The sequence below is a fragment of the Peromyscus californicus genome, unplaced genomic scaffold (genome assembly GCF_007827085.1).
Source record: "Peromyscus californicus insignis strain IS unplaced genomic scaffold, ASM782708v3 Scaffold_21__1_contigs__length_65335640, whole genome shotgun sequence".
Taxonomy (NCBI): Eukaryota; Metazoa; Chordata; class Mammalia; order Rodentia; family Cricetidae; genus Peromyscus; species Peromyscus californicus.
The window spans coordinates 58015786-58159469 of NW_026294514.1; the positions used below are offsets into that span (position 1 = coordinate 58015786).

General features: G+C 47.2%; 1 protein-coding gene across 8 annotated transcripts; it reads left to right on the forward strand.

Moving 5' to 3' along the window:
• The first annotated feature begins 706 nt into the window (after positions 1–706).
• Col6a3 (collagen type VI alpha 3 chain) lies at positions 707–83636 on the forward strand. Of its 8 annotated transcripts, XM_052750452.1 has the most exons (44): positions 707–942; positions 18321–18436; positions 19949–20566; positions 26061–26663; positions 32136–32720; positions 34876–35475; positions 36876–37448; positions 39263–39865; positions 41816–42421; positions 43926–44540; positions 45433–46032; positions 46640–46977; positions 48300–48378; positions 50169–50317; positions 51419–51511; positions 52043–52096; positions 52949–53020; positions 53661–53687; positions 53790–53834; positions 53950–54003; positions 54989–55051; positions 55605–55670; positions 55950–56003; positions 58597–58632; positions 59116–59178; positions 59870–59932; positions 60179–60241; positions 61383–61445; positions 62183–62233; positions 62376–62411; positions 62855–62917; positions 63872–63934; positions 65469–65501; positions 65588–65624; positions 65732–65743; positions 65832–66325; positions 67797–67893; positions 68440–69138; positions 70394–70496; positions 71783–72483; positions 74422–74685; positions 75888–75986; positions 81960–82124; positions 82881–83636. In XM_052750452.1, the coding sequence occupies exons 2-44, from the start codon at positions 18349–18351 to the stop codon at positions 82892–82894; spliced, it is 9804 nt and encodes a 3267-aa protein (XP_052606412.1). In that variant the 5' UTR covers positions 707–942; positions 18321–18348; the 3' UTR covers positions 82895–83636. The 8 variants fall into 8 exon arrangements, with proteins under 8 accessions (XP_052606412.1, XP_052606410.1, XP_052606405.1 ...); XM_052750445.1 differs by lacking the exon at positions 19949–20566 and having other exon boundaries at positions 709–942; XM_052750446.1 differs by lacking the exons at positions 19949–20566; positions 34876–35475 and having other exon boundaries at positions 710–942.
• The last annotated feature ends 60048 nt before the right edge of the window (positions 83637–143684 follow it).

Consider the following 143684-nt stretch of genomic DNA (forward strand, 5'->3'; position numbering starts at 1 on the left):
TATCTCTGCCTCCCCAGTGATGGGATGACAAGCAAGGGCCACTACACTGCCCCCACTTTTTTTCTTAATATGTGTTTTGGGGCCAGAACCCAGGTCCTTATACACAGGCATCACACAGTTTACTGGCTCCAGTGGTTCTTAATCTGCGGTTCATGACCCCTTTGGGGGTCGCATATCAGATACCCTGCATATCAGATATATACATATATATTCCTGACAGTAGCAAAATTACACTTATGAAGTAGTAATGAAAACAACTTTATGGTTGGGGTCACCACAACATGAGGAGCTGTATTAAAGGGTCGCAGCATGAGGAAGGTTGAAAACCACCGGACTAAGCGGTGTCCCCAGCCCTTTAGGTTCCCATCCTTACCACACTTCATTTTTACTTCAGCAACCAATAATTGAAAATTATAATTCCTTCTAGCTCATGGCCCATTTTTGAGTTAGAGTTTGCAGGAGTCCAGCTAAACGCTTGTAGGGCAAAGACGGCCCTCAGAGGTGACATCAGCTTACAGAGCAGGCCAGAAGCAACAGAGCCCAGGGTCTGGTTTTCATTTACAGTTTGGGTCTGTCCTACAGCGGGGAGGGGAGAAGAGGGGTCTGGAGGAAGGAAGGAGAAGGAGGAGGAGGAGAAGGCAGGGGAGGAGGGAGAGGGAGGTGGGAGGGAGAGGAGGAGCAGGAGGAAGCCCTGACTGTACCCCTGGACCCTGTCCAGTTTAGAGTTTAGTCTTTCAGCAAAGGCTGCTCAGTTCTCCAGGCTCCAGCCTCCAGCAAGGATTGCAGGAGGAGACTGCGTCCTCTGGTCCTGGAGCCCCGTTTCCTCGGTGGGGAAGGGTTGCAGGAAGAGAAGGAGATTTAGTGAGAGAGAAAACTATGCATCCTGGTGAAGCGTGATTGAGTGTAGAAGTCCAGGGACACGCGTCTTCAGGTTTGCTCAGGGTAAGTGCGATTTTTTGCTTTTTGCTTTTTTTCTTTTTTAAACCGTGGCATGAAGGAAATATTTCAACCAGACGCAAAAGTTAGCGGCTCTTACGGTCACCCTGTCAGTCGGTTTTCTGTACAAATTTTAGGTTTCTGGAAGAGTCCGCCTCTGTTTCTGTCCTTTGTGGTCACTGGGCTTCTTTAACCTGCTGAAGGTCACGAGTTGCCCAGTGGTGTCTAGGTTTGCAGCTGCTGGGAGCATCCTGAGTGTTCCTGCTTGCGCCCCATGCACCCCCAGCTGGGCTGCTCTCTGCCTGCTGGTTTGTGGAGAGTGACCCCTTCTTCCCCAGGCCAGCTGGAATGTGCTTTGTTTGCAGAGGCATCCAATAGGAGTGGAGGGCAACCTGCGGAGTGGAGTCCTGGGATCTCTCTGGGATCCCTCTGGGTTCTCCAGGGCTCCTGGGTTAGAGAAGACTCCTAAGTGGTTCTGCCGTGGGGAGGTGGTTGGGCAAAGTACTCTCTTCTGAGTTTGGAGAGACACTGGTACTCAGACTCAGGGCTGGGCCGAGCTTCTGGGCCATGGCCATGGGGGCTCCATCTTTTTAGGAATCTGAAGCCAGGGTTGCAGGAGCTGTCCTTTGGGGGTGCTTAAGGGAACTTCAGGCTAACGGAGGAGGAACGTGGTGCCAGTGCAGCTCTCCCAGTGGATAAGGCAAGACTCAGGGCTGGGCTGGCCTAGGTTGTCCAGATGGGAGGCCTGTGCCAAGTTGGGAGGCCCAAGGGCTATTCCCTGGCCATGAGGATGCTGGGTGGGGTTCTGGTCCTCTCTCACTGAGGATAGAAAGTGTTCGTGGATAGTTGCCAGCCTGTTTGGGGACCTATTTCAAGCTGCTACAGGATCAATGCCAGGGTGGGGTCATCGGGGAAGGGTTTGTTGGAATACTGGACAGTGGCTGAAGGAAATGAATTTTATAAAAGGTGAAATTAGTGGCTGATCTGGACCTCCAGAAAAAGCTGTTCTGAGCTTGAGAGGGTACCCTATACCCCAGAGGAGGCCATTTCTCTCCCTCCCCATAGCTGATCTCAGATGAAAGCCCCAGGGGCTGAGAACTTCAAGGGTGTGCATGGCATCTGAAGACAGTTCCCAACTTCTCAGGGGGACACAATTCTGAATACTGCAAGAAGCTGAAATTTGGAAAAGCCTTTAAAATAAAAATTATATTGCTCTTAACAAAACAATGTAGAACCAGCTGGTTGCCGTAGCTGCCATTACTGAGGCATTTGACTTCTTTCCTGGGTGATTTTGGGCTGGAAGCTTTCAGTGTGGCCATTCCCCCGCTTCATAGGTGAGGAGGGAGGGCCTCTTAGATGCCGAACTGCTTGCTAGGGCCCACCTGAGAGGCTGGGCTTCCAACATCATCCTTTCCCATTGCTGGAACCATGAGACTGAAGGGGTCCCCAGCAGTAGGGGACCCTTGATGAATTTATACCTCCATGTGGGATAGGCTGATAGATTTATCCCCTCAGAGGAGACAGTCCCCTGTTACATTCTATTCAAAGCAGTGGGACAGTTGGCTTTGTCTTCATAAGGACACACAACTCCTGGAGAAAGAAACGAGGCCCACCTCGGGGAGGAGGGCGTGGTGCTGTGACTGGGATTCCAGTGTGGGACTGTCTTCCATCCAGGCCACCTCGAGGGCATGGAGGACTTGCAGTGATAGCCTGGATTTTGCTCCATTCTGGTGTGGACTTCTGGTGAGGGGGAGGGAATGGGGCTGTAGAATTTCTTTTGGAGAAATTTAAGAATGAGAATAGTGGTCCCACGTCTGGGTGTCTTTGATCAGGCGAAAGCTTCACATTACTACAAGGGGAATTCTCTTTTCTTCACTCACAGCAGTGAAAAGCCATTCAGCAGACACTGGGTGGGGAAGATGGACAGGATGGGTGGCACAGAGTGCCTCTCCTGGATTTTTCCAGTCTGGGGAGTTAGAGGGTGTGGCCACAGGACCTTCCTAGGGGGTGACTGAGGTATCCTTGGCCTAAGAGTGTATCTTACATTGGAGGTGTGTACCACACCCCATTCTGCTGGAGACCCTCAAGCCCGGGACCTTAATGATGTATCTGAGACAAGATAATCATGGTTCTGAGCAAGGATTGCCTGTGTCTTCTGCACTTGGAATTATCCTGCAGTGACACTGTAAGTGTGTTTTGTGAGTTCACACAGTACAATATAATCTATCACTGACCATCAAGTGGGAGAAATTCCTCTATTCAACCAGTTCCTGGGGCTGTGAACTCTGACCTTAGTTTTGGAGTGGAACCTACAGACCCCAATGCTTAAGGACTCAGCCTCTTCCTGAGACCACCTCCCTCCTTGGGGATGGGTAGAGGTGTTTACCACCCTGAGCTCACTTGCTTCCTTGCCCTTTCCAGACATCTGGTGACTTGTAGAAAGCATGGCTCCAATACAGCAGCTGTCTGTGTCCCCGTCTGCTTTTTATGTGAAATTCCACATTCAGGACTTAAAATTCATTAGCGAGTGGCCAGTTCTGCTGTATGGGAGAAGTTCTTGAAAGCACGCTAACTATGTTAGGAAAAAAAAAAAGCAAAATTACTGTCCCTTCTTTGTGGAAGAAGCTGTAAATTGGGTGTCTTTGGGAGGAGGATGACAGGTGATGTCCAGAGCTAAATGAGACACTGCATACCAAGGAGGCTTTTCTACGCTGACCTACAGGTAGGAACTGCACACGGTGTCCTGGCTGCGGCAGGCAGGCAGTAAAAACACACAACTGCTATATAAATAGTTGATGACTTGAGGTGTGACCTGACATTTAAAAATCCTGTTAGTGGCTTAGCTTAGAAAACCAAAGACACAAAACACTTCATATTTTAAGATTCATTTTTAGTATTTCTAATTATGTGTATTGTGTGCCAGTGTGTGGGTATGGACTTGAGGGCAGGTGCCTACGGTGGCAAGAGGTGTTGGAGCCCTCTGGAGCTGGGTTGCTGGCAGTTGTGAATAACCTAACATGGATTCTGGGAACTGATCTCAGGTCCTCTGCAGGAGCAGTGAGTGCTCTTAACTGCTGAGCCATCTCTCCAGGCCTGCTTTAGGTTCTAAAACATGTTGTTAAAGTAGATGAGGATGTTTCTCTCTGTTCTCCCACTTCTAGATAAAGCTCCTGGGGTTTTAAAACCCCAAGAGATAACGCTCAATAAAAATCCATTGCCATGTAAATCACAGCAATGAGTGTCTTATTCTCAGGGAGTACCTGCCAGGTTCTGATTTTTAAAGAGACGCTCTTTAGGAATTAATTATGTTAGCTTTCAAAATTGTAATTTTTAATGCATCCCAGTCTCACAGGTCTGTTTGGGGAAGGAAAGTCTGAATAAGCCCATGGGGCTTCTGGGGGTGCGTTCTTGTTTCTTTTCACTAGAGGGCAGTGTATCCCTGAGTGTCAGGAAAATGGAAGTTCCCAGCACTTCCAGGGTGGGGTTTCAGGGCCCGTGGGGAGCCAGCCAATTCACACCCCAGCTGTGGGTGGCAGTTAGGATTGGCCTACAGCTGCTCCAGTACACTCTCTGTGATGGGCATACACTTAAAATTCCATTTTTCTTCCCCGCTTGTGTCTGAGCATACTGGAATGAAATTTATGCTTCCAAACAACACATTCTCTGCTCTTAAGTGATTCCATTTCAAGAGCGTCGAACAATTGGTAAACTTTAAAGGAAACACATTTCCTGAACCTAAATTACAAAAGCTTCCATGGAGAGCATGGAGACTGAAGCATGCTTGCACATATGTTGTGTAATCTCTTATTTGAACACTCTTATTAAAATTCGCTGAGCCGGTAGCTCTTACAGTGTGCATAGCCTGCCCTTTGTTGTCCTCCCCAAACATATTTGAAAGAAATTCACACAAACATCTCATTCTAAATACTTTTTGACTAAAATACAGTGGTGGCTTTCTGACTTATTATTCATCCAGGGCGACCCTAGACACTAAATTCTGTCTCAGAGCACCTCGACCTTCTGTTAGTTGACCGCAGCATGTTCTCAGACTTGCCAATCAGGTTCGCTGTACTTTAGGTTGCTAAGCTTCAAGATCGGGGAGGGGACAAGCAAGAAGACCTAGACTCTGCTCTTCTGGTTGGCAAACTCATGACTTGAGGTTGGCTCTTGAGATCCTAGAAAGAACATTGTCTTAGTGAATGCTTTCTTCACATCCTTTGGGGACATGGGACATGTTACTCAGAGAGGCCAATGGCTGGTGTGTGGCCACAGTGTTTGGAGCAGTAATAATGCCAGCCCCGTCCAATGCTCTGTACCTGCCTGATGGATTCCACCAAGCATGCACCCAGGACCCAGGCATGGGTGGGGTGGATAAGCCTTAAGAAGTACCATGGGAAGAAAGGCATTTTTGTATTTGATGATGTGGCAGCTTAAAAAAAGTCACCATTGCTTAAAAAAAAAAATCCCGGAGGGTCTGGCGTGTGGCTCAGTGGGGAGAGTGTTTGGTTCCCAGCACCACATAATCTAGAAATGGTGATGCATGTCTGTAGTACCAGCTTTTGGAAGATAGAGGAAGGAGCATCAGAAATTTAAGGCTAGCCAGGGTAGACTGTATATGTGAAATTTTCTAAAAAAAATCTGGACATTTGAAACAGGAGAGAAATGAGACAATACAAGCTGGCTTGCCAAGCCGCCGTCCAGAGGCACGGTGCTCACCCTGCACACGGTGCTCACCCTGCACACGGTGCTCACCCTGCAGGGTCTGGCTATGCACAGTCCTGCACTGTCCTCTATCCTCAGCTTTAACCATCATGAAATATGGAGAAGTGTTTGTGAGGTGGGAGTGGCCAGGGAAAACCTCACTGGGGGCCATCTCTGTAGAACCCCCCAGTGTGCACTGTTCTCTCCATTTCCAGAGCCCCAGCACTTTGGGAATTGGCCGCTGGAAGGAAGAACTCACGGGTCTGTTTCATTTCAGAACGGACCAGCAGCTGGCCATGACTAAGGTCTCAGGGGAAACTGTTCCAGAAAACCAGCTTTTCACTTCTGGAATCTTCCCTAGTTGAGTCAGCTAGAATCAGCTCAACTTAAACCCATCTATGGCATTGTAGGGGATGTGGGATGTCAGGGACCTGCCAGGATGCAGTGGATGCAGATGCAACACAGTGGTCCAGGGATCCCTGCCAGTTCACACCATTTGCCCTGTTTTACTCCTAAAAAGTAACCGTGGGGGAGGTTACTGGTAGAGACAATAAGGAGGTAGACAAACTGATACAAGATCTCTGTCTACTTCAAGGTGAATTTTTCCCTCACACTTGAAAGCAAGCAAAAGCTTACCTTTCCTTAGGCCGTGAGAGTGCTGCGGCCACTTGCTTTCATAAATCCGCTGTGGCACACATGGTTTTGAGTGAGGCTTGGTGGAACCCAAATCCCTCGCCAGCAGAGGAAGAGACGGGATGAATGTGGGAAGTGCTGAGAGCGAGATCCAACTGTGGCCTGTGCCGTGGGTTGGAAAGGAGTGGCTGCTTGTATAGTTGCTTGTGAAGCATTTTGTAGCAGGCTTCCTCCCTGACTGTCAAAGCCCAATGCAGCTCTGCCCGATGGTTACAATTAGTCGGATAAATGGGCACAGCCTCTCATCTGGCTGCCACACAGTTCAGATCTTAGAGTGCCTTTTATGTTTCATGGTGGCCTCTAGCATGGCGGATTGAGAACTCTCTGCTTCATGGTTATTTTCTTGGATTCTAGGAATAGATTTTAAAGCCCCTTTCTAAATATCTGGACAGTTAATCTGGAGTTTGCTCCCACCCCCTCTTTTGGAGACAGAGACTCATGTAGCTCAGGATAGCCCTAACTCACCATGTAGCTAGCTGGCCTTGAACTCCTGAAATTCTTGCCTCCACCTCCTAAGTGCTGCTTCCAGATAAGGAAAAGAGCTAACGTGTGTGTGTGTGTGTGTGTGTGTGTGTGTGTGTGTGTGTGTGTGTGTGTATGTGTGTGTGTCCTCCACAGGGGGCTCACTGTTAGAGGTGGTCACACCCTGTCTTTCTCCATCACCTCTTTATAGCAACCTATGAATGCTGCTGAACATCTAGGCATTTCCCTATTTGGTCCCACCAGGAGCTGGCACTCTCCAGGACTGGCATGTGACAAGGAGGGTGCTTGCTCATGCATGATCACATATGACCAGAAATGTTGGAAGAATTTGCAGTCGCAGGAAAGATGCAGACTCAAATTGTTACAGTTGAGCATTGTCACAGAACAGAAATGTAAGGCCATAGTTGTCAAATCAATGGAAAAAACTCCATTTCTGATGCATTCCTTTGGAGTGTGTGTGTGTGTGTGTGTGTGTGTGTGTGTGTGTGTGTGTGTCTTCCAGATCATTTGCTCCTAAAGATTTCTGCAAGGTTGTGTCAAACAGTGATACAGAAAAGCCTACCCTCTTCTCTTAGGTCTCCCCATGGGATCTCTGCGACAAGAAGGTAGGGAAGGGTAAGGGAAAAGGGCAGAACCAGGCACTTTGATTCTTAAGATTTCTGAATGCAGTGGCCCATGGAGGCCAGAAGAGGGCATCACATCTCCTGGAGCTAGAGTTTCAAGCTGTTGTGAGCTGCCTGATGTGGGTGCTGGGAACAGAACTTGGGTCCTCTGCAAGAACAGTCCTCCTAACTGCTGAGCCATCTCTCCAGTCCCTGCTTTGATTCTTAAAAGTCAAGACAGGAGGGTGGTAAAGGTAAGAGTAAGCGAACACCTCAACTGTAACGTAATTTGAGGTTTTATTCCACAGCGTGGAATAAATTCTTGTTGTGGCTTTTGGCAATAGCTGTGGCCCCAGTTTGAGCAGGACAGTGAGGCGTTAATGGGAGCCTCAGAACTCTATAGGAGAGCTGCCTGGGTTTATAAAGTGGTGCCTGGAGACAAATCAAATGCAAGACTTCAAAATGGGAGCTCTGGATGCATTTAAGTCTTTGTTTCAAAATGATTTCCTTGTGTGTGTATGTGTGTGTGTGTGTGTGTGTGTGTGTGTGTGTGTCTTTCTTAAAAAAGATTTCCAGACATGGAAAATGAGAATGCTTTTGGGGAAGCTTAATGAAAACTAATTTCACAGGATTGCAAAATGGCCTGGGAAAGCCTGTGCAATACAGTTAAGACTTGGAGTTGAAGGCAGAGTAGGGCAACCTTGACAATAAAAGGAGTCTCCAGAAACTTCAAGTGGGCAGCAACCACGTGGGAAAAAGACCCCTCAACTTTGTGAAAAGGAGACAGTGAAATACAAGACGTAGACACGCTAACCAGAAAGCTGAGGACACAGTGAATAATGCACTCAGGCTTCTGAATCTGTTGCCTTGAGGGCACAGAGTCCCTGACAAAGGACAGCCCATCCCACCCAGCTGGAGGGTCCCAGGCAGCCAAGTCTGACTTTTACGTTTTCATATCAGGAAGAACAGAGCTAGACATTCACCAACACCAAGGATGCCTGTTCTTCCCCCACCAAGACTCAGGGAGTTTCCTGGCGGTCCCTGCCAAAGCCTGCCTAGCCTGTACCACTTCCTGAGCTTCATCCCTTCCTTGGAGTCGTGGACTTCAGTCTGGATGCTGGCCCTATCTTGTTTTATCTATGTGGCTTTTGCAAAGCATCTCTCCTCACCTGGTTTTAGTTTCTCAGTTTTAACATGGTGGGGGTGGGAAGCAGCCACTGGATGACTGGAAGAAGGTGAGAAATCCTGCCTCTGAGATAGAAACCCAGTAGTTATTTCTTCAGTGCACTTCTCTCTCCTTCCAGAAAGTGATGGAAGAAGAGGAGAGTGGTGGGAGAAGAAGGGGGTAGAGCTATCTCTGTTCCCCTTCATTAAGATGGGCAATCCAGGTCAGCATCTGGGGCGATGATATTTGACATCTTCAGGTTAATGAAATTGAGACGAAAGCTGCTTTTCCTGCAAGCACTTCCTCTGCCATCATCCTGAGGAGGCAGTCACATGATGTAGAGGTTCTGACCCCACTGCTGAATATTTATTAATTTTTACTGCTAACTCTACTGTGTGACTCATTACATCCTTGAGGCTTGCTTTCCTTACAGCAAACCATGGAGATAATTTCTTTTCAATTTCATACCCAAGGATCCAACAGCTTAACTGGTCACCAGTAGAACCTCAATGACACATGAACCCAGAGCATTAGCTCCTGCCCTGTTTCTCAGAAGTGAAGGGGTCCCCATCCTTACCTCTCCCTCAACACCTGGGTGGATTTTGTCACTCTGTGAGCCATTGGTACCTTGGGAGCTGCTCTCTCAAGATGAATGCTGAGAAAATGAACATCTTGGCTCAGGTCATTCATATAATGTGAGTGCTATTTCCTTAGAGAAAGTCAGTGAGTTGGTGGCTTCAGAAGTCTTTACAGAATTGTAGCATCAGCACTCAGATCTTAGGGAGCACCGAAGGCTAGGAACTCACTTAGGGCCTGCTCTAGGGTGACTCACTCTGTGACTAACACAGGGCCAAATTAGTATATTCAAAGGAGTCCCCTGTGTGAGGGGCAGGGATGGTTAACAAACTGTTAGCAAAACGACTCCACATGACTCACCCACACTGAGCTCTCTGTCCATGTGGTTTGCAGAGACATCACAACTCTTCCTGTCCTTAACTTAGACTCAACAATAGTCAGACAGCCCTCACCTCTGGCCCCACTTTCCCCCCATGGATCCCATAACCTACTGCCTCATAGCAAGATGCTAGTATATTCTTGTGTCCTAATTCTCCTACAGGATGCTACTTGAAGGATGGGGCAATGGCTCAGCTGGTAAAATCCTGGCTGTGCAAGCCTGAGGACTGAGTTTTATCCAACACTCACATAAAAGGCTAGGTGTGGCTGTACACACCTGTCATTTTGGCCCTGGGAGGCAGAGGCAGGATTCCTGAAGGCTTGCTTGCTAGTAAGTCTAGCCCAATTGGTAAACTCCAAGTTCATTGAGAGATCTTGCCTTAAATCATGAGGCAGAAAAGAGTTAGGAAACCATATAACATTGATGTCTGTCCTCCTTATGCATGCATGCGTACATGCACCACCACCCCCACACACACTCATGCAATGCTATTTAAAGTCATACATTTCCTGTATTAATTATTTAAAGTAATTGAACTGGATTGCTAGAATATCTGCATGCAGCAATTTTTGATTGGAGTTGTGATGCTTAAAACTTTGATGGAAGGTGGTGGCAAGTAGTGGCATAGTTGAATTTAGAGTCACAAAAGAATGGGCCTGTTCCTGGGGCATAGTGCTTTCAGAGATGCAGTTTTGTGCACCGTTGTGAGAGAGCTGTAGGTTTTCAAATATGTTAATCTAACGTTAAAATACTGCTCTAGACTACTTAGAAAGCCACTAGTGACTCTGGAAGAGCAGACTGTATGTAGGATGCAGATTCTTCATCAAATATGTGATTACCAACTTCAGTAGAATGAAGAATAGCATGTGTACAGTGTTCTTCTGTGTTGTCCTTCAGTGCAAATCATCAGTTAATTTAGCATGTGTACAGAGAGAGAGAAGGAAGGAAGGGAGACAGAGAGAAGGAAGGAGGAGGAGAGAGAGAGAGAGAGAGAGAGAGAGAGAGAGAGAGAGAGAGAGAGAGAGAGGCATTGTGTTTGCTTTAGCCTTTTTTAATGAAGAAAACTCTAGAATGGTCCAGAAGGGTAGAAAAGTCTAGAAAGCTCCTAGAGCGAAACCTAAGATTGACAGTGTTCTATAGAGTGAAGAGGCAGAGCTGGGGCAGTGACATGGTAGAGCGAGACCTGCCAGTCAGCAGAGGGCTCCCCACTGGCTGTGGGTTGTTCTCTGAGCCCCACCGCTGGCACTGAGGTTTCCCTAAGACACGGGCACACCGTGGGCCACAGCACTGACCCCCGCAGACTGCTTTTCAGATTTGTGCATTTCTGTGTCAATCAGGCAATGACCATGACAAGCCAAGAAAGTGGGACAGGACATTTGTGGTGTTGCCACGATCTGACTTCACTGCAGAAAGAACTGTGTGGACAGCTTCCCAGATGCCATTATAGAACCATGTGCACTTCCCACTGCTGACATGTTGGCAAGAGGAAGTTGGATTGGACAGGTGGTTTCATGGCAGCTGAGCTCAGTTCCTGAAAGTCTCAGAGTCTGAGGCACAGGGCAGGTTTTGAGTCACAGGTGTGATCCTCACTGTTTCTAAGCCTGGCTGCATTAGATACCTCCTCACATGAGGGATTCATACACTTGTTTCTTCTTCTTGTTATCATTGTCATTTTTTGTATGTTACTGCCCTTAGTATAACGCCCCCAAGTTCATTACATTGTAGCATATGACAGTTATATCCTTTAAGGCCTACTAGTATTCTATTGCATGGAAATACCACATTTTTATTCATCTGTCTATTAAAATTACTTGGATATTATGAATAAGCCTGCAGTGGGTGTGGCTATACAAATATCTCACTTTGCTTTAGATTTTTGTATTTGCATACCTATGCATAGATTTCTGGATCATATGGCTATTCTATTTATAATCTTTGAGGACTCTCCACTTTTTTTTTATTAGCTGCACTGCTTCTCATCCCTGCTTATAGTGTACAGGAGCCATAGTTCCCGTGTGTCTGTCCTGCCTCTATGTTTGGGTAGCAGCCACTGTGATGGGTGTGACAGCTTATTGTGGATCTGGTTTAGATTCCCCCAATTTTAGTAACATTGAACATATTTTCACATGACTATTAGTCATGTGTATCTACTTTGGAGAAATCCCTTTTCATGCCCTTCACTCATTTAAACAAGTGATTTTTCATTGCTGTGTACCTTCTTAAGTGCTTTGGATGAGATGATAACCCTTAATCAGAGATAGGGTTCTCAATATTTCCTTTAATTCTGTGAGTTCTGCTTTCATTACACTGATTTTTGTTTTATTTGTTAGAAAGAAGTTAACTTTCCCCATTTGTCTTTTTTTTCCTTGCTATTTGGCTGAGGATGACTTGAATTTCTGATCCCCTTTTCTCCATCACCTGTGTGCTGTGGCTACAAGAGTGTGACCACACCTGGTATATGGGGTGTCATGGATCAAACCCGGGGCTTTGGGGATAGTGGCCCAACACCCAACACTCTGTCAACAGAGCTGCAGCCCTGGCCCCTGGACAGAGTCTTTCGGTTTGATGTAGTCCAATTTGTGAAGTCTCTTTGTCTGATTGGCTTTTGGTGTCTTACACAAGAAACTCACACAAACACAGGGTCATAAAGCTCCTACCTGTTCTCTTCTGGGAGGTTTTATAGTCTCAGGTCTTACAGTTAGGTCTTGAAAATAAAAAATTACATTTATTTTAGTGTTTTATTTATTGTCTGAGAATTTCATACAAAGTATTTAGATCATATTCTTTACCCCCAACTCCCTACCCACCCAACTTCATGCCCTTTTTCTCTCTTACATTTTTGACAGTTCGTTACATTTATTTGTTTATTTGTGTGTCATAGCACAGGCATGAGGGTCAGCGGACAACTTGCAAGAAATGGTTCTCTTTTTCCCTCATGGGGGTCCCAGGCATCTAATGCAGGTCGTCAGGGTTGGTGGCAATTGTCTTCACCTGCTGAGCCATCTTGCTGGCCTGAAATGCATTGTCTATCTGTCTGTCTATCATCTGTCTATCTATCTATCTATCTATCTATCTATCTATCTATCTATCTGTCTGTCTGTCTGTCTGTCTGTCTGTCTGTCTGTCTGTGTATATGTGTAGGTCAGAAGACAACTCAAAGGGTTGGTTCTTTACTTCCACCATGTCAGTTCCAGGGACCATATTTGGGTGGTCAGGCTTGGTGGCACGAGCTTCTACTGACTGGCCCGTCTCCCCAGCTCTACAGCTAGGTCTCTCACTCATTTTGAGTTTGATTTTGCATGTGGTGTGAGGCCAGGGTCCAGCTTCAGTCCTCTGATCATGGACACCCAGCTTTCCCAGCATGCCATCTGCATATAGAAATGGTCTTCTGTTTTCCTTTCCAATCTGAGTGCCTTTAGCTCCCTTTTCTTGCCTAATTGCGCTGACTGGACCTTTTAGTTTCTCTTAAAAAGAAGTGAGTGAGAAGACCCAGTCATGATTCAGAAAAGCTCTCTGTTTTCAACCATACCTTTTTGTTGTTTGGGGATGGGATCCAGGATCACCCATACGTTAGGCAAGTGCTCCATCACTGAGCTCTGCCCTCAAGCAAGTGGTTTTTTAAAGTTTTGGTTTTTTTTTCTATTGAGTATGATGCTTGCTTGAAGATTTCTGGATGTGGCTTTAATTGTGTAGTGATTTCCTTCGAGTCCTAGTTTGTTGAATGGTTTACTTATCTATATCATGACAATGTGCTTGTTTGTCAAATGAATTCTCTGTATTAACTGAGATGAGCATATGATTTCTCCCATCATCTATTTGTCTGTCTGCCTGCCTGTCTGTCTATCTACCAATCTCTCTCTCTCTCTCTCTCTCTCTTTCTCTCTCTCTCCATCTACCTATGTATCTATCTATCATCTATCTTCATCTATGTATGTATGTATGTATCTATCTATTTATCATCTATCTCTATTATCATCTATCTATCTATCATCTATCTTCATCTATGTATGTATGTATCTATCTATATATTTATCATCTATCTTCATGTACGTATGTATGTATGTATGTATGTATGTATGTATCTATCTATCTACCTATCTATCTATCTATCTAACTATCTATGTCACACACCATACTTGCATTCCAGGAACACATCCCACTTGGTAATGATGTGTCCTCATTTTAAGCTGCTTTTGAGTTTGGTTTTCTAGAATTTGGCTGAGCATGTTTGCATCAGTATTTATCGGGAATATTGTCTGTAATTTTCTTTTCTGGTGGTATCTTTTCATATTCCTGTTTCCAGATAATCATGGGCATATGAAACGAGTCTGGAAGTGTTGCCTCTTCCTCGGTGTTTTGAGGAGGGTTTGGGCAGAACTTGGGCTAATTCTTTCAATGGTTGATGGGATTTCCCACTACAGCCACCGATTCCTGAGCCTTATTTTCAAGAGGGTTTGGCGGCTGACTCAAATTCCATAGTAGCTATGTCAGCTCAGAGGTTGTTTGTTCTTTCTCTCTCTCTCTTTCTTCCTTTCTTTCTTCCTTCCTTCCTTTCTTTCTTTCTTTCTTTCTTTCTTTCTTTCTTTCTTTCTTTCTTTCTTTCTTTCTTCCTTCCTTCCTTCCTTCCTTCCTTCCTTCCTTCCTTCCTTCCTTCCTTTCTTTCTCTCTCCCTTTCTTTCTTTCTTTCTTTCTTTCTTTCTTTCTTTCTTTCTTTCTTTCTTTCTTTCTCTGTCTTTCTTTCACAGTTTTTTTTTATACAATCTTGATAGGCTGTGTATTTCTGGAAACAGCTGATTATTCCAGGTTATCCAACTTCTGGTATGCTCCTGCCCTCACACTTTGCAGGCCTCATGGAGTATAGCAGAATTCTAATTGGTCTTAATAATAAAAACCTGGAGTCAGATAGAGGGGTAAATGATGAAAGATCTGAGAGACGAAGGAACAAGCCACAGCCACTTCTTACCTCCCCAACTCCTCAGCCTGAAAGGGGCAGAGCTCCTGTCTCCGCCCACCTTATCACTTTCTTTCTCCGCCCAGCCGAATCACTTCCTGTTTCCTTCTTCCAAGTGCTGGGATTAAAGGTGTGTGCCACCACTCCCTGGCCTCTATGGTTAACTAGTGGCTAGCTCTGCCCTCTGATCTCCAGGAAAGCTTTATTTGTTAGAGTACAAACAAAATATCACCATAATGGAGTCTTGTCCTAACTACACAATGGTGAAGGCTGTTGTACAAACCACACCACACACACATCTTGTTCTCCATTCTCCTTGTCCCTCATAGGCAGACTCAAACCATACCCAAGACAGAGGATATAGAAGCAATTTACAAGTATTTGGACTTTTAATATAATATGATAAAAAACCCCACATTGAAAATCTGTACGCACTTAAAAACCAGAGAGATAGGAGATGGGAGGGAGGTCCTGAATTACTGTCCACACTGATGCAAGATGGCTTCAGTTAGAGTCCTATTCACAGAAAGAGCCTCTTTTGACATTTAAAAACCCTAATAGGGAAACCTAAACTATGAAGTAAGCCCAATATCCCTAGATTAAATGATTTTCAGTTTCTTAAACCAGATAGACTTTCCCCTTTAACCACAGACTATTCTAGATGATTCCCAGTATCAGACAGCATGTTCTCAAACTCAGTACAGAAGAAAAATAAGTGAGCAGATGAACTAATACTGATATGTTTGGCTCTGGTCCCTTCCCTGGGCCTCTATGAAGTACCCTTGCTCACCTGGGCCTTCTAGCCTTCCCACTTGCTCACTGGGAGATGCTGAGTCCCACCACCAAAGGCCATGGGTCCTTAATGGCAGGAATCAGTGCCTCAGCTCATGGGGAAGAGAAGAGAGGTAAGGGGACCCCAGCCTGGACAGAAACACCCAGGCAGCTCTGTACAGGAGTCTTGAGGAAGACTCCAGCCCCAAGCTGATTCATTATTGGAGGCAGGAGGATGAGGAGGCTTGTGTGAAGCCTGAGCAGGGAGAGAAGGTGTTGGCAGGCCCGATGACATGGGCTCTTGAACATTCTGAACCTGAACTTGTCTGTCTGGAAGTCACATTTGTAGCCGCCAGCTGGTGCATGATGGGAAACCAGGTAATGAGCATCCTGCCCTCAGCTCCGGCTTCAGTGCCATGCAAATTGAATTTCTTTGGGTTTGTTCCATGATGATGAGACTGAAGGTTGGCACACAGAAGGGAAAGTGCTGGCTAGCAAGGGGGGAAAAGGCAGAGTTGGAAACAGGCCTCGCTGCCCTTGGCTGGGCAGAGCCTATTCCTGTCGAGAAGGTAAGCATCCCTTGGCATCCCTCCACCCATAACCCACTGTGCACACGAACCCTTCACTCCTGAGCCTCTTCCATCAGTCTGCTTTCTCAGGAGCATGCTCTCTTCAAGTTGCTACCTGCCTCAGTTTGGAAGAAGGGTTAGTCATGTGCTTCCTAACAGTGGCTGATGTATGCAGTCATTAGAGCAGGAGAGTCTTGCTTACAGGGTTAGCTGACACTACTTTCCAGAAGAGGGTGCCCACTTAACTCGTTACTTAGCAATTGGAGTGAAAATAGAATGTTCCAGATTGTGGTGAGAGTACTCTGAAGGTCCATTAAGAAAATAGAACTATATTTTCCACATGGTGTTAGGGAACGGCCAGCAAGAGATGAGGGGGGTTTTTAATGAGGGTTACATGTTCCCTTCCCAGAAGCCTCTCCTTTTGGTGCAGAGGCTTGCAGCAGAGAGAGAGCACTGTGGTAGAGAGAGAAATGTGGTAGAGCATCGTGGTGGAGAGGGCACCGTGGTAGAGAGGGCACTGTGGTGGAGAGGGCACTGTGGTAGAGAGGGCACTGTGGTAGAGGGGCACCGTGGTGGAGAGGGCACCGTGGTGGAGAGGGCACTGTGGTAGAGAGGGCACTGTGGTAGAGAGGGCACCGTGGTGGAGAGGACACCATGGTAGAGAGGGCACCGTGGTGGAGAGGGCACTGTGGTAGAGAGGGCACCGTGGTGGAGAGGGCACCGTGGTGGAGAGGGCACTGTGGTGGAGAGGGCACTGTGGTGGAGAGAGCACCGTGGTGGAGAGGGCACCATGGTAGAGAGGGCACCGTGGTGGAGAGGGCACCGTGGTAGAGAGGGCACCATGGTGGAGAGGGCACCGTGGTGGAGAGGGCACCGTGGTAGAGAGGGCACCGTGGTGGAGAGGGCACCGTGGTGGAGAAGGCACTGTGGTGGAGAGGGCACCGTGGTGGAGAGGGCACCGTGGTGGAGAGGGCACTGTGGTGGAGAGGGCACCGTGGTGGAGAGGGTACTGTGGTGGAGAGGGCACTGTGGTGGAGAGAGCACCGTGGTGGAGAGGGCACCATGGTAGAGAGGGCACCGTGGTGGAGAGGGCACCGTGGTGGAGAAGGCACTGTGGTAGAGAGGGCACCGTGGTGGAGAGGGCACCGTGGTGGAGAGGGTACCGTGGTGGAGAGGGTACTGTGGTGGAGAGGGCACTGTGGTAGAGAGGGCACTGTGACTCTGATCTTTTGCTTTTCTCAGTTTGAACTCAGAAAGGGATAACCTTTCATTTTTCTTTTAACTTGTCTTGATCCCTTTTTCGATACAGGCCAAAAGCTCACCCCATCCAGGCGGCTGCTTGTCCGCCACCTTTGTAAACTGTGGATTTCTCTTTTCCTTGTCTTTACTTCTCCTCTTCCGGCGTCCGCTGAGATGTACAGCTTGCTTGCTCTGCTGTTTTACCCTTAAACTCTAATAAAATTGTCCTCAAGCTTAAAAAAATGTCCATGTAGGAAGTGAGAAGCCCTGAGGTCCTGGGGCTGGAGTGATGGCCCCGTGGCTAAGAGTACTGGGTGCTCTCACAAAGGACTCAGGGTCCATTCCTAGTACTCACATGGTAGCTCACAACTATCTGTAAATTTAGTTCCAGGGGCTCTGACACTCTCTTCTGATCTCCAGGGGATCCATGTACAAGGTGCACATATGCACACTCAGGCACACACACACACACACACACACACACACACACACACACACACACACACACACAAAAGTAATTAAGTCTGTGGCCCCTTGGGAAGAGCTCCATCTACCCACCTCTGGTTTGCCATTCTCTCCTTCTTGATACCCAACTTGTCTGTAGAGCTGAGGACTGAACCAGGGACTTCACCCAGGATAGATAAATGCTTTATTGCCAAGCTGTATCTCCAGCTCTCTTTGCATTTTTCATTTTCACAAAAGGGTCTCGGTGACTGCTTAGGTTGACCTTGAACTCATTCTGTAGCTCAGAGTGTTCTAGTGTTTGTAAACTTCTAATCTTTCTTCTTTAGTCTGCAGTAGCTGAGGCTACAGGCCTGCACCACAAGGCCAGCTTGTGCATGTATGTGCGCGTGCGTGTGCGTGTGCGTGTGCGTGTGCGTGTGTGTGTGTGTGTGTAGTATGCAGCCATGCATCACTTCATCATGAGGACCCATTCTGAGAAGTGTACTGGGTGGCTCCGTCCTTTTGGGAATCAGAGTGCCTCATAAGAGAACTGTGACATTTAGGTAATAAACCTTGAGGAACCACTGCTGTCTATAGGGTTTTGCCAACTGGATGTCATGATGATGTGTCTGTTTGTGTCTCCCTGTCTGTCTGCCTGCCTGCTTTTTATCATTTGCTGCTGGTTCAAAGACTGAATCACACACGAAGCCTATTCAGAAGTCTAAAATGACACAAAAAGCAATGGGTTTTGGAAAATTTTGCAGTATGAGAGAAAACACTGATCATTCTTTTCACCCTGTCCTTTTTCTAGGTTCACACTTGGTGCTTAGACATCCAAAATGAGGAAACACCGGCATCTGCCCCTCGTGGCCGTCTTTAGCCTCCTTCTCTCAGGCATTGCCGTGACTCACGCCCAACAGCAAGCAGGTAAGGTTTACATTTGCTAACAAACAAACAAACAAACAAACAACAACAACAACAATAAACTAGCATTGGTTGCCTGGTTCTAGATCTTAGCCACTCAGAGCTGGACATGGGGCTTGGGAATGTTGAAAGTCAGAGCAGCCCATGTCACAGGGTGTGGACAGACTTTGCAGGCCTTTCAGACACTGTGGCCAGGGCAAGGTGACTTTTTTTGGCTAAAACTTGAGTTTCAAATCCTGAGTTGCTTGGGAGCAGAATTATCTTCACACTGGGTTTTAGCAGAGTCTCCACCCCCTGGTCACCATCTGGGGGACTTTCCCACATCCCTGGCACTGGTTTGCCAGAAGAAGACAATTACTGTGATAAAAATTATTTTCTTAAAACAAGAAACAAAACAAAACCCAATCTCACCTGTGTCTGTCTCTAGACACAGAATGATGGCTTATACATGGAATAGTTGTATCTTTAAAAACGATGTTTCCATAAACAACTTTAAATAGTAAACCCTAACGCCCCTGCTAAGAATTTGCCTTCAGGATTTTAGGGCAGCAAGATAAGCTTCCAGTGTTGGAACAGAGGGCCTTGCTGGGGTCTCCCTGGCATTGCCCAGGGCTCCTGGGCCTTCGACAGGGCTGTCTACAAGGCTGGGTTCCTTAGATGGAGGGAAGGTAGCCTACCTCAGTGGGAGAGCAGCAAGGCTTGGGGCCTCTCAGAGAAACGTGAGGAAAGTAGATTCTCAGAGGCAGCCTGACCACAGCTTCTGAAGGCTCCTCCCAGGGCCACCGACGGCTTGGTCCCGGGGTTCCTATAAATGTGGGGAAACTGAGCATCCTTGACCAAGGGTGTTACTACTCAGAATATAGGCAGGCTGCTCTGCTCTGGAGATACGTAGTAACTGGTCAGAAAGCTCCTCTTCTTTATGTTCAAAACTCCAAGAAAAGCAAGACTTCTCCCTCTAAATAGCCATAATTTTCTCCACTTATAGAGCTACTTGCCACATTACATTTCTTGCAAGTTTTGGGAAGCCCTGGGGGTTGGGGTGAGTTCTAATAAAAGACCAGTGAGCTCCTTATATCCCTGTTGGGGCCACTTTCTACCCTACACCCAACAGTGAGTTCCTAATGATGGTTGTTTGGCAGTGACATGCGATCCCTTTGGTCTGGTCAGGTGGACATGGGGAGGGGGTCAGATTGTCGTAAACAGTCATGCCTCAGCTCAAAGGCACCTGGAGGTGTTTCTGCTATTCTGGAATATTCTGCTGGCCCATGACTTGGGGCTACTCAGTATGGAACTCTCAGTATGGGACTTGGACTGTTGCTGGGTACAGCAGCGACTGTGTCCTCTTTCTTGGCTCTGCTCTGCAGGTAAGTAAGTTTTCCTACCTGCCTTCGTTGCAGGCCAGGTGTGACCTACTTGGTAGTAGCAGAGGATCTGCATAACTTATTTAGGAAGAGGTGCATTGATGGGAGGTCATTGTATCGGTAGAAAAACCTGAACCACTGTCTTTTTTTAAAGATGACAAAAATGGTGCAGCTGCTGACATAGTGTTTCTAGTGGATTCCTCTTGGAGTGCTGGGAAGGACCGTTTCCTGCTCGTTCAAGAGTTTCTGTCTGATGTTGTAGAGTCTTTAGCGGTGGGAGACACTGATTTCCAGTTTGCTCTGGTCCGGCTCAACGGAAACCCACATACCGAGTTCCTGTTAAATACGTACCACACTAAGCAAGAAGTCCTTTCTCATATTTTGAACATGTCTTACGTTGAGGGAAACAATCAAACTGGAAACGGATTAGAATACATAATTCACAGCCACCTTACCGAGGCCTCTGGAAGCCGGGCCGCTGACGGAGTCCCTCAGGTTATCATAGTGTTGACTGACGGGCACTCAGAGGATGGCTTTGCTCTGCCCTCGGCGGAGCTTAAGTCTGCGGACGTTAGCGTGTTTGCAGTTGGAGTTGAGGATGCAGAGGAGAGAGCCTTGAGAGAAATAGCAAGCGAACCGCTCAGTATGCATGTCTTCAACCTAGAGAACGTTACCTCACTTCACGGGATAGTAGGGAACTTAGTGTCCTGTATACACTCCTCCGTGAATTCAGAAAGGGCTGGGGACGCGGGAAGCCTTAAAGACATCACAGGTAATGTCTTCACGGCCAGGCTGCTGCTCCCTGCCCTGCTGCTCTGTGCCTATGAGCTTAGCAAATACTGGCTGAAAGCAATATAGTGCCGAAGAGACGCTGGGGGCTTAGGGAAGAGATGTTCTCAAGCTTAAAAGCAAAGGCGTGACTGTGTTCTTCAGTCTCCTTCAGACCCAGCCTCCGCCTGTACCAAGAGGTTTCTGAGACAGCCGACATTTAAAACCCACATTCTGACAGGACCCCAGAGTTACTTTACCTTCCTTAAGTAGAAAGCTTCCCTCGGATGAGCAGGCATGCACCTAGGAGCAGAGAGCACCAGGATGCACTGGTCTGAGGGAGGAGAGAGGGGTCAGTGTTGGTGTCTGGCAAACAGTGGACCGCTCTTCTCTCCTGTTCAGTGATACTAAGGCATGACACAATCAGTGATACTAAGGCATGACACAATCAGAGGGCAGGGAGTCTTAGCTGTGATGTGGTCCAAGGTTGTTTGGAAGAAACTGAGTCCTAGAGGGTGGGTGACAAGCTAGGGAAGGGGCCAGCGCAGAGCTGTGACATCCCCACCCAGGGTCTGCACGGTTGTGTCTTTGGCGCCCTGTGACTGTAACCAGGAGACTCTTCAGATTGTAATGCCCTACTCATGGTCACCATAGGAGTATGTGACAGCAGGTCATTGTCACGCTATATGTTAACATTATACAGATGGGCAGACTCAGTGACTGGAGAGTCCTTAAACCAATCAAGCCCATTGGTTCTCTCTCCATTGATAAGTGCCCAAAAGGCTGAGAGGGAGGGGACGTGACAAGAGCAGAAGTTGTCCTGCTCGGCAGCAATCTTGCCTAGTGGCCACGATTAGCTTCTTCAGACACGGACGGGGGCAGGGCACCCTGTGCTAGAACACAAGCCCACGCAGCAAGTGGAAAGGAAAGGAGGCCGGGTGGGGAGTAGGGAGGCATGCTGCGAGAGACACATGTCTCCTCCTTCAGAGAAAAGGTCTGCATCCCTAGGAGTCTGGGGTGGGTAGGAGAGAAGCTGAGCAGTTCAGGTGGGGTGGGCACGAGTCATTTCTAGAATGCTGATGGCGGAGGAGGGCAGCACCAGGTACGGGAGCCGGGGCTTGGAGCTGTTGGGAACAATGGGTGCAGAGGTGTGATGAGGGTTCCCACAGTGCTCAGGAAATGACTGCTGACTTAGAGCAGTGCTCACTGAAAATCAGACCTTGCCCGCCAAGGGACAGCTCTACCAGGGTAGCCCTCCAGCTTTCTTCAGACTCCTCAGGTACTTTCAGAATCAAAGGAACTCCCGGATTGGGAGTTTTGAAAGAGGGAGTGAGTCATAAGGAGAGGAAATGCCGAGTAGAAGCTACCAGGGCCCTGCCACCTGCAACACCCTCCCATGGAGTCTCGGCAAGGTGGGGAAGCCAAGGAAAAGCTAGAATGAATGGGGAGGATTCTGAGAATGAAAGCCTGAGGGGCAGGATGGGGGCCAGGACTTGAGTGTGTACGTATCAGGGAGACAGCACAGTGTGTAGCCAGAGAGCTTTTGGGATTGGAGGACTGGAGGGATTGCCAATGAGGCTGGAAGGGTGGCCTATGCATTCATATGATCACTAAAGAAAGGACCTCTGGGCATGAGGAGGTTGAAGAACTGAGAGGTTGATGCTCACCAGGGTCATCCACACAGACGTAAAGGTCTCCTTAGACAGCTCTGAGTACGCAGTGTGGATGCAGGTCGATCACCACATGCCTGAAGCCACAGAGAGGGGCTAAGCCCACGGATGGTGCCTGGTTCCTGACTAGGGAAGGAGTGATCATGCAGCCAGGACTCAGGCGATATGTAGAGCCCAGAGGAAGTGGGAGAGGAAACAAGGCTTGTGGGTAGCTTTTCTCCTCCACCAAGAGGATGGCCGAGGCGGAGGCTGGAGGTAAGGCAGCTGGAGAAGTCAGTCTCCTACTGATGAAGATGCTAAGGAATGGGATGAAGAGGCAGTAGTGAATTTGAGGTGTGAATCAAGCACTCTAAGAGGCGGGTGAGGAACCAGACAGAACAGAAGGCAGACCCTTCGGTATTGTAATCAGAACAATAAGCCGCTATACGAAAATAATACCAGGCAGGGTTTCATCACAGGGATTTAGAAAGCGGCAGACAAAGAGGAAGGTGGTAGGTATCACCAGAAAGAAACGTGTTGCTGGGGACAGGCGAGGCTTGGGTACATATCAGGGCTGATATATCCTAAGGAGTTTCAGAAGGCTGTTCATCCCCATGGTCCTCCATGATCTCAGCCTTGGTAGGGTTGGGGTCACCAAGGTCTACCAAATGACAGGGAGGAGACAGCTTGGCCCATTTATTCATACTAGTGGGGTCCCCTGCTTCCAGTGAGGGGGCCTCTCCTCTGGCAGTGTGCCATCCTGCCAGGTTATAGGACATGAAGGTGGGTTCTAGAGATCACCCTGGGTCACATTTCTGTTTCAGAGGGAAGGATGAGGGGGAACCCAGGGTAGCTGTCTGTGTCCACTGAGATTCTCTGACTCACCCCTTTTGGAATATAGGTGTAGTAATACACTCATTTAAAAATGTGATTAGTAGAGAATGGCATGTTTCCAAAGTTAACTTGGCAAACTAATAAGCAGGAATAGGTGATGCAGCCATTACGTATGGATAAAACCCGAAACGACCACTGCTAGAGCAGAGAGTCTACCAACTGCCTATTTCTGCTCAGCTAAAACCTTTGTTTTTATGCCAAGAGAACATCTCTGTCTTCTATGTCTCAGCCACTGGCAGCACCAGGGTGGAGTGTGGGTCTGTCACCTTTTCTGATTAACTGCACTCGGCAATTCCTTCATACCATGTCTCACTGCGTGTTCCATAGCAAGACTGAAATAAGACAAAACAAGTACCCGAATCCCAATCGTGAGCCCTGAATAAAGTTTAGAAAAAGGCACATCAGTGGTCTGACTAAGGTTGCTGCAGGGACTGTTTCCCTGTAGACCATTCTTAATTCTAAAGCAAGAGCCTACCCACGGGAAGCGTTAAGGCTCGCCATTCTGAATGGACCCTGCTCTTCTTGCTAGTCCCAGTTGTGGTTTAAGAAGTCCCCACGTCACCCTTTGAAAATGGACACAACTGAGATATGAGACCTTTGTTCTAAAACCCAAGCTGAAGGTGATTCTGAGGAGTTCAGCATACATTTTCTTCAAAGTTTGTGTTTTGTACAGAAAATAGGAGCGTGATATTTCCTGGGCGCTCAGGCAAGTAGGGCTTAGGGTTCTTCCTTGGGCATCTCAAACACTTTCCACAGAAGGTGCCACAGAGAGTGTGACACATGAGACGCGAAGCAGAAAGCCAGGCAGCTTCCAGTCTGATGTCTCTTGGACTTGGTGTTGGCCGTTGATGCGCCTTGCTGCACACAAGACCCCGAGGCTCCTGGGTCTCTGTGAGGCTTCGGCTCTTGCGGCTAACAAAGCATGCTCTGTGTGTTCCATTATTGTGTGTGTAAGATGATCATGGATTTTTACTCAGTGATGACAAATTATCCACCATTTTATGACCTACCGCCGATGGCGTTTAGCTTGCTTTCCTACCCAGAGAGCTCTTTTGTGGTATTTACACCACTAGGAATTGCTTGCTACCAAAGAGTATGGGATAGTGGAGGTAAGGAAGACAGAATCATGCCCTGTGGTGACTGAAGGGCTTTTTAGTGTCCATCTTGATCATAATTAACTCTCTTTTAAAATATCTAGATAGGATGACTAAGAGCCAGGTCCTTCTGTGTCTCTTGAGGTCACTGGCTTAGACTGGGAAACGTGGAGGCGTTTTATGATGTCCTCCACGAAATGGTGAGAGTCATTTTTATGGTCTGTGCAACCCACATTCTCTGGCTCTGCATCCTCCCGATATCCCTCAGGAATCTTGTGCTGGGGCTGAAGACTGGTGGACTAATTGGAGTTCAAACCAAGAGTCCCATCTGCTGCTGTTTTTGTATGACAGTTAATAACACCGAAGATCTCGGTCACTGAAGCAAAGCAACTGTCCTCTTGTACCTTGTGGGGATGGCAGTGGTAGCAACCTTCCAAATTCTACGTCTCCCTGGAATAAACCTCTCTCAGGATTAAACCCTGAATGTGTAGTGAAGGACTGTTAAGTACGTGGGGAAGGGAGAGCGCACTGAAGCCTGGCATCCCCCTGCTTCAGCTCTCATGAGAACACTGCCTGAGAGAAAAACTCACTGGTTTTGTGAAATGAGCTTTGAGGGCCTTTCCCCAGTGAGAACATAAACAGATTTTCTGGCACAAGAAAAACTAAATTTAAATATAAAACACCCACTGGCACTCAAAAATCCAAATGGATGGCCTTTTCTTATATTACGGTATAATAATTATGCTCCAGAGCCCCAGAGTATAAATATTCATACTTGTGCAGAGGCCCTTCTTGGCCCCAGGACACCCTTAAGCATTAAAGAATTTTCTGGGGAACAGTTTGATTTAGGTGCTTGAGTTAAATCTTTGGACTTCCCTGCCCTGGATTGTAGACACACTCATTGCTCCCCTTTACCTGAGTCTCTGTGCAATCCCCATTTTCAGTAACAGACCAGAAGGCTCAAGTTCCCGTCACTCGGAAAGAGAGGTCTTTGGCAGCCATTTTTATGTCCTTCAGTGATGGCAGCACTGATTTTGGCTTAGCCAACCTGGGTCCTGCAAGGTAATCTGCTAGGATGTCATAAAATGAGGTTGGATAATTACGTCATGACTGGTTTCGTGTCACTCTGCTTAACATTGTTCTTCATTATTTGACTGAATATAGAGGCAATGCACAACCAACATTCCGACCCCAGCCCCATGTTCGGATTCCACACAACCATGCTCTTGAGAGATGAACATAGGATCTATCGCACGCCAAGGGATCTTTTTTAAAACTGTGTCTGAGTTTTGGGTCCCAGACGTGTGTAGAGTCATCCATTTTGATTTTCAAGAAACAAATGAACGATAGTTATTCAAGGAATTAAATAAGCTTTCTGGAACTATCGGTCACTGGACCACAAACCTGGGCTCTTGTTTCCTAAGCTGTGCATTTGCATTGAAATTTATTTTGATGAGAAATGAGCATAAATTCGAAATAACCTTTGGATTTGTGACAACCTGATCATCTCTCCTGCAGTATGGTATCTTTAATCAGATGCAATTATATTTCCCTCCAAATTTAGAAGAAAAAAGCCAGAACATTGATTTCTCCCTTGGAGTATGAAGTTTAACGGATGAAAATCTGTTATGAATGCCCCTCTTTCAACCACGGTTGTAAATAGTTGCCTCTTATCCACTCAGAATGCAGAACTAAAAGAGACTCCACACTCCTTCACCGACATTGCGTTTTGTTTGTCTGTGTTTCGTGTTTCTTAATGGTCTCCAAGGAAACACGTCAGAAAGCCGAGATGATGCATGTGGTCACTTGTTCTAATGCTTTCACTTTTTCTTTTTTTTTTTTGCATTTCTTTCTTTTAAAGCACAAGACTCAGCCGACATTGTTTTCCTTATTGACGGCTCAGACAACACCGGAAGTGCCCATTTCGCTGTCATTCGAGACTTCCTTGTAAATGTCCTTGAGAGACTCTCGGTTGGAAATCAGCAGATCCGAGTGGGGGTGGTCCAGTATAGCGATGAGCCCAGAACCATGTTCTCCTTGGATGCTTACCCCTCCAAGGCTATGGTTCTGGAAGCTGTGAAAAGGCTCAGCTTTGCTGGGGGGGAGTTGGCCAATATAGGCCTGGCTCTTGACTTTGTGGTAGAGAATCACTTCACCCGGACAGGTGGCAGCCGTGTGGAGGAAGGGGTCCCCCAGGTGCTGGTCCTCATAAGTGCCGGGCCTTCTAGTGATGAGATTCGGGATGGGGTGGTAGCTCTGAAGCAGGCTAGTGTGTTCTCATTTGGCCTTGGAGCCCAGGCCGCCTCCAGGGCAGAGCTTCAGCACATAGCTACCGATGACAGCTTGGTGTTTACTGTCCCGGAATTCCGTAGCTTTGGGGACCTCCAGGAGCAATTACTGCCGTACCTTGTTGGTGTGGCCGAAAGGCACATTGTCTTGCAACCGCCAACTATTGTCACACAAGGTATGTATGCCTTTTTTTGCCATCTTTACAGGAATGGGGGTGTGTTGGGTGATGATTGTCTTAAAAGGAAGGTGGGCACTGGAGTGATTCACCTTGGGAGAACCCGTAAGTACTCACAGCCAGTCAGTCATCCTGGGATGTGCTGAATTCTGTGTGGGCTGTGTGCGGTCATTGCATTGTTCAGATAAATCAAAAGATGGATGAATGAATGGAACACTTTCTTAGAATGTGGGTTGGAAGAAAAATGTGCTCTCTAGGCTAATGTGACAAGCCTGCTGCTTTGAGCTGTTAGACATCATTAGACATCTATAGACATCTATTATCCAGTCATTTTGACAAGGGCTTGAGGGATTCACCACAGTTCTGAGAAAGCTACTCCAGGGTAAAGGTATTGTCCATGTTTTAGAAGTACACTCATAAACAGTGTCTTCCCAAAAGCAGCAAAGGGGGGTGGTGTCTGCTCCTGTCTCAGTGTGGTGGACACAGGAGGGACATTTCTGAAGGTAAGGCTCAGCTGAGCACCTACTGCATGAAGTATTCATAGATCATTCTGGACCTGTGCTTCCAAGTTTGGGAGGAACTGTCTTGAGTGGCAGGTTTATCATCTATGCTCAAATGGAAGGCCTTCAGCAGCACAGCCAACTGGAGTCATTTAAAGAATACAAGCCAATCAGCGTCATAGGAGAGATAGACACTTAAACACAGGACATGTGGGGACACCAGAAAGGCTGGTGGTCTGAGAGTCCGTCGCTTTCAGATGGTGTTGGTTTCATGACCCCAGACAGGCCAGCCGGAAACCATCCAGGAAGTGGTGACACACTCCCAAAGGCTTCACGATCCACAAGCACTCGGGCCACTTCCTGGTGTTACCTTCTCATAGGGATGCTCTCAGGTCAGTCCTGGAACACAAGACCCTGTTTCTCATTGTTCTTCAACAGAGTGCGGGCTCAGTGAAAATGAGCACGTGAGCAAGGCTCATGGGAGACTCTGGCTAGCATCTACAGTCTGTGATCCCAATTTTTCTGTGTGCAAACACTTGTCTGTCTAGCTATGTTTGCAAGAAAGAGCCTGGATGGACCTGTGAAATGACTGTTGTCATATTTCCCCAATGTATCCCTGGGATTCTTGACTGGTTTTCCTTAGCAACAGGGATAACAGTGTTTTAAAAATTAAATGTCTTGGTGAACATGCCATTACATGAAATTAACAGCAGGACCCTTTAAAGTCTCAATGAAAATCTTCCTTATTGGCTCATATGTGGAGTTGACCTCTGCTTCCCTAGACTTTGCTAATTGGCCATTCGAACCAGAGTAAAAGTGGAAGAAAACTAAACTGATCATACTTCCTCAGATGGAGCTCTGATGATAATGCAATTGTGACAGGAAGCTCAGGGCCATGACATTGTCACCTGACTTTGGCACCAGAACTAGCCATATGCAAGGAACCCTTTCCTGGGAAGGCTCTTAGTATCCCTGGGATCAGAGGCCAATCAGACTGCAGCTTGTTGTGCCCCCTTTCGCTTTCCTGCTCCTTCTGTTTCGATGGGGACAGGGTGCAGGGCGGTGAGGGGGGCGGTCAGGAGCCTGAGCTGGATGCTCTGAGAGGAAACACTGAAGAAAGGGCACTCCAGGTCTGGGACCTGCTCTGCTGTGGTCTGAGCTGCAGCTGCGCATCAGACTGCCTTGCTGTGGCTCTAGTGATCAAGGAAACAACGAAGGGGAGATTTCCAGTCCACTGAGCTTCTCCGAGTCTGCATACATGGGAAGCAAACCATTGCTCTGTTTTAGAAACAGAGTAAGTACCATGACTGCCTCGGGGAGATCTGGCTCTGGTCTCAGGTCTTTTTTGATCCTGGCCCAATCTCACAATGTCTCTGGGCTCTGATTCCTTAAATTCTCACCAAAGAAGTTGTACCAGGTGAAGATATTCTTGCTTCAAGAGAGGCTTTCTTTGACTTCTGTATTAAAATGGGTGGTGTGCTGCCCTTACATTGGATTTTCTGTAGTTAACTGGCATTTTAGCTCCTTCCTCAGAGACGTCACCATGAGTCTCAGTGATGAACTCATAAGTATTCAGTAGATACTCTTGACTATTTGATATGTGACAGTAATTATGCCAAGCACTGGGGATACAGGGTGGAGAAAGAGAGAGAGATAGTCTTTGGGTCTATAACATGTGAACTGGTGACCACACAGCATTACACTTCTCGAGTGTGACAAGCTACAAGGCCACCAAATGAGGCTGTGTTAGAGAGGATGGGGTCAGGGAACGTAGTGGACCCATCTGCAAAGCTGTAGACAGAAATGGGCAGAGCACAGGAAGAGCAGAGAGAAAAGTGCTCTAGGCAAAGGGAGCAGCAGGCAGGCTGTCCTTGCAGCAAGAAGCGTGGCCTCCCTGAACAGACAGACGGACGGATGACAGCCTGGCTGGAGTGCTAGGGATGAGGAGCCCAGAGTCCACATGACAGGCTGGAGCAGCAGCTGGCTTGGGGGACGGAGAGTCAGCAGTTATCACAGATGTCAGTGGAGATCAGACCCTCCTACGCCAGTGGAGGGAAACCGAGCAGAGAGCAGATCACGAGGTGGTCCTTTTGCAGAACGGGGAGACCAGTTTCCTGGTAGCATTCCGTTGTGGCATGCTGGTGCTGTCACCCATGTGTGCTGTGAGGTCCCCACTGTAGAACACAGACTTCCTGATTGTGCTATTTTGCCAGGAACACCTGTTTGCTTGGGTGCCACAAGGGGAGAAGGGAAGAGGACCATGGAGTCTTTACCGTGGGTGGGGGGGGGGGGGAGTGAGGGCTAGTGAATCAGAGAGCCCATGAGGGTAGCACAGGGTGGGAATTGTGAGGCTGAGAGGGGTTGACCGGGGGAGGGAAAGGGTTGCAGGTCAGACTGAACTTGGTGGATGAAGAAGTGGGGGTGTCATTTGTCTGAAAGAGAAGAGGCAGGTGGCAGATCATGGGAGATCTCAGGGGTGTGCATGCTCTGTAGTGTCTATAGAAGGTCATAGGTGACCCTAGAAGCAGGGGTGGCGTGGATGGGAGGACCCAGTTGTTGTGAGCACTGGCGGCTTCAGATGACTGGGTTCCCAAGTTCTTCAGAAGACTGGGAAGAGAGACGAGAGGATAGACTGACGCTCTAAGGACCAGGGACAGGAGTAAATGGATGGGAGGAGTGGGTCTTGAGAGGATTCGTTTGGAGATATTAATGGGGAGACTGAGGAGGTCCTTTCCCAACTCCCAAGCTTTTGGTTGGAGAGAAGGGATCCTGGATTGTCCTGTTGTGAGTCACAGGAGTGAGTGCTGAAGAGGATCATTCCTGGCTGAGATTAGCAGGACCTTCAAGGTCACTCCCTAAGAGACTATGACTCATCAGAGCTCTGGGGGAGAGAAAGCCTGGCCCTGTCAGGAAGCCTTGGTGCATCCTCGAGATGGATCCCTAACAGAAAGCCTGAGAATCATGCAGTTTAAGAACTGGGTGTGAGATGGCCCATAATGCAACCCCTCCTCCATCTCACAGAAGCAGGAGTCCAGAAGAGGACACTAGCCTGCAAAGGTTAATCAGCTGGCGACAAAAGCATGTGGCAAACATAGGAACCTGATCCTTCTTTGAGTGGCTTAGGACTTTTTTTCGGTGCTTATTAGATTTGCCTAAGCACGATTCCAGGGGTCTCCCTGTTAGCAACTTCCAGAACTTCAAACACAAACCAAGTGACCTTGTCCATAATCAAAGAGGACTTGTGTCGTAGAAACTGGGAGCCCCGAGGGACACTGTAGAATCCACAAAGCTAAGTCCATGCTCTGCAGTTTCCGTGTCCCCCATGTGTGGACATCTGTCCTTCCCATGGACCACTGGTAAAATGTATGGTGAGATGCTAGAACTTGGGAGGTGACAAGTGTGACTATTATCAGGTCACAACCTGCGCTTGGGAAGGGGCATGACACATCTCAGGTGCCCATTTCATGGGCATTTGTCTATCAGTCTGCTGCATGAGAGATGCATGATAAATATGTGTGATACAGATGCGGAGCATTATATGTGGAATGTATGTATATATACACGTGTGTGCACATTGTTCCCAGTGATGTAAAGGTATGGGAAGTCCACTACACACATATGCACTAAGTTTATCTGCAAAGTACACTGGTGTGCACATTGTTCCCAATGACATAAAGGTATGGGAAGTCCACTACACACATATGCACCAAGTTTATCTGCAAAGACATTTTTACATTGCAATCAGAGTTGCAACCCCAAGAGACTGCATGTTCTAAACTGAAGGAGGAAAGAGATCCCTGAATGGATGGTCATAATCCTGTTTGTGGCCTAGGGTGGCAGGGTAGGTGATCCATACACAGTCGCACCAGCAGGTAACTGGACACATGTACTAAAAAGTGCTCATGCATGAACACCTCCCTCCTGGCAGAACTCAGATTTGTCTCCTTTTGGTGCAAAGAGTGCTAGAGAAGGTGCAGTCATACTAAAGCCATGCCTTATGGCAGCGCTGGTGACCCTGACACCATATTCCCAGCCTCTGCTCCCTGGGACTAGGAATGAGCTGTGTTTTAGAATACATCATGAGAGGTGTCTCAGTCCTTAGGAAGCTCTTTCTTGCCTTTATTTCCAACTTTCCTTCTTCTGCTGGGTATTAAAAAAGTGGCTTGTCATACCTGATGTCTGGTACAAGGGATACCCGGGGCCTTTTTGTAAACATGCCTAGCCCAGCTCAGCTCAGCTAGTATCTTTACAGTCTAGGAGCAGCCTGAGACATCAGGAATGGGCATTGAGTCTGGCAGAGACCTCGTCCCCATCCCTCGGGTAGGTTGGACACATTCTGAGACAGCGCTGAGTGAAGTCACTGCCAGCGGAGTTCTGGCCAAGGCGCCCGTTTTTGTGGTTTATCTAAGTCATTCAGGTCATGGCATGTCACTGACCACCACTCCCACCCTGGGCTGTGAAGTGAAAACCTGTGGCTGCCCTTGGTGGGGGGGGGGGACGACACTGGTTTCTTCTCTCAAGATTTATGAAAAGGTAAACATTTGTTTTTGCCTGCCGAAGGAAGCCACATAAGATATAACCAAAGAAAAAGTGGGAGGGGGTGCCCATTCTTTTCCAGATTTTGCATTTGTCAGTATGTGGATTTGAAATCAGGCTAGGGATACAAAGAGCTTTCTGAGCAGACCCGGGCTTTACTCATCCAAACTTTCAAACTATGCTTGTAGCGGTGAAGAGCCAACTACCGCTTTAGTGGTGGTGTGTGAAGCTAAAAGCAACTCTCTTTTTCTGACGCTGTTTCTCAAACACATTGCAAGTAGGCGGGGTTGGAAGGGAGCCCGTCACTGTATGGGACAGTTCCCCCTGCGACACTGGTCAGAGCGAGAGCTGTCTGTGCTCAGGGGGCTTCAGAGTGTCGCTGTGGAACCTGATCACTGAGGCCATTCTATTCACCCTTTGTTGTTGCTATCTACAGTCATGGAAGTCAACAAGAGGGACATAGTCTTCCTGGTGGATGGTTCCTCCAGCCTGGGGCAGTCCAACTTCAATGCCATCCGAGACTTCATTACCAAAGTCATCCAGAGGCTGGAAATCGGACAAGACCTGGTTCAGGTGTCAGTGGCTCAGTATGCAGATACTGTCAAGCCCGAGTTCTATTTAAATTCCTACTCCACCAGAAGGGATGCCATAACTGCTGTACGGAAGATGAAGCCCCTGGAAGGCTCAGTCCTGTACACGGGCTCAGCTCTGGACTTTGTTCGAAACAACCTATTCACTAGCTCAGCCGGCCATAGGGCAGCTGAGGGGGTTCCTAAGCTCCTGGTGCTGATCACGGGTGGTAAGTCCCTCGACGAGGTCAGCCAGCCAGCCCAGGAGCTGAAGCGGGGCAGCATCATGGCCTTTGCCATCGGCAGCAGGGCTGCTGATGAGGACGAGCTGAAAGAGATCGCTTTCGACCCCTCCCTGGTCTTCGCTCCCGCTGAGTTCCGCCCTGCTCCTTTGCTAAGCATGCTACCCAATCTGCTGGCGCCCCTCAGGACCCTCACTGGAACCACAGAAGGTATGGCAGCTGTGGTCTATACATGCAGGAGGGGGCTGGCAGGCAGAACCTTTGAGAAATGTCCAGCGACATACTGATGTTTAATTGACAGGCCACTGTTTCGTGGCGACAACAGCCACAGCAAACTGTTTATTTAAGGTTTATTTTTTCTGCAGGGTTGAAACTGTGGAGTTGAAAATGTCACTCTGTAAATGCACGTAATTTAAACTGTAGCATCACAAGGCCACCTGCCTGTGCTTCTGGCCACAGAAGTCACTCTAAGCTCTATGACTGGCATCCCTTCTGTTTTTATTAGTGACCCTTTCTAGAAACCTCCCCTGAGTCAAGGACCTTCCTTTTCTGAGCCGACAGTATCTCTACTCACAGAAGATGTAGCACCCTCGGCTTTTAAACCCTCTTTTCTTTCTTTATAAGGGATTCCCTTCAATAGGAAAGCATACTGACAGATGGGTGTAAAGACCAAACACATGGTCCTTCTGCTCCTTCATTTGATATGATTGACAGTGCAGAGCTATTCCTAAACACACTATAACGCTCTCAGCCTGTGAACTGGGCAAACACAAACCTCCATCCGTAATGAAGAGAAGATGAATATCCTGGAATCCGGCTTGCCCTCCTCACAGACCTCACACTGAAGGACGATTACACAGTGCATGAACCTACTGCATGGGTGCCTGCTTGCTCCTCAGACCGTCTGGTCTTCAGAGTTCTCAAACTCTCTCTCTCTCTCTCTCTCTCTCTCTCTCTCTCTCTCTCTCTCTCTCTCTCTCTCTCTCTCCTGAATCCACTCTTTTATAGCCAGAGTTAAATTTGATGAATGAACAGAGGATCCAGTTAGTCTGAATTAAGTAGTAAGTTCTAAATGTGTCCTTCAGTATAAACAGGGGATGGTCAATTCCCTCTACCCACGGATGCAGAAATCCATAGATGCTCAAGTCCCTTGGCTTAGATAGCGAAATGCTCAAGTATAATTCGCGTAACCCTCCTATATACATAGTAACAAATCTGATTGCTAGCATTATAGCCAATCAGAAGTGCTGTCAAGTGGCAGAATTGTATTCTGTACTTTTATTTTTTTTCAAATACTTTTGAGCCTTGGTTGAATCCCCAGATTTGAGCCCACAGATAAACTTTTCTTCATGCAACTAATTTCGGCCTAACACAGGATATAATGTCTTTGCATTTTACTGTCACCTGACTTCCCTGGTATCTGTGACAAGGTACATGACCAAAGCAAGGCATTGGAGGAAGGGTTAATTGTGGCTCACAGTTTAAGGGTGCCGCCCTCTATGGGGAGGGGGACATGGCAGCAGAAGCTTCATAATCAAGAAGCACAGAGAAATGGATCCTGCTGCTCAGCTGAACTTTCTCCTATGGACTCTGCCCAGGACCCACAAAATGAGTACATCATCCCACCTCAACGACCCTAGAAAAAACTCCCTTACAGACATGCGCAGAAGTTTGCCTCCTAGGCAATGTTTAGAGTCTGCTAAGTGGACATTGTTATAACTATCACACCTAGGATCCTGCCACATCCTTGGAGGATCTGCCCTACTGGCCAGTACTGAAATGACCCTTAATAAGACAGCAGAATAGTAGAGAGAGGCAGGGGGATGAGGACTCCCCGTCAGAGGACCACATACTTTGATTGGCAGGTAGTCTTACGGAAGGTGTGTTCCTAGGGCCGTGTGGGCTGAGGTTCCTTGAGCTTTGGGTGGAAAGAGCCCCCTTTGTGCAGTCAGGTGAGTCCCAGAGGGCTCATCCAGCATGGGCGACCATCCTGTGACTAGGGGTCTGGAGACGAGGCCCCCTTGTGGAATTCAGTTCCAGGGAGGGCATGCTGTTTCAGGAACCTGGTGATTTTGTTGGTTGTACACATTCTAACCCCAGTGCTTTGTCTGTCTGTGAGCAATCTTGGTTTTGGACACTTGGCTATCGGTGTGCCTCACAAGCTCCAGCCACCACAGGAGGAAAATATGCAGCCACTTGCCATATTTTACCAGATGACATGCTTGCCATATTTTACCAGATGGCATGCTCTGCCACGCTGACTTCCTCTGTGTTCTGAGTGTGCCATGTGTGCTCTTGCGGGCACACATGGGAAGCCCTCTCAGGGGTGTGTCTGTCTCACCGTGTTCTCTGTGCTTCACCGCAGTTCACGTAAACAAACGGGATATCATCTTCCTTTTGGATGGATCCGACAACGTTGGAAAAACCAATTTTCCTTATGTGCGTGACTTTGTAACCAACCTAGTTAACAGCCTCGATGTTGGAAGTGACAATATCCGTGTTGGCTTAGTGCAATTTAGCGACACCCCAGTCACGGAGTTCTCTCTAGACACTTACCAGACCAAGTCAGAGATGCTTGCTCACCTGAGGCGCTTGCAGCTCAAGGGGGGCACGGGCCTGAACACAGGCTCTGCCTTGAGCTATGTCCATGCCAATCACTTCACGGAGGCAGGCGGCAGCAGGACCCGGGAACGTGTGCCTCAGTTGCTGCTCCTGCTCATGGCGGGGCCTTCTGAGGATGCCTATTTGCAAGCTGCCAATGCCCTGGTGCGCGAGGGCGTGCTGACCTTCTGTGTGGGGGCCAGCCGGGCCGATAAGGCCGAGCTAGAACACATTGCTTTTAATCCAAGCCTGGTGTATCTCATGGATGATTTCAGCTCGCTGCCGGCTTTGCCTCAACAGCTGATTCAGCCCCTAACCACATATGTTAGTGGAGGTGTACAGGAAGTTCCACTAACCCAGCCAGGTAAATCTCCCTCCAGTGTCCCCTCCCCCGCTTCCTGGATGCAGTGGCCAATGAAAGCCCAGAGCCTGTGACATGAGGAAGGATGGTGGGTTCATTTTGGTTGGACTGGTTGAAGACACTGCTCTAACAAACTTAGACTCCAAGTGTCGAACCTTCAGCTATGCCCTGCTCATGTGGTCTCAGATTTGTTTGGAAGCTGGACAAGGTGAACATTCTAGACCAGTGGTTCTCCACTTTCTTAATGCCGTGACCCTTTAATGCAGGTCCTCATGTTGTGGTGACCCCGCCAACCACAAAATTATTTCATTGCTACTTCATAACTGTAATTTTGCTACTGTTGTGAATCGTAATGTAAGTATCTGATATGCACTTAGGTGACCTAGCACATGGGTCACGACCCACAGATTGAGAACCACTGTTCTAGAGTGAAAATCCATGAGAAAGGTGGGAAAGGGAAAGAAAGGAGGAGGGAGGGAAGAGGGGAAAAAAAGGAAGGAGACACAGAGAGAGGAAGAGAGAGATTGATTGACTCTATTAGATGATTATGCCTTGGCATCCTTTAAAATTCAAATCCTTCCCTTATGTGGCATTCAACATTCAGACTCTGCCATGTGTCAAAAGTTATCTGTACATCTTCATGCAACAGTGAGTCCGTGTTACTCTTACTGTGGCAGATCATTAGGACCCTCAGAGATGGATACACAAGACCCACCAGTTTTCCACCTCCACCCAGATGGGTAGCAAGCCTGAACCAACGGCTGCCTCACTGAAGTAGTTCTCAGAACAGTTTGAGATGACATTTTTACATGGTGTGGCACTGCCCTTTTTTGGCTGTCACTCGTGTTTTCTGTGGTTTCCGTTTGGGGAGATTGGAAATATTAGCAGAGATTTGAACCCTGCCCCCAAATCATCGACAGTATTTTGGGTATTAACTCTTTACCTTAAAGTTACTGAAAACACGATTGAGTGTGAACAGCTCCCTGTCAGCCCAGGTGTCCATGGGAAGCTAGTCTGCAACCAATCTCTGTCATAGGAAATGGAGGTCAGTTTTCAGCAGAAGTATAGAGAGAAACAGAGTTTGGGTGGTTTTATTTGTAACGACATGAAAACACTGGGCTGTTCTCAGTGGTCTAACTGCGAGAACAGGACGGGCAGGTTTTCCAGCAACTTGCTTTGTCAAGAATGTCTGGGGTGTGGGCTTGTAGCCCAGGGCTGTTTCTTTGCAAATTTGTGCTGCCCTGGAATAGCGGAGGCCACGGCAGGGTCTTCATTCTCCTCTCTAGCTGATATGGTGATGTCAGATGAATCTGGTGAACTCCCACATCATGTGGTGATGCTCAGCAGGATCCACCTGGTGTCAGGGTCTCTTGGCTGACTATGTCCATCTGCTTTCCTTGTAGAGGGCAAGCGGGACATTCTTTTCCTCTTTGATGGCTCCGCCAATGTCGTGGGCCAGTTCCCTGCTGTCCGAGACTTTCTCTACAAGATCATTGAGGAACTTGATGTGAAGCCGGATGGGACCCGAGTAGCGATAGCTCAGTTCAGTGATGACGTCAGGCTGGAGTCACGCTTCAGTGAGCACCAGAGTAAGGCTGAAATCCTGAATCTTGTGAAAAGGATGAAGATTAAGACGGGCAAAGCCCTCAACCTGGGCTACGCCCTGGACTATGCACAGAGTGATATCTTTGTGAGGTCGGCTGGCAGCCGCATTGAGGATAACGTGCAGCAGTTCCTGGTACTGCTGGTTGCCGGTAGGTCGACAGATGCTGTGGCTGGACCAGCAAGCTCTCTGAAGCAGAGAGGCGTGATACCTTTCATCTTTCAAGCCAAGAACGCTAATCCGGATGAGCTGGAGCAGATTGTGCCATCCCCTGCGTTCATCCTGACTGCAGAATCGCTTCCTAAGATTGGGGACCTCCAGCCACAGATTGTGAGCCTTCTGAAAGCTGCACAGAGTGTAGAGCCTGTATCAGGTAAGGCGCATCAATGTGGGCTCCCCCTGCAGCCCCGTCTCTAGCTTTAGAATTTTAGCAGAGGTTCTCAGATGAAGCCCTACCAGGGCATACAGAGAACATGGAAATTGCAGGCCGTTTCCAGGGGAACAAAAGGAATATTCTGTCTTTCATTTTCTAACTTGTGTCTTGGAAGGATATGAGTGAATATCTTTTAAAGGCACTAGACTATTTCATATAAGATGCATTAAAGAGGTTTAGATAACAATACTTTGTCTTTAAAAAATCCCTATCTGGGCCGGGCGGTGGTGGCGCACGCCTTTAATCCCAGCACTCGGGAGGCAGAGGCAGGTGGATCTTTGTGAGTTCGAGGCCAGCCTGGGCTACAGAGCGAGATCCAGGAAAAGGCGCAAAGCTACACAGAGAAACCCTGTCTCAAAAAAACCAAAAAAAAAAAAAAAATCCCTATCTGATAATAAAGCCATATACCATGGCTGTGCTGTAGCTAAAATAGCCTTCATCTTGACATCAAGCGTCAAGTGATATGCTTTAAGTGAATATCACTGATGTAAGTCCTTCAATTACATTCATTAAAAACTAAAGATATTAGAGAAGGTAGACAAATTCAATTCCATCACGAAAGTTGCATTTCAATTTCTGACTGAATTTATACTCCCTTAAGTTGGTATTTAACCACTCTTCCTTGCGTGATAAAATATATACAGAATATATATACATATATATGTATATATTTCTCCCATGATATCATGGGAGAAATGGGTTATCTCCCAGGCCCTCCAGCTAGAAGGCAGCCTGCCCTGCTGATAGAATGAATACACATACACACACATACACACACACAATACAAATATATATTACGACCACATCTATACACATACTGATCATATATTCCTTTTGATTGAAAACTGAGTCTCTAGAGGCTCTTTTCTGATAAAGGGAGTCTCTCAAGGTTAGTTTGGGGTGATCTGTGACCCTAACATAGAGGTCACATTCATTTCTTCCACTGATTCTCTTGCGCCTTCAACCTTTGAAGTCTTAAGATCTGCAAAATGCCTGGCTCTGCATGTTCCCAGCAATTTCCTTGAGTTTACCTTTCAAAGTTAGCAGTTCCTAGGTACATAACCCTAGCTGGCCTGGAACTTGCTATGCAGATCAGATTATCCTCAAATTCACAGAGATCCTTCTGCCTCTGTCTCTTGAGTCCTGGCATAAAGGTCACCACACCTGGCCTTGCGATTCTGTCCACATTTAAGAAAGTTCAAACAAAGGGCCCTCTCTACTGGCACATTCCTCTTCCACCACTGCCCCAATGCTTTACCACGCACACCATGGCTTGCAGCAGAAGGAATTCCTTCCCCCAATGCTTTACCACGCACACCATGGCTTGCAGCAGAAGGAATTTCTTCCTGACAATTTTTCTAGGTCAGGCATCAGAATCCATCCTCCCTGAGCTAAAGCCGAGGTGTTGGTAGGGCAGGTTGCCTTCTAGCTGGAGGGCCTGGGAGAGGACCCATTTCTTTCCCTTTTCCAGAGTCCAGAATTCATTCAAATTATCTGGCTCATGGCCTCTTCTCCATCCTCCAGATGTGCACCCTAGTCCCGTCCCCCTTCCTGTAATGATGTTGTGCCTGCTGGGGGGAATAAACACCCTTCATCTCTAACTTGTCACTTAATCATCTCTGCAACGTCTTCTTCACAGACAGAAGGATTTGGGGTTGGACCTTCCTGGGGGGCTGTTATGCCCTCAACACGGTGATATATAGCTGTTGTGTCCAGTCCTGTGTGAGTCACCAGGTGTTTCTCTCCAATTTCAGGTGAAAAGGATGTGGTGTTTCTGATTGATGGCTCCGAGGGTGTCCGGAGTGGCTTCCCCCTGCTAAAGGAGTTTGTGCAGAGAGTAGTGGAGAGCCTGGATGTGGGTCCTGACCGGGTGCGTGTAGCCCTGGTGCAGTACAGCGATCGGACCAGACCTGAATTCTACCTGAATTCCCACATGGACCAGCAGGGTGTCATCAATGCCGTCCGCAGGTTGACACTGCTGGGTGGCCCAATCCCCAACACAGGGGCGGCACTGGACTTCGTGTTGAGGAATATCCTGACCAGTTCCACAGGGAGCAGGATAGCAGAAGGTGTCCCCCAGCTCCTGATCGTGCTCACAGCTGAGCGGTCAGGGGATGATGTGAGAGGCCCCTCGGCGGTCCTGAAGCAGGGCGGGGCTGTGCCCATTGGCATCGGCATCGGGAATGCTGACATCTCTGAGATGCAGACCATCTCCTTCATCCCGGACTTCGCTGTGGCCATTCCCAGTTTCCGGGAGCTTGGGACGGTCCAGCAGGTCGTCTCTGAGAGGGTGATCCAGCTTAACCGTGAGGAGCTGAGCAATTTGAAACCAGTGATTTTGCCATTGCCAAGCGCAGGTGAGGGGTTGGGGTGGGATTATTTAAGTTTCTCTTCCCCATAATCACCTTGGCTACTTGCTTGGACTGTGTGCAAAGCATTTTCAGTCTTGTTTCCCCTGCCACATAGAGTGTAGAGCTGTATGAAAAACTAGGAGCCTTATTTTTTTTTTTTTTGAGATATCAAATAGTGAATCTAAGATTCTTGTTTGTGGCCAAATTAAAGCACCGAAGAGGGCATGCACGTGACATAAATCCAGGCTTTACAGAGGAGCCTGAGGGAGACCCTTGCTGAGTGTCCAGCCTAAGTGGCACCTTTGGAAGCAGTAGTCTTCTGCCATCAGGAGGAGCCTGACCACAGATGCCCTGCTCTGTCCAGAGGGGTAGAGTCTCCCCTCTGTTTGTATCTACAGCACCAGTGTGTGACATTTGCTTAGGATTGAGAGGTGTCCCAACTGTGGAGAGGCCATGCCGTTCTGTGCGCAATAACCCTGAACAAGGTCTGAGCTGTGGCCTCTAAGAAGGAAAGAGGCCAAGAGGCGCCCATCCTCAGCACGTGTCAGCCCAGGGCCTGTGCTTCCTGGGCACTGAGGCAGGGTGGTCACAGGGCAGAAAGGGGCAGAAGTGGCCCTGTGTTTTCATGATGTGGAGAGAGGGAAACGAGGGATCAGGGAAGGAAGATGAGGTAATGGCATGTGAGAGAAAGTTGGAGGCAGGATTTGCCTCCTGTGTGCCCTGAAGGTCAGCTTTTCCTTGGTGTTCAGGTGAGAGCCATGTGCTCTGTGCACTTACATGGAGTGCTTGAAGATGTTCACACTCATATACATTTGAGGAATCTCTCTCTCTCTCTCTCTCTCTCTCTCTCTCTCTCTCTCATAGCAGGGGAATGCAGCCATTTCTAAACTCTGTTGCAGCACAGGAGTATCTGTCAGGGTGTACCTCGAGGCCCTAGGGTGCTTGTGTGCCTGCGTGTGTGTGTGTGTGTGTGTGTGTGTGTGTGTGTGTGTGTGTGTGTGTGTGTGTGTGTGTGCGTGCGCATGCGCGTGTGTGTGCAGAGTCTCTCTCTTGGGAAACTAAACCTACGCTTCCACAGGGCTTGGCTCCTGTTTCGTTCACTCCCCCACACATCAGTGACCACTCTGTATGCTCCCCCTTTCTTCCCAACTTGTGTCCTCCACTTCTCTCTCTCCACGCCTCACTCTCAGCTTCAGACCTTGAGCCCCATTTCCTAGAGAAACTGCAAGTAAGTTGAAGAGAACGTTCAGGAACTCTGCTTGGTCCCTCCCACTGATGGTTCCACACTTCACACTTCAGAGTGATCTTTTTTTTTTCTGGGATGGCCCATCTCTGCCTTCTACCCTTCTCTTTGTCCCTGCTCAGTTTACCCCTTCACATCTCACTCACCCTGCCCCATCATCCCTGCGGCGTTCTCCATTGTGCTGGATGATTCCTCTTATGGTCGATGTGTGTTGCCCAGGCCAGCTCTCTCAGTGCCCCACTGCCCTCCAGCAGCTCCTTCACCTTTGGAAGACTTACATGTGCACTGTGCAGGGCCTCTCCCGCCCTCTCAGAACCACACCAACCCATTGCTCACCCTCACCTCACATTCCTCAGAGTGCGCTCTCTTCTGAGTCCCCCACCTGGCAGAACCAGTGGCTGCCTCCCAGCACCCTCGTATGGGGCCTGTGGGCAGTTCTTGCCATCGTTGATGCCCCTGGTGTAGGTACAGCTCTTTGGTTTCTGCCTCCCTCGGGCTCACCCTTCCAAGTCTTTTGCTGGTTTCTCTTTCATCTGACATTTAGATGTGAAAACACACACGGGACTGGCTCTTTGGTCTTCTTACTGTAGTGCCTGGTACTAGGATCTCTTGCCCACTGGGCACAGATTTGATGGCAGACTAGGAGATGGCTCAAGAATGCTTGAAGTCTGACATCCTTGAAGCTGAAGGCCATAATGCTGTCTACTTTACAGGTGCTAGCAGCAAGAAGGACGTGGTCTTTCTCATCGATGGATCCCAAAACGCCAGCCCGGAGTTCCAGCACATCCGCACCCTGATTGAGAGGCTGGTTGAGTACCTGGACATAGGCTTTGACACCACCCGGGTAGCAGTCATCCAGTTCAGTGAGGACCCCAAGATGGAGTTTCCTTTGAATGCTCACTTCAGCAAGGACGAAGTGCAGAATGCTGTGCGCCGGCTGAGGCCCAAGGGCGGGAGGCAGGTCTACATCGGCAATGCCCTGGAGTACGTGCTCAAGAACATCTTCCAGAGACCGCTGGGGAGCCGTATAGAAGAGGGGGTCCCGCAGTTCCTGGTCCTCATTTCATCGTCGAAGTCCGATGACGAGGTAGACGACTCAGCAGTGGAGCTTAAGCAGTTTGGCGTGGCCCCGCTCACCATAGCCAGGCACACAAACCAGGAGGAGCTGGTGAAGATCTCCCTGAGCCCCGAGTACGTGTTCTCAGTGAGCACCTTCAGGGAGCTGCCCAGACTGGAGCAGAAACTGCTGACTCCCATCACCACGCTGACCTCCCAGCAGATCCAGCAGATCCTGACCAGTACTCGCTATCCCCCTGCAGGTAAGACCCGTGGAGGCAGGGCTGCTCTCCTAACATGATTTTTTTTTTTAAATAAAATTTTCATACTAGTATATATTGTAGGCACCCACATATCTCTTTACCCCCTTTTCTTACTTCCCCCTCTTTGTTTACCTTTGGTCCCGGGGGGGGGTGTTGTGCTCAGCAGGGGACCCCAAGACTGTGACCTAGGCCAGTTCCCCAGTTTTCCTCTTTCTCAGTGAATGGTCTCGCTTCATAATCAACTCAACATTTCACTTTGTAGTATTGCACTGGAAAAGCCTGGAATTGAGGCAAAGAAAACCAGGCCAGAGAGGCAACCTATTAGTTTAGTTAAAGGGTATCTGAGAGACATCTGGAATTCCAACAGGAGAATGTGGCTCATCTTTCCCAAGATATTTTGATTGATTTTATACAAGTTGAAATATCTTTAATTCAAAATGCTTGGGACCAGAGTTGCTTCAGATTTTGGATTTATCTCTTTTTTGGAATATTTGCACATTCATCATGAGCTAACATGGGCATTGGACCCAAGCCTGGACAGGAAATTACTTCTGTTTCTTATAAATCTAACACAACAGTCTTCAGGTAATTTCATTCAATTAAAAAAAAAACTCAGCATGAAGTAAAACTTTGCAGTATAGAGTTTTCCACCAGTTAAAAACCACATCCTGGAGAAAAGAGAAAATAATAGTAAAAAGAAAAAAAAATTGAATGCTCTAGGTTCATTAAAATGCAATTTAACAAGATTCAAGGAGTATAAGAAAGCCAATGTCTGGGGACAGTTTACATGACTCTTGGCATGCAGCATTGCATTGTGGGAACCCTTCCCTCATGGATGGAGGCAGGGCAGCAGCAAAGGCTGAGGAGCCACGTGGGGCTCATCTTAGCGGTGTTCACTGTGGACAAGTGGTAACAGTTGACCTCAGGTGTCTCTATCCTTTCATATGACAAAGATGTGGGCCTCGGTGGTCACAGTGTCTTTGGTGGTTCCTGCTCATGATTCATGATTCTGTTGCTATGGTAACATGGGATTAGTTTCTCAACAATCCCCATAGGTTTTAAATTAGTAGTAGCCCAAGCCACAAGGCCAAAATCAAAATAAAGTTGACTTAGAGAAAGTTTTGGATGACTTAAAATATTTGAAGAAGTAGTTATTACCTGCATTTAGAATGCCATTTTTTTTGTTAGATGTGTGTGTGTGTGTGTGTGTGTGTGTGTGTGTGTGTGTGTGTGTGTGTGTGTGTAGGTCAGAGGACAAGTTTTGAGAGTGGTTGCTCTCCTGTGGGGTCTTGAACTCAGACCATCAGGCGTGCTGGCAAGCACCATTACCCTGGAAAACACAACTTTCAAGGCTTAAGTCTCAAAAGCCCAACTCGTGTTAGATTATAACTTCAGTGTTGGGTCACCCTGAGTGTGACAAACACAAGCTCCAGAAGCTGAGGTAGTGAGAAAGGCAGAGCGGGAACACACAGGAACTGAACTCCACTTTTTCTTCTGTCTGTAGTGATTGAAAGTGATGCTGCCGACATTGTCTTCCTGATTGACAGCTCCGATGCCGTCAAGCCTGATGGCATCGCTCATATCCGAGACTTTGTGAGCAGGATTGTTCGAAGACTCAACATTGGCCCCAGTAAAGTGAGGATTGGGGTCGTGCAGTTCAGCAATGATGTCTTCCCTGAGTTCTACCTGAAGACCCACAGGTCACAGGCTCTTGTGCTTGATGCCATACGGCGTCTGAGGTTCAAAGGAGGGTCTCCCCTGAACACTGGCAAAGCCCTGGAGTTTGTGGCAAGAAACCTCTTTGTGAAGTCTGCTGGGAGCCGGATAGAAGATGGAGTGCCTCAACACCTGGTGTTATTCCTGGGTGGGAAGTCCCAGGATGATGTGGCTAGGCATGCCCAAATCATAAGCTCATCAGGGATCACGAGTATAGGGATAGGGGACCGAAACATCGATAGAGTCGACTTGCAAACCATCATCAATGACCCCAGACTGGTCTTCACGGTTCGAGAATTCAGAGAGCTGCCCAATGTAGAAGAGAGGGTCATGCTTTCATTTGGACCATCTGGGGCTACTCCTCAGCCTCCTGGTGTAGACATAGTTTCTCCCTCAAGACCAGGTAGGAACTGTTTGATGCTTGATTGCAGAATATGGTGTCAACTGTTTTAAATGAAATGATAACTAGCTTTCTTTGCAATAATATTGTCAGGGTTGTGTCTACAGATATTAGAAATTAAATATTGGGGAAATAGTTCATTTGAAATTGTAGAGGGAAACATGTCCCCCAAAACATATGATCATCAGTCCTCCATCTTTCCTGAAGTTAACCACAGGGCTGCTGAAAGGCTTGATGTAGTTGTCTTGGAGGATCACATTCATTGGCTGGAGTCAGCCAATGCCCACTGCACACAGATTTGAAGTCAGGTCATCCCTCATGGTGGGTTACCTACTGTGATCTAGGCACACTTCCTTCTTTGGGCCGATATGATCACCATGACTGTCCTACTTACGGCATCCTCTCCTTGTCTAAGTCCTCACCCCTGAGACTCTAATCCAACCCCTCCAGACCCTTTGCCTCGCTCCTCTTCTGGGAGATGGTCTTTCAGACACTCTGCACTCAAGCGGGGCGGTTTTCCTGAGGGACCCGCGGTCCCTCTTTATTTTTTAACTGTCTCCTTCTGAGCTGGGTGGGCACATCCTGTGTTCCTCACACTGTCTCCAGTCTCCCATTTTGGCACTTCTGGAAGCATAAGTCTAAGTGGTCAGATAATCGGGTCTGGTTTGCTGAGTTCTTATGCCTCCTTTCCCTTTTATTTAGGTGACTTGCCATTTATCTTCCAGTTTTTAGTGTACTGGCTGGAGGATGGGTCTAGAGGGGCACAGAACAGAGTGCAAGCTCTCCTTACTGATGAAGTGGTAGAAGTCTTAGTTATTTTGATTTGCATTGTGTGTGTTCACATTCTGAGTTTGGAGGCCCGAGCTCCCCTCATCTTCCTTGTACTCACTTGTAGAGAAGAAAAAGGCCGACATCGTGTTCCTGTTGGATGGGTCCATCAATTTCAGGAGGGACAGTTTCCAGGAAGTACTCCGTTTTGTATCTGAAATTGTGGACACCGTCTATGAAGACGGCGATTCCATCAGAGTGGGGCTGGTCCAGTACAACTCAGACCCCACGGATGAATTCTTCCTGAGGGACTATTCCACCAAAAGGCAGATTATTGAAGCCATCAACAAAGTGATCTACAAGGGAGGGAGGCATGCCAACACCAAGGTGGGCCTGGAGCACCTGCGGCTGAACCACTTCGTGCCTGACGCTGGCAGCCGCCTGAATGAGCGAGTCCCACAGATCGCCTTCGTGATCACAGGAGGGAAGTCAGTGGAGGATGCTCAGGACGTGAGCCTGGCCCTCACCCAGAAAGGTGTCAAGGTGTTTACCGTGGGCGTGAGAAACATTGACTCTGAGGAGGTGGGGAGGATAGCCTCCAACAGCGCCACAGCCTTCCGCGTGAGCAGCGTACAGGAGCTGTCGGAACTCAGTGAGACCGTTCTGGAGACTCTGCATGACGCGATGCACGAAACCCTCTGCCCTGGTGTGACGGATGTTTCCAAAGGTAATCGTCACGTGCACAACTTCACTCTTCCTGCTGACACTGAGTGTCCCTAGTGCTGTCCTGTGGGTTCCTCAGGTTCATGGTTGCTTTGGACATTTATTTATGACCCTGTGCTCACCTACCCACTGTTCTAGAATGTTCTCTCAGGATAAGCGTCAAAGCCTTATCAGCTTCACTTTTCCTCCCACTATTTAATTCCCCAGATGGTTTAGGCTCACTTATCTTTAAAAATGTATTTTTTTGTGTGTGACACAGCCTGATTTGGAGCATGACCTGGAACTCATAAAACTCCTGGGTGGGCTGGTGCTAGGGTTATGGGTCTGCCTCTCATTCGCAGTTATATGTTTATTGGATCAGTTGCCTGGGTTGGGGGCATTTGTGTTCTACAGTACTTTCATTTTAAAACACCAACTTGAGATAGACTTAAATACCAAATGTACATTATTGTGTCTAAATAGCTAACCCCTCCCCTCCACCAAGAGCAAACATATTCAAATGGCCCAGAGTTTTGTTTCCTGACAGTGAGAGGGAGTCAGAACTAGTTGCTTCTCTGAGTTCCCACGTGGAAGATCTCATTTTGCTGTCTACCTTCGTCTCTCCTTGCCAGCCTGTAATCTGGAAGTCATCCTGGGGTTTGATGGCTCTCGAGATCAGAATGTATTTGTGAGTCAGAAGGGACTCGAGTCCAAGGTGGACACCATCTTAAATCGAATCAGCCAGATGCAAAGGATCAGCTGCAGCGGCAGCCAGCTGCCCACTGTGCGGGTGGCGGTGGTGGCCAACACACCCTCCGGGCCAGTGGAGGCCTTTGACTTTGCCGAGTACCAGCCAGAGCTGTTCGAGAAGTTTCGCAACATGCGCAGCCAGCACCCGTACATCCTCACAGCTGACACCCTGAAGCTGTACCAGAACAAATTCAGGCAGTCCTCACCCGACAGTGTGAAGGTGAGTGGCCCAGGGCTAGGAGTTCCGTGTGCTGCAGCTCCTCTGGCTTCTGGAAACTCATCCTGAGTGTTGGGCGTGTGTCACAAAGGGTGGGACAGGGTTGTTAGCGCCTGTGAGGAGAGTTACTCTCTTATGGACTGACCGTAATTCCCTGTGTCTTCTTTGTCTTGTTAGAGCCCTTTAAGCCCCCAGTGTCCTAGAAATTAGTAGTAACTCAGCTGGGAAGAGTTGGATTTGTGACAGACCCACTTTTAATTATAGTCTCGTTAAAGATATGCTGTTTGTTTGTATTCTCTCTCTGTACACACACACACATCATACACACATGTTCAAACACACACATCAAACCATATACATACCCCCACACCATACATACACATAGCACACATACTCATCACACTGCACATACACACAACACACACATATACCATACCACACATAATACACTCACCACATTGCAGACACACATAACACACTCACACACATACGCACACTATATCACACATACACATAACACACTCATCATACTACACACACACACACCACACTGCACATACACACAACACATAACACACACACCACACACACACACACACACACACACACACACACACACACACATACACACACAATGTACACTCATGCTGTATTTGTTTGCTAAGGCTGCCAAACAAAATACCATAGGCACAGTGCCTTAAACCACAAGAATTTCTTTCTCACAGTGTTGGAGGCTGGTAGGCTCATGTTAAGACCTGGGCAGGCCTGCTTTTCTCCAAAGCCTCTCAGCTTGACTTGTAAATGGCAGCCTTCTCCTTGGGTCCTCACAGGGTCATCCCTCTGGCTGCTTGTGGCTCAATGGGTTCCTCCTAGGAGGTCACCAGACAGACTAGATTAGGGGCCACCCAGCAATCTCACTCAGCTTAGTTGTTTCTTTAAGATCCTGCCTGCAAAAGCAGTCACATTCTAAGGTACCAGAAATCAGAATTTCAACACAGTTTAGTCCAGCACACACACACACACACACACACACACACACACACACACACACACACACACACACACACAATTTCTAGAAACTGTTTCTCATAAGTATGAGAATGAGATAAACTTTTTTGTCATTGTTTGTAGTTTTTAAAGATAATTCTAAAATGGATGCACATTCCTTCATGTTACACATTGATAGCACAGTGCCCTTGACCTTGGCCTATAGTCTCCTTGCTGTAGATGGGGAATTTGAACTCACCACCCCCCTCAGTTCCCTTCCGACTGTCTGTGATGCTCCCTGGCAGTAGGGTGAGCCTTGACTCCTCTGTTGCTTATAGGTAGTCATTCACTTCACGGATGGAGCGGATGGAGACCTGGCTGACTTACACAGAGCATCAGAGGAACTCCGGCAAGAAGGTGGGTCCCAGGCTTCCTCAGTGTGAGAAGTAAGCCCCTCCCCGTTGTCCAAGGCAGACCTGCCACTTTGCTGAGCGAACTCTATCAATGGAGTCCTGGGGTGTGGGCCATCAGAGGCTCTAGCCCTGCATCTTGGCCCGTCATTCCCTGCTTGGGCTATAACATAGGGTACTGAAGTTACTTTTGAGCAAGGGACAGCTTTAGTGACAGATCCTAGCCCTGCTTCACAGACACACTTACCAGGGGACTATCCAGAATTAGTGAGGCTTTTGCAAAAGAGCTCAAGTATTAGTTCATTCAAGGCCATCACATACACTAAGGATGGCAGGAGCTGACTAGAAAGCTGCCCCACTATCGGTTTCCAGTTCTCACAGCTTCGTAGTTAAACCGCTAACTATAACACAACCAGTATTCATCCCTTAAATTAGTATAACTAATGTGAAATAAGTCACGTAAGTTCTTATCAAGCAGACCTGCCCATGACTGGATGGGCAGCCTGGCTTGGTCAGGTGAGCTTTGGAATGTCCCGCTGTTGACAATCAAGCATTTGCCGAAGCCAGAGGCTCTAGAGCAGTGTTCTCAACCTTCCTAACACTGAGACCCTTTAATCCAGTTCCTCATGATGTGGTGATTCCCAACCATAGGATTATTTCATTGCTGCTTCATAACTGTAATTTTGCTATTGTTATGAATTGTAATGTAAATATCTAATATGCAGGATATCTGATATGTGATCCCCAAAGGGGTCATGACCCACAGGTTGAGAGTCACTGCTCTAGATGTTAAGGAAGCAGAGCTATCCAAGCACACTTTCTTTAAAAAAAAAGTTTTATTTATTTATTTATTTATTTATTTTGTGTGTGTATGTGTGTGTGTGTGTGTGTGTGTGTGTGTGTGTGTGTGTGTGAGAGAGAGAGAGAGAGAGAGAGAGAGAGAGAGAGAGAGAGAGAGAGAGAGAGAGTTTATATGGACCAAGTGTGTGCAGATGTCCTCAGAGGTGTTTGATCCCCTAGAACTGGAGTTGTGAGTCACCCATTATGGATGCTGGGAACTGCACCTGGGTCCTCTTCCAGAGCAGCAAGCACTCTTAAGCACCTGAGGCATCTCTCCAGACCCACTAAAGCACATTCTATTTACTAGTTGAACCCTGCCCCCAACGCAGTGGAAATGACCTGCTGTGACCCGCTGTCAGATGCATTAATACTTCAGTTCTCCTCTGTAGGGTCAGAGGTGATGTGCTTCACGGGCATCACTCCAATTACTCAGAAGAGGGCAGCATTCCAACTCTTCCAAGAAGCAGATTGGTTTCATCAAGCATGTGTGGGTTACAGCAAAACTTTACTGTGAACTTTTATTTAAAAACAAACAAACAAATAAACACACGCAAAGGGCTGGGGATGTATCTCAGTTGTAGAAAGTATGCATAGCATGCCTACTTCATGTTCCCAGTGTGGTGGTTCATTTTCCCAGGATCACCACAGAGCAAACAGCATGGACCAGAGGGATGGCTCACTGGGTAAAGGCAATGGCCATCTTGCCTGTTAACCTTAGCTCAGTTTCCAGGGACCCAGAGGGAAGAAGGAGGAAATCAGTTCCTCCAAGCTGTCCTCTGACCATCACATGTGGTACTTGTGTTCACTCTCCGCCCCCCCAAAAATGTAAATTGAACAACAACAACAAAATAAAAACCCAAAGTTGGATAACAGAACAAAACCAGAGTGAAGAAAAATGACATCTGGCTCTCTAATGCCTAGGCGAGGTGTATTAATTAAATGGTTCTTCTCTCCCAGGTGTCCGAGCCCTGATCCTGGTGGGCCTTGAACGTGTGGCCAACCTGGAGCGGCTGACGCAGCAGCTGGAGTTTGGGCGGGGCTTCATGTACGACAGGCCCCTGAGGCTCAACTTGCTTGACTTGGATTATGAGCTGGCAGAGCAGCTTGTGAGTCTTTGTTTCTCTCAGAGTTTTGCACACACACTAATTGAGATGTTTGGCGTCTCAAGACAGCAAAGCCGGATGACTTGATGGCCTGGTGACTGGGGGAAGGGGATTTGGGTGTGTCATTTAATTCACCTGAGACCTCTTTTATTGCTGTGTGAGTCCTGGATATGGCATCTGCCTTATCTGCATGATGGGATCAAGACTATACAGGGAAAGAGAGACGAGACCACTCCCTGGTGGGAGAGTCCTCTCCTTGCCTCCTCTTCTGGGCTCCTCTCTCAGTGAGAGCAGTTGCCTCCTGGGATGGGGAGTGGGGGTGGGGAGTGGGGCCAGTGATTCTCAGATAGTGACTAATGCTGTAAGAGTGGGAGGGACCAGCTCTGCCCCTTCTTCTTCTCCACTTCTCTCTGTCACACAAAATTAGATTGTTTTTAATTGGGTAGAAGCAGGTTCAGACTAGAACAGGGCAGAAAACAAAGACTGTAGGGGAGCTCACTGCCGTAGAGCGTGCGTGACGAGCTAGTTCAGTGCATGGCAATGTAAACACATCGGGATGTGTAAGGTCAGGGGATGGGTGAGGGAGGGATACAGAGGGGGCTGGTGGTGTTAGAGACACACATTGTGGTGGTTGCGGCTCAGAGCCTAGGTTCCCACATGCTGCCCACCCTCCAGGGACTCCACCAGGCAAGCACTGATTTCCACGAGTCTGACCATGGCTCAGAGGACGGCAGGCCACGAATTTCTAATTTTGAATCTTCTTTGACCTCAGCCGGCTTCAAAGTATTTGTTGGATTTTATATTTGAGGTTTAGACAGATGGAGGTTATACTGAAAATACAAACCTTGAATATCTGTATCGGAAATTTCTGAAAACTGGGCCTAGTCTAGGACAGTGTGGATAAGAATTATCATAGTTGGTTGCTCTTTTCTCTTCCAACAATGGCATCCCACCCTATGCCAAGAGCTGAGCCTCAGCAGTAGCCAGCTTGGAGGACGTGGCTTTAGGTCGCTCCATCGTGTGTGCCACAGATTGAGGCTATTACCAGCACCTTGGTGGCTTTCTGTTTTCTCTTCTTTATTTTTCTTTATTTTTTCTTGGCAGGACAACATTGCTGAGAAAGCCTGCTGTGGGGTTCCATGCAAGTGCTCTGGAGAGAGAGGAGACAGAGGGCCCATCGGCAGCATCGGGCCAAAGGTAGACACTTGGACTCGTCACACCTCAGGCTAGACTTCAGGTTCCGACAATACTTAGCTGAGTGACTTCTCCAATATCGTGTATGGACATGAGAGGGAGAAGAGCCCCAGTGGTATTGCCAATTCTGGTCTCCGGCTGGTATCCCCAGGGTGTGTCTTGCTGGTGACGGAGAAGGCCCAAGCACCTGCCACCTTCCCCTCTTCCTGCTCTTGGACATCTGGATTTGTCACTTCTATAAAACAATGTGAAAACCTGTGCAAACCCACTGGCAGCCTCACGATGTGGGTCAGTGGGACCCTTAGCGCTTGCCTTGAAGGAGTGCCACCAGCTCTCTTGGTAAAGGAAGAGCCTGAACTATCCTGATGGAAAGGTTTATCACTGAATAGTGAGTGGGCAGCACTCTTGGCTCTGGCCAACACCTACTGCCTTACTGCCGCGCTGAGTTTCAGAACAGCCCCACCCAGTGAAGGGACTGATGAGATGCTTTATGCAGAACATAGGTGTCATGGGGACTCATGTGCTTTATTTCAGGGTATCTCCGGGGAAGATGGCTACCGAGGCTACCCTGGTGATGAAGGTGGACCCGTGAGTAAAAGTTAACCTTTCCCTCAAGTTTTTACTGGCTCTAGTTCTTCCCAAGTGGGGACAGAACAGTGGAGTTTGTCATCTGTCTGGTGGCCAGGGCCTTTCTCATTAGGAGAAAAATTATTTCCTAACCCAGTTAATCATTTTCCTTGCATTTCCATGCTATGAGCAATGAGGTTCTTTGAAAGTGATAGTTGTGGATGTGGCATGCAGGTGGAGACTTGATCTGTTTCAGAGTGGAGAAAGGTTAGGCAGGGGGCCACCAAGTATGGTGTGCCCAGTGCCCACTTAAGTGAATATGAGCAGAAATTAGTGTAAGCACCCCTAATCCCAGGTTCTGAGAGGCTGAGGCAGGGGGATGATGGGCAGCCTGAGCTATTATGTAGCAAGACTTTGACAAGTCTGAGAGGCTTTGGGACCCTATAACAAGGGTCTCTGGGATATGGGATGGAGGGGCTCCTGGGAGAGTAAGAGACCTCCAGGTGTCCAGCTTAGATAAGGGAGTCAGTGTTGACTCTGTTGTCATGGGACAGCTGGAAACCATGGCAATACAGAGGAATGGTCAAGGGAAAGAACTTCTATGGGACCCAGCACCCATACTGGGTGTCAGGGTCACTGATATTCAGCCAGTCAGGCAGTAGGCCCTGGGTGCTGCTACCATCCCAGAGTCTATTTCCCCCATAAGGTTGTGAGTTCTTGCTCAGCCAGGAGCTAGGGGACTGGGGATGTTGGCACACATAGCCTGGTTCCAGTGACGCCCTCTCCATGCTGCATGCCATTCTCTGAGACCGAGTTAAAAGAGCCACCAGACAAGGGACGCCAGAGTGCAACATGCCCTTGTTTTCTTTGCAGGGTGAGCGAGGTCCACCTGGTGTGAATGGCACACAAGGTTTCCAGGGCTGCCCAGGCCAGAGAGGAGTCAAGGTACAGTATGGATCCGGGGTGTAGGAGAGTCAGGACCGTGCATGCGGGGAGGATCCGACCTCTCCGTGTGCCTTGGGGAGGGAGGGTTGCGGGCCCGGGTTTCTCCATTCTTAGTGCCCAGTAGCCAGGGTCTCTTACTGAGGGTAGCTCTGCAGTGGGTGGGTCAGGAGTCCAGAGCAGAGGCTATGGCTGGAAAGCAGCCTGAGCGGAGAAATGGTTTCCTGTGGAAACATTAAGCAGCCAGGAGCCAGTCACGAGGTGCCACAGGCTGGCTGGGAGGAGCCAGGGGAAGAGGTGCAGCCTGAACTGCATAGGATTCCAGGGGCAGCTGCTTGCCGACATGGAGAGCAGGGTGGAAGGGAAAGGCCAGCATACTGCCAGTTATGAAGCTGCCCTTCTGTCTTCGGATTTACCTCTCCTTTCCAGAGATGAAGACCACCCAAGTATTCACCTCCAGGCACATTCACTTTATAGCACCCCACTTGGCGGTGGGAGAGGAAGCCAGAATATGTGTTTAATGTAGAACCCTCATAGCCAGGGGCTTTCAGACACAGGCCGGGGTGGGGGAGCATCCTTTGGCATCTGTCCTGAGGGACTGGCCCTGATCCACTCATGTTTCCTTTGTTCCCTTACCTTCCAGGGTTCTCGAGGATTCCCAGGAGAGAAGGTACTAAAGTCTGTTTGTTTTAATGTGAATGCCCCCCAGTATTTCTTACTTTCCCTTGCTGGGATAACTCATTCCACTCACTGTCTGTGTCTTTCTTCTCAGGGTGAACTGGGGGAAATTGGCTTGGATGGTCTGGATGGTGAAGAGGTGGGTGACTTTACTTCCCAAGTTCCAACTGCTTCTATTCCTGAGGTCCCAGTTACCAGCAGCTGAGTCTGGAGGAGCTGTCACATCACATGACCCACTCTCATTGTCTTTACAGGGAGACAAGGGGTTACCGGGTTCATCTGGAGAACAGGGGAGTCCTGGAAGAAGGGTAGGTGTCCCATTATCTCACTGTTCCCAGGGGCAGGGGAAGATATAAGACCATCTCCAGGGACCAGTTAATATTCTTTCCATGGGTTTGTGTGTAGATGTATGAGTGATGTCCCCTCTCAGCTGTTACACCCTATATGCTATTTCCTTGTTGGAAAGCATGTTCTACAGGGTGGAGACAGAGTTTGTTCTGTTATAAATGAATTCCCAATGACCGGCACTGAGTGGCTCCCCAGGAAACATTTGTGGACTAGCCAAACACATCAGAAATGTTTTGATGTGATTTGGGAGCTGAAGAGATGGCTCAGTGGTTGAAAACATATGCTAATCCTACAAAGGACCCCAGTTCAGTTCCCAGCACTCAGCTTGGATGGTTCATCACTGCTCGTAACTTCCACTCCAGGGGATATGATGCCCCCTTCTGGCCTCTGCAGACACTGCACTCGGGTCCACACACACACAGACACGTATACATACTTGAAAAAAAAATTATCTTAGAAAAGAAGTGGCTTTTCTCCAGCTTCACGCTAAGTAGGAAGTGGCAGCAGGTGTTATCATGAGACTTACAAAAAGGGGAATGTAATTTTGATTAATGATCTAGAGTTCTAATGTATGCCATGAAGGTTATAATTAATAAACACTGCTGTATTAAGATTCCGGTCAGAGCCAGGCGGTGGTGGCGCACGCCTTTAATCCCAGCACTCGGGAGGCAGAGCCAGGCAGATCTCTGAGAGTTCGAGGCCAGCCTGGACTACCAAGTGAAAAAGATTCCGGTCAGAATAGGAGACATGAGCTGCTTTGATCACAGAAACAAGGCAATTGAGTGGGACAATAGATACAACCGTTTTCCTCACCATAGCAACCATCCCACACCTGTATATATCTCACAGCATCATGTTATAAATCTCAAACACTCGATAAAATAACTGTCAAAAGATTCCACCGGAAATGTCTAGTTTTTCACTTCCTCTGTGTGACTGATTTAGGGCGACAAAGGACCCAAAGGAGAGAAGGGAGAGAGAGGAGATGTTGGCATTCGAGGCGACCCGGTAAGGAAGATTCTCTGTTGTGGATTTCATGGGGGGAGGCTATGGGAGAAGAAAGGAGTGGCTTATGTTTTGAAATTGCTTTAAAATGTGCTGATAAAATATGAAATTTATCCTTTCAATTTCTTTTTTTTTTGGGGGGGGGTTCATTGGAGTTGATTTGTTTCCACTACAACAAGCGTTTGCATGTCACTTGGTAGATGTGTGTCTGGGAATGCCCTCTGGGACACTTTGCACTCGCCTTAAAAAGTGAATCTATGCAGCTCTCCGTAGTTCGTGGTTTGGAAACCCTTTAAGTCAAAGGCCACTGCTGAGATGGCCTGTTCTGCAGGTCACCTGCCTCTGTGGTAGAGGATGGAAAATGAGGCTGAATGTTCTCAGTAGGGAAGGACTTAAGCCACCCAGTCAGGGCCATGGTTAGGCTCTGGCCGTTAGCTGGGCAGGATGTAGCTCGGAGCACCATTTTGAGAACCTTCCCTTCATGCTGCTACTAAGAATTCCAGTGGCTGAAGCTTTCCTCATATGGGGCTCATTCCCCAACCCCTGTCGTTTTCAGGGTGACTCAGGACGGGACAGCCAGCAGAGAGGACCCAAAGGAGAGACGGGTGACATCGGCCCCATGGTACAGTGATCCAGACCCAGAGACCCTCTGTGCTCAAGGCAGAAAACTGACTCTTGTGTCAATCACACCCCACCAACTGCAGCCCCCATGAGCTGCAGAGTCTGTTGAGACCAGCAGCACTGTCCCGCAAGAATGTCCGGATCTCTGTCCTCCTGTAGACAGACTCGCACCCTGGGAATAGCCCCCCCCCCCCCCCGTATCTCCAGCAACATTCTCTGGGGTGGGGTAATGTTCTCTGCAGGTGAGAATCTCAGGCTGTTTTTTTTCTCCCCACACCAGGGTCTCCCAGGCAGAGATGGCGTCCCGGGAAGGCCAGGAGACCCTGGGAAGGATGTGAGTATCTTAGGATGCTGTGTACTGCCAGGCTGCTCAGTGGCAAGAGATTGGTGCCTGGTGTCTGGCATTCTGATATGGAGCAGCTCCTTACTGGGGGAGGAGGGGATAGAGTCATTCCTGAAACCATCTGTATTTTATGCTGTACAGACACAGTACCCAAAACAAGACAATTAGCATCAATTTAAAATGAGTACCTTTTGGCTTTTGATTTAATGTTGCTTGGCTCACGGTTCTGGAGGTGTTAGGGAGGCCCCAGAGCACAGCATAGGGCCTTCACAGAGCATAGCTAGCATGCTTCATGCTTGTGTTCCCGTTGGGGGAAGGCAGAAGGCAAGACGTGGATCTTTACACCAAATTTATTGCGTATAGAAAAAACTTTTATTCTTCATTTCCTCTGTCACCTGTCGCTTCTCCTTCCCTCAGTCCTTTGTTCTTTCAAAGAAAACCCTAGATAATCAAAAATAAAAAAAAGAAAAGAGAAAGGAAAAAGAAAAAGGTCTTTGCTGTTTTCGTCCTAACAGCTGATGCCGGCTGCTGAGGGCAGAGGGGGGTAGAAGGCTGAAGCAGACACTCGTTGCTTGTATAACTCTTGGTTTTTGTTTTGTTTTGGTTTTGTTTTTTTTGTTCTTTTTTGGTGCCACTCACATAAGGAAACTAGGTGCACTGTGGTTTAGCACACTGTGTTTTCGATACGTTTCTGGAATGTGTGTTGTTGAACGACTCATTGCACACTTAGTCACGGAAGAAATGTGGAAGCCAAGGTGAAGCCATAGCTGTCATGAAGCCCATTGAAAGCTTCCCGGGCAAGCAGAAAGCAGGGTCTTGGTAGCTGGGAGAAGAGGGGTCCCGCCTGAGGAGGAAGAAGTGGCCAGGAGGTCACAGTCCTCGGGGAGTGCAGAAGTTAGCGGGGGGGGGGGGGGGGGGGGGGGGGGGCGGGGCAGGCTGGGCTGGGCAGCTCAGGATCCCCAGCAGAGCTGGGCCCAGCAGTTGACAGTCACAGTGAGTTCCTGAGGCACAGGGCGTCCCAGAGCGGTGACACCCTTGCACTCAAATGGCTTCTAAGTTCCTAAAACAAAAATTAAATTGTTATCTTAAAAAGTTTGGACATTAGACTGGAGAGCTAGCTCAGTCTGCCAAATGCTTACCATACAGGTTTGTGAACTTGAGTTTGTAGGTAAAAGTCTGGGTGTGGTGGGGGGTTAATATGGTTGAGTCACATGGAGACAAAGGCTGATGTCACCAGCTGTTTTTTTTTTTTTTTTTTTTTTTTTTTTGGTTTTTTGAGACAGGGTTTCTCTGTGTAGCTTTGCGCCTTTCCTGGAACTCACTTTGGAGACCAGGCTGGCCTCGAACTCGCAGAGATCCGCCTGGCTCTGCCTCCCGAGTGCTGGGATTAAAGGCGTGCGCCACCACCGCCCGGCTTATCACCAGCTGTTTTAACCCAGCTCTCAAAACAATTTTAGGACAGGGCTGAAAGTCCAGTGTGGGGGTGGGGTGGGGAGGGTGGGGTGGGGGGGTTGGGGGTTGGGGGATGGTTGGGGGAGGTATGGTAATGCTGGAGGTAGAAACTCCTGTTGGAACTCAGGGCCTCTTTTAGTTTCAATGTAGGCCCTCGCTAAGTGCCAAGGGATGGAACACAGTAAATTTGCCTCAGGGTGAGGAGCAACAGACAGGCCTTCTGTCCCTTCCCTGAGGAGTCTGCTCTGCCAAACACAGACTAAGATGGGCTCCACCGGGTCCGAGCACTCCTCGGCTGCCTCCTCTGGCCTCTGCAGGCTGCCACTGAGCGATGAAACACTGAGTCTGATGGATGTTCCTTAGGGAGGAGCGAGCGGGTCTGGATTGCTGCTCTGTGCAGGACAGGAGTGGCCCTCATAGTCACACTGACCCAAGGCGGGAGAACAGCACTGTGGAGGCTGAGGAGTAGCTACTGTGCATTCCTGGGCTGACCACCCTGGGGATGGAGAATGTGGCTCCTACGTTTACAAAGCACTGGCCTTGCCCAGATAGCCTGGCACACCCACAGATCCCTTCCCCCAGCTCTCCACTGGAGCAGTCTCAAGGTGGGGAATCCCTGGGTCCTTCTGCAGTGAGCCCACATATTTTTAAACTAAGGCTCACCTCTGGAACACCCAGGGAGAAGCTGCCAAGACATAAGCCCAACTCTCAGGTTCACATGTGTGTACTGGGGTTGATCTTGTTATATTTGGCCAGGAGGGCTGAGAACCCAGGACTCTCTCTACCACGGGGAAGCATCCCGGCTCTGTTGAGTTAGCGCAATAGGAAGGTTGGAATTCTTGCTTCTCATTCTTCTCTGGGAACTGGCTGGGGTTCTGCAGCCAGAAGCCACTATTTTCCTTGGCAGGTCAGGAGTCATTCCCAAACTTCCACTGGAGTAACAAGCAGGCATAGCACAGAAGGAGAACCTGTTGGCGATGGGGAAGGAAAGAAGGCAGGGAGGTCTCAGTGTGAGCTCACCAGCCTCCTAGACAGACAGGCTAGTTTCTGGCATGGAGTTTGCTCTACAATGGGTGGATACGTGTGTTAGGACTCAGCATTCCCCTTAAAGTCATATGGCTTCTTCCCACAGGGTGGCTTTGGCCGAAGGGGACCTGCAGGAGCTAAGGTGAACCACTGGGCTGGATTGGCATGTTTCTTGTCTCTCAGTCACCCAGCTTCCCAGGAGACTCCCAGACACCATCAGCCTAGGGATTAAGATATTCTCCCTGGCCAACAGTGTAAAAAACCTCTGCCTTCTTCTCCATCATTTCTCAAACTCAGCCTCTTCTACAATAGAAGGTGTTTCATGTGATTTCCAGAGTGGGTGGAAGGAAGGAAGATGGCTGACAGGTGGAGTTCTAGGCAGCCCTCCGCCGGGCATGCCCATGTATCTGGCCTTCTTGCCTGTGCCAGAGAGAATTCAGTTCACATTATCCTTATTTCTCAAAGCTGCCCCTTGGAACAGGCAAGTGACAATTGTGTAGGCTCAGAGAGACGGCTACCGCCCCCGAGAGCAGGTTCTCGCCCCTCCTGTCACCAGCCATCTGTACCCTTTCCTCAGCCCAGAAAAGAGAGCTGGGGTTATTGACCTGCTTGTCTTGTCTCCAAGGGCAACAGGGGCGGTCCTGGCCAGTCAGGCTTCGAGGGGGAGCAGGGTACCAGAGGCTCACAGGTCAGTACCCTGGCATGACACATGCCTTGTAGTATTCCCCGGAGACCCCTGTCCCTTTTAAATTGAGGTGATGGTCACGTAACCCAGATTTGACCTTTACTAACAATTCCACAGCCCTTAGAGCATTCACCGTGTTGTGTGATAATTTTAAAGTATTTTACTAACCCCAGGGGAGGCATTGCACCCTCACCCTCCGTACTGCTCTCTACCGTTATTGCCCCCTACCCTATCAACCCCCACCTGTTACCCTCCACCTTCGTCATCCCCACCCATGTCCCCTCACCCTTATCGACCCCCACAACTGTCACCCTAACTGCCGTCACCTTCTACCCTACCCCTCCATCCCTGTTGCCCCCCACCTTTATTGCCTCCCACACCCTGATGCCCTCTACGTCTGGCTAACACTGGTCGTTATGGATTTGCCTATCTGGACTTGATAGGTGGATTTTTATATTTGGTTGCTTTCACTTAATATAGTTTTCTGGAACTCCAGACATGTTCTAGCACGTGCCAGAATTTTACTCCTTTCAATGGCTGAATAATATTCCACCACATGGATGAAGAACGGTTTTTCCGTTCACTGGTTGCTTAGCATTTGGGTTGTTACCACTCTTTGGTTACCTAGAAGTCGTAGGATTTCATAGGCTCAGCTCAACAGCACTCACCTGTGACATGGCCTTTCACTCCCCAGGGTCCTCCTGGTCCCGTTGGTCCCCCAGGCCTGATTGGAGAACAAGGAATTCCTGGACCTCGGGTAAGCCTCTGAGTGTGACAGCCGGAGTGTGTGTTGGCTGGTGGAGCTGATGCAGGAGTGGCTGACAGTGTGGACCCCGCAGCAGCTGCTCTGTGATTCTGTGGGCTTGAGTGGATAGCGCTGAATATCACCGAGTGCTTGGGATTTGTGGGTGAGACAGGTCACTTGTGACCTCTGACAGGGGACAGCCGGGATCCTTGGTCTGGACAGTTGTTGCTTCATGTACACCCCTCTTTTGCCTTACAGGGAAGTGGAGGCACTGCTGGGGCTCCTGGAGAACGTGGCAGAACTGGTCCCCTGGGGAGGAAGGTTTGTCTGGAGAACAGTAGTGCTTGGCTAAGGACAGAGGCCTGTGCTGAACTGGATGCTGCCCACCTCCCTGCTGCCTGCCCCCCTTCCCCTTCAGCCTAACCCCTGTGCATCAGTGGTCACAAACACCCTGCCCCGATTCCCCCCACTGAATGTTACAATTAGTGGTGGGGCATATCCTTAATCCCAGCACTCAGGAGGCAGAGTCAGGTGAAGCTCTGTGAACTGGAGACCAGCTTGGTCTAAATAGTGAGTTCTAGGACAGCCAGGACTATGTAGAGGTCTCAAAACACCCCCCCCAAAAATGAAAAAAAAGGTAGTTACATAGCCACTTGTGGTGGCTATGCCTATAATCTTAGTACTTGGTGGGAATGTGGGGCAGGAGGATTACTGTAAGTGTCAGGTGAGCCTAGTCTACATAGTGAGATCATGAAAAAAAAGTATAGTCAGTATTTTGTTTTTTATTGAAAATTTTAATCCATCCGTTCGTTCCTCTGTCTGTTCATCCGTCTGTCTGTTTGTCTGTCTGTCTGTCATGTATGTGGCTGTGTACACACCACAATGGGTATGTGGAAGTCATTGGACAGTTTGGCGGAATTTGGTTTTCTTGATTCTCCACATGGAATTCGGGGTTTGAACCCAGGTTGTCAAGCTTGGTAGCAAAAGCACTTCCTGAGCCTTTTCACCAGCCCCTGCGCTTAGCATTTTGAAATTGTGTATGTAGCAGTACCTATTTGTAGGGCACAATGTGATAATTTCATACATACATATAATGATAAGGTCAGAGAAACGGTCATTTCTTTGTCTTGGGACCCTGGAAACTCTTCTGGTTGAAATACATAATAAATTGTTATGAACTACAGCCATCCCACAGTACCCACTAGAACATTCCACTCCTGCCTAACTGCATGCTGGTACCTATTGCTCATTTGTGCTCTGGCCCCCACTCCTCTATCCCTACTGATCATGGGTCTCCACTCTATCACGACGCCAGCCTTTGCCGCTTCATGCGTGAGGCAGATGGGGCACTTGTCTTGCTGTGCCTGACTTATTACAATTAAAAATCGGCCTCATGGAAACCTAAAAGGTGAAATATGAGCCAGCCTCCACTCAGTGTGTCATCCTTTCTTCCCCTGTGTAGGGTGAGCCAGGAGAGCCAGGGCCGAAGGGAGGCGTTGGGAACCGTGGACCCCGTGGGGAGACGGTAAGGCCACCCAGTGCCCTGCAGGACTCACTAATCTTGAGGACAGGTGCAGAAAGCCGGGACCCAGAGAGGCTTGCGGCTCCCTGCTTGAGTTATTGGGAATACGGTTGAAAATTGTGAAAGCTGCTCATTGCAAAGTGGGTTTTGTTTCATTGGCAGCTTTATGGATGAAAAAGAAATCTATAGGCTATTGGCGGTTTCTCTAAACAAGCCACTTTCTGAAGACTGTGTGAAAGTGCCAGCTGGCAGATGATTATAATCTCAAGCTTTAAAGTATTGATACGTCTTTCCAACATGTTTCTCCTGCTGTGGAGTGATTAGCAGTGTTCAATCTGAATGCCTTGCATGATGGTGGGCACAGGCCTGGGGACAGAGAAGCCAGGTGTTTGGAGGAGGGTGTCTGGAATGGGTGACAGGCTAGGACATGAAGGGCTTGGCGATTGGAGAGTAAGACCTAAGCTCAGAAGACTCAGGAAGTCTGAGAGGTCAAGGTCAGCTTTCCTGTTTTGAAGAAGCCTCACAGATAAATGTTCACATAGACCTGAGCATCTCTGTGGACATGACCTTGCTCATACCTGTGGAGGAGGGCACAGAGATGGGAAGACTTCTCTCTCTTGTCTTTTGGTCTGAAAACATTCACGCCCTCACCCTCTGTTGAGGGTGGGGACAATGTGACATTTTGGCTGTGAGGTGCCTGATGCAATGGCTTGCAGTAACCTTCTCTCTGTTTCCCTTAGGGAGATGATGGGAGAGACGGGATTGGCAGTGAAGGACGCAGAGGCAAAAAAGTATGTATCTGCCGAAGCTTCTGAGGAAACCAAGCCCTGTTGTTGAGAGTCACCAAGACGGCTTCTCACATCTTGTATCAAAATCGATTTTAGATGCCTGTAAGTTGGGACCTGATACTGAAGCATTTATTGTCTTTTACAGGGAGAAAGAGGATTCCCTGGCTATCCAGGACCAAAGGTGAGTGCCCTGGGTGATGGAGCACAGCATTGCTTCTGGAGAAGCCTGGCATTTCCCACGAGCTGAAATCAGAATGTCTCAACTTCAGTCTTGTGTCAGCCCCTCAGGACAGGGCCACACTGGGAAAGTCTCTGACTCTCTAAGAAGCTCCCTCTTGTATGGGTGGAGGGGGCTGTACTCGCCCATGGTACTTGAGATTATGTGGACAGTGGAAGAATCAGGGACCTGTAAATGTCATACCCCACGTGGCAGGAACACCAGTGATGGAATAAATTTAGGCTTTCTTCACGTGACACCAATACACTGGAGCCATTTGTGGAAGTGAACCTGTGAACTACTTGGAAAGTGTGGTCCAGATGCCCTGTTGGAATCCTGCCCCAGGGACCCTCAGCAGGACCTTCTGTTGCAGACTTTGACATTTCATTTCTTGGCTCTCTTCCCAGGGTACCCCTGGTGAGCCAGGGGCAGATGGACCACCAGGACCCAAAGGTATCAGAGGCCGAAGGGTAAGTTCGCCCACACCTTGCTGCAGGTGGGAATGAGTAGGCTCATAGCAACAGGATGGGATGCTGAGCCTTTAAAAGACAATCCTCTTCTTTCTTAGCCTGATCAGTGACAGCCCAGGCAGTAGAAGGGAATTCCAAGTTTCAAACCAATGTCCTCATGGTCCATTATAGCCCTTTTCTGTGCTGTCCTTCTTCAGCCATGCCCCATTGAGGGAGGCTCTGACAGCCCTTTTTATAGCATGTCTCAAAAGTCACTAGCCCACAGATTACCTCAGCATGATGCCAGGGAGGCTTAGGTCCCAGGCTGGATGGTGTCAGTCTTCATAGTCCCACCTGGCCATGTTTGTTCAGTGAGGGAGCAGGGCTTAATGGGGGGGGGGGGGCGGTGTGGGCTGGTCAGGAGGCCTCTAGCATCCCAGGTGAGCCATTCCCCGGTTTCAGAGACACCTCTCACTTAAGCCACTAATGCCTCTGGATTTCTGTCTTCAGTGATCATTCACCTACCCTCCTAATATTGGATGGAATCTCAATTCGTGGTCCAGTAGATACATGCTACTAACAGCTGGTTTTTTTTAGCCTGAAATATAGTTAATAACAATAACTACCCAGTTAATGTGACCAGTAAAAACAGTCAATCTAGATAAGTTTGAAACAACGGGCTACTGGTGTTCATGAACAGTTATCTAACTGATCGGCAGTTGCTAATTCTCTTGGACACTCAGGAATTTTAGTGATGGTTTGGGAAAATCATCTGTCTTACTCAAGCCTGCCAGAGTGTACAGTGTGGAGGCTCCTGGAAACTCTTTGGGGTCATTTGTCCTCTATCCCTAAGTTTGGAGACAATCAAGCCCTGCTGAAATGAGAGACTTCTCACAGGGGAAGGTTGGAATAGTTTTCTCCTACCACCCTCCCACCTGCATGAGCTAAGACTGTTCCATCTTCTACCTCCTCTAGGGAAATTCAGGACCTCCAGGGGTAGTTGGACAGAAGGGAGACCCTGGCTACCCAGGGCCATCTGTAAGTATCCACCTAATTCATAACAAGTCATTATGTGGAAGGAAGGGTGACGGGTGTGTCTGATCTCTGAAGACTTCCCATCATCTTCTTGCCTCAAAAAGTCCCCTGCGCTTGTGGGACTGTCTGTTTATTAAACTGCTTCCCTTCTGATGCCATGATGGAGGGAAGAGCATTTGAAATAATACACTTTGAAAAATGTTTTGTGGAGGCCGGGAATGGATCTCAATGGCAGAGCATGTGCCTGTCGTGAACAAGATCCTGGATTTTGTCCCCAGAACCATAAATAAGAAAACAAATAGCTTTTTTTTTTTGTGGTACTGGGAATTGAACCCAAGGCCCTATTCATGCCAGGCAAGCACTCTACCACTGAGTCATAAATTTGTTTTATATGCCACCCTGTGGTGCAGGGAATATTATAAAAATGGCCTTTATGATTTCTCACTAAAGGCTTTTTCTGAGAGAGCAAGTTGCAGTACGTTAGTTTTTATCTTGGAGAAATTGCCCAACCAGGCCAAATCTGTGTTTGGGGAGCACTTCCTTTGTCTATAGATTCCTAAGGGAGCCATTGACTCATTGTTTAGAACCCATGGGTCACGCTTTCTCCAGGGCCCAGGAGGAATTTTTGTGACTGATACCACTGTTTCCCTATTTGGTTTGTCCCTGTATAGAAACGCACGAGGTTCAGGGAAGAACAGACAAGAGCTAGCCAAGCACTCCTAGAGGGAAAATTTGAGGGATTGGGTTGCTTGAAGCTAAGGGAAGAAGGCTGAGCCTGTGGATGTGATGGGTGCAAGACTGAGGATGGACACACTTACTGGGGTGACTCAGTTGTTTCAGGTTAATAGCCAAGAGAAACTCTTCAGGGAAAGACAGCCAAGTAGCCTGCAAAGCTTGACCATCAGGTTGACAAAACATGGGGACAAGACACAGGGGGCAGTTGCGAGTCTGTCCCAAGAGCCTAAGGGTAGAATCCCACAGAGATGAGGGACTTTGGGCATGAGGGGACAATGTGGTGATTCCTTTCCTTCACTTCTTCAGGGACCAGGCTGTGCAGAATGTGTGTAGTGGAGGAAGCTGTGTTCATTGCCGTGAACAGTTGAAAGGGGCCTAGGTGGTTGTGGTTAGATTCATAAGTTACGTGGATTGACAGTGAGCTTCCAGGAGTGAGGGTGCTTCTTCAAAGCCAGCTCACTGCCTAGGGAGAACGCTTTGTCTTCCAAAGTGTCTTTCTTCTGTTCAAATAATGGAATCTAATTTAGACAGAGGGTTGTGAAAGTTCAAGGTTATGCAGTGTCTATGACTTCCCATCATGCTCCTATGACTCGACAGACCTTTTGTCTTTATTTTTCTCGTTATTATAATTCTTAACACACATCCACTGTACAGGCCACTGTAATTCCTTATACTCTGCCATTTCCATATGTATACATACCATGACTGGATCGTACTCACCCCTCCTCTCCTGTCCCTTTCTCTCATTCCACACCGCACACATCTGCTTCCTCTCTCAGACTGTCCTTGTTTGGTTTTACAGGGTCACAAGGGCAACCGAGGCGACTCTGTGGATGTAAGTAGTGAGTGTTCCGAGTGAACTGTTTCTTGTCTGACTCACCTGTTATCTGCTCTCTCTAATACTCCCGTTTTCCTTCAAAGCAATGCGCCCTCATCCAAAACATCAAAGACAAATGCCGTAAGTATTCGCTCTTCTGTTGCCTATGGCACATCATGTTTTTACACTTGCCGTTCTCACCTGACTGACCTGGCTTCCATCTTTTCTTCTCTTTGTTTCCTTTATAGCTTGTTGCTATGGTGAGTACTGGTAATTTCACATTCTTCTGAGGAGAGGGGGCTCCTTTGTGTGAGTAAAGCCTATCTCTGAAAACCCCATTTTCCACAGGGCCCCTGGAGTGCCCAGTATTCCCAACAGAACTTGCCTTTGCCCTGGACACCTCTGAGGGGGTCACTCAGGACACCTTCAGCCGGATGCGAGAGGTGCTCCTGAGCATTGTGGGAGATCTGACCATTGCTGAGAGCAACTGCCCGAGGGGCGCCCGAGTGGCCGTGGTCACCTATAACAATGAAGTGACCACGGAGATCCGATTTGCGGACTCCAAGAAGAAGTCCGCCCTGTTAGACAGTATTCAGAACCTCCAAGTGGCCTTGACGTCTAAGCAACAGAGCCTGGAGACTGCGATGTCATTCGTGGCCAGGAACACGTTTAAACGTGTGAGGAGTGGATTCCTGATGAGAAAAGTGGCCGTTTTCTTCAGCAATAAGCCCACGAGAGCATCCCCCCAGCTCCGAGAGGCTATGCTCAAGCTTTCGGATGCGGGGATCACACCCTTGTTCCTTACCAGCCAGGAGGACCGACAGCTCATCAACGCTTTGCAGGTCTGTGCTTGGTGCTTTGGGGTGCCCCTCCCTCTTATTCCCGAGAAGGTTCTCTGGAATGCTGTGCTTTCCATGAAGGATTCATGTTCTATGGCTTCTAAAAGGTCCTAGTGAGGCTGGGCCAATTGAGATCTCTTGGGAGGTGTCTAGAGCAGCCTACGGCATCAGCACTGGACCAGCATCCAGAGGACTGTAACTTCCTCTCTCCAGGTCCCATCATCCATGTCGATAGTTCTAGCTGGGGAGCAAGGCTCTGCCACGTGGCTCAATTTGAGTTTCATGACCCTGTCCTGGGCATTTGCTTCCTATAACACATTGCTAAGCTTTATACTTTCACTCCCACCCCATGGTTAAGAAGATCTTAGAGTTAGTGAGGGCCTCAAGTGCAGAGGAGCTGCTGGGTCACCAGACTCTGAGGCCCATGTACTGGACACAGCTCACTCCCCTCTGTTCTGGAGGAGACTCTACCAGAGCTGGTCACGGGGCCTACAGCCTCTCAGGAGGTCCTCAAAATATGAGTGTCCTCAAGATCTCCACCACTGTGAAAACCTTCCCTTAGCTAGGTCCCTAGGACAGCTTATGGAGAAGACACATATTGTTCTCACTTGTGAGTTTAATTGTAATTGGCCAGTAGTGTTTATTCAGGGCCACTTCTGGTGATACTAGTCAAGACACATGGATTATAGATACAGAGGATAGGAGCCCCTGACCAGAATTAGGTGTCCTTAGTCCTCATTGCTATCTGCCTTACAGCCATGACACATTACCCCTGTCTGTGTCTTGGGTTTCTCTCTTGTAAAGTGACCTTGGGTGATGTGGGCTCTTGTGTCTTGCCAGTGGCGATCACCAACCTCTGTGTCAACAAGCTACGGTTCCATCAGTACCACCATCCCTCAGTGTTTATTCTGCCAAACTAGGCTGGTTTGGGGTCAGACACTGCGTTTGGAATTCAGTATTAAACCTGGGTTCCTGGCCATGAGTTCTTATGAGGGAACATTCTTGTTCATCTTATTTTGTGTGAGCTGAATGACTCAGAAGCACATGAGATTCCTATGGTTTCCATAGATCAGACAGGAATTCCCTCACTCATTCACATTAGTTATTTGTTACATGGATGCCACATGCCAATCACTATGATAGGCAGGACTTTTTCATCTGGGAGTGATATTCTCTTTTTTCTTGTCACTAGCTAAACTGGAGTGGGAACAGGGAAAGGATGGACCAGTGTTTGCTAGCTTCTGCCACTGCTAAAGCTACTACCATAATATTTTAGCCCCCACTCTCTATCAGGGATGTATCAGACCATTTACTTGGTGCCTAATCAATCATCTAAGTACCCAGAGTCCAAATGATAAGGTGCTGTGCCGAGGGGAAATTATCTCATTGGTTTTGTCCTGTTACCACTCCCTGTTTGCATAATGACTTCATATGTGTGTGTGTCCATGCCAACATCCCCCCTTGTCTAAACTAGATCAATAACACAGCAGTGGGACATGCCCTGGTTCTGCCTGCAAGGGGGGACCTCAAAGACTTCCTGAAGAACGTCCTCACCTGCCATGTTTGCTTGGGTAAGCTGTTCATCTGGGCCCGAGATCTGACCAGTCACAGCCACTAAAGTTATGACTACAGAGGGACATTTGAATGGAAAGTGATGGCGTTGAGCTTAGTTCAATTAAGACTCAAGGCTCATTGTATTTACTAATGTAAAGGCCATGCAAGGATGTTCTCATCTTGGAATCTAGAGCCTACATGTTCGGCTCAAAAGTATTTTTAGAAGATATTTCTTTAAGGAATAGCAAGTGACGGGAGTGTTTTAGTCTCATGGAGCATTAGGAAGACTTTAGGTTACTGACAAGTTTCATCTAGTGAAAAAAGGGACAGAAACTGAGATCTGGCCACAATTAGGGCAGTGAGGCATAGTCTTAGTATGCATCCCAGGCTGCTCCAACCTGGTGATTCTCCTGCCTCAGCCTCCCAAGTGCCTAGATTATAGATGTGCACCACCTTTCCTAGCGAAGTTTCTATCTCATGTGATGACAGTAGTCACCTGACTCCGAGAAGGTGGGGATGCTGCGGGGACCACAAGATAATAGGCCACCATGCTCTTTTTCTAGACATTTGCAATATTGACCCATCCTGTGGATTTGGCAGCTGGAGGCCTTCCTTCAGGGACCGGAGGGCAGCAGGTAGCGATGTGGACATAGACCTGGCTTTCATCTTGGATAGCTCAGAGGCTACTACTCTGTTCCAGTTCAATGAGATGAAGAAGTACATAAGCTACGTGGTCAGGCAGCTGGATCTGAGTCCAGACCCCAAAGCCTCCCAGCACTTTACCAGAGTGGCTGTCGTGCAGCAGGCAACCTACGAGTCCGTGGACAATGCCAGTGTGCCCCCTGTGAAGGTGGAATTCTCACTGACAGACTATGGTGCCAAGGAAAAGCTGCTGGACTTCCTTAGCAGGAGGATGACCCAGCTGCAGGGAACCATGGCCCTGGGCAATGCCATTGAGTACACCATAGAGAATGTCTTTGAAAGTGCACCAAACCCACGGGACCTCAAAATTGTGGTGCTGATGCTGACTGGTGACATGCAGAGGCAGCAGCTGGAAGAGGCCCAGAGAGCCATCCTGCAGGCTAAGTGCAAGGGTTACTTCTTCGTGGTTCTGGGCATTGGCAGGAAGGTAAACGTCAAGGAGGTGTACAGCTTTGCCAGTGAGCCCAATGATGTCTTCTTCAAACTTGTGGACAAATCAACTGAGCTCAACGAGGAGCCTCTGATGCGCTTTGGGAGGCTGCTTCCATCCTTTGTCAGCAGTAAGTATGTTATTTGATTGTTAAATTTTTCTTACAACTTGTAGAGATGTCATATTGGTGGATGATCTTTTACTTCTCCTCATCCTGACCCACACCCTGGTCACAAAAAACTTGTACACATCTATGTGCTGATGTGACCTTGTCCATTCATTCAACAAATATATGTGTATTAATATAATATACATAACATAAATATATATGTATATATTCATTCAACACACACGTGTATGTGTGTGTGTGTGTGTGTGTGTGTGTGTGTGTGTGTGTGTGTGCATGTGTGTGTATGTGACTACCCTGTGCCTTGAGTTAGGAGCTAGATTCAGCAAGACACACATAGGCACCACCCCTTGTCTCCTTTGCTCACTTATTCTGCCCATTTGACTGGTACTTTCTATCCATGAGGCATTGATGGTGTTCCAAAGAGTTCACAATTAGGGTTGCAAATGGACCAAACACACATTGACTACACATGACCTAGTATGCTGGTGTGCCATAAGGAAGTCTACCCTGTTGGGAGGGTTGAGGGAAGCTTCTAGAAGGGGTTGCATTGGTTTGGGATTTGATGCCCAACCCATGCTAGCCTCTGGGTGGGACATACTCTCCCTCTCATTCCCTCCTTCATTATTTCAGAGGCTGCTCTGCATTTATCTTCAAAACTAATTTCCAATAGTTCCCACCTTTGGACACTGGGACATAGGGCATCAGTTATGTGGCTTATGGGTCATTTGTTTCTAAACCTGTGATCTCTGGAGACTGTATCCTCCATAGGGACAACCAGTTTGTTGTATTTGCCAGGGCCTGGCATGGTTCACAGTGAACCAGCACAGGCCACATATCAAACAAATGAGGGTGGCCTATAAAATATAAGAAAACATGTCCATGCTGAATATTCATCATTAAAGAGAAAGTCGAGGTCCATGAACAACATCCTATTCACATTCTGAAGGCCTGTTCCACAGAACATTTGGGGGGAAAGTGTGAAGCAATGACAAGCCTCAGCTCTACCCAGGGGTAAATAAGAGTGTACCCAACAAAGTGTCCACAGGACACTAGCAGAACTGGCTCATCATTTGATGGTCATGTCTGGAACCTGTTATACTTTCTACTTAAAGCTGCATTCTGTCCTGGTCCACTTTCTCACACTGAAGACATACTATCGTTAACTGAGTTATCCAAGTATTGTGCAACCAACCCATTGACACACTAATTTTAATTTCCATGATTCACATGAAATTTGTTTTTTTTCCTCCTCTAGGTGAAAACGCATTTTACCTGCCTCCAGATATCAGGAAACAGTGTGATTGGTTCCAAGGGGACCAACCAGTGAAGAATGGTGTGAAATTTGGTCACAAACATGTGTAAGTAATTATAATTGTTGTACCAAATACAGTGAAGAGTAGCTGCAGAGGTTCTCCAGCCAATCCAAAGCTTTGTGGATGGAGACACTGACATATAGAAAATAAGACTTTAAGTAATGTGAGGTCTTAAGCATCCTTTTGTATTGATTAGCTTCTGCTGCATAATGAAGTACCCAGGACTTAGAGATTTAAAACAAAAATAATTTGCAATCCTGTGGGTTAGGAATTTCTCACTGGGTTCAGCTGAGTGGTTTTTCTTCCTTCCTTCCTTCCTTCCTTCCTTCCTTCCTTCCTTCCTTCCTTCCTTCCTTCCATCCTTCCTTCCTTCCTTCCTTCCTTCCTTCCTTCCTTCCTTCCTTTCTTTCTTTCTTTCTTTCTTTCTTTCTTTTTCTGGTTTCCTTTATGTTGATGATCATATGTTTCTTAGCTATGGACAGGCTGGTCTAGCCTGGTCTTAGATGGGAAGGTTCATCTCTGCTCCGCATGACCTCTCTTTTTCCAGTGTCCTAGCCTGGGCTTGTTCACAAACTGACCACGAGGGTTTTCATGAGAAAAGGATTAAGTATAAGGCCTCTTGAGATGGAAGCCAGTCCTAGCACATGGTTGCTTTAAATCATATCTTATGGGTCAAAATATGCCCAAGGGCTAGCCTAGATTTAAGTGTGGTGAGTGTGAAGTGAGTTGAGGATCAGCTATATTGCATCACATAGTTCTTTCCCTCTTCTTCCCCCCCTACTCTCCCTCTTCCTTTCTTTTTGACTTTTTAAGACATGGTCTTCCTGTGTAGGCCATGCTGGCCTGGGCATTTATAGTCTAGGCTGATCTCAAATTCATAGCAATCCTCCTGTCTCATCTTTCCGGTGTTCTAGGATTACAAGTGTGAGCTACTTCACCTAATGAGTAGATACTTTATAGTACTATCGAATAGTACTGATTTTGACATGCACGACTCAATTAATTATTTAAATCAGAACATTGTTAAACATTTATTCTCCTCCCTTTTACTTTCCACCTTTTCTCATCAATTGATTTTCAATATCAGATTTCTTTATAATAGATGTGATCATTTTGAATGATTCTATTTTATCTGCTGTTCAACATTTTCTTAGTGGTAGATTCTAAAAGTAAGAAATGTAGTATATACAATATTATATAAGATCTACAGAAACCAGTACCTGCATGTTGCTAAAACCACACATTTCCTGTAGATCATAGGGTTATGACTCTCTATTTCATATAACATGCGAAAGCATGGGTACAGGTAATGCTTGATTTGTTTTTAACAGAAACACTCCACATAGTGTTAATTCAAGTCATACGCCCAAAGTTGTGACCACAATGAAGCCAGCGACAACAACCAGACCAACAGCAATTGTAAATCTGCCACCTGCTAAGCCAGCCCCTGCTCAGCTAGTCCCTGTTAAATCAGCCCCTGCTAAACCAGCAGCCCCTGCTAAGACAGCCCCCGCTAAACCAGTAGCTCCTGCTAAACCACCCCCTGCTCAACCAGCAGCCCCTGCTAAGCTAACCCCTCCTCAGTCAGCAGCCCCTGCTAAGCTAACCCCTCCTCAGTCAGCAGCCCCTGCTAAGCTAACCCCTCCTCAGCAAGCAGACTCTGCTAAGGCACCCCCTGCTAAACCAGTAGCTCCTGCTAAGCCAGTCCCTGCTCAACCAATGCATACTCAGCCAGCCCCAGCTCAGCCAGCTCCAGCTCAGCCAGCCCAAGCTCAGCCAGCCCAAGCTCAGCCAGTCCTTGCTAAACCAGCCCCTGTGAAGCCAGTCTCTGCCAACAAGCATGTGGCAGCCAAACCTGTGGCCACGAACACAGCCACAGTCAAACCTGCGGTAGCGGCGAAGCCCGCAGCAGCGAAGCCCGCGGCAGTGAGACCCCTTGCTACTGCTTCAAGGACAGTTGCTACGAAGCCAGAGACCCCCAGGCCACAGACCAAAGCAGCTGCCACCAAGCCAGCCACTACTAAGCCCCTGGGTAAGAAAACCTGCTCAGAGAACCATCTTTTGTGTATGAATTTACCCCTCCAACGACATGGCCCTGGAAGCCTGTTTATGGGGTAGACTGCTGATCTGAGGTTGGCATAGCTAGATGATAGACTTTCGAAGATGCTAGCCATTATGTAGGGTTGTCCACACATCCTTTTGCTTTTCTCTGTATCGTAAAGCAGTTTTTCCTGTTACAACCTCTCAAGGATGCTTGGGGTCCCGATGAAGACAACTCCTTCCTGCCTCCCTGGGGTGTAGATGTTCTGTTTCTCTGGTTCTTCCAGTGTTTCTTCCCTGCCTTCCACAGTGTTCCCTGAGCTTTAGGTGTAGAGGTTGTGTTGAAGATGCATCAGTTAGGGCTGGGTACCCCACTACAAGCTGTTTCTGCGTTTTGAGCAATTGTAGCTTTTTCTGTAATAGGCTCTGTTGCAAAAAGAAGCATCTTTGATGAGGGACGAAAGCTATATTTATCTGTGGGTACAAAGATGAGTATTTAGAATGCAGTTAGGAATCACACTGGTTTAGGGACATAGCAGTAGTAGAGTCTTCTCTGGGTCCCATGGCCTCACCACCCATGGGTAATTGGCCAGGGATCTGTCCAACGCTTTGACATTGCCGCGTGATGCTGTTATCTACAAAGTTCAAGCTCGAGAACTATGTCATCGAGTTACACAAGAAACGCTCTGTAATGTTTTAAGTAAGTTTGTGATTTTTGTGTTGGCCACATCCATAGCTATCCTTGGTCGCATGTGGAATGTGGGCCATGTGTCGGAGAGAAGGAAAAACCTGCTGCTGTTGTTCTGCTTGGGCAGCAGGGTGGCCATCTTTCCTTCCTTCCTTCCTTCCTTCCTTCCTTCCTTCCTTCCTTCCTTCCTTCCTTCCTTCCTCCCTTCCTTCCTCCCTCCCTCCTTTCCCCCCTTCCTCTTTTCCTTCCTTCCTACTCTCTCTCTCTCTCTCTCCCTCCCCCTCCCTCCTTTCCTTCCTTCTTTCTCTCTTTCTTTCTGGAACCAAACTTGTTCCCCTTATAATATGACTTGGAACGATCTAAACTGAAGCTGATATAACTGCTTCGTTCCTTCCCAAAGGATGTGGCCACAGAAAGGGGTCCCACACTGAGTTCTGTGGCAGTATTGGGAATTAGTTCAGTCAAGTGAGAAATTACACCTCAGACACTCAGTTGTTCCTCAGAGGCTGACCAGCGTGCTTGTTCTGACCCAAGAAAAGTACATTCCCGACTTTGTTAGTGAGGGATGGGTGAGTTAATGAGACCCAGGGAGTATTATTACCTGCCTTTCAAAGTGGTTGTAGGAAGATTCTACAGAATGTCATACGCTATAAAAGAAGACAAGTCTAGGGCATACATGCTCTCGAAAAAGTAGAAACTGTCTTCATTTTAAGAGCAGAGGGAGAACAGAGACCTCTTGACAACCGGTTCTTGTCATACCCTAAAACGTCATGACTTTCCATGTCTGAAATCCCAGGGTTGGTTTTGTAGTGCACCCTAACTTCCTGTTAGCATGCTGGAACTTACATTTCAAAGTATCATCTTAAGTGATTTTTGACAGGAAGATGAAAGTAGTTATTTATGTACCTTGTTGATGAATGAGGGAGGGCTCTGTTACTGTGCAGTTACATGCCACGCAGGCTGGTGGAGGATACGACTGATGAAGGGGACCTTAGTTCCCTTTCTTGGCAAGCTTTGGGACAGCTGTCTGCTGACATCTTCCAGACCTCTTCTGAAGCTCCCGAGTGTGTGTGTGTGTGTGTGTGTGTGTGTGTGTGTGTGTGTGTGTATGTGTGTGTGTGTGTGTGTGTGTGTGTGTATGTGTGTGTGTGTGTGTGTGTGTGTGTGTGTGTGTGTGTGTGTGTGTTCCAGTCATGAGGAGTTTTACTTTGTAACTCTGCACTCTGCATTCTGCTCTTTCAGCGAAAGTGTCCCGAGAAGTCCAGGTCTCTGAAGTCACGGAGAACAGTGCCAGACTCCACTGGGAGCGGCCTGAGCCCTCTAGTTCCTATTTTTATGACCTCACTGTAACCTCAGCCCATGACCAGTCACTGGTTCTAAGACAAAACCTCACTGTCACTGACCGTGTCATCGGTGGCCTGCTGCCTGGACAGACGTACCACGTGGTTGTGGTCTGTTACCTGCAGTCTCAGGTCAGAGGCATCTACCAAGGAAGTTTCAACACAAGTAAGTGCGTGGCTGATTTGAGAGCGCTTGGTTCTTGATTTCTACATAGCATACCAAACAGCATGTAAAACAATGATGTACCGAGTCGATTCTGAGTCATCGACCCACTTAAAAAGTAAAAGCTCTCCATCCTTGGGGACTTAGGTTGCACCCCGCAAATCTAAAACACAGCAACAAGCATGGAAGATGGAGTTCCCTGTGCAGTATGCCCTCATCCTTGGCTCCTGGCATACTTTATGGGGGAGACCAGATTTGCTCTGCCTTGGCCCATCCCATCCAGGGCGGCACCTGGGGAAACAGGGCTTGAATCCTGACAGTGGAGATGGTGGGATCTCTGTTGTCACTACCCATCCCTGTTTCCAAGTTCAATGAATGAAAGTGAATCCTTAGGGAGCCAGGGAAGAGTTCTCCAGTCTGAGAGCTCTCGATGTGCAGAGTCACGAGGTGTCTGGAGCTGTGGTGGGTAGGCCGCCAGTCTCTCCCTCCCTGGCCCTACCAGCCTGTACTCGGCTGGCTCGCACACTTTGCTCAGGCCTTCTCTCACATTCCTTTTCAGGAATTTCCTATATTATTATTATTATTATTATTATTATTATTATTATTATTATTACTACTACTACTATTATTATTATTATTTTAGCTAGGTCTCTATGTTGCTTAGGCTGTCCTGAAACCCTTGGGTCCAAATGATCTCCTCACTTCACTTCCCGAGTGGCTCCAGCCACGCGCACACCACCATGTTCTTCATTTCCAGTCCTTCTGAACCAATCATGACCATATCTCTCTTCTTTCCTAGTCTTTCTAGGTCCTCATCCCTTGATTCTTGACCCCTCTGCTCAAGGGTGTGGGCGGAGCATCTCTCCTTAGTTCAGCATGGCTCAGACGGGGGGGGGGGGGGGGGATCATTCTTGAAATAAGGCATTCCCACCAGTAGCCTCAGGTTAGGGAGTCCGAAGACCCACCCAACTCCAGGACACCATTCTCCTGGGGCAGGGGCTCCCTCTTATCCGCTTGCTAACAGGTGCATTTAACATGTGTATTGCAGCATCTGTAGTGAGCACAGACTTCTCCTGTGTTTCAACAGCACCCCATCACCTAAGAGATTAATCCAGGAAGGGAAGTGTGGATCTGTGGCTTATCATTCCCCAGCCCTTTTCGTCTCTGAATCAACTACTAGTTGCTTGCATTATTTTTTCTTATAGAGAAAACTCAGGCTCCACCTCTTCAGCCAGCACGACCAGCATCTAGTTCAACCATCAATCTAATGGTGAACACAGAACCATTGTTTCTCACTAAAACAGGTGAGTCATGGCAATAGTAGGCCCACTGATCTCAGAAAGCATTCTCTCAGGAATTGCAAATCCTTTGAAATTGAGATCACCTGCCTGAGACTGATTCACTCAACTTCCCTGGGGTAAGTTCCAAAGGGGCTCTCAGCTGCTGAGTTTCATCTCATTCTGCATATTGTCTGTTTCAAACGCAGAGGAACTATGCTTGTTACCATACTGCTAAAGGAAGCTGGGTGGAGCTGCTTCTGAGCCCGTGGGCAGCATGCATGTCTCCATTAGTCACTTCCTCTCTGTCTAGTGTTGAGACTAGGGTTGACTTGTGGTCTGTGGTGCTGCAAAGAATAGGGTTTCATCCACTCATTGAGTTATCTATAAGAAACTGCTTAGGAAACATAAGACAACTGGATTAGACCCCACAGAACATGAGGATTCGGACGTGCTCCCAGTTCCCAAAACACCACCTTCTGGCTTGGTCTTGTGTACCACTCTCTTGGGTACCTGAGCACAGAGTGTGTCTGTTAGCGACAGCCATGTGACAGGCATGACTTATGTCCTTGGAATATGAGTCTGAGAACCTGTAACCCCTGAATTAGTTATTTTTCTGTCACTGCGATAAGACTCCATGACCAAGGCAACTTATGGAAGAAAGAATTTATTTGGGGCTTACAGTTCCAGAGGAATAAGGGTCTTTTCATGATGGTGGAACAGAGGTAGAAGGCTGCAGGCAGGTGGAGTAGCTGAGAGCCCATCTCTTGATTCACAAACAGGAGGCTGAGAACTCGCTGGGGATGGTGGGAGGCTTTCAAAGCCTCAAAGCCTAGCCATGGCACACTTCCTCCAACAAGACCACACCTCCTAATCTTTCTCAAACAGTTCTACCAACTGGGGACTGTCTTAGGTACGGTTACTGTTGCTGTGATGAAACGGCATGACCAAAAAGCAGCTCAGGGAGGGAAGGGTTTACTTGGCTCACACTTCCAGATACTGTTCATCATCAAAGGAAGTCAGGACAGGAATTGAACCAGGGCAAGAACCTAGAGGCAGGAGCGGATGCAGAGGCCATGGAGGGGAGCTGCTTACTGGCTTGCTTCCACCTGCTTTCTTATAGAACCCAGGACCACCAGCCCAGGGATGGCACCACCCACCACACGCCATCAATCACTAATTAAGAAAACGCCCTACAGGCTTGCCTACAACCTGATCGTATGGAGACGTTTTCTTAGTTGGGGTTCCCTCCTCTCAGACGGCCTGTGTCAAATTGTCATTAAACTAGCCAGCACAGGAACCAAACGTCCCCACACATCGGCCAGTGGGAGCTATTCTCATTCCAACCACCACTCCCATACAGCAGAAGGGAGGCTTGGCTCATCAGCTTTGCAGAAGCGACTGCTGCAGCGGTCAGCATATTTGACTTAAGATGGGTCACCTGAAGACGCCAGCGCTAACAGAACTCAATATCCCCAGAGGACTTAGGTGTGGTGCTGTTTCATAGTCCTCCAAGTGCAAGCTTCTGCTTAGCCTGGAGACGGTTTGATACTTTCTAGCCGGTCAGGAGGAACAGAGTGCCTCTCACCATGTGCTCCCCCCACCCCGCCCCCCGAAATCATTGTCCATAAGAAGCATTTGTAGCTGCCTTTGTGGCTGTGCTAGACTGAAGAGCCACCACAATTTTTTAATATGCAAACGATGGTATGGTGTTCAGTGCCTCTAGCCTTCCCAGGGAAAAGACTGGCTGAAAACGAGGGGATTTTCTCAGTAGAAATTTATGGAAACGAGGCAGGAATCCATTCAGGTTGTGCCAATTAAACTGCTGAGAGATTGTATAAAATGCCTTGAAGAAGTTTAATGCTATGATGTCATCAACTCAAACTGGAAAACTGAAGTGGGTTGGTGCCTTGAGAGCTGGTTGGGGGAGGGGGAGGAGGAGGAGAGACCGTGAGTTTCCATACCCTTGACACTGCTGGTCGGCCATTTCTGCTGCCCCCACCAACGACTGCAGACAGGCTTTTGTCTGCCGCCTGGCTCAGAGTCTATTCCGGTATATTCTTAAGCTGCCCTGGTAAGGGCGCCCCAACAAGAGGACTGACCTCATAAAGAAGGCTGGGGTTTCCCAGATTTTCCTTCAAGATACTGGTCACGGGGCCAGTAGGATGGCTCAGCGGGTCCAGAACTTGCAGTGTCAGCCCTGACAACCGACCTTTGACCCGCTAGGACCCATATAAACATGGAAGGAGAGAACCTAGTCCACATTTTCCTTTGACTCCCATCCGCCTGCCGTGGCACACCCCTCTCTCCTATCATGCACACACACACAATAATAATAAATAAAGTTTAGGGGGGAAAAAAAAGACCTGCCAAAGAAGACCCAGAATGCACTTCAAAGGCACAGGAAACTGGGTGTTACCCACAATGCACTTCAAAGGCACAGGAAACTGTGTTTTATTCCACTCCCTCTTACTAGCTTTTGCCTCTTTGGATGTGGAAAAGACAAAAATTTCTAGCAAATTCTTGTTTCATTGGGAGAAGATGGCTTGGAGGAACTCCTCGATAGTAAGATTCAGGGGTGGTTTTGTTTCCTTTATGTGTATCTCAGAAGGATGAGACTGGATAAACAGTGTTTAGTTAGTGTAAACAAGATAATCCTTAAACACGAATCTGGGTCAGGCTGTTCTGTGTTTCAGTGTGGAGTTGCTGCTTTCAGATTTAGGGAAGCATTTTCCACTCAGATGTGTACCACTATGTGATAAAGAGATGATGTTGGCTTTGTTTTTTTAATGGAGCCCATGTCCCTGTCAAGGCTTCAGAGCATTTGTTACAGGTGAATCTAAAATCTGTCTCCGTCACACTGGTGGGTATGAAGCACCCAGCCTGAGGATGGAGGCGAGCATCCATGTCTGCTTGACATAGCCTCACAAGGGGAGGGGAGTCTGACTCCGTGCCCCCCATCTAAAGGCTGTCCCCTGGTAGAGGACTGTGCCTCTGTAAGACTTGCCGAAGACGAAGGCCGATTCTGCTGATAGACCTACGGTGCCATCCATTACTTGCTTTTCAAGATTCTAGACTTTGAAATATTACATTTGAAATGCTTAAAAATTGTACTTTTTAAAACCAAGCAAAACAAACCTCCCTTTAATCCTCCACTCCACTTTTTGCTTTCTTAAATATCCCAGTGCAGCCACTTTAAAGTAGTATGGTAGGAGCCTGTTACGGGCACTTAGCAACCACTGAACAAATCCTTCAGTTTTAGCTCACTTGGGAGAGCATGGAGAGGCTGAGTGTGCAGTTGTTGACAGCCACAGGCTTATTACTGCAAGGGCCATGCACTGGCTGCTAATTTGGGTTTTAGAACTTTGTAAGTAACTATTTTTTTCTCATCTCATTTTTGCCTGGTGAAGCCTTTGGGTGAATACTTTCTATGCATCTTACAGTTAACATTGAAGTTTCTAAACAAAGCAAGTCTAACTAAGAGCACTGATTCCTTTTCACTATTACCAAATGAACCACAAATCAACAGTTGAACCATATTTGTGGAAGAGAAGTGCCAATGGCAAAGCTAGCCAACAGAACTCATTGTACGTTTGGTGTCCATTGTCGCTTATCCTAGAAAATGACCAGAGGAGGTATGACTGGGTCGGTTACACAAATGAATGGTTGTCCCATGCTCTCCAACATTTTATTGTTGTATTGATTCTAAGATACGCTTTTTTTTCACACCTTTCACTTTGGTTTCACTTCTGACACCAAAATATGACTCACAGTTGGTACATATTGTGTTTTCTTTTTTGGTAGTGTTTTGTGTTGGTAGGACAGAAAGTAAACTTAATATGGCAGTACATCATTTGGTTAGCCATATGCCACATGGATAGATTATCTATCTATCTATCTATCTATCTATCTATCTATCTATCTATCTATCTACCTACCTACCTACCTACCTATCTATCTATCTATCTATCTATCCATCCATCCATCCATCCACCCACCCACTCACCTATCCATCCATCCATCTATCTCTATCATCAATCACCTATCTATCCATCTATCACTATCTATCTACATATCTCTACCATTAACCATCTATCAATCCATCTATCATCTATCTATCCATCTATCATCTGTCTATCTATCTATCTATCTATCTACCTATCTATCCATCCATCCATCCATCCATCCATCCATCCACCCACCCACCCACCTATCCATCCATCCATCTATCTCTATCATCAATCACCTATCTATCCATCTATCACTATCTATCTACATATCTCTACCATTAACCATCTATCAATCCATCTATCATCTATCTATCCATCTATCATCTATCTGTCTATCTATCTATCTATCTATCTATCCATCCATTCATCTGTCTTCTGTCTACCACTGATTGGCACAAGATGATGCAATGGGGGAAATACAAGTCAATAACAACTTAAAGGGCTAAACCCTGCAAGTTGAGATAAATGGTATAAATGCTTGCTTTCCTTGGCTGTGCTCAGGGCTGTTGATCTCTTGGGAGACGGTGGCTTAACTGCTTGCAGTGTTTGACTTACAAACAATGAAAGGAAGGATCCAAAACTCAGTCACAATCACACTGAAAACTGAAGTGAAACATTAAGCCCCAATTGTCGATATGGGGTTCTGACTTCAGCCTTGTAGATTTGGCAGACTCTTACATCAACACATCAGCACTGCTGGTACCCAAGGTGATCAAAGTCGTGTTCTTAAAACCATGGAACCACCAAGGAACGCGTTTCCAGTTGGTGTTTGGAATACTTCTGACTGAGCCCCCTTGCTTTGGCTCAAGGAAGCCCTAACTGCAGCAATCACATTCTGGTTTGCGCAGTGTTAGATGGAGGAGGCACTTGGTGGGAAGAACTGCGTGTCAGGCTGGTAGTGGCTTGCACAAGCATGCACAGTATCTGCTCCAGGGCTTTTGTTGAGAGAAGGCTTAGCCTTCCCGACTTTGAGATTAAAGCACTTTACACGCACACATCATTCCCAGCAAACTCCAGAGTTTGCCAGAAAGTTCTGTACACAGAAGCCTCACTATTCTCGGACTGTAAACTTATCTCTGTAGGCATCTAGGGGGCCTGGCCTTCCTTTGCAGCTGGGCTGCAAAACGTGAACTTCCTTAACTGGAGAAAAAAAAAATCCTGTTCTCACACAGTCTTGCCTTGGAGTATGTCTGCTGTGGTGAGGAGTTTCATCTTTGAGTTAGTTTTATGTGAGGGGCCAGGAAGATACTTAGCTACCCATGTGTGTGCATGTGCACACCTATCCTAAAGAACGTCTATTGAGGGCCCGGAGAGGAGGTTCAGGGGTTTAAAGTGGTTGCTGCTCTTGCAGAAGTCCAGAGTTCAGTTTCTAGCACCCATGTCAGGCTGCTCACAACCACCTATGACTCCAGTTCCAGGGGGTCTGATGTAGCACACACACACACACACACACACACACACACACACACACACACACACACACACACAAATAATAAAATAAAAATTAAAAAATACACCCACTTACACTCCACCAAAAATTTCAATTTACTTTCTTTGTGAAATGTACAGCCTTCCTTTTGAAGTACATTCTAACGGAATTTAACGCCATTTTACCAAGGAGTAGAAAAGCCTGTGGTCTGAAAAGTCAGTTTCTTCTCTGGACCCTAAAGATAAAAAGAACTGGAAAGTAAATGGCTTGGAGAGTGGAATGGGGTGGGAGGAGGGGTTTGTCACTTTATTTTTGCTGTTCAATGATGGCTCATATTTGAGGCTCTTGGTGTGATTTTATTTATTCTTTGTAAACCTGAGAGGGACTCTTATGTCAGTCAGTACGACGGTGAGGAGACAGGCGTGGCTAGGTTGAACCCTTCCCACCGTGAAACCCCTCTCTACTGTAGCACTGAGATCAGCCCACAGGCACCCATACGGTTCTGAGCCCGAGGTGTTGGCACAGTCCGACTGATGCCCCTTCCTCTTCTTGATATTATAGACATTTGTAAGCTGACCAAAGATGGCGGGACTTGTGATCAGTTTAAGTTACTATGGTACTACGACCTGAATGAGAGAGGCTGTAAGAGATTCTGGTACGGAGGCTGTGGCGGCAATGAGAACAGATTCAAGTCACAGGAAGAATGTGAAAAGATGTGCAGTCCTGGTAAGTGGCCTTTCCTCTGTGTTTGTTTTGCTCTTAGTAGAGATCCAGGTTAATAACCGCACCACTGGGAAATATTTGAATTACAATGATTATGGAAAACCTGAATACAGATAAGATGTTCCCGTGAAACACTAAAAAGAGATACAATTTTTAATTTTACACACACACACACACACACACACACACACACACACACAGCCACATGGAATTAGTTTTTGGAATGACTGATTGGTTTCCTGAAAGCATAAGTGTATCTCTGGCAGTTGGGAAACACAGAGCCAAGTGTATCAGAAACATTACCACATCCTTGTCTCTTTTGAAATGTCCACTGTATATGATTGTTAGAATAGAATAATGATCAGTAACAAAACTAGTGATAAACATTCACGTATTCACTTTAAACTAATTTTGCTTCCCATAAATAATAATGTTGACACTGGGGCTATCTAATCTCTGCATCAGAGTGGGAATTCCATAAGTAGTGGCACAGGACCTGGGGTCAGAGCGGGGAGGGAGCCAGTGTAGCAAGTGGAGGTAGGGCTGGGGTTCTGTCAGGGCGGGGTCCCATTTCAGACTGCCCAAACCTGAAGCCACGAAGGTCACAGGAACCAGTGAGGAAGGGGTAGAGACTGGAGGCCGTGGGGTCGTGCTGTGGTAAATAGTGTCTTTTATGTCTAGTGACCTCTCCTCTTTTTCTTTTCTCTCTATCTCTTGCCTCGCTCTTTTCTCCCTCTCTCCACACTCAATGCTTCCCAGATTTATCAGCCTAACCGGAACCTAAGCATGGCCTTCGGGCAACACGTACCTCTGGGAGAAGAAGGAGGCAGCCATTTCCAACTCGTTTTTTTTTTTTAAATAGAAGCTCTGGGTAAATGCCCCAGCACGGTGCCTTTTCATGCTTTGATTGACACTCAACCTCGGGAGGAAAGCCTCTGCACGTGACCTGTCAATATGGTGCTAAACGTGTCTGTGGACCCTGCTCTCCGTCTCCAGGCAGTTCTACCGTATACTTGGACCATGTAACAGCTAGCCACTGCTGGTGTTTATGTGAACATTCCTCTAAATTCAGATTCCCGCTGGAGTTTCATTCTAGGCCTGTGCCGGGCAAATGCAATGTCTGGAACACAGCCTCAACGTCACAGCTGCTCTGTACGTTTCTGCTTGGTTCATCCCCCTGTAGCTGCGTGGCTTAGATGGAGAAACAAGAGTCTAATGTTTTCATGGCCCTGAGTTCCTGGATTAGACTTTAAATAATTTTCTTCTTCTAAATTCTCTGAAAAATGATCTAATGGGAAGAAGTCAGACCCCCGTTCATCTGTGTGCACTGTTGGGACAAATGCCTCGATTAAAGAATTCAAAGAGAGTTGTAATAGAGAATATTTTAGGCATTCCTCTAATGTGGGTTGTTTCTTTTATTGTTGTTGTCTTGGAGTTTGGAGGTGGGATTTAATGTTTAAAATTTTAGGAAATTTATACAAAGAAACTTTTTAATAAAGTATATTGAATGTGTCATGGGTTTTGTGGTCTTGGTTCTCTTGTTTCTATGGTGCTCATGGTCAAGATTCCCCCAAGGCCAAGGACTTTTGGCTCAGGCCCAGCCTGTGGCTTTACTGGCAGGGACAGAAAACCCTATGGAAACAGGAAGCCAGTGAAGTTGGGGTACCCTTTTGTGGAATATCCAGGTACACAGTGTTTATTACAGCCAGGCAGACCATACCACACATATTTTTTCTTTTTTGTGGAATTTGGAGACAGGGTTTCTCTGTGTAGCCCTGACTTGGAACTCATTCTGCAGACCAGGCTGGCCTCAAACTCACTGAGATCTTCCTGCCTCTGCCTCCTGAGTACTGGGATTAAAGGCGCATGCCACCCCCACTTGGCCTGTACTCTTGCTGGGTTGCCCTGGACTCTTTTAGACTCAAGAGAGGACTGATGCTCAGGCTGTCCTCTAACTTTTGGTTGACCCCAGAACCTCAGCTTCTGACCTCTCTACCATGATTTTTTTTTCCCTACCCAGCAATGGCTGAGATGAGTTGGTTCCCTTTGATTCTTGTTTCCCTGGAATCTCTAAGACAACATATACTTTGTTGTTGATGTTTTTGTTTTTCCTGTTTGACAATCTTTCCCCCTTTCTTCAGAAAGCTCTCCCTTGGGGCTAGAGAGATGGCTCAGTGGTTGAGTGCACATGGACACTAACAACCGCCTGTAACTCTTGTTTGGAGGGGGATTCCAATGCCTTCTTCTGGCCTCTGGGGGTACCAGGCATACACATACTGCATAGACAAACATATAGGCAAAATACCCATAGAATAAAATGAAGCAGTCTCCCCCTCCCCAGTCTGCATGCACATGCACTTGGTACACACACACACACACACACACACACACACACACACACACACACACACCTATCACCACCATCATCAACAGCAACAACACTACAAGCAGATACACTTTCAGAGGGTACACAAAAAATTCCCACTGGGGAAGAAACTGTCTTTTTGAATAGAATGCTTCTACTCTGAGAGGTGCTGATAGTAGGCCCCAGATAGGATCTTATGCCTGAGCAGAACTGTTAAGGTAAAATTGATGTAGATCTGTAGGGAAGATGGAGAGGAGAGGGATGATGGGGTGTGCAGAGCCAGGAAAGTTAGGGGAGACAGTAGTCTCAGGGACTCTTCTCAGAACGCCTGCAAGATTCTCACAGGAGATTTCTAAGTTCTCAGAGTGGGCAGACATGTTAGAAACAAGAGCAGGAACTGAGCCCTGTGCTGATGTCACTGTGCAGACATGAAGGATGGCTTGGGTCAAGGAGAGTACTACCGGAAATTAATGATGGTCTTGGGAAGAACTGAGGGCTTCATGGTCCAAGATGCTTGGTTCATGATCCAAGAACTTGAGTCCATGTATATCTTGAGTCTAGATGACAAATGAACATCAGGGTGGCTTCAGGGGAGTTGCAAAGCTTTGGGGACATTTCAAGAGCCCTCACAATCAGGTGGTCTGGAAGTCTGTGCTGGATGGTTTTATGTCAACTTAACATGAACTAAAGTCATCGGAGAGGAGGCATCTCAATTAAGAAAATGCCTCCACAAGATCAGGTTGTAGTCAAGCTTGTAGAGCATTTTCTTAGTGATTGATGGGGGAGGGCTCAGCCCTTTGTGTGTGGTACCATCCTTGGGTTGGTGGTCCTGGGTTCTATAGGAAAGCAGGCTGAGAAAGCTAGTAAGCAGCACCCCTCCAGGGCCTCTACATCAGCTCTTGCCTCTGGGATTCTGCCCTGTTTGAGTTTCTGTCCTGACTTCCTTCCATGATGAACAGCAATGTGGAAGCGTAAGCCAAATAAACCCTTTCCTCCCCAAGTTTATTTGGTCATAGTGTTTCACTGCAGCAATAGAAACCCTAACTAAGATAATGTCTAAACCAAGATATCAGCAGAACTGAACTGCCTCTAAAACAGAAGGGAGACCTCCCCTCCTCTTATCTCTTTCTGCCTTTCAAGGTTGCTACAGCCCTGGGCATGCCTCAGCTTGCAGATGCTCCCCACCAGTCTCCTTCATAACCAGGGCTTCTTCTCATGTATCTCTGTCTTCACATGGCTGTCTTCTCATGAGAATACCGGCTATATTGAACTAGGAGCCCACATCCTCTGGTCCAACCTGAGCTCATCTAATGACTTCTGCAGTCACCCCGCTGTGGTGGTATTTTACTTGTACTGAAATGTGATTTTAATTGTATGTTAATAAATAAAGTTGCCTGGGGGTCAGAGCTATTAGAGCCATAGCAAGAGCGTGGTGGTGGTGGCGCATGCCTTTAATCCCATCACTTGGTAGACAGAGCTAGGTAGATCTCTGTGTGTTCAAGGATACAGCCAACATTGGAGACACATGTCTTTAATCTCAATACCATAGAGGACCTGGAGGGCTGTACATACAGGCAGTGACGAAGCAGTCATGTGTTTGGGTTTACAACCAATAAGAAGGCAGAACAGACAGTCTATATAAAGATGAACAGACAGGAAGTAGGCCCCTTTCGGAGAGCTCTCTTGGCTGAAGCAGGAAGGGTAAGGCTTTTAGCTCTGACCTCTTGACTTTCTTCTCTGAATCAGCTCTGTGTTTCTTATTTAATAAAACGGTTGGTTACATCTACACCCCGCTTTCCAACAAAAACACATCCTGAGTGACTTGGGGGTCAGGAAATCATCTTTTCCATCAATAGCCCAGTTTCAGCATCACCACTGTCTGCTCCCACCCCTAGGTGCTGATTCTTCTCATTGCTAGATGTCGGCTCCATCGACAAGATCACAGTGAGTCTCACTGTTCATTTGTCGTGACTGGTTACTGAAACCATCATGACTGAGTCTTACAATGGGAATCTCCTATTTATTTTGAAGTTTGAATCTCAAATCCTAGATGAAGCCTTTCTATCTCAGCCTTATACAGGCTCAACTCCCCCAGGACAAGCTCAGTTCCTGGCTCTGGGTGAAACTCAGTGGAAAACCCATGACCTGACCCTGCATTCTCCCCCTCTTTGTTCTCCAGGCCCATAGAGTGCCCTGGTGGACTGCTTCCTGGACTAGATGGGAGGTAGGAGCTGGCTGCTATTGGTTTTGTTTGGCTCACATCTGTGGCAGGTTTCCCCTATGTGAAGCATATATTGGTTCTCTGGAGGACTCTTGGTCGCCTAGCTTGGGGGATAAACTTCCTTTTCTCCCCCACATCTCTGTGTCAGTCAATGCCACCACCCACAGGCTCTTGATCCTTTATCAGGCTGGTCACCCTCTGGTGGAGCATAAGAAAGTTGGCCTAAGTCCATGCCCTTCTAGGGTCACTCCATCTATAGAAAACACAAATGACATTGCCATGGAAACTGGCATCCCCTTTTTCTGCTCAGTCACCATAACATCCATGTGGTCAGTGGAGAGTTGGGTCCATCTGTGACTCAGAGTGGGGGAGGAATGGCTCATATGCCTGCCCATACAACTTCGAGTGTCCTCTTAAGGTATTTTGGGACCTGGACTTTGAGGAAGATCAGCTGAATGCCCCTCCTTTCTCCACAGAAGATGAGGGAAGCATATATCTCTTTGCAGAAGTCTTGCTTTGTCCTCATGAAATCACTAGGACCTTCTTTCCTGGTCCTCTCCTGTCCCAGCAGAGACCATGGTGGATTCAGTTCAGTGCTCTGATTTGGAGCATTGATGACTGACTGATGGCTCTGCAAAAATGAGACTGCCAGACACTCAAGCACAGCCCTGAAAGGACCTTCAGTAGCAGAGAACTTTGGATCCTAGCAGCAGGCTGAGCTCTGCACCTTCCTTTTTGATTTATGAGACCTGGACCTAAAATGGATTATCATGACCCAGTGTTCTTTTTTGGGTTCCTCCAGATGCAGCCCTGAGGAGTTAGATGTGAGTCAGTTCTTAGAGAGGTGAAGGGGGCCACTGAGAAGCTGGGGAGTGGGAAGTGAGCTGGAGGTGAGACCAGGATTAAAAGGTGGTAGTCAATGCCCACTGTGGGGGTCACGGGTTTGATTCTATGAGGGAATTCTGAAAACCACTGTAGCTTGTGAACTTTGCAGCCTAGCTGTGGTGTGAAGGAGCAGGGATGTCTTACACTGACTCCCAGGGGTGGCTGTCTGTCTGGCAGTAGTTGGACCAAAGGAATTTCTATATTTCTGACATCCCTGAAGGGTCTTTTCCAGGTAAGCTACAAATAAGCTGAGTGGTATCTATTACTGGAAGAGTCATTTCTTCCTGCTGCAGAGAGAGGCCCTCTCTGCTCTTCCTGTCTACTGTTGCCCATCACTCGGATTTGGTCCACTGCATCTGGGTGCTGCTTTTCTGCACCTGTTCCTGGGATGCTTAAGGTTACTGAGGAAATCACAGCCACTACTTTTCCAGTTGGAAGAGCAGATCATAGAGATTCAGGTGGTTGGCTGAGTGGGCCAGCCATTCTCATCCTGGACTTCCCTGCTCCCAGGAGTGTGTGTGTGTGTGTGTGTGTGTGTGTGTGTGTGTGTGTGTGTGTGTGTGTCTCCCCACTTTGAAGAGGTTCGGCTACTGTTACTGAAGGAATGATTCAGGCCATGTCCCTGCCAGGCAGATCACCTTCTCCTCCCATTAAAAAAACCCATGTTATTGGTAGGAACCAACAACTAGTTTTATCCCACACTAGATTGACAGCTCATGAACAAAGAGGAAGGGACAGGCACCGTTTCTCTCAGATGTGTCTACTTGACCACAGAGCTTCTTTCTTGTTCCTTGCTGGTTGTGAAGAAAGGCTGTGCACCAAGGCAGCCCCACATAATGTTCTAAGTCTGTCTCTGTCATGCATTTGTGACAAATGATCAACTGCTGAAGGCTCTTTGAGGGAAGAAGAGTGCCACTCTATGGTTTGACTCTATCTAGCTGCCCTTAGCAGCCTTTGTCATCTCTGAAGTTCCTCTTCCCCAACAACTGTCTCAAGTCCTACTCAGTGTTTGTCACTCAGATGCTCATAACACCCTCTGTGTGGACAAGCAGCTCACTCCTGCCTCTTGGCTGGAGAACTGTGCTTGAGAGAACAATGAACCCACAAAAAGTAAGTGGCTGCCATTTTCCCATCTTGTTTTCTGGAAGCCATACTATTTCTGGTAGCCGTCTTGTTTTCTGGAAGCCATATTGTTTCATGGTGGCCATCTTGCTTTCTGGGAGCCATACTGTTTCATGGTGGCCTTTTTGCTTCCTGAGAGCCATATTAATTCCTGAGTTTCTTTTGCTTCTTGTACTATACATGTGAGATGCATCTATCTCATCTCATTAAAAATAAGCTTTATTTATATCCATTGAGATGAAGTACTTGTACACAAGGCATTTATTTATATATACTGATAACTTTTAATTTTCATTTTTATTTATGTTTTTACTCTTTGATATATATTAATAAACACCAAATTTTGTCATTTTCACCCTCCATTACCATCTCTCGCCTCCTCCTCCTTTCTCACTGAAATCTTTATTCTTTTTAACAAGCCTCCTTTTATTTTGATGCACTTTTTTTTTAAATGTGCGACTCACTGAATTTAATTTTGGTTACTTGCATGAACATGAATGTTTCTCTCCTCCAGCACCATTAACTGCCCATAGTCCTTTAGGGAAGGGCGAGATCTCATGAACCCCCCACCAATGCAATCGAGTTCAGATCTCGTGCAGGTTACTATAGATGCAGAGAGTTCCCGAATGCAATAGCCCTATCTTTGCAGATCACACCATTTTGCAGCATTCCTCCAAATCCCTGAGATCATTACGTTCTTTTTACTCCCTCTTTTTCCTGTTTTTAGACATATAAACATGCTGTCTTTATCAACCAGTTATTTTAAGCTAAAGGCTGTGAATTCAGTTGTCTCCTGCTGTGTGCTGTGTGGATATTCATATCTACGCACCTGTCCTAGTCTTGTTTCTAATGCTGTAATAAAACACACTGGCAAAAAGCAGCCTAGGGAGAGAAGGGTTTATTTCTGCTTATATTTTCAGGTTATAGTCCATCATTGTGGGGATGTCAAGGCGGGAACTTCAAACAGCTAGCTATATCACATCTACAATCAAGATGTGTAGAGAGAAATGTATGATGCCTGCTTACTCACTCACTCACTTCTTAGTGCTCAGATTCTTCCATTCTCACATATTTCAGGACCCTCTGTCTCTAACCTTCCTAAGGCTGTGACCCTTTAACACAGTTCCTCATGTTGTGGTGACATGAAACCATAAAATTATTTAATTCATAATTGTAATTTTGCTACTGTTATGGATCATAATGTAAATATCTGATATGCAGGATATCATCATGCAACCCCCAATGGGGTTGCAACCCACAGTTTAAGAACTGCTGGTCTAGGGAATGGTGCTGTCCACAATGAGGTGTTTCTTATATCAATTAACTTAAGATAATCCTCCATAAACATGCTCACATACCAACCCAATGTAAATAACCCTTCAATTGAGACTCTCTTCCCAGATGATGCCAGATCATGTCAAGTTGACAATTAAAGCTAGCCAGCACATCACCCACTACATCCATCCATCCATCCATCCATCCATCCATCCATCCATCCATCCATCCACATGTTTCTGAAGCATTAACTGCAAGGTGGGTACTAGAAATACAGTTCTCATGGGACCATAGAAAACAGATACCTCTGTAAAGTGCTGGCACATAGTAAGTGCTGAGGATAGTAACTCTGTATGGCAGGCTTCTTTTTCCTCGCTCATCTCCTGTTATTATGCAGTTAGGACCTGGTGTTCTCATGGGAAGGAAACCCTGGCTACCACTGTAGAGCTTCTATCTGTACCCAGGATTGCTCAGAGCTGTAGGCTGCTGGAAGGAGAATCCCTCTGCCAGAGAACACTCCTTGGGTACTGCAAGTGACCTCCCTGGAGCAGCAGCTGACCTCTTCTGTGAACCTATACCAGACTTGCATTGCCTCTAGTGCACATTCTGAAGTAGAGCAGAGGACTCACCTACCCCAGACTTTGAAGTTTGCATGGAACTCCCAAACTCAGACAATGTTGATAATGAAGATATCAGCAGTCCAATGAAGATAATCAGCAGAGGCTACAATCTATTCAACAGGCACAGAGCCTGTGCTATGTGCTATTCTGGACTTGGAGGATAAATGAATGAACACATAAACTCTGGATCCCTCCCCTGAAATGCATGTGACAGGCTGCTGGGGGCATGGTGATGGATAACTGTGAGGACTGTGAGTGAACACGGAGGTGGTCGTGTCACTATGCTGTGATGTCATCATTGTGTCATCAGGTCTCTATAGGGATCACTGTGGGCCTCACTGAGATGACTTTGATTAAATACCGAAGAGGTAAGGGAGGCAGACAAGAAGGAAATGGAAGGTCAGAGTCCTTCATAGCAGGAAACTCAAGACTGAGGATACTCAAAGGAGTAACAAGACTGGATAGGTCCGTGGGTGGTCTGAGCAGTGGGGGGGAGGGCACTGCAGGGTTCACTGGGATGGTAGAAGAAGGCTGGTTTTACTCACCGAAATGGGATCTGTCCAGCAGCTTCGAGAAGCAAATGAACGCTGAAGGATGCCCAGGCTGCCATGTATGGGTAGACAAGATGCCAGGACCGCCAGGCACGATCAGGGACAGCCATGAAGCCATTGCAGAAATTGGTCAGGGAGGACCATAGTGACAGTTGATGAAACACTGTGGTGATGGCTTCTGGCTTCATTGCGAGCCAACAGGTGCAGAGCGACACAAGTTCCCATACAGCAAAGAAACCATGACATTTGTGGTGTGGTTTGTGTTAGCCAGGGCTTGAGGACAGGGTGATCTGAGCTGCACCCCCCTCCTGATCCTTGACTTCTTGCCCTACCGCACTCTAGAACAGTTCTTCACTAGACCACATGAGCTTTGTGTCTGTTCTTGATCCCTGACATGTTCATGACACTGGTGTCCCCTGTCTCTTTGGGGCAGTTTCTGGGCTGGCTTGGCAACAAGAGTGCCTCGTGTGTGTGTGTGTGTGTGTGTGTGTGTGTGTGTGTGTGTGTGTGTGTGTGTGTGTATGTGTGTGTGTGTGTATGTGTGTGTGTGTGTGTTTAAGAAATGGCTGTCTACTGGGCTGAGGCACTGAAACCATGGGCTGTCCTAGCAGTTCAGTGACACGTTACCCTCATTGGTGGCACTGGAGTCTGGCATGGCTTGTGGGTGCTTCCCACATCATCTCAGGTGATGCCCTGAAGGGAAGTCTTTAGTTTAGCTGTACATATGAGTATTCAGAATGCCAGACTGGTACAGTTCACCCAGCTATGGTATAACACATGGGCATTACAAACCAGCAGTTCTTCCAAAGTCCCAGTGAATATTGTCCCCGAGTGGTCCCGACGGCTGTTCCTCAGAGGCCTCGGCTGTCTTGCTGAGGTCAGAGAATCTTGTATCTTCTCCCAGAGCCAAGTTCACCCTCCGCCCCCTTTTGCCAGCTCTGCCTGGACCTCCTGTTCTTGTCTCAGAGCATCACCGCTCTCCCCTGACCTTCCACCGTGACCTTCTCTAGTCCCATTTGTTATCTGAGCTTCTCTGGCTTCCTTCAGAAGGCCCTGGGGAAGTAGGCTGCTCTGGAATTTGTCTCTGGCTTGTGGGGAGGTTAGGACGGGGGCTGAGGACCTCTTGCAGCGCTGCATGCTGCCCTGCGATGTTTGTGAGCACAGAGCCTGCCTCAACCTTGCCTTCAACATCTCTGCAGGATTTCCAAGTGTGTTCTAGTTTTCATTCATCTCTACCATTTTGTACACAATTAAAAAGGAGTCTTAATTCATGTGTGTGGGTGCCTTTTTGTAGGAAGGTAATATCTGGAGCCTTTGAGATTAAATTGGAATTTATCCCTCATAGTGATTTTTTTTGGAAGAATTGGTTCATAGTTTCATGTCAGATTTACCTGGTGAGCTTTCCAGCTGGCCCCACAGCTCTCTGGAAGGCAGGGTGTCAGGATTCCACGTAGCTGGGTGTGACTTCTGGGAACTTGAGAGCTGCCATGTCTGACTATGCTGAGTCATGGATCAGGGTGCTGGGCTGGTGGGCCATGATGCTGGGCAGACAGGGTGTGTGTGGTGCAGGGCTGGTGGGCCATGATGCTGGGCAGCAGGGTGTGTGTGGTGCAGGGCTGGTGGGGCATGGTGCAGGGGAGGATCTTTACTCTGTTCTTTCTCTGTTTCTTTATAGGTTTGAGTTTTCATGCTGCCTGTGGGCCCCATCCTTCTCTGCTGCCAGGGACTGGTAGCTACTCTAAGGTCCATTGTATTCCCAGGGCGTCTTTGCTATTTGCTTGGAATCTTGTGCAAGCGTTGGACTGTCCTGAGCTCCTGAGGGCCCACATGAATCCAGTTTATATATTATTAATTCCGTGACCTACGTGTGGGTACTCAGTTGCTATGGAGCGAAACACTGGCAGAGAGGTCTTGAACAGTCCAGCTGTAGCATTTGGTAGTGAGTGATGAACAGCAAAAGGGGCGCTGGGTAACAAGTTCGCCTTTTAAGTGATATTCAGCCTGGAAAATAGACACGGTTCTCTTGCCTTGAGTCAGAGGTGTCTGGGAAAACCTTCACGGGGCTGTTGCAGTCATCTGGTGGAAGATATTTGGGCATCTGCGAGGGAACTAGTTGCACATGTTTGATTTCAAAAGAATGATGGATTTCCTGTATATGCAAAAATTTTCCAGAGATCTTGGAAACAGAAATAGCACAACAAAAAGAAACTGGTGGAGCTTATATACCTGAGAAAAAGTATTTCTGCTTTTGGAGGCTAAAGTTAGAGCACCTGTGTCTAATATCCACTCTATCTAGTCCAGTGAGTGGAGAGGCCATGTGTAAAACAGGTCACACCACACGTAGCTGTTTGGGGATGCAAAACACTACAGGGGATGCACAAAACAGACCACAAAGAAGCAAGACTACAGTGTGAGAAAGTGAACACAGATGCATGTGAGCAGCTGGGACTGGGCCCCCTCCAACTACTGGGGAGCTGGGGACAGGGTGGTGAGGAATAGGAGTCTGTTTACTTCTCTGTTTACTCTGAGTTCTTTGCTTGGGGGATAACCTAGGCATACTACCTCTTTCCATTTGGTGGAGGACCTGCATGCCACTGTTAAGGAAGGTGCTTGGGCAGAAAGGCAGGGGATGTGAACCACTCAGCAAAACTGGAGACATCCACCACAGGCCCAAGTGAACTCAAGGTGGGCTGAGGATTGAGGCACAGATGGGACTGATCAGTCACATTGGACATGAACCTCTAGACAGACAGTAGTGGAGACAGAATCAAGATGATGAGAGACTACGTCGTCCGTACTCTAGAAGAGAGGTAGGGCTCCCTGGCTGTGAAGACACGCTGAGCAAGCACCAAAGCCTGCTGTACGTCTGGCATCTATCCCTGGGGACCAGTGAAGTTCACTGGTAAGGAACTGCATTCACGTTACATGTAGCCACTGAGCCGAGAACCCGTCTGTGATGTGAACTCTGGCAGTGGCTCTGGATGGCTAGGACCTTGACTTTCATCCAGTTTTGGAAACCAAACTGGTTTTCAAGCATTCCTTCTGCTGCTGAAAGATTTACAATGGTTTTCACATCTTTTTCAACCATGGGAGGGAACTGATAGGATCTACTTCAATGTGATGGGATGTTTGAAGCCAGGATGTGGCGTTCTGATACACTGAATTGGGTCCCATGGTGTTTCCTAAGCCAGGCATTAGAAAAAATGACTGGGGGTGGGGCAGAGAGTTGGCTCAGAGGTTAAACACTTGCTGCTCTTGCAGAGGACTTGGGTTCAGCTCCTAGCACATGGTGGCTCACAACCATCTGTAACTCCAAATCCAGAGGATCCAACACTCTCTTCTGACCTCAGTGGGTAAGAAGCATACACATGATGCACATACATACATGCAGGTAAACACCAACATATATACAATGAAATAAATAAATCTAAAGAAACATGATTTATGGTGATATTTTATTTGTATTAAAATGTTATTTGTATGTTAGTAAATAAAGTTGCCCGGGGGTCAGAGCTATTAGCAAGCCATAGGAAAGCAGGGCAGTGGTATGCTTGTAATCCCAGCACTTGGTAGGCAGAGCTAGGTAAGTCTCTGTGTGTTCAAGGATACAGCCATTATTGGATACACATGCTTTAATCTCAATACCAATCATGGAAAACCTGGAGGTCTGTACAGACAGGCCGTGACGAGGCGGTCATGTGGTTGGGTTTACAACCAATGAGAAGGCAGAACAGAAACTCTATGTAAAGACTTTAGCACAGGAAGTAGTTCTGGTTCGGAGAGGTAGGACCACTGCAGGAGGAAGGGTAAGGTTTTAGCTCTTAGCTCTGACCTCTTGGCTTTCTTCTTTGCATTGGTTCTGTGTTTCTCATTTAATAAGATGGTTGGTTACATCTACAATGACTTGTAGTTTTCTTGGATCAAGTAAGCCTGAATCCTGGGACAACTCTGGGAACCAGCAGGGCTCTGAAGAGAATTAGGCTGAGGGTGCCCATGACCACACTGGCACTGAGTACTCGGATGCACACTTGTGACATAACAGTTCATATCATTTAACAAACAGTGATAGTCTATCCAGTGGGCCAAGCTTCAGTCTTCCCAGCTAATGATCTTGATAGACCCCAAAGAAATCAAAACATTGGAAACCAAACTTTGCAGTTTTTGTTAAAGGGAACACCTGAGGTTTGGACTCGGACTTTGATGAACCCCTGGAGTTGGATGCTAGAGGACCTGCGGCCACCCTCCAGACATGCCTTGTCCTCCGTTCACTTTCTGACATTCCCCACTGTTCTCTAGACCAGATCTAACCCTTGACAGAGTGGAGGACCAGAGTGTGGGCCAGCGAGGTCTAACATAGTGAGTTCTAGTACAGCCAGGGCTACATAGTGAGACCCTGTCTCAAAAAAGTGTTTTTGTTTTTCTTTAAAGGCAAAGAGGGCTTGGGCAACAGGGTGCCGGCCTGTCATCTCCACCCAATAGCTTGTTGAATCTCCCATTTCAAGGGATAAATACTCCTCGGGGTAAGGATACAGCTTCAAGACAAAAATAAATACTGGCCATTTCTAGACAGAGCACTTCCACACGCTTTGCATGATTGACTCAGAGTTAAGGTCCCCAATAAAGATGTATTTTAATTCTACTCCAGTTCCGTGATTCTGTTCTACCCTTCCTTCAGAACGTATTCAACATGCTTTCTTTCTGTGGGGTTGCCCTGGGGAAACCTGGCACCGAGGACCGAGTCTGCTTAGCTGCAAACTGGGACCAACTGGCGGCATAGCTTTGATTCGGAAAGCAAATGCCTGGAGGAAATTTTTCCAGGGTCCCTGCCTCTGGCCAGAGCACATCACAGCTACGGCTTCTAATTGTTGTCCCTCTTGAGGTTTCAAAGCGAAATCCTGTTTTCCTTTATAAGCATGTCCATAGGAGGTTCTGGGGGAGTTTGTTGTCCCAAGGAACTCTTGAGAATGGAAACATGTCCGCATCTGGGGTCCATATTCCTATCTCACAGTTGGTCCATGGGCTTTCTCATGCCTTTTAAGGAAGCAGGGGCTGGCCCCACCCTCTGGGGGTGTTTCTGTCTCCGCATTCCAGTCTGCACGTGTGGAGCCCTTCGCCTGCCATTGAGCGGGAGCTTCTGCCAGCGTGGCAGAAAGGATGGCTAAAAATAGCAGGGTGGCCTTCAGCAGCAGCCGGTTTTCATCGACTGACTATAGGGATGTCTCACTGGGACAATGCTAATTCCCTTGTTTGGCAGGCACTATTGCTCACACCCCAGCCCAAGCCAACCGCTGGTGTTCAGAGAGACGGCACCAGCGTGGACTCTCTCAGAGGTCCCTTCCTGGAATCCCCCAGCACAAAGCTCTTACCTCCTTAAACTCCAGGGTCAGGAGACATCGCCTTTCTGCCGGATTATGCCAACGCTGGGAGAATGAAATGGAAATGGACTTGCCAACGAAAAGTCTCAGCAGCCAGGGCAGCCCCTCTGGTTACCATGACCATTCTGCTCCAGCCCCTTGGAGTCCTTGTGAGCCTTACTAAGGGTGCTTGGGTTAGGTGGGGCCACAGGCTTCAGTGCCACAAACAGCCAAACAGGTGTCGCAGAGGAGGAAGGCCAGAGGAAGACTGAGGCACCAGGGACTTCTGCTGTTTGAGTCAGGTAGGGTCTATCACTTTGAAGGCAGTTGAGTTGAAAGATTTGAACACACTACAGCCAAATAAATGTCTTCTAGGTAGATATGGACCTCAGGACACTGGTTTGCAAGCTCTGATTTTAGAAGTATTGAGTTAGAATTCATTTCCAAGGACAGGCTCCTGTGGGTGGCCTGCTGTAGATGAAGGTAGGAAACTTGGCGACTTTGGTCTGGGCGTGGGTCCCTGGAACGTGACCATTGCATAAAGACTGTACACATGACAAGGTCTCGGGGGTATTGTAAACTGAATCATGAGGATTTCCAAGTTGCTTGAAGGACCAATGCAAGGAAGAATATGTGGAGTGACTTACGCACTGCAAGTGGGCATCTGGATATGCCCCTAGATTCAGAACCATGGAAGACCAAAGACGGTCCTGTGTTATGAGCCAAATGCTGAAGAGTTTTTCATAAACTAAAAAAGCACAAAGAAACTTCCAGAAGTAAAACTACAGGCCAGGTCACCCTTCTCGAGCTGGCTCTGGGGGTGTGGCTTCTTTCGATCGCCACCACATCTAGTCATTCTAAGGTACGTGCCTTTCTAAGACCCGTCACGTTACATGGGTGAAGAAGTCAGAAAGCTGGCCAGGCAGCACAAGCTGTCACTATGCAGAGAGAGCTACACAGACAAGAAGAAGCCCAGTAGTCCTGGTCTCTCTTGTCTAGTGAGGAAATGTGTGTAAGCAGTGGCCAGAGTGCCGTGTGGTTGAGAGCTGGGATGGTGGTGAGCACCTCACGGAACTGTCGCTAGCAAGCCAGGCCCCGCAAAGCCGTCATGGAGAGGTGAAAACTCCTGGTCCTGCTCTTAAACAGCATTTAGTGACAGCAGTATAGGCAAGTGAAGACAGGATTGTTTGGGCTGCGGCGGAGATGAATCTGGAGTGGGGTTGAGAAAGACCCAGCCTCAACTGTCCACATGACAGTGAGAGGGGTGTTGGCTGCTTGATGGCTCCTTGAGAAGACAGTGGTCCTGGAGTCCCAGTTCCTGCCACCTCCGGGCAGCATCAGGAGCACTGACTCAGCTGTGGAGACAATGGCAGCTACCCTGGATCTGGTGCTGTCTCCACACACCCCGTCACCCCTGTGTCTGATCCTCAGAGCCACTGCTGTAGCCTGGCACTGGGAGGGGTCTGCCCGCTGTCAATCAAGCCATTAAACTGCTCCCATCCGACAGTTCTCATCACTTAAGGAAAACCTTGAAGAAATGCTAATAACAAATATTAAATATCCAGCTGACCTTTTTGGTATATACAGTACATAGCTGTAACTCTAGGTTCAGGGGATCCTGTGTGCTCTTCTGGCCTCTTTGGACACATATGTATGTATATGTGGTGCACATACATACATACCTTTATAAAAAAAGTATATACTTTTTTAAAAAAGAGTAAGTGGTGTTATCACCTCTCTCTCTCTCTCTCTCTCTCTCTCTCTCTCTCTCTCTCTCTGCCTGTGTACATGTGTGTGTGTACCCAAGCACAGCGTTTGATGTGTGTGCACATGCCCCAGCATGTATCTGAAAGTCAGGACAATTTGCGGGTCTCAGTTCTTTATTCTACCTCGTGGGTCCTGGGGATTAAACTAAGTTCATTAAGTCTGACTTGACGAGCCATTCTGCTGGGCCCTACTTTTAAATGATATATTTTCACTTTGAGAATTTTATTTCTGCAAATCTGGATAATTTCCATTTATCCCCAAGCAATGACGTATTAAATGAGGTTTTTTTGTTTGTCTGTTTGTTCGTTTTTCAAGACAGAGTTTCTCTGTGTAGTTTTGGTGCCTGTCCTGGATCTCACTCTGTAGACCAGGCTGGCCTCGAACTCACAGAGATCTGCCTGGCTCTGCCTCCCAAGTGCTGGGATTAAAGGCGAGCGCCACCACCACCCGGCTTTAAATGAGGTTTTAACTGGAGTTCATCCTTCCTGGATTTCATGACTGAGAGAGTCGTGACACCTTAACAAACACTAAGCTTGAGATCCAAAGCATCATGCAGCCATCTTGGAAACTTGTCTTGGAGAAATTAGTCATGATTCATCTCCAGGAAAGAATCTGTTGCTGCATTTGTCACGGAAACCCTGCTGCCTAGCTTTGGCATCGGTTGGCAACTTAACATACATCATTTCCCTTTGCTTCTCCTAAGGTCCATGAAGAGGACACAGAGGGAGGACGGTGAGATGGTGCCGTGATGAAGAAGACTGCTCTAAGGAGGTGAGGAGCGCACAGTAAGCCCACTCCACAGGGGGAGGAATCAAGTTCTGAGAGACTTGGGCAGCCTTTGTCAAGGCTGCACACGTAGGGGTCGGGGGTGGGGCAGAGACAGACAGACAAAGAGAGACAGACCCAGAGAGACAAACATAGAGAGACAGAGAGAGAGAGAGAGAGAGAGAGACAGAGAGAGAGAGAGAGAGAGAGACAGAGAGAGAGAGAGGAGTTCACACATCACCAGATTTCAAACACCTCCCCTTGTGAGATATCCCCGCCAGACGTCCTTGAGACCAGGGACACAGCCTCAGCTCACCCTACAGCTTTGAGTGCAGGCCTGAGCGTGAAGGAAGTGACCACAGACGTCCCGTTAACGTCACTGGATAACTTTTTTCTTTGCAAAAAAACAAAACAAAACAAAAAACAAAAAACAAACTACCCCCAAAATGCTGTGACTTAAGCACTTTCCTAAAAATATTTTGAGCTGTGAAGTATGGAACTTGTTCTATTAAAATAAAGCAGGATTGGGGCTTTCTCAAGATCAGCTGTGTGCTGTTGGCAACCATTTGTATTGTCTGTAACCTCAAAACTGACCATATATGGTAGGTGTATTTTTTTAAAAGATTTATTTATTTATTATGTATACAGAAGAGGGTGCCAGATCTCATTACAGATGGTTGTGAGCCACCATGTGGGTGCTGGGAATTGAACTCAGGACCTCTGGAAGAGCGGTCGGTGCTCTTAACCTCTGAGCCATCTCTCCAGCCCTGGTAGGTGTATTTTAAAAAAGATTTTACATATTCTTTGAATTTCTATGCCTGTATCCAATGTATTTTGGTCATTTCCACCCACACTGCCTCTCTCCACCTCCCCCAGGACCTAAGGAAGTTATTTTGATTAGTATTGTCTCAAGCTTTGCACCCAGGAGAGTTGGGGTCATGGAAGGTGTGCTGGGGTGGTGCTGTGGTTGCCTCACGCACAGCCTGGAGGAAGGTTCCCAATACGCAGGCTCTTTAGCTCAGCTCCGTTGATGCCCACCCTAAGTCCGAGACACAGGACAGATATGGAGCTTGTGCTATTTATAGGAAACCAAGCAAACTCCTGGGCACCCGAAGGCATACAAAAGCAGACCTGGTCATGCAACCCTGCTCTTCTAATCTTTATCCGCAGCACTAAGGGAGCCTAGTGTCTGAATTCGGGGCTAGTTTGAAGTCATCTCTAGCTCCACTGCACTTAGTGGAAGATCTAGGGAGAACCCCTGTGGCAGCCACTGCCCGCAGAACTCACTTCCTACTTTGGCAGGCATGGCCCTGGGAATGTGGTTGCTCTTCGCACCATCTGTTCCCCATCAGGGCATCTGACAGTTCCCAGTGATGGGATGCAGCCAAGGGGAGATTTGTGTGTGGAGGTGGTGCAGCGAGGTGTATCACTTACTGGGTAGTGGTGACCAGAGGAATCCCTGACTCACCAAACCAGAGCTCTGGTTGTGTGTTCAGAAGCTCTGCTCCTGATCCTAGCCTGGTCAGTGTTTTAACCAGTTAAGGATGTCATGAAGTTGAGAGGAAAGTGAAGAGATCTGGATAGAAGGAGACAGATTTTTATCTCTCTATCTGGTATGAGTGCTCTGTCTGAGAGCATGCCAGAGGGAGCTTCAGATCCCATTATAGATGGTTGTGAGTCACCATGTGGTTGCTGGGAATTGAACGGAGGACCTTTGGAAGAGCAGCCAGGGCTCTTAACTGCTGAGCTATCTTTCCAGCCTCAACAGATTTTTATAAGTCGGACTTGGTTGGTGTGGTGGCGCCTGCCTCTGATCCCAGCACTTGAAGCAGGCAGATCTCTGATTTTGAGGCCAGTCTGGTCTACATAGGGAATTCTAGGCTAGGCAGGGCTACATAAGGAGACCTTGTGTGCTGGCTAGTTTTATGTCAAGTTGACACAAGATAGTCACCTGAAAGAAGGGAGCCTCAGTTGAGAAAATGGCTCCATAAGATTGGGCTATCGGCCTCTAGGGCATTTTCTCAGTAACTGATGTGGAAGGCCCCAGCTCAGTGTGTGCTGTACCACCCCTGGGCTGGTGGTTTTGGGTGCTATAAGAAAGCAGGCTGAGCAAGCCATGGAGAGAAAGCCAGCAGGCAGAACTCCTCCCCAGCCTCTGCATCAGCTTCTGCCTCCAGGCTCCTGCCCTGTTTGAGTTCCTGTCCTGACTTCCTTCAATTATGGACAGTGATGTGGAAGTGTAAGCCAAATCAACCCTTTGATCCCCAAGTTGCTTTTGGTCATGGTGTTTCATCACAACAATAGAAACCCTAACTAAAATACCCTGTCAAAAAAAAAAAAAAAGACAACTGATTTACCTCCCAGTGTGGGATGAAGGATGACACCAGCATGCTGCAGTATTAACTCAGCTCAGTCTGAACACACGCAGGTTGAACTTAGTCTACAATGAATTAGGCAGAAGGCTGGTCTGATCTCATGCAAGAACAATGAGGTATCTGGACGGAGGCTGATTAGACTTGCCTATGTGTCTACCATTCTGTATGGTCTTACGGGATCAGTAGTGTGTGTGTGTGGGGGGACACTGTGCCCTGGAGTAGGGAATCTTCCAGAACGTGTCCTGAGAGTATGGTGAAGGAGTCAGAGCTGTTCCATGGACAAAGAGAAGATTCAGAGAAGAAGCCCATGGCCCTTTCCTCTACATGCAAAGCTTTCCAGAGGAAGAAAGATCCTTCTTGTTCTCTTTAGCCATAAGAGTTGAAAGCACATGGGATGCTGGTAGGGAATGGGCTGGGCTGCCCAGAGTTTGCTGTGTGCTCCATGCCAGATGCTTTCCAGTCCAGACTGTCACCATGAGGCAGGGGAGACTCCAGAGGCAGTTTCCATCACATGGCTTTCATCGGCCAAGTTTGCTCAGGAATCACTCCAAGGCAGAGATGAAAGCTATACTGAGCTTTGAAGAGCATAGAGGTCTGGGCTGCAGGGGTGCTGGAAATGCCCCAGAAGTCACAGGGTAAAAGAGCAGCATGCTGGGTGACCAGACAGAGACAGCAGAATATAGTGGTAGGTGGCTCCTGAAGTTAGACTTGGATTTGATTACACTCTGCCACCTGCTAGCCTTGTGATCTTGGTGCTGTAGTCAGAGGGATGGCCCTGTAAAGCTGTCCCTATCATAGGCCCTGAGTCCTGTAAATATGTCATGTTACATAGCACAGGGACTCGAGGTTGAAAACGGAGTTGAATTTAACTTGAATTACTTAGCGGACACGATGTAATAACAAAGGTCCTTCAAAGTGGAAGAGCATGGGTATGGAGACTGCTTAGCTGGTAAAAATGCTTGTCGTGCAAGTGTGAAGACATGAATTCGATTCCCAGAACCCAAGTAGAAAAGCTGGCCATGGTGGCACATGCTTATGGAGATGGAGATGGGAGGATCCTGGAGGTTCACTGGCCAGCCATCTTAGCCAGTTGGTCAGCTCCAGTTTCAGTGAGAGACTCTGCTTCAAGATGGAGATCAATTGAGGATGACACCCCATGTTGACTTCTAACCTCCACAGGTGCATGTGTGGTCCCATGCATCTCTACACATAAGTGGACACACACATACACCACCACACACTTCATTTTAAAGTGGAAGGTGAAGGACAGAGACCAGAGAGCCAGATGTGATGCTGGAGCAGTCAAAGCTGCTGCATGGGTATATCTTCACCAACTTGCCACGGAGTGATTTGTTAAGTTCCACATACATCCCATCCTTCTTATAGGTGGTGGTGTAGACAATGTGGAGATGAGAAGTCAAGCTTTCCTTTGGTCTCTCTGTGGTGAATGTGAAGGCCCTATGTTCTTGCTGATCTTGCTACCAAACATACTTGGTGTGGAATATTTGTTTAACTATGTAAAGATGTGTTGTATTTGCATTCATTAAATAAAATTAACCTGGGCTCAGAGAGGCGGGGTTAGCAACTGGCTAACAGGAAGTGGCAGGGAAGAGCATACGTAGGTTTTTAAGTTGGGGTGGTGTGGGAGGAAAGAGTCAGCCAGGACCAGCCAGCCAGGCACAGAGGAAGCAGGAAAGGATGGACAGTAGGTAGATGAGGTAAATGAGCCTCAGGGCCGCATATAGATTAATAGAAATGATTTAATTTAAGTTAAAAAAAAAAGCTAGCTAGAAACAAGCCCAAGCTAAAGCCAAGCACTGATAATTAATAATAAGTTTCTCTGTCATGATTTTGGGGCTGGTGGTCCAAGAAAGTCTGCTACACATACTGGGTCCAAAGTCAGCCTGCAGAGCAGAGGCCTGCTATCTTGAAGAGGATGGCGTGAACAAAACTTACATTTTTGTTGGAGTGTAAAATTTAAGACTCCATGTTGTAGTGAGCTGTTGGGAAATTAGAGTTGTTGGTTTCTGAAGGGACCAATGGTCCCTCATGTGCCCAGGATTCTCCTCCATCTTTATGTGTGCATGTATGGTGTGCATGTGTGTACAGGAATGTTTGCATGTGTGTGGGCACAGGTGTGTGGGGGTACGTGTGCACATGGGTATGTGTGCACATGGATGTCCAAGGTTGATGGTGGGAATCATCCTTGATCTCTTCCACATCATTCATTAGAGCAGCAGCTCTCAATCTAACCGAGAGCTTGCTGATACAGCGATGCTCACTAGCCAGCTCCCTCTGGCCATTCCCCATCTCCATTTTCAGAGGCTAGACTCACAGGCAGACTGCCACACCCACCTGCAATTGCATGAACTCTGACCCGGCAATCACTGATCCATTATTCCAGGCCCTACAGTCTACCTCCCTACAACAGGTGGGAAGTGATAGGAACTGTATTCCCCTCTTGAGCCTGCCGCTAGAGTCTCCTCTATTAGTCTCCTCTTCTTAACTCCCAACAGGCAGTTTTCAGTTCAGAATACATGGGAAAAACGTCCATTGGGTTGTTCCCATGTTAATTAACCACCAGTAATGAGGAGGGAGAACAGTAATGGGGTTTGAGAGCTAGAACCAGACTCTGTGCCTTTGGCCTTCATTTATTTTCGTTTTTAGTTGGGTTCCTCGCAAGCCACTGATGTTATGACTATAGGAAAAACATCTGAGCAGCAGGCCAATGTTTAGTGCGAGTACATTTGACAGTCAGTCATATTATTTCTTCCATGAGGTGAGGCTGTTAAGATAAACCTATACCCTCTGCATGCAATGTAAAAAAAAATGGAAGCAGTTTTGCGATGCTATGACGTAGATTTTTGGTTTCTATCCACTACCTGGCTCATAACTCTCTCTTCAAGAGAGGCCATGCATGAGAATTTCTCTTCTGCCCTTCCCCTTCACCTCACTCTGCGACAAATTAGTAATGCAACTCCCTGGACCCTCTGAGAGCCGCTTTAGTGATTTGATTGACTCTGAGGAGGAGGAGTTGGTTTGTAGCTGGTGGGTCTGGAGCACAGGTAACAAACTGGGGCTTATTATCAGCATCTGGAGGTGGAGACAGCTTTGGGGACAAAGGCCTCCTCCTGACAGATGATCTCCAAGCTCTATGGGGTTGTACCACACCCAGTTGATGTCTGCTTGGGTGGGGAAGCCCTGCCCTGAACATCTGGAACAGGTGGCAAGAGCTGGTGGCAGAGAAGCATGGCTTGGGTTTGAACTGACTCTCCCACTATCCTTGGAGGTTTTTCTGAGTTTTAAGTGCACATAAGAGGAAGTAGACAATACCATGGGCATCAGCTGTCAATCACACAGCAGAGTAGATACACCCTGGGAGAAGGAGGGAGGGTTTAAAGGAGTTGGGAAATGACCATCACAGCTTCCCTTACAGCTCTGTGCTTCTGTTTCACTGCCTGGGAAACAGGACAATTTTACAGTTGAAGACACAAAGAGGCAGTTGAATCAGGGACTGAAAAGCAGAGCCTCTAATATCAGGCAATGTTCTTGCTTCAGGAATATCATAGCCTAGCTGTCTAGGTAAGTGCCTTGTGCCTCAGTTTCCTTATCTATAAAATAAGGCTAGCAGCACCTAGATTTTAGGGTTGTCCTGAGAATGAAAGGAACAGACACTCCTAGCTTTAACTAGCACATAGCTGCTCCTGCTCTTCACTCCCTCTACATCTGAAAAATGTATTTAAGATATAAAGTATCCTAGCTCCTGCTAGAATACCACACTTCCGGAGTCCCCTTGGCTTTTATTATAGTGTGATATAACTCTAACTTTGGGATAGTCCAAGGAAAGGCCGGACCAAAAGGAATTCTCTGCTTCGTTTTCCTCAAGTTAGTTAAGAAAATGATCAGCCTAGAAAATGGCAGTCCTGGGCGAAAAGAGGAGGAGGGAGGAGTCCATTCTTCTATAAAAGGCGATTCGCTGAGTAAACAGCCCTGCGTGGCCGAGCGCGGTCCAGATGAGCAATGATTTATGAGTGGGAAATCTGGGCCGCCTGGCTTCAGCTAAACAGTGGGGGAAGATGGAAAGCAGATGTCTGACCTTCATCCCAGAGGCCCTCGGGTGAAGAGGCGAGTGGGAGCAGGGTGAGAAGCAGCCAGGGATCTCCAGGAGCCTGTGAACTCAGGGGATCCAGAGAGCACGGAGGGGGAGGGCAGAGGAGAGAAAAGCCTGATGGGAATCGAATTCCCCTAAGCAGGAAGGTCTGAGCCAGACCTGGTGCTTGTGTGGGATCTGTTCATTGCTTTCATAGGTTCCCATGGAAAGGTTCAGGCATTTTCATTTGACTTGACTACTTGGATTACGTGTGTGTGTGTGTGTGTGTGTGTGTGTGTGTGTGTGTGTGTGTGTGTGAGAGAGAGAGAGAGAGAGAGAAAATGAGTGAGAATGTGTAGGGGTGAGTGAGCATAAGTGTGTGTGTGTAAGTTTACATGAGTGTGTGTGTGAATGTATGTGTGTAAGTGTGCATGAGTGGGTGAGTATGAGTGTACAAATGTGTGTGAATGCCTGTGAATGTGTGTGAACACATCTGAGTGGTTGTCTTTGTGAGTGTGATGTGGCATGTGTGAGGTTGTGCCTGTACATGTGTTTATTATGTGTTTATGAGTTGTGTGTGTGTGCTGTATGTACGTGGTGTGTGTACAAATGGTGTGTATAATGTGTGCATACACAAGTGCCTGTGCATACACACATGATACATTTCAAAATACATTGTAGTAAAATGTCTCTTCTCTTTCAATCAGATCTCTGCCTGAAACCTGAACACAACATGAGGTTTTTATGTAATTCTTACAAAGCTGAAATCACTCAAGAGTCTGTTTGTCCTCACTGATAAACCAATGGGAAGGATATGGCAATCTGGCACCAGGGTTGGCAAATGGTGGCCCAGAGATTAATTTTTGTCCACAGCTTGTTTTGTGAAATTCATGATTACATGTCACTCAAAGTCTCACGTGAGATTGGGCCACGTCTGACCATTAGCTGGGAAGTCAGCTAATTCTTGATCTAGACTATGACACTATTGCAAGTGAAGTGTCACACATCCATCGTGTGTCAGCAGGATGAAGGCTTCTGTGAGCAATTACTTGAAGTACATTAGAGAGCTATACGGGTCTGCCTGGGTTACAAATGGTTCTGCCTGGGTTACAAAGTTTGCCACCTGGTGAGCCACTGTGAGCCACCTGAGAAGTGAGGCATCGATGGAACAGCTTTGCTCCATTGCAGGAAGGTACACGGTGTTCTGGTCTGGTGGGGCTGGGGTGGGGCATGCTCCCAGCTCAGAGCTGGCATTCATCTGTCAGACCTCACAGGAGCGTGACCCATGGACCAGGAAGTCAGGAAAGAGCAATGCTTCTTACATTTTGAAGATTTCCACAGAACAAGTCATGTAAGGAGAGGCAGTCATCGGAAAACCACGGCTGAGGTTTATATAACCATGAGGATAATAATAATATGCTAAGTGTGATAATACGATAAACCCAAACAATAATTAAGCCAATGACTACTAAAATTAATGTGTGTGTGTGGTGTGTGTGTGTGTGTGTGTGTGTGTGTGTGTGTGTGTGTGTGTGTGTGGTGTGTGTGTGTGTGTGTGTGTGTGTGTGTGTGTGTGTGTGTGTGGTGTGGCAGGCACTGGGCGGAGCATCTCCTGTGAATGTTTAACCATCATCATCACCATCATCATAACGTAACAGTCATCCTAACAAAATCTTGGTCAACATACACATATTCTTCAGAAAGTATGTCAGAATGCTTGGTGATTTCTTATCACACAAGGCTATAAACGTCCAATGTGTCTACAACAGAGGACTTGTGTGGGGTTTCAGAGGAGGTTCAGCAGGGGCAGACATATTCCTTATCTACAGGCCTATGTGAGGCAGAGCTCTGTCAAGCAGAAGGATGGCAGTTAGCTGGAAGAACCGGGATTCTACCTGTGTCTGGAATTCATCTTTTACTAAAATTGGTCGAACTCTCGCCTCTGTCTTCCTGTGGGTAATGTGTTGGGTGCCTTTAAAACCTTCCTCTTGGACTTGGTTTTTAAACAGTTCAGAGATGAAGGACTGAGGGATGGTTTAGTTTTCCCTCGTCAGCGTTTCCTGTGTTTTGAGGGAAGTTCTGTCTGAGTTTCTTGGATCCGTCATCTAATGTCTTTCCTTGTTTTGATATAATCATGCCTACAGTTTCTTCCAACCATTCTTTTGGTCATCTTGTGCCCTTACTAGGTGTAATTAAATTTGTGTTGGATTATTTTCCACTTGTGAGAATTATATTTTATACAACTGACAAAATAAACACATAATTTCTAAATATTTTTTCACTTAAAATAACACATGCTAATCCTTACAAAAGATATTTTTATTGGTCTCAAAATTCCCCCCAGTGTGTAGATACAGACAGGTGGACTTAACCAGAATTCTTATGGTAGTCACTGATATTAAGATCATTATTGTCTGAATGGAAAGAGCATCTAGATGCATTTGAATGCATAATACCATCTGGATTCTTTCTTTTCATGGGAAAGACTACTGAAATAGGATTGTTATTATCATGGCATGGTCACATGCCAAATTATTGTAATAGCCAGTATGATATTGCTTTTGAGATGCCTATAATAATAAACCAAATCTAAGAAAAACCAATTTTCCCAGCCAGTGAAGCATCCTTAGTTATCCTGGGGTTGGCTTTTCTTCACTGTTGCCATAAAGATCTTCGATATGTTTCCCCAATATTTTTTGCTGTGTTGAGAATTAAGACTGCGGACAAGTCATTCTATCATGGCTGGGTGACTGTCTTTGTGGTACTGCATGCGTGCATGTATATGCGTGCACGCACGTGTGTGTGTGTGTGTGTGTGTGTGTGTGTGTGTGTGTGTGATCCATATACTTGAATGTGCATGTATATATGCCCACAAGCACAAATGCGCAGGCCAGAATAAGAAGTCAAGCATCTTCTCCCTTCATTCTGCAGACCATTTCCCGGACACAAGGTCATCCTCTCGAAAAACCCTTGGCCTTTTTTAAGTGAGAGCTGTGTTCTTATTTTGATAAACATTGTCATCCACAACACTTGTAGCTGAGGTTACTTCAAGCTGGTTGAGAGAGAGAGACAAGACTAGGGACAGGATTTTATGTCCTTTTTAAGGATTGCAGTTGCTCTCTTGTGAGACAGAGCCACTAAAGAACTCCTTGTGGAGGGTGGCGTGGATAACACTCACTTCTGAAGACGGTAGATGGAATGGATAGAACGGGCCAGGGAGCTAGACAGAAATGACACAGCACAGCAGAGACAGCGGTGGGTGTGGAAGAGGGGGCCAAGCAGTAATGAAGGTGACAGCGTGTGGAGTAAGGACTTTCTCAGAGTGGGGGCGGGGACAAGAGTCTGAATGCCTTTGGGCTTTCTCCAAGGCGGTGCTTCAGGGAATGAGCAGGGCTTCTCTGGGAGTGAAGGTGGGGGATGGGCTGTGGGTTAAGTAGCCTGGGTCTGAGGAGCCCTTTAGAACTCCACATAGACTGAGGATGGTGGGATTGCCTGAGTCTGGAGCTCAGATGGAGGGCGGGTGAGGAACAGACCTTCTAGAATATTCCACCCACAGCCAGTGTCTGAGGTCCCCACAGATGCTGTTGTACGGCAGCGGAGGGTCAGCACAGAGACCGCAGGCGTCCGCAATCTCCAAGGTCTTTGGGTGGAAGGTTAGAACCGGTGGGGCCTGAAAGGGAGATAAGAAATTGCCGAACGGCTGAGAGGAGAGTAAGGAGCCTGTGTCTTGGGGATGGAGGGAAGAAATGAGATTTAAGGGAATGAGGACATGATTTGAATGTAGCATGTTTTAGGCAGGGAGTGCATGTAAAGCCGCAGACCAGTGAGAATGTGAAAGTGGGGTGCTGGAGGAGGAAGGGAGGAGTTGAGGCTAAAAACCGGGTACAGGGTACCTTAAGAGCTCCTCATTGTGTTTTAGGGGAGATTGAGCTCTCCTGAAGGTCACTCCTTCCACTTCCATATTTTAGCTGAGGACACCATAATGACATTTGCATTTGGGAAGGTCACCATCGTCCTCCCCACCCCCCAGACTAGATGGAAACTGCAGAGCCAGCAAGTCCTGTGGCATTTAAACTGTGGCCAGATTTTTAAATCCTGTAATCCGTTTCCCCTTGTGTGGGCTCCTTTGTTTCACACGAGTGACTTTGAAGTCAGAGAACTCCGGAATGCGTTTCTTGGGATTGCCCCCAAACCAGCCTGCCTTTGAGAAATCCTACCATCAGAAGTGGTTGTGTTTCTGCCTCGGGCTGCGGTCAGGGGCTGCCAGCTCTTGCCCATCTGCTCTCTCAGGAGTGTGCCAAAGCCTTATTGATCCACCACTGCTCCAGTTTTTCAGTGAGTCAGTTCCTCTGGGAAGTGAAATGATGCTGCACTGGACATGGAACCCTTATTAGGAAAAGGAAATTTAACCAATCAAGACTCTAAGGCAGGGATCCTCGAACACTGGAATCCAACTTGAGCTACCATGTGCAGTGTGTTGGGACCTCCTGCCTCCAGACTGTCCCTAACTCACTTTCTGTTTGGATTTTAAGTAAAGATGGCAATGGTCATTCTCTGAATATTCTGATTTTTTTCATTTGAAACAATTATTCTCGCGTTGGGATGGCAAAACTCCAAGTTTTTTCAGTCAATGATAATTTTGGGATAATGTACATTTTGCTAAGTGTCTTAGGGTTTCTATTGCTGTGATGAAACATCATGACCAAAGGCAGGTTGGGGAGGAAAGGATTTATTTGGCTTACCCTTCCACATCACTATTCATTATCAAAGGAAGTCAGGACAGGAGCTCAAACAGGGCAGGAACCTAGAGGCAGGAGCTGATGCAGAGGCCATGGAGGGGTGCTGCTTACTGGCTTGCGCCCACAGCTTGCTCAGCCTGCTTTCTTATAGAACCCAGGACCACCAGCCAGGGATGGCACCATCCACAATGGGCTAGGTCTTCTGTCATCAGTCACTAAGAAAATGTCCTATAGGCTTGCCCACAGTCTAATCTTATGGAGGCATTTTCTCAGTTGAGGCTCCCTCTTCTCAAATGACTTTAGTTTGTGTGTCAAGTTGACATAAAACTATCCAGCATATGAAGTGATTCTATTTGGGAGGAAAACTCTTTTTTAAGTGATGAGTAGTGGGGACTTTCTCATGTAGCAAACATTTTTCACGCACACCATTAACATGAGATGCTGTGTGACGCGTGGAGGACCCAGATAAGAACAGGGCGGAAGAGCTACTGTCTCCACATAGCTTGAATCTAGATTGAAACTGATTTGAAGGAACACAAATGCAGTAATGGGTCTGCTCCAACCATCTACTCTGACTCTCAGATCTTAGGTGTTACCCGCTTCAGACAAGGGACTGACATACGTCCCCTTGCTGGTGTCCGCGAAGACTGGAAGTGAAAAGCCACTATAGCAAATAATTTAATAGAGGCACAATTAGAGACCCTGGGCTTGGAGGGATGGCTTCATCCATCAGGTGCTCGCTGTGCAAACACAAGGACCTGAGTTTCACCCTCAGAACTCACACAAAAAGCATGCGTGGTGACGAGCACTTATAACACAAGTGACCTTCCCAGCCCTGGGAAGGCAGAGGTACGAGGTTCCCTGAGTCCATCTGGCTACTGAGCCCTGGGTCCCAGTGAGAGATGAGTTGCTGCTGCAGAATGTTTGTACACCTTGAAGGTGTGTCTTTGCCAAGGTGCCTTCTGATTGGTTTAATAAAGGGCTGAATAGCCAATCACTAAGCAGGAGGCATAGGCGGGATTTCTGGGGAGAGAAAGGAAGAGGAGGAGGAATCTAGGGGCACAGAGATGCCAGGAGCAGGAGACATGGAGAGGAAACGGGAGGTGCAAGATGGAAGAGATAGAATGTCGATTAATATGAGTGGGTTAATTTAAGCTGTAAGAGCTATTTAGGGCCGGGCGGTGGTGGCGCACGCCTTTAATCCCAGCACTCGGGAGGCAGAGGCAGGTGGATCTTTGTGAGTTCGAGGCCAGTCTGGTCTACAGAGCAAGATCCAGGAAAAGGCGCAAAGCTACACAGAGAAACTCTGTCTCAAAAAAACCAAAAAAAAAAAAAAAAAAAAAAAAAAAAAAAAAAAAAAAAAAAAGAGCTATTTAGGAACAAGCCTAAGCTATAGGCTGAGCTTTCATGGAAGTCTCCATGTCATTATTTGGGAGTGTCTGGCCGGACAGAAAAAGACTCATTACAAGCCTCAAAAAACAAGGTGGTCTTTTTAAAAATCCACATAATGTGTGCAGTATGTGCATGGCTGTAGGATCATCTACTGGAGCATGGACAGCCTATTAAGGGTCACATCCCAGAAGAAAGCTGATTCTCCCTCCCCTAGCAGCCATCAATCACCAATAGCTCTTCAGACAGAGGTGAAACTGCATGAGGCCCTCCCCATCCATTCTGGGATTTTGGCTCAACTGATCTTGTGCAGGTCTTGCGATCAAAACACATTACATGTATTTATGAAATTCTCAAGCACTAAAGTAAAAGAAAAAAGAAAGATCAAGGTGGATGTCTTCTGAGTAATGAACCATACCAGTACCCCCATGGACCTTTATTCTACACACACACACACACACACACATACACACACACATACACAAACCCCCACACATCCACTTTTACTCACTAATTCATCCGCTGAGTTGATATACAGACACGGTTAGACCCACATAGACTTCCTGAGAATTCTGTGTCTACCAAGCCAGCTGCAGTGTGTCACACCCTCCCGATAATCTAGGAAGTTGACAAGGCAGGCATTATTTATTGAGTCTATTCTACAGTGAATGAGAAACACCACCCCCCTCACCCCATTCAGTCAGGGTCTCCTGTAGCCCAGGCTGGCCTGAAACTCACTATGTAGACTACATAGCTGATGATAATCTTGAATTTCTGCTCCTCCTGCTTCCGCCTCCAGAGCTCTGGGATTGCAGCTGTGTCCCACCACACCTGGCTTTAGGGACACAGCTTTGGGGTGTTTACTGTGTGCTCAGTCCTATTCCATCTACATCTGGGATTTAAAGGCACTGAAATAAAAAAGATATTGCTGAGCTGAAGAAAATCTCAGAGTTCGAGCGCACAGGGTGTGGTATGTCCAGAGGGTGTTCCTCCAAGTCAGGGTATGTCAGAGTGACCTCTTCTAGCCACTGTGGGTCAGCTGGCCTTGTGGGACTGGGTTTTTGTTCTGAACCCTTGGTGTGAGTGAACACAGAAATCCCTGCAGATGCAGATGATGGCAGTTCCCATGGTGTGTCCTGGGAGCTGTTGAAGACATTTCCTTTAAGAATGAGTCATTAGGGAGTGAGCAAGACACGGGGGAGGATGGTCTCTGATGGCTTCCCTCACTGTCCTGCCTGATGGGTGTCAGCGCCCACATGCACAGTGTGATTTGTCAAGGTTCTCTTCATTCCAAATAAGCTCAGAACTTCATGGTCCCGTTAAACCGCAGTGCAGAGATTTACAGCCGTCCCGTAAAAATTCCATCTAGTTAGTTCTGGCTCCCATTCCTACTTTCCTTCTGCAAGGGGTGGATTGGGGTGGACTGCTCAAGCCTTCCTCAGTTCTAACTTCTGTAAAGCTGCCTTGCTGGGATCCTGCCACATCCGTGCCGTGCGACATTGATGAGGGCCCAGGAGGTGTCTGTCAGAGCTGCAGCTCATGTGGACAGGAGCTTAATGATGTTCTTCTTCAGAACAAGGACGTGTGAGATGACTGCCCTCATGGAGATGCCAAAACCGGCATTCAGGATGAGACACCAGGCCATGGTGTGGCTTGTGACTCAGTTGCACACCCCCACACACACTCCTTGTAGACCCTGAACCCCTTCTGATTTCACCTTTCACGTGATCTCGGGGTACCATTGCCAGCAACTTTGAAGCATTTTCCCACCCCCTTACTCAGAGTCTCTGTCTCTGTCTCCCTCCATGGTAAAAACTGGACTTCCAAGCATCTCTCTCTCTCTCTCTCTCTCTCTCTCTCTCTCTCTCTCTCTCTCTCTCTCTTTCATCTTCAGCATCTTTCTTCTACTTCATCCATCAGTACCACATGCCCTAGCGTCTCCTGGTCTAAAGCAAACGAGGATACACAGGCAACGCCTGCCAATGCTTCTAACTCACGATCTTCACTACTCAGCATCACAGCCAAGCTGCCCCTAGCACCTTCAGATGCTAACTGCACTGCATTGGTTGGTTACAGCCAACAACCTAACTACCCAACATACCACCAAATCTGGCTGTGATTCGGTCACTGTGTAAGGAAGGTGATCTGTGGCTTTTCACACCTCTGACTTCTCTGAGAACCTTGCCTCTCTCCCTGTCCCAGACTCTTCTCCTCTGGTCTCTCCTGCAGCTGCTCCTAAATGTGAAGTGATCTGTGCCTCTGTCTTAAAACTGTTTGCTCAGGGGCTTGCACTGTCCTAGCTGCTGGTGCAGCACACAGAGCCTGGTTAGTGTTCTTAATTTATATGTCAGAATGTCATCTCAAAAGGCACGTGAGAGATGTCAGAATGAAATGAAGAACAGGTACGCCAAGGCGAGGCTCATTGTTTAGACAGCTCACATGGAGAAAAGTGAGTCCTGTTTCCCCTATTTTAATTAGGATGTCATTATATCCTTTCTTCCTTTCTCTTTCCTCCATCAACCCCTCCCATGTTCTTTCTCTGTACCACCCCTGCCCATTCCCCTCTTACTCTCTTTAAAACTGATAGCCTTTTTTCTTTGGTTATTATTGTTATATACACGCACACAAATGCACATATATATTAATACAACCTCCTGAATCCATTGAGTGTTGCCTCTACGTACACAATTTCAGGGCTGACCACTTGAGATTGCATGCACAATTAAGAGGCTCTGTGGACATGACCCTTCATATTAAAAAATGTTCTACTCATTGTCAGCATATGGAAAGGATGTTCTAGATGTCCCAGGAATGACAACGGCTAAAGTATGGAGCAATTGTGTAACTCAGAATCCCCTGTGGGAATGGAAAGTGTGATAGATGATGATCAGGAGGCCCAGAGAGATGATAGGTAATGACAGACAGATGGAGAGATGGAGAGAAAACAGAGGCGCAGTGGGATTCGGCCACTGGGAGCATCCTCGGAATGACATCCATACCCAGTACTGCCGATTTCACAACCGCTCTCCCAACTTCATTTCCCTCTCTCCACTTTTACTCAGCAGACTGTTTATCTTTGTAAGCTGTGTTTTTCAAAACCCCAAAAGGGTTGGGAAAAAAAAACGTAGAACCGAAGTGGTGGGACCAGATGGGGGTGGGGTTAGCAACTGCCAGCCAGATGAGGGTTTCTCCGAGGTCACTGTCCTTTCTTGAGATTTCCGTCATGTCATTTTTTTTTTAAAGTGGATGGAACGTAGGGTAACAGATGACAAGTGACCTGGGGTCATCCAGGCCACATGACCGAGCTGCACGTGGCCAGGCCTGGCTGCCACTGGTCACAGCATGGTGACCGCTTTCTTCTTGCCTCCAGAAAACAGAGCTATCCCAGGACCCTTCTCTGTCAGCTGCCAGTTCCCAGGGGAAGTCTCCACACAGTGTTTGTCCTCCTTGCCCCTGTCATGTCTGCTGACCTGCCCTGGCCTCTCACCATTGGGGTTTTCCTTTCTTACTTTTTTTCTTTTGGTTTTCCGAGACAGGGTTTCTCTGTGTAGTTTTGGTGCCTGTCCTGGATCTCACTCTGTAGACCAGGCTGGTCTCGAACTCACAGAGATCCGCCGGCTCTGCCTCCCGAGTGCTGGGATTAAAGGTGTGCACCACCACTGCCCGGCTGCCATTGGGGTTTTTCAAACTGCCCCTCTGCAAATGCTCTCCTATGCTACCACCCTCTAACTTGAGGTCCGCGGACCACCTCTTCCACAAAGCCTTCCTCAGTGCCTCCTGGCTTCCTGGTTTGCTCTGAGGTTGTCAATCAGAGTTAGAAGCTTTAAAAAGGAGAGGTGCACAGCCGTGAGCTTGGAGTCTCATCTCCCAGCTGGTCCTACTTGCCATAAAATTCTGAGATAAGGTACAGGTCGTATGATCCTCACGAAGGGTGCAGAGTCCCCTGGGACATCTGTGAAACTGCTTGGATGTCAGGAGATGGTTCCCTGCCCCTGAACAGGTACCCCAGGTCCTGAAGTTTGCAAGGAGACGGGGAGGGGCCGGAGCAGGTGGTATCCCCTAAATCTCAGTGGCATCGATACCTGGTGGGCTGCCTGGCCAGGGCATCAGGCTTTCAGGCCTGGGATGAATGACTCAGATGGGCAATTATCCAGCACCTTGGCTCACCGCTGCTGATATAAGCTGCTAAGATGTGTTTTTGTGACAAAGATAGCCTATTTGCCCCCACATCTACCCAGCTGCTTTGCCTAAGGTTAGACCATCACATTATAGTTATTCTCCACCCAGGGGCCTGGACAGAGTGAGTGTCCCCAGTCCTTCCTGCTGTTTGTTCTCTGCTGAAGAGGAGTTTCAAGGCTCTCTAACATTCTACCCAGGGATAAGTGGAAGTTATCCAGATAGTATAGTATAGCTGGAGAGCAGGGGCACAAGTGGGGACCATGTGTGGACACACACACACACACACACACACACACACACACACACACACACATGCTGTCCCAGCACCTAGCACAGACATCCCTGACAGCTGCAGATGGCAGTCATACTTGCGTTCTAGTATTAGAGGTGGCAGGCAGCTGGCTGGGCGGGAAAAGCTGGCTCACACCTGGATAAGTTGTTTTAAATTCTGCAGAGCAAACCCTACCCCCAAACACTTCCATTGAATAGAATCATCCATAAGGTGCAGCATCACCTACTTCTCAGGTATGTCCTGAGGTGGGGAGAGGTTAGGGAGGAGGACCAGTGAGGAAGCCAGGGCTAGATGGAGCCTGGTCCTGGGAGAGAGGCAGGCCTGGGGCCTAGCCTCAGAACAGGCTTGTAGCCATGAGCCTGCCTCTTTCCAGAAGCAAGGAGAAGACAGAGCCAAGCTTCTTCTGAGAGTAAAGAGTGAGCAGCTGTCCCTGTTCATCCCAGACAGGACGCAGTGGCCTCCAGGGACTCTGCCAGCAGGCACGGGAACAGAGGCTGGGCGCTCATTCCTTTCCCCACTTGGCAGGGAGTGGCCCAGTATGGAAAAAACATTCCAACTCCTGCCTGGAGTTTTGCAGCCAGCTTTCTGCTAATGGTGGAACAATGGAAAAATCATAAGACACTTAGGAGCCCGTCTGCCTATGTTCACAGGGAAGCATCCTGGCATTTATTTAATCCTTTCAAACTAATACCAGCAACAGTTCCCCACTGGCTTCATCTGCATATGCGCTAGTTGGATTGTTTTTACACAGTTGTGGTTATTCATTAGCCAAGTGACAAGTTTACAGCTCAAAGCACTTGAACCCAGGTGCCACATCTGCCTAATTGATGGCTCTTTTATTTATGTACACTGCAGAGGGTGGTTGGGGTGGTCTGTGTTTCCGAAGTCATCTTCATTGTTAGATTGAGTGACAGAGACAATCAGAGGGAAGAGGGTCGTTCTGGAGCAAGCCGATGCAGGTGCTACCAGTCCCGTCATTGGGAATGTTGGTAGGTCACAGGACTCCTTATCCAGGGTCTTGGTACGGTTAAGAATGCACAGTGGCTGTCTGCATACACACAGCATTCAGCACACGGCCACCACTTCCTTCTTTTTATCTAGCGCAAGGTCAAGTGTGGGTAGACTGTAGGCTTAGCCATGTTCTCCCCACGGCAATTCTGTGGAGCTGGGTCCCACCATGATTCCAATTACAGAGAAAGAACTGACATCCCCTGTATCCCATGGCCAGTAAGAGGCTAAGCTGGGATTTGAATTCACACCATGTGGAAGAACCCTGAGTTGAATCTTTGTTTCTTCAGGACAGAAAAAAAAGAGAGAAAGAGAGAGGGGGGTTATCAAGACTGTCCCCAATAATCAGCGAAGGAGAGACAGTGGTAGAGGTAACAGGATGTACAAGACAACAGAGAAGGCAAGAATGAAGGCCATTTGGGGAGGAAGCAGGTCTCCACTGGAGACACCTGGAGAGGAGGAGATGACCCAGAGGCTGAAATCGTCACACTGTCCCCTTCAGGACCAGCTGAGCTCTGTGAAGAGGCTACACAAGCTCCTACACATCAGAACGGGTGACTGGACCAAACTGGACCCAGTGTGTCAGAACTGAAGCTATTTCTAGAGTTGTTCTTGATATATTAGAGATGAGGTCTGGAAACTTCCAGAAGGCAAATGCCTTACCCAACACTATGGCTTCTGAGCTATTTTCTTTGGCAGACTGTACTTCGTAGCTGATCCAAACTCCCCATCATTCATTCCTGACAATTCAAACAGGGCACCAAGTATAGAAGTGGTATTGAACCCAGGCTGCCAGCGAGCCATGCAAAAGCTGTTTCCACAGAAACAGACCTGTCACCATGGAAACCACATGAGGTCACTTGGGACAGAAACACAACTGCTTCGTATTATTTGTTCCAGAATAAAATGACTTTTAGATAATTCTGTCAGTTATTAAAAAAAATAAAATAAAAAGACTTTGTTTCTTTTCTAAAAGTTAAAATTAAAAAATTTATTATTATTTGTGTGTGTGTGTGTGTGTGTGTGTGTGTGTGTGTGTGTGTGTGTGTACACGCATGCGTGCACTTGCACGAGTAAGTGCATAGGGACATGTACACACTTGCCCATATGCGAAGGCCGGAGGATTACTTTAGAGAACTGGGCTTTCCCTAAAAATGAAAGTTCTCTGCTTTCGTCATGGATCCCAGGAACTCAGTTGATCAGGTTTACATGGCAAACACCTTTACCTCCTGGGCCATCTCACCAGCCCCGCTCTGTTTTTATACACACCAGCAAATTATATAAAGTCTTAATACCCATGCAGCTGGATAGGCTTCTTGAAGCAAGTTGCTCACCGTCTTATCACAGAGGGAACAAAAGCACTGAGCACCAGAGAAGGTGAGTGCCAGGGCTCTCAGGCTGGAAACTCCGGTGATGATGCGTAGTTGATGGGGAAGGAGCCCTAAGCATCTGAGGAGGAGAGTTTGTTTGACACAATTGCATAACAGTCCTCACATCTTTTCTCAGAGGTATGGCTTATGTTTTTCAGACGGACTTAGAGACAAAACTATCTTTAACAGTATTATTAGAGAGTGAATAAATCTTACTTGAGAGACTCTGTGAGAAGAGAAGATATCAAAAGTGATAACTTCAGCCCAATTGCCACAGTCCATGCTTGTCTTGAGACCTCGATATCCTTCTTTGAACTTTTCATTCTGGTTTTAAGTAAAAACGCAGTCATTTCTCTGCTTTTTTCTTCTTCTTATGGTTATGAGGACTATTTCTATTATTTTTAGTCTATGATTTTTAAATAAAAGTACAGTGGCATAACTCTTGATAAAATGAAATGTTATTGTATGTGATGGGTTTTTAAATTTTTAACTAATTAATTAATTAACTTAAAAATGTATGTGTGGGTGCCTGCATGCTATCTGAATGCAGAGTCCCAGGTGGTTGTGGGCCACCCAATGTGGATGCTGGGACCTGAACCCAGGTCTCCTGTGATAGCAGCAGGTGTTCTTAAACACTGAGAATGCTTTCCATCTCATCTGGGGTGGTTTTGATGAAACTTGACCCTGAGAGTTCATGTCCTTGGAGACCCCAGGACGGCAGTGTTGGGAGGCAGTGGGACCTGGACTTTAGATCATGGGGATGCTGCTTTCAGAAGGGCTCAGTGTGGTTCTTGTGGGGTCCTGGCTAGTTCTCTACTGCTCGAGTTATTGTAGGAGAAGCCCTACTTCCTGCCTGTTGCGCTCCTGCTACAAATCCACACAACCCACCACTATGATGTCGTCTGTCCTGAAGCAATCACTAGAGGCACTTTGATTAGGAACTGTACCCCGAACCTTCATAACTATGAACTGAATGAACCTCTTTTTAATGTAAAGTTTAAATGCCTCAGATATTCTGTTATAGTAACATAACATGGCTTAGTACATTATATTACAATACTCAAACATTTGTGTGCTCCTTGTCACATGACCTATGTTTAGACCTATCTTTTTATGACTCTAGATTGGATACAGCCCTTCACCGATCAGAGTTTTCTTTATATCCATATGTGGATGGGCATGGAAATATATTTCATCTTAACCCAAAGAAATATATTTTCCAGCCTAGAGATGCTGTCTTGCTGCATGGTTTATATCATAGCAGCTGGAATGCCAACATGTATCTCCTTGGTGGTTTATTTATTTATTAATTTTTATTATACTTATTCATTCTGTGTGTGTGTGTGTGTGTGTGTGTGTGTGTGTGTGTGTGTGTGTGTGTGTATGTGTGTAGGCTGTGTGAAGACTCCCTTGTGGAGGTCAAGGACAACTTGTGGGAGTTTAGTTCACTTATTTACGTTCATATTAATTTCTCCCAAGTTTTTGTTCTATTATGTGTTGATGAACAGCTTCATTCACGTGATTGACAGTCTTTTAGAATAATTTTTTAGAAGCCCTTTGGCTGGGCTGGAATCCATGGGACAAATCACTCTTTCAGAAACTTAAACCAAATTGCCTTTCCCAGCAGTTCCATTGGGCTTTCTCTCTGTATCTTTGCCACAAAAAATGTTCGTTAGTTTTCTTTGTCTTTTTTTAACCAGGCGTTTTGGAATGACGCTCCTAATTACTTTAAATTCCAATTGGCTTGGTAAATTAAACACAGCATTTCTGATGTATTTATTCACTCCATCTCTCTCTTTTGCACACCCCCCATTGTTTTGCCCCTTTTCTGACTAAGGAAAGATGGGTTCACAGTAATTTGATCTTTATCCAAAAAATAAAAGTAAAAAATAAAGAAAAGGAATTGCCGCCGATCATTGACCACAAAACTTCTCCTTTACTTTCTTGAGTCTACTTCTCTTTTTCTCTTTTGATTTCTATGAAAATCTGAGCATGCTTGCCACATGGCTTTAAAATATTTTTTGAGATGTGTATTTTTATATTATGTGCATGGGGGTTCTGCCTGTATGTCTGTGAACCTCACAGTGTTACTGGAGGCCAGAGGAGGGCTTTGCTGACATCTTCCAGTTACCCTTCTGAAAGTACTTCCTCACTTTGCTGGTGACGGATGTCAAGTGACTCCATCTTGACAAAAGTGCGTAGGCAGGCTCTGCTCTCCTTCTGGTCTTTTCATCCTGATTTGTAGTGAGGCAAACTGGAATTCGTCAAACCACACATCTCGAAACACATCCTTGTCCCTGTCACTGTCCTTTCTTCAGGTAAAGCCAGTCGGAAGTGTGGGCTCTTTCTTTGGCCCCTTGCACTGTGAGGGTGCTCATTCCCAGCTCTGCCTGCCTGACAAACTGCAGATAAATTTTATGGGGATTTTCTTCTGAGTTGCTGTGGTGGCCTGGTGGCTGGTTTGAATTGTCAACTCCACACAATCTGGAATCATCTGGGAAGGCAGTTTCAATAAAGCACTGTCTAGCTTGTCTTGTGAGCATGTCTGTGGGGGATTATCTTGATTACTTTGAGGTGGGAAGACCTGCCTACTGTGGGTGGCACTATTCCCTGTGCAGGGGATCCTGGAATATGTAGGAGCAGAGAAAGCAAGCAGAGCCAAAGTAAGTGTGCATCCATCACTCTCTTTCTGGTTATGGATGTGATGGGACCAACTCCTTGAAGCTCCTGTGATGATGGACTGTGAGATGAAATAAACCCTCTCTTCAGTTGCTTTTATTTAGGTATTTTATCACAGCAATAGGAAATGAAGCTAACGTGGTTGCTCAGCTTTTTCACCCTTACAAATGGTCAAGTCAACCAATTCCTTATAGTAATTTATCCTTTTATTGCAATGCACTGTTGGTTAATGCTTAAGTTAAAGACATAAAGCCATAATTTGTAGAGCTGCCCTGAAGTTAGAACTTGTTACATGTCCCTAGTAATAAAATGTTGCCCTTCTATTTTAAGCTTCTCATTCCTCCCCTTTCTGTTTACCTGGGGAACAAATACATTTCAGAAGCACAGAACTGATGTTGGCTTACAACTATAGAGCATGCGCTCTGGGATCCAAGGTGATGCCATACATAGGAAATTTGCTGAGGGGAGAGGAAAGAAGGAGGGCCAGCTCTGGAGTGGACTGGATGTTCACCTCACCTCTAACAAGCTGTGCAGCTTTGACAAGCATCCCAACCTTTCACTGGGTGTATCTGCTGATCTGCAACAGCCAGTGCAAGGGCACGAAGGTGCCTTGGTTCCCGTAGGATTAACAGACCCAGGATGCTGGACCCAAGAGGACACATAGGTGGAGTGGGTGATCTCAGCAGTGTTGGAGGCTGTGGGAGCTGGTGGCTCATCCTTCCATGAGTCAGGGCCGAGTTCATGGCCAAAACCAGTAGCTGTGTGAGCTGGAATAAGAGCCTGCTCAGAGTGCTGTTGAAGGACACTGGGTGACTCACCTGGTCTGCTGGGACACTCCCACCCTATCCCTACTCAGTATTAGTGAAGTTCTAGAATCATTCTTCTAGGCAAGGTTCTCAAGCTCAGGGTCCACTGGCCACAATAGCCACACACAGCTTTATTTATTCTGTGAATGGGGGGATGGGGCTGTTGCTTTATTGAGAAATTAATTAGAAGGTTTAAAAATCTGGTTCCGCATTCTCTTTGTTTTATTTTTTGTTATTGTTGTCACACCAGGAACCAAATTCAAGGTCCTGGGAGTGTTAGGCAAGGGTTTCGCCACTGATAGTGTGCGCCCATAACCTTTGTGCTTTCTCATTAAACTGACCAAGTTCTGCAGCTGCCTGGCCACGCTCAAGCTCAGCCATATTGCAAGTCCTTGTTCCTCCAGCCCTCAAGACCATTTCCTGTAACCCAACACGGGGCACCCTGCCAGACTCTGGTATCATTCATACTGTTTTTATTGTAGTAAAGAGAGGAATTAAACATTTCTCAAGTTTTCCTCAGTGCCCTATAAAGACATGAAAATTTTAAAAGAAAGAACACTATGGTTTCCAAGAAGAAAAAAAAAATGATGGATGTATAAAAACCAACTAATTGATGTGTGAAAGTGAAATGATTCTCTGTGTTTAATTTTCCCCCAAAATTGTTTGTATATAAAAAACCTCCAGCTAGAACAATAGTAGTAACATTTATGAGCAATGAAAAGCCTGGTGGGGAATTTAACAGGTTGTAAAAACCGTGACTCCAATGGGCCGGTCTTAGTCACTTCTCTGTGGCTGTGATAAAGTGTCCATTGGTTTCAGGGAGGATGGGTTCATGCTGGTTCATGGTTCCAGAGGGACACGGTCCATCACAGAGGTAAGACACGGCGGCGGCAGGCAGGCAAGGCACGATGGGGGGGCAGGAGCTGGCTAGTCGCACTGCATCCCCACTCCAGAAGCAGAGAGTGACATGCAGGTGGGACTGGGCTGTACAACCTCAAAGCCCAGTGACCCACTTCCTCCAGTGAGACTCCACCTCCTTAGGGGTCCCCACGCTTCTCCACCAGTGCCAACAGCTGGGAACAAGCGTTCGAGCACACAAGTCTGTGGAGGACACTCCACATTCCAACCACACAAACACAGCTTTTCAGGTAAGTTCAGCAACTGAGGTGTCAAAAAAACCAAACCAAACCAAACAAAAAAACCCAAAAAGCCTGTGCTGTAAGTGAAAACAGCCACCCAGATATAGGTCAAGTTTATCAGCGTCTCTCTCCAGCCCCCTAGAAGTTGTATGTTCAGCACACATGTATTATTGGAAGTGTTTTTGGTTTGCTGCATACATGGTGAGGGGAACGTTAGGGGAAAGGTTACTCAATTGCAGTGTAGTTCCATATTGAGAAGAAAAGTCTGGATAGCAGCCATGTTCTCCATGAGCTGTGCTTTCCCAGGACTCAGTGAGCATCCCTGGGAACTTTTGAGGTTGTTGTGCAGGATATCCTGAGTGTTTGGGAAATCACCTAGTTTTTCAAAGCTGAGAAAAAAATCGTCAAGCTGAATGCAGATGAATCCAAATGGGCACACAGGGCCACGGTTGGACACCTCCAACAGTCGTGTTAGCTGCTCCCAGGGCTGAATCCTCACAATCCAAGATGCTCAAACCAAGTAACGGTGCTTGCTGCTAGCACAAAGAACCTGGGCTATCCACAGCAGCATTCCCAGCATACATTTGGTGCTCAGAAGAGAACACGGGGTGAAATGGGTCAGTAAATCTGGCATAGCCCTCCTCTGAGTCCTCAGTCTCTCTGCATTGGGACCATGCAGTTGGGTGTGTAAGGTCACTGCTCTTTGTACTATGGGAAGGCTTCTCGCTCTAACATGGTACCAAAGAGCTATTTAAATCCATGGAATAACATCTCACAAAGCAAACAGTCCTTTCCTCTATGGCACATTTGGAATCAAGAATCAAGACTCATATTTCGGCAAATTCAACAAATTGAAATTTATGTTTGTTGTTTTTTTTGTTTTTGTTTTTCCTCTGCTAAAGGGACAACTTGGTACATGACTTTGTGACTCAACTCATACATTGTGAACTTGACCATTTCCTTTGCTTCACCTGAATGACAACTCTGGAATTGTGGGAGTGGAAGGTGAAATCCCAAAGTGGCTTCTAACATCAGACTTGGTTAAAACGGCCCAGCATTGGGCTGTTTCCTTTCCCCTGCATCCAGGATCAAGAATGAAAACTTCAAAGTGATTGGGCCATCATCCAGGTCAGCATCAAGCCCTTACAGGTACCCTCTAGTTCAGTGGTCCTCAACCTCCCTAACGTTGTGACCCTTTAACACAGCTCGTTATGTTGTGATGACCCCCACCATATTATCTTGTTGCTACTTCATAAGTGCAATTTTGCTTTGTTATGAGTCGTAGTATAAATATCTGATATGTGACCTCCAAAGGGGTTGTGACCCACAGGTTGAGAGCCACTGCTCCAGAGTTGTGAAGGGACATTTTGTAGTGTGGGAGGTCTGCTGGCACATGGACAATAACAAACTCGTTAGAAGTTGAGCCATTATAGAATGGAATTGACATTTATAAACAGCAATACTAAATATGGACCCCCTTAGCTAGCATTTTAGTAATAGGAAGTCATGCTTTTGACTCTGTTATTTTGTTGTTGTTTTCCAACCTGAGGTAAGCTAGTGTCATCTGGAAAGAGGGAAGCTCAACTGAGAAAATGCCTACAGTCAGATTGGCCTGTAGACAAGTCTGTAAGGTATTGTCCCGACTAATGATTGATGTGGGAGGCCCTAGCTCATCGTAGGTGGTCCCACCCCTGGACAAGGTGGCCCTGTGTGATATAAGAAAGCAGACAGAGCAAGCTAGTAAGCAGCACCCCTCCGTGATTTCTGCTTCAGTTCCTGCCTCCAGGTTCCTGCACTGAGTTCCTGCCCCAGCTTCCCTTCAAGACGGATTATAAGCTGTAAGGGAAATAAACCCTTGCTTCCATAAGTCGCTTTCAGTTATGGTGTCTTTATTATAGCAATAGAAAGCAAATGAGGATAGACTTCAATTCAAAGGTTATTGCATTTCAGATAAATAACTGATAAAAATAATATTTGTCTTTTTCCATTAGTATTTTCCCAATTTTGAATTAAAAATAATGTTTGATGTCAGATGCATCCTGGTTCAGAAAAATTAAGGTTTGGAAACCCGTTTTCTGGAAATGGCCTTTCTAACCCATGACCCCTTTACTCATGTCTTTATCTGGTGCTTGGGTTCATCTGCTTCGTGACCCCTGGTCTAAGGCTCTTTGGTGGAGGCTGATTCCTGTCATATAGAGCTGCAGCCAGAGGCCCCCAGGAGCACATTGCTCTATGCTGCTGTTGGGAGCTGGCATAAAGGACCAGTGTGGACAGTTGTAGCTGGGACTTGAGCAAGGACCTCTGCAGTGGCCTGGTGGGGTGGGAAATAGGTGGGTGTGTTTCCCAGTGGAATCTACAATCAACTGGTCACATAAGAGGGAATGGGGGTACGTGCTCTTGGAAGAGCATGTGTCAATTCTTTATTTCACAATAATATCCTCTACAAGAAGATTGTCAGTCCCCATTAGTAATAAAAACAGCATGTGCAGGTGGCTACTGAGGCCTTGAGGCTTGAGTTTCTCAGCTCTCCCCATCACTACAGGATCTCTTGCCTATTAAAGGTGAGAGGGCTCACATATAGGCAGGCTGGTGACCATGCACTGTTTTATGGCTTCTGCCAGCCATCCTCTGCCACTGTTCTTTCTCTGCTAATCTCAGTGCATGGGCACATTTACTCAGGAGAGAGCAAGGGAATCATTATTCCCTAAGTCTCTGGGCAGCCACAGCTTCAAGGGTTCCTTCCAGAGTAGGGGGAGATGTTCACCAGGTTATCCTTTCAGTGCAAAGGGTGAAGTTCATCACTGTAGGACAGACTGAGGTGGATGTTAAAAACCAGTTCTCATCAGTCACTGAGTTTTGGCAAACACATAGCTTTCCATATCCAGCAACAGCTGCAACCTTGAATCTCTCAAGCCATGGTTTTCAAACAAGCTGTGGGCTGTTTCTCTTTTCCCATGTTGTCAAATACACTAAACCTGTAAGTTCTTTCATAAGGTGGCCTATAAGCTCACTGTGCATTCCCCTCCCAAACCTCATCTCCTATTTGCCACTTGAGAATTTGATTTTTAAGTAAAACTGTGTTGAAAGATCTGATCACATAGATTTCTCTATGGGAAACCCATGTGAACTATGGTTTCAATAGCAGAGTTACTAGGTTACTAGGTAGGAAAACTAGCTGACCAGTGAACTAATCAACCAGCGAGCCAGCCAGTTAGCCAACTAGCCAACCAACCAACCAACTAACTAACCAATAAACCAACTAACTGGTGAACTCGCCAACCAGCCAGCAGGCCACCAACCAACCAACCAACCAATCAACCAACCAATGAGTTAGTCAGTCAAACAGTTAACAGGCTAGCCACCCAATTAAACATCCAGCCAGTCAGCCAGCCAGCTAGCCAACCAGCCAACCAATCAGTCTATCAGTCATCCAGTCAAACACAACCAACCACCCATTCATCTAGCCTCTAATCCATCAAACTATCCATCCAGTCTTCAATCCATCCAACCATCCATCCATCCATCCATCCTTCCATCCATCCAGTCAGTTAGCCTGCCAACTAAACAGCTGATTATCTAGCCAGTCAGTCAACCAACCACTAACCAAACAGAAGACCAACTAACAAACCAATCAAGCAACCATCAGATTGAAGTGAGGTTTGGTCTCTGAGAGGTTTGAGGGGGCCTGGAGCTTTGCTCTTGTATCATGGCCATGCAGTGATCCACTCCTGTAGAGACAAGGATTCTTAGCAACTTGATTTATACAATTTGCTTTCCTGCTCCTCTTTTGCTGACTTTCTCATGTACCTCTCAGAGGAAGTAGAATGAGAACCATAATTTCCTGCACAACCATCAGACATGGAGATCTACCTCCATGACCTGTTATGGGCATGAAATCCTGGTACAAATCCCTTTCACCAAAATCCCTGCTAATATGATAAAATGAAAATCACTCTTGGTGGGTGTGGTACACACACAGGTAATTCCAGGACTTGGGGCAGGAAGATCAAGAGTTCAATGTCATGCTTAGCTATATAGTGAGTTTGAGGTCAACCTGGGATATGTGAGAACTATTTCAGAAAACAATCAGATACATAAATAGATTCACTCCTACTTGAAGCATGTCTGAAACATAATTATCAGGAATGCCCAACTAGATCATAAGAAATTCCACAATTCTGGAGTTGTTAAGTATATATTAAAGTTGATCTCATTTCTTCTTTTCATTCATTTTTTACAAGTTATGATGTAAATTATCTTATAGAAATACTAATTTAGCCTCAGAGCCTTTTGGTTTGCAGTGTATGGAGGCTAACAGCTACCTGTCATGTGGGGCTTTGTGACAAAATGTAAATATAATGCTATGGTGATATTTTATTTGTACTAAAATGTGATTTGTATGTTAATAGATAAAGTTGCCTGGAGGTCAGAGCTAATAGCAAGCCATCACAGAAGCCGGGCAGTGGTGGCGCACGCCTTTAATCCCAGCTCTTGGGAGGCAGAGCTAGGCAGATCTCTGTGTGTTCAAGGATACAGCCAGCATGGAGACACATGCTTTAATCTCAATACCAACCATAGAAGATCTGGAGGTCTGTACAGACAGGCAGTGACGAGGCCGTCATGTGGTTGGGTTTACAACCAATGAGAAGGCAGAACAGAAAGTCTTTATAAAGACAAACACACAGGAAGTTGGTCTCTTTCGGAGAGGTAGGACCACCACGATAGTGAAGGGTAAGGTTTTTAGCTCTTAGCTATTGCTCTGACCTCTTGGCTTTCATCTCTGTATTGGCTCTGTGTTTCTTATTGAAGAAGACAGTTACTTCTACATAATGCTAACTTCATGTCTGCCATATGGGGTTCTTCAACTTTCCTTCTGTAGGCTCTGGTGTTCTAAGGGATGAAACCTATGAGGATATCAAATGAAAATATTGAATAAATGTTCTGCTCATGTCACTGTGGTTTAGAACTTTCATAATTGATTTATTCTTTTGTTTCTTCTGTGTCTGTTTTCCTTATCACATTCCTAAGATTGCTTTACAAACTATTTCTTAGTTTTATAGGATGCCTGTGTTCATCCAATTAGAGACAAATATGGCTAGAGCACATGGCTCCAAGGCTCGGGCTGCCTTCTCTGCAGCTTAGAGTTTTGCAGGCTTGGAGACTTTGGACCTCTGGGCAGGTGCGCTTCTGACTAGGATATAACTATGTCTACTGAGTTAGAAGACAAGATCCACATGTGTCCATGTGTGGCCTGATGCCAGCCACAGAGCAGGCCATCAGAGGAGTTAGTCTGTTGTGTGGAGCAATTGATCCTGATCACCAAGGAAACCTCTTTGGTGCTACACAGTGGGAACAAGGATGTTGTGGATATCGCTCTATATAAATAAAATGCTGATTGGCCAGTAGCCAGGCAGCAAGTATAGGCAAGACAAACAGAGAAGAGAATTGTGTGGAGAAGAAGGCTGAGTCAGGAGATGCCAGCCCCCTGTCCGGGGAGCTGCATGTAGCAGGCACATAGGTAAAGCCACGGAATATGTGGCAACATGTAGATTACAGAAATGGGCTGAGTTTAAGTGTAAGAGCTAGTTAGTGGTAGGCCTGAGCTAATGGCCAAGCAGTTTTAAATAATATTAGCCTGTGTGTGTTTATTTGGGTCTGAGCGGCTACAGAAACGCAAGGATGCAGGAGCCGGGTGGACACAGAAAAACGTCAACTACACAAGGAGGACCATGCTCAGAGTACAGCAGACTCTCTGAGCTTCTTCGTACTTCCATTAGTAAAAGCCAACCAGTGACCAAGTCGAGCAGAGAGGAGTAGGGAAGACAAAGAAAAGGCAGATGATCAAGGACTTAAACTCCTTCTGAGTAGTGAAGACTAAAGACCCTCAACCAGGTAAAGAACAGCAGCTGTCCTCCCCAGAGAAAGAGATGTGAGCAGTGTAGAAGGAAAGAATCACAGGTAGAAGCACAGCTTCCCACAAAGTTACAAACACAAGGTTGTAGAAGTCTTATCTTCTATTTACCTATGATGATAGACATCATTTTTGTATGTATTATTTTATGCACAAGTTATTGGAAGGTAACTTTGTGATTTATGAAAAAGCCATCAATAAGATTACACTAAGATATATGAGGAGTGGCTACTACAGCAGTGATCAATATGACTACTGTTTGGACCAAGTGTCTTGCCATTTTGGTGAGAAGGTGACAATTTCTTCATATAAGCCAAGTCACTGCATCTTTTGTAGTTAGGTAAAATTAATGGAATTGTTTTTGCTTTATAGGGAAGTTTGGATATACATAAAAGGATGTGCATGGCAGCTGAGTAGTCAAAGGGATATATTGAGTCAGTTAGCAACTTGTTTCTCAGGTCCAATTTTACCCTTCATTGCCTGATCTCTCAATATTTTCCCCTTGCCTACTGGCACCATGTTTGACAGTAGAAGTCTCTAGAAAGTCATGATTGAAGAGGTGTTCCCTCCTCTGCTGCACGGCATTCTGCCAAACTCTTGCAGCTTGGCACATCCTTGGCACACAACCTTCCACAGCGCTGCCATTTTCTCCACTGATGTTTCCTCAGAATGGAAAGCCGTGCCAATGGTAGGCTCAGGTGATGCATGGCAGCCACACAGGCCTCACAGTGTCTTCAGGGGGATGGTTTTGTGACAGTCTTTTTATCAAGATTCCTCCTTGTGAACAGCTCTTCCTGGAGCTCCAAAGAACAGAGTTCAGCAAGTCTTAGAGACTGATAGTCAGTGAACTGCATGGGTACTGGGCCATGGTCATTCTGTGCCACCCAGTGAGGTGAAGGAGTGGCTGTTCCTTCCACCTGCTGCTCCCAAGCTTGCTGGCTTTTACTCCTCACCACCCAGGCCCTTGCTGTGTTAACCCTTCAGGTCACTGAGTAAGTTTTACACCCAACTAACCCTATTTAAATTACTGTGTGGCTTCAGCTTTCTGGTAGTATTGTAACTGATACAGTACTGTAATCTTACCATGAGAAAACCACATTTTAGAAGTTGATAAGAATCACCGCTCACATTCATGCACCTGGAAAGGTTGTTTTCTCTGGCTGCTTTATGCATTTGGTTCCCATAAGTCTTTTGTTCTGCTTTTATATATGAAATAGCTTCATTAACTTGTATCCAAAGGCGGTCAGGGTGCTTTCTCTTCCCTACCAGTGATCAGCTCCATGCATAAAATAACTGTCCTTTGGGAAAAGGCAACATTCCCAATTCGAGCTTGACCAAGCTGTAAACCAGCTGGGGTCAGAATGGCTCAAGATGGGGCTGGGAAGAGTGGAAGGCTTCCAGATAGAATGTGTGCGTGCCTGTAGATTCCTCGTGTTTCATTTTCTGACCTCAAACTGTAATCTGAAAAGAAAAGAAAATTTATCAAGACTTCAAAGGAAGATGGACTTTTAATTGCTTAATGGAATGATGGTAAGAGAATCCCTTGCAGCTGTCCAGGATGTACATCTGGAAAATCATTTCAGAGCCGGTATCACGCCAACTCCACCCAAGTGTCAGAACCAGCCCAGGGTACTCCTGCCCCAGGGTAGTCCGGCCGGGCACAGCTGCCTCACTTTGGTGTCTGGGAGGGTTCTTGGTCCTGCACCCTTTGGGACTCTTTCCTGTCCAAGTGTCAAATGAGGCAAGTCCCAGAGAGAAACTCAAAACCTGTTTCCCCAAGAACAGACAGAGGCCCCTTCAACAAAAAGGCAATCCAGATAACATTTATTTAGCCAATCTTATAAAGACATAAGAAAAACCAGTGACACTTGAAGATGTGTGTGTGTGTGTGTGTGTGTGTGTGTGTGTGTGTGTGTGTGTGTGTGTTCTCAGTTTCTCCATGGTGCAGATGGCTACTGCAGGACTACATAGTCCCCAATGCATAAAAAAAATCAGTCTAGTAAATTCTCTTCGGTGTATCTCTCTCTCTCTCTCTCCCTCTCTCTCTCTCTCTCTCTCTCTCTACACACACACACACACACACACACACACACACACACACACACACACACACACACAAATATGTTCCTCTGGAGAACTCTGCCTAATCCAGCGAGGATGGTCTGGTCCATCTCCACAGTCTTCTCATTGGGTTGCTGGCTCCATGTCAGAGCCTGGGGATGCTGGCTGTACCCTATGAGGCAGTTGCTCAGTCCCTCAAATATTAACTCTGTGGTTTGTAAAGGAGATGGGAGACACCTCTTTATACTGTCTTTAGAACCTACAAGACTGATGACTTCAAACCCGTTTTGGGGGATGTAGCAACCCGTGAATTCAGTTATCAATTTAATTGCTGCATATTGAACATCCACTGTAGATGGAATGCTATCTAGCTTCAGGGACATAGCAGCAAGAAAATGGGATAAGATATTCCCTCACAGTCCCTCTATTCTGGGGACACAAGGCACAAAGCAAAGACACTAAGTTCTGTGAGTGACACATTCAATTTTAAAAGTTTTTCAAAGACTAAACATTTAGAACTGGCTCTTGGACTAAAACTCAGCATGGGAAGATGGTGGAACCTTCCCTACCACATCATCACTATGAGGGCTTGTGTGTGTGTGTGTGTGTGTGTGTGTGTGTGTGTGTACATACATGCTTGTTGATATGGGTGCATGCAGAAATTAGAGATTGGTGTCAGTATGATTTTTTTTTTATTGCTTCTTCACGTTAGATTTTGAGACAGGGTTTCTCACTGAAGTCTTGTGCTTGCTGTTTTGGCTAGAATGGTTGATCAGAAAGCCTCCAGGGATCTCCCCAGCAATGGGGCTGCAGACATGTGCTACCCTGCCTGGCTTTACGATGTGGGACTGAGGATCTGAGCTAAAAATGTCCTCACACCTGTGCAGCAAGCCCTTTACCTGCTGAACCATCTGCCAGCTCTGTGTGGACTTCTTTCCTGAAGAGCCACCATGTTTACCCTGTACCTTACAAGGAGGAGTCAAGGAGTTTCATCAAGTTGGAAAAGGTTTTAACACTCACCCAACTTGCTGTTAGATCTAGTACATGAAGACTTGTTAGGAATTTGAACATTTAGAAGCACAAATCATCCACTTGATGTTTAGATTCAGGCCAAACTGAAGGTCTTTATTCTCATACTTTCTGGTGCTCCTGGTACAATAAATAGACTTGCATGTGGAAGGAAAAACCAGCCCCGCACCGTTGACAAAAATGGACCACACAGCCAAGTACCAGAGTGACTCACCAGCGTCCTGTAAGGACCAGAGGCCACTGCTCCCCTCCTGTCTGAGGTTGTTGGGGGTTGGGGGTGGGGCTCTGACAGTTTTTAGGATTCAGGATAATTTAATATATGAGTCACTTTCCACACACAGAATTGACCCAAGTATGCAGTTAGCTTGAAATCTCTTTGGAAGAAGGTTTTGGACGTGCCTCATCTGTTCTTTAGACTTCAAATGCACAGCAGCTCTTTTCTGGCCTCGGTGATTCTTCTGGAACTTTCTGTGAAAAATGACTTAGCAACTCCCTTACAAACACAACATGTATACATTATTCATCAGTGGCCACGTCAGGCCTGGCTTGATGGGTTTATAAAAAGTTATGACTGTGTAACGGCGGATACCTTGGAAACAAACAAAAAGCAAAACCGAGAGGTTCGTTAGAAAAGCAGACTAAATATAACAGATAAATTGTTTCTTGTACGTTCTGCTCTGAGAGGCAGAGCACTTGACCTTGATGGCTAATGTGGAAGCACAGTCTCATGGCTGCTGTGGACAGTGTAAGCCCCAGTGGGCCTCCACTGCATGAGGTCTGTTTCAGGAGAGCATTCAGAGCTGGTCCAGCTCCAGGACTGGTCCATCTCTAAATGCCTGGTGGACATGCCTGAAGCTTCTACTTCCTATAAAGAACATCCTAGAGAGTTCTAGCACCTTCTATTCCCATATCGGTTTTCATAGAATATTTGTATTAGATCTTTGGGAATTGCATAGATGTATACAGTGCGTTTTGACCATACTCACACCCCTGCTCCTCTCCTTAACTCCTTCCAGGTCTACCCCACACCCCACAGCCCCAACCTCATGCTGTATTTTTTTCAATAACTTACTTAGTCCGTACTTATACTTCTGGGTATGGAACTACTGACTGAGGCATGGTCATCCTCCCCGGACCACATCCTTAATCCTTAAAGGAAATTGATTCTCCCTCCCTCAGCAGCTATCAGGTCCCAATAGTTCCTCAGTCACGGGTGGGGCCATTAATCCCCTCTTCTCGGTTTTAGAATGGTGACTGACTCGGTCTTGTGCAGGCAGCCACGGCGGCCGTGAGTTCACAAGTGTGGTGATCTGGTTACACCCAGAGGATAGTTTGGAAGAAACCAAGAGGTTTTTTGAAAAATTATTTTCTATAGGTCTTCTGCTTACGCTTTGCTTTGCTCGCTCTTATTAATACCGATGCCTTTAAAATTAGTATTATTATTACTGTTATTGCTATTATTACTAAGACATGGTCTCTCAAAGCCCAAGCTGGTCTCAAGCCTTGGTGTGTAGTCAAGTCTGGCCTTGAACTCCTTCTCTTGCCTCTACCTCCCAAGTGCTATTATTAGTCTGTGTCACTAGCCCCAGTTAGTTTCTTCCCTCTTTAAGCAGAGACTGGCATGCATTGTTGCATCCATGATAAAAGTGGTGGAGAGAGTGGGTGATGATGGCTGTAGCTGGCATGTGTGGGTGCTGAACACATAGCAAGCTTGTCAGGCACAGTGTCACCAAGTTCTCACCACCTACGACACAATATGTTTCCCCTGCTCTCTCACTACAAGACTTCAGGTGTGGCCCAGTTGGTGGAGTACTTTCCCAGCATGCCCAGATTGCTGGGTTCAATCCCCAGTACTGCACAAACTGGGCACCAAAGTGCAAGCCTGTGATCCCAACCCTTGGGGAGGTGGAAGTGGGGGCATGAAAAGTTCAAAGTCACCCTGACCACACAGTAAGTTGAAGGCCATCCTGGACTAGAGGTTCTTTCTTTAAAAAAAAATACTGGAGTCTGGGGAAATGGCTCCATGGATAAAGAATTTGACAGGCAAGCCCAAAGGCCAGGGTTCAAACCTCCAGAATGCATATAAATGCCTGGAGGGTTTAGAAGCCACCGCCTGCAATCCAAGCACTCTGAAGGCAGAGAAGGGAGATCTGGGCTCAACTGTGAGCTCCAAGTTTAACTGAGAGACTCTGTTTCACTGGATAAAGTGGGAGAACAATCAAGAGAGATTGTGGATTTCAACCTCTGGCCTCCACATAGACGCACACGCGTGAGCTCACAGACACATCTACACAGGCACACCACGCATACACACACCTGCAAAAGACAACCAGCCACTACAGACTTCTCTATTCCCCAGATGGGAGGGCTTTCTCTCAGCCAACCAGAAGACAGCCACACCCCCCAGCAGACCCAAGCTGGGGTCCTCTAATGCTGCCCGCTCCTGATACTGTCTACTTGGCAATGGCATCAGATCCCACAGCCTGAGGCCTCAGTTCTCAGAACTGCCCTGACCAGCTTTCCAGATGCCAGCCAGAAGCTCCAGAAAGCTTTGCTTCTGCCTGTGACCAGCAGAAACACAAACAAGGCCCACAGTTTGGGAACCGTGACCTTGCAAAGCTATGCCTAATACACAAATAGGGAAGCTGGTCATTCAGCTAAGAACACACATCTAGAAGGCAGGGGTCAATCTGAGAGTCTGGTCTCTGATGGGTGATCCCAGAATACACCCTTTAATCTCTGCTCTCACTTCACTGGCTTCTTACTCAGGGAGAATTCCAGAACTCTAAAGTGTAAGAGGCACTCCACAGAAGGAAGGCCCTGCGGTGCTGACCAAGCATGCCTGGTGAGATGGATGCTGTAGAAAGAATTCATTTTTCTCTTATGTTTTGGGATTTAATTCATTCATGTACTATCAGGCTTTGAGCTAGGCCCCCATGGAGCTCACATCCCAATGGGAGAGACCAATGAAACACAGGAGCTGGGACAGAGTCCTTGGGGACATGGGGAACCCAGAGGAGACTTGTTCCGGGTTGAATGACAAGGTGCAGATTTATTAGCAGCAAGGAGGGATGGGGGCATGCAGAGCCTAGCTGGCCCATGGAACAGGCCAGCTGCCTTTGGATAGAGGACCCCACCTTGCCCAGGTGTGTGTATGTTTCATTGCCCAACAGTCTTGCTCTCTTGGTGTATTAAACGTCTGCCTTCTTCAGACCCTTGCAACCACGCATATACTCAGTTCAGAATTGCATTCACATTCCCTAAGATGGACATTTCCTTTTGTTGACAGTGCTGAGTCTGGCATTTGGCTCTGTATGAAATTTGAAAATAGCCATTCTGAACAGGGGCAGCTTTTGCTTGCGTTTGAGGCCTCCTTCAGTCTTCCTTTCTAAGTCCAGTCAGTCACGAACAGCTCCGCCCTTTGATAGCCTCGTGTGTGCCTTCCCGTTACTGCCAGGGTCACTTTTTCCTGGAGGAAATACTTCCCAGATGAAGCAGTCCAACCACAATTTTAAGCACCTACTTGGAAGTCGACCCTGAAGCAGTCACTTCTCCACCCAAAGTTCTGTTGGCAGGATTGGAGACCATCGAGAGGGCTCAGACAGGGGCACGTACCCAAGGGTGTAGGCTTGAACAGACTTTAGGAAAGAGTAGGAGAAGAGAACCGAGAGAGAAAGAGATCCTGTGGGCCAGGTCTGAGCTCGTGCGGCCTTCATGTAGATCGCAGCCAAATGGTCGCATAGCAGTGAATAGCAGGGGATGGATGGATGGATGGGGGGGGGGGGGCGGTGAGGGCAAGCTGGAGGTGGTGCCAAGGCAGGCAGGATGTTAGGATCAGGGGAGGAGTCACCTGGCTCGGAGATAGTGTTTTCTTGGGTCCACTATAAGAGTCTCAGTTCATGCAAGTGATGATCTTGGAGACCCAGTCTACCAAAAAAAAAAAAAAAAAAAAAAAAAAGCCTTGGGTATGCAAAATGAGATCTTAGCATAGAATAAATTGCTGCAACTCTATTTTCCATAATTATTCAACAAATATCAGTTAAGCTTCAACTATACAATGGGCAGCCTGGTGGGGGTTTTGTGGGTGGCCCTCTCTCAGGTCCTTTGCTTAGAAGGGTTGTTTGTCTGTCTGGTGACCACTCTCCCTCACTCCCACGTGCATGCCTCTGCAAAACAGAGGGGAAGATGAGCAGCCTCTCATTTTGTGTGTCTCGAAGACCGATCTATACTAGCTGGCTGTTCTTTTGAATGAGTGACTTTGCTAATCATTTAGTAAGCAAAAGTCAAAGGACAGATAACAAGGGACTGATAGAGAGCAGGGCATTGTCAACTTGGCACTCGTAACATGCAGCGGATGCTTGACACAGCTCACCTGAGGAGCTGATAAAGGTGACGTCATCAAATCCGGGGCTTGTGAACATCCAGAGAACTCAAGCAGGGGAAGCTGAGGCAGTCAGCGGGAGTTCCCAATCAAGCTGTTTCTCCTTGGGTGATTAGCTTCCATTCCGCAGCCGGTGTTTTCATACCATGGGGTAAGCTATAGCAGCCTTCACTGGACATAGTTTACACTTTAGCTGTTTTTAAAAGCTCAATGTTTCCATTTTTTATTTAACATTTATTTAGCGCGTGCCATGGCATATCTGTGAAGGTCAGAACCTGTGGGGTTTGGCTCACTACTCCCACCCCTGGGATTTGGGGTTGGGGGTTGGGGGGGTCATATTCAGGTCATCAGGCTTGGGGTCAAGTGGTTTAACCCCTGAGCATCTCATCAACCTCACGGACTCCATGTTTTATTAGTACCGATAGCTGTTTACTGTTTTTCCCTGACCTGTTACAGATCCGGAGCTGGGGACAGGGAGTAGCCCGTCACCACACAAGGATTCCTGTGTGACACGTGATAAACATGCCTGCTGGTGGCGGTGGAGTCGAGCCTCCTCTCAGAGGCTCTTCTCAGAAAGTTTAAACAGCGTATGACAATGTGTCCGTGTGATGTACATCACACCTCATGAGGCTGGGGGGGCTTCTGCAGATCTTTGTTGGTTTCTAACGAAACTGGGGATAGCCTTCTTGCCTCTGTTGACATGGAGTTTCCGAGTCACCTTTGCATGCAGGATACGTGCCTGGTCCTTGGCTAAAAAGGAGAAGACAGAGACAGAGACAGAGAGACAAAGAGAGACACACAGAGAGAAAGAGACACAAAGAGAGAGACAGAGACAGAGAGACAGAGAGAGACACACAGAGAGAAAGAGACACAAAGAGAGAGACAGAGACAGAGAGACAGAGAAAGAGATACACAGAGAAAGACAGACAGACAGACAGGAACTTATTTAAGGCACCCAACAGGGGACTCAGGGGATTTCCCCTTTCTAAGAACAGAGCACAGCAGTGTCTTCCCTGGAGATACAGTCCCCTGCTCTGTTCTCCGACACTTCACCCTCTGTACCTTCTCCTTGACATTGACATGCGAGTGTCCCAGTGACACAAAGAGCTGGTGTGCGTGCGTACATGTGTGTGCGTGTGTGTGATAGTGGAGGCCTATGCCACCCGTCTTAAACTCTCACAGGTTGCCATGTCATGGCTGCCACTGTTCCGTCTGTTTTTTGTCTGGCCCTTTCTCAAGGCAAGCCGGCTGATCTGCATTGCCCGTAGCAGGGAAGCACAGATCCCCTTCCTCACAGTGCAGGGGTGACTTTGCATTGACTCATCTGAGGAACGAAGGAAGGGCTGAGGTTGGTACCTGGGAAGCCATAAAGTGGAGAAGCTTTTGGGCATGCAATTCTGCTATTTTAGATTCAATACTGCTGGGATTGGACAGTTTTGTCCTGGTGAGCCTGCCATCCCCGAGAACTGGAATTCATAGCATTTCCCCAGCAGAGAATGAGATACACAAGCCATCAATCCATCCACAGGAGCTGTTGAGTCTGGTCATCTGCCTGAGCCATAGATCAAACTTCCCACGGTTAAGACTTCCTTTATCTCCTGTGCAGCCCACACAAAGGAAGAGGCGTGTCTCCCCTCCTCTGGACTGGAACATCCACATTTAGTTACTTGGAATTCTATTTTTTTTTCATGGAACTATGCCTTTCCTCCCCCTACCTTTTGATTAATTCCATTTATCTGAGTTTAAATAGTGGCTGTTTTATGTGTTGGATTATGACCTAATAACATTCACTTTGTCCCTTGACTTGTTCTAGTTCTGGCCAATTGGAGCTCTTGAACTTGGCCCCATGCTTTTTTTTTTTTTTCTTTTTTTTAACATGACCTTAAAAATGTGGAGTTTTGCCTACTTTTGAGTTTTTGTTATTTCTGGCACAGCAAAATGCTCCAGGTTCTTCTTGTATACTTCTTTTCCTGGTACCACCAGAGTCCAGCCATCGCTCTCTGACTCCCAGCTCCTTCCATCACAGCATGGCACCATATGCTAAGACTTGAATTCCAGGCACACTTGTTGATACCGGGCTTGGCCCTCTCCTCCTGCAGAGCAGAGAAGCCCATGAATGCTGGTACACACAGCAGTAGAGATGCTGTGTTACAAGTGCTAGCCAGTGCTTCTCAGAAGGCAGCGTTGTCATGGAGAGCACGGCTTGTGTGCGGTGCCTTTCGCTTAGCCTCGGAGACTCTACTATTTGTCAGACTTCCCAGGCCGTCACCTGTCACCCACACCCTTTCCTGTTGGTTTCGTGCCTTCATCAGAAAACCCAGCCTTGGCCAGGCAGCATTCTTCTCTGGATCCTCTACCCTCCAAAATGACTTTTTTAAACTTGGGTACTTAAGATTCACATTTTATGCTGAAAGTTTGTGGATTTTTGTAAACGCACAACACTGCAAAAATGAACACGTGTCATACAGAACTACTTCATGCTATGTACCCCCATGCTTTGCCAGCTCCTTTTTCTTTCCTCTCCTGGTATCCAGAGGCCATTTTCCTTACCGTTCTTTAGTTTTGACTCTGAGAATTTCGATCATAATTAATTTTTTTTGCATTTATATATTTATTGTGGAAGGGGGCCTCTGTGTGTCACAGTATGCCTGTGTAAGTCAGAGGACAACTTTCAGGAGTCAGCTCCCTCCTTCCATCTGTGGGTCCCAAGTATTGAACTCAGGTCATCAGCCTTGGCAGCAAGCCCCTTTCCCTGCTAAGCCATCTCATCATAAAGCTGAATCAGGCCTAATTTGCAGCAGAGACTCTTTTTAGTGTTTGGAGTTCAGAGAACTCAAACTGTTTGCTTTCGACTGGCAAGGCCAGTTGTGTACTTTCACAGTCTTACCTCAGAGGCATGTTAACCCCCAGCTCTGTGTCGTAATTCAGTCTTCAGTAATCTTGACCTTTCCTTCCACAAGACTTTACCCTGGTCCGTTGGGTCAATGGCACTGTGCTGATTGAAGCTGCTGAGGGAGAAGCCCCAGGCACTCTCTGCTTCTTGGCAAGATTTGTGTCAAGATTGGGAAATGAACATGATCACATTTAGGAGCAGTCTTTGGGGGAGGTTCAAAGGTCCCGGTTGTTTCAGATATGCCAAAACATCTACAGTGAAGGATGAACAATTGCATATGGACCTTTCTACAGCTAAATTAAAGAGAGAAATGGCACCTCGTTGGCCTCTTTGGACTTGGGAGGCAACACATTCCTCATTTGGGTGTTACTATCGTTTACCGAGTGACCCGGAGAGCTGCTAGTCTGAATGGGATCCAGAACAGAAGATCTATCTCCAATAGGTCCAGGCTGCACTGGGCTGCACTGCTGCTCATTTAGGCTGTGGATTCCAGCTAATGGTGTTGCAGTGACGGTGACTGTTCGGAGCCTGTGGCTTCAACAGGTGAAATGTCCTGGCCGCAGAATGCTGGAGCAAAGCCCTCTATTTCCCAGGGGTAACTACTTCCATTTTGAGAAATGTTTGACCTGCTGCTGGACCTTAGCAGAGACCAAGTACTGACAGGTTGAGCTGGCTTGGAATTTTCTGTGGAGCCTAGGCTGGCCTCAAGCTCATAATTCTCCTACCTCAACCTCTGAAATTGCTGGGATGACAGGCATGAACTCCTATGTTCATTCTTCCCTTTATCTTGATGGTTCATGCTGATATCAGCTCTCAGTCGTCTGGGAGTCCTTCATTCCTTTGTTTTGTTTGTTTTTTTTTGTTTTTCAAAACAGGGTTTCTCTGTGTAGTTTTGGTGCCTGTCCTGGAACTCGCTCTGTAGACCAGGCTGGCCTCGAACTCACAGAGATCTGCCTGGCTCTGCCTCCCGAGTGCTGGGATTAAAGGCATGGGCCTCCACTGCCCGCCTGAGTCCTTCGTTCTTATCGGATAAGGTCAGAGAGACTCTGCTGCTGACAGATCTCTTCTCCGGCCTGTACTACCAGAGAGGGTAGCAGAAGTTTCAAAGTAATCTGAGGACAGATCCCAGTGGGTGCCGCTGAGCTGTGTCTGAGGAGCCGGTTACAGTGGAAAAGAGTGGGTTCTGCATAATGAGACCCACTTCCTCATTTGCATCCTTTTAAGCATCTGGGTTCTGTTCTCTGCGATGCTACAGAAGTTCTGACATTCTGACCTCATTGGATGTAGGTCACCATTAAATCCAAGTTCAGTTGATGAACAAAGCCAGCCAGTAAAGCCATCCCAGCTGTGAAAGCTAGAACATGAAATTCTGAATCTTGTAAAAGTGTCCCCACTGGCAAGTTCAGCCTGATCCAGCCAAGGTTCAGGCTTCCCGTCTAATCCCCTTATAATTACACAGACAACAGAAGAGTGGCAGAGATACCACCTCTCCCGGCTCTTGTCTCACCAGAGGACCTCAAAGCAAAAGAGACCCACACAGTGTAAAGAGTCACAGTATCTCAAGGACCTTATTTCTTGAAGCCAGTAAGCAGCTTTAAAGGCTGCCACTCCCCCCAGTGGTGGGGGATGGGGATGGAGTAGGGCAGAGAGCCTGAGACATCTCCAGAAGCTGGGAAGTGGTGAGAAACTGCGTTCTGACCAGGGAAATGCCTGTTAACGGCTCCTCATCAGCCTCCTACGCTCACTCGTGTTCTGGTGAAATCACAGGGTGTTCTGCCAAGGCTTCAGCTACTATGACTAAGCCTGGCCTGTACAGCCCCTGTGGAGAGGGACAAGGACACTAGGCACCAAGCTGGAGACATTGCCCTGCCTATACTTGCTCCATCCATTCCTGCAGAAAACTAAGGTTGCTCTTCAGCACCAAATTTATCCATTGATGTCATTCTGGAGTCCCTGGTTCCAGCCTATCGATATGCTGGATTCATGGATTCATCCTGCCTGTCCTGAGCAACGAGACTGAGAAACCTGAGCATGTAGTAGGAGCATCTTTGGGCTCCTTTTTCTACAAGAGATGTTTGCACGTCCCTGCTGCTTTCTTAACGTTATAGAAAGTTGTGGTTCATTTTCGAGGTAGCTATTTTTAGAGCTAGGTTTGCCTGTGGTGCAACTAGCTCTCTTACTGAGACCAGAGGACATTTCCTTAACACTCTTGTCCCTCTTTGTCCACTGACCTGGGAGTGACTCAGTCTCCTGGGAGCTTCTTGCTAAATTATGTGAAAGTTCCCATTGAGCTCACCCATCCTATCAGAGGGCCGTGTATGTCTGCGTGAGGATGTATACATTTCTGTTTTACCAAATCCACCCATGGTACCAACTCATGCCTACTCATGGAAGTTAGGAAAAAGTAGGGAGACCACTTCAACTTACAGGCAGAGGTAAGGACTTTCTGAAGACTCCAGTAGCATGGAAAATAAGACCAACAGCCAACAAATAGGATCTCAAGAAACTGAAAACTTGTGTACAGAGAGGAAATGGAAGCAAGTGAACAGGTGGTCCACACAGTGGGAGACAGTGTTTGCCAGCTACTCACCCAGCAGAGGACTCGCTCTTGTCTTTAGTACATGCTTAGATTGTTCCACTTCTGGCCCTTGAAACTCCTCCAGGCTGGCCTCCAGACCTTCGCATAAATCCATATCCTTTTGTGAACACACTTTTGTTTCCTGCCATAACAAAATATGCCAGGCTCAGCTAGTTCACCTCCTGGAATCCATCACTTCCCCCAGGGGGCTCTGTCTCGTTGATTTGTAGAATGGCATTTAGAACTCAAGAGCTAGGTGCTAAGTGTGCTCATGGTCAATGGGATGCTATGTTTGCTTTGAGTTCCACGGTAGGCAAAGTTAGAAAATGCACAGGTAAAATATGTGTATGAGTTTGTTCTAAATCTATCTATCTATCTATCTATCTATCTATCTATCTATCTATCTATCTATCTATCTATCTTATCTATCTTATTTATATCTATCTATCTATCTATATGATCCATGTATATATTTATCCATTTATCATCATCTATATTTCTTTCTTTATTAAAATGTACACTGTCGGGGCTGGAGAGATGGCTCAGAGGTTAAGAACACTGACTGCTCTTCCAGAGGTCCTGAGTTCAATTCCCAGCAACCACATGGTGGCTCACAACCATCTGAAATGAGATCTGGCATCCTCATCTGTATACAAAATAAATAAATAAATCTTTTTTAAAAAATGTACACTGTCTCCATTGTGAATAGAACAGTCCAGAGGTGGCTCCAGCCATCATCTTTTCTTATTTGCAGTGAGACACTGGATCTCTTTTTCTAAGCCATAGTTACATATTTGTATCATCATAGATGCACAAAATCGATTCAGAATTATGAACCTACTGAGAAACACACACTGACTAGAATACAGCACTTGTCTTCTGTTGCAACACAGCTTTACAAAATGACGTACATCGATGGCTTCCACTCTCTTCAGTGTGATTCTGCTACTATGTATAAGAAAATCAGATACATTTCCTATTTTATTTTGGGTTCCCAATCACTGTTTCTGATTTTAATTAATTAAGTTGAGAAGGGGGTTCTCACTATGTTGGCTGAAGGCAGTTCCTGAACTCGAAAGATCCTTCTGTCCCAGCCTCCTGAGTAGCAGGGATTGTAGGCATGCACCACTGTGCCCAACTGCAGCTTATCTTTTAAAAAGCATGAAAATTCACTTAAAATTCACTGTTCACCTGCTTCTATGGGTTTTTGATGAATGCATAGAGCCATGTGTTACCCACAGACACAATGGCTTGTCCTAGGGATGTATTACTTCTTCTGCACTGTCTTAGTCACTATTCGATTGCTGTGAAGAAACACTGTGACCAAGGCAACTCTTATTAAAAAAAGAAAGTCATCTAGCTGGGGGCTTGCTTACAGCCTTAGTGAATTATTCCATGATCATCACGACAGAAAATGTGGTGGCATGCAGGCAGGCATGGTGCTAGAGAAGTAGCTAAGAGCATTACTTCCTGTTGTTACACAGGCAACAGGCAGAGAGAGCCACTGTTTTTGTCCTTTTGAAGCCTTGAAGTCCATCCCCAGTGACACACTTCCTTCAACAAGGCCATGCCTCTTAATCCTTCTGAAACAGTCCCAGGAACTGAGGACCCAGCATTCAAACAAATAAGCCCACGGGGACCATTCTCATTCAAACCACATGCACTCTGTCACAACAAATAAACGAGGATTCTATTACCCTGAGACCCCACTAGATGACA

Bases quoted from the DNA above. Each gene is read 5' to 3' on its own strand.
- Col6a3 (XM_052750452.1), top strand. From the start codon at position 18,349: ATGAGGAAACACCGGCATCTGCCCCTCGTGGCCGTCTTTAGCCTCCTT. The intron at 51,512-52,042 runs GTAGACACTTGG...GCTTTATTTCAG, and splicing joins TCGGCAGCATCGGGCCAAAG to GGTATCTCCGGGGAAGATGG. The intron at 59,179-59,869 runs GTCAGTACCCTG...TTCACTCCCCAG, and splicing joins AGGGTACCAGAGGCTCACAG to GGTCCTCCTGGTCCCGTTGG.